The sequence below is a fragment of the Mercurialis annua genome, linkage group LG2 (assembly GCF_937616625.2).
Source record: "Mercurialis annua linkage group LG2, ddMerAnnu1.2, whole genome shotgun sequence".
Lineage (NCBI taxonomy): Eukaryota > Viridiplantae > Streptophyta > Magnoliopsida > Malpighiales > Euphorbiaceae > Mercurialis > Mercurialis annua.
Window position 1 is genome coordinate 1,376,865 of NC_065571.1, and position 124,178 is coordinate 1,501,042.

A 124,178-nucleotide genomic window follows, 5' to 3' on the forward strand; every position below is an offset into this window, starting at 1 on the left:
TGGTTTGTATCGTCCGGTTTCAGAGTGCTCCTGTGGAACAAACCAAATCCCGGTTGTGAGATATTTGATCTTCAGCCGTCTTCACGGATCCTGTTCTTTTTCCGTCTCCAATACCGTCTTGGATCGGGACCTTCCTTCTGCAGTGCGTGGGCAATACCCAGTAATAATGTAACACATAAGAAACTGCATACCATAATAAATGAGAGCCTAGATATTAAATAATATTTATAAATCGGAAAAGTTAAGTCGTTAGCAAGAGTTCGTTCTTAATAATTACTTGGTGCTTGTGACAATAAAAACATTTAATGCGGGATCGCTCCGTCTACAATCCAAGTCTCTGGATAGGCAAGTTTTGTTTGAATAAGTAGCTTACCATTGTGCTGAGTTGCTTTATCTAGCCAAATCAAGCTTAAGATGAGTCTGTAATCAGGTTTAAGCCATTATCTGAATTTGTCATTGAGATGGTGATACTAAGAATATCCGGGAGGAAGATATAAAATAAAATAAGAACATGCGATTCATGATCCGACCGACCCATTGTTAAATAATTATAAGTTGTTGAAACATCAAATGTTTTTGGGACCCAATTGCCATAGAAAATTATTTCATGTTTCGTTTCTGCTTTTTCCCTTGGATTCATCCTAAAGTTGGACAACTTGTACACAATTCACATAATATTTTAAGATCATCAATCACACAGAATCAGGAGTATTATTCTTTTTTAATTTTTTTTGACAACAAAAATATATTAGATATTAGCAGGGAATTTTCATTAATATGCAAGTACAGTTGCTTGATTAGACAAGAGAAGAGTATTTAAATTGTATATTTTCATGCCTAATATTTACCACTCAAGAAAGTTAAATTATCGTTTTAAGAATTTCAACTTTAACTACATTTATATGAATTTTTTTATTAGAAAAAAAAGAGGAGGGGGGCAAATCAAGAATTTTCAGATTTTAATAATGTATCTCTTATCATTAAATTAGATATACGGAAATGTTTGATATACGATTTCTTAATGACTCATGTTTTGTTCTATACTTCTGTTCTTTCTTTTCAAAATTTATTTATTTATTGGAGGTTTAATAGGTTGTATGCATTATAATTTTTTTTATATTTCATATTCACCATAGTAGAAGCAGCTAGTAATAGTCATGTGGATGCTTTTTTTATGTATAATCAGGGAAGAGTGAGCGCTTGTGGAAGGAATCGAACTCACGACCTAGCAAAATTACAGTTTGACAGTTATACAATTTGAACTATAATGCACTGGAAATTAATTTATTAATATGATAAATTTTCATCCAAATATATGAATATAGTTGTGGACATGTAAATTTAAGACAATGATTCTTAAAAAAAGGTCCATTTGCATTAAAAATATTCAAATTTTATCATTTTTTAGCTCTTTAAGTTCCAAGTTTTAAAGTTGCTAAATAATAGCTCTATTTTTCATTATTTGGTAAATTCAGGTCAAACGCTATAATCCAATGTTATTTTATTCATTATACAAGTACAACTGAATACGACATCGTTTGGGACCATAAATTGTTAAATAGTTAAGTTTAGGATATTATTTATTAACTTTCAAACATGGAGTTTAAAGCGTTAAAAAGATAAATTTTTGGTGCTATAATGTAAAAACCCCAAAAAGAAAATGTTGGGACTAAGAAAGGTACTTTTACAATCTTATTGGACTATATAATACTCCCTCCGTCCCACTTTAGAAGTCCCATTTGACTTTACACACAGATTAAGAAAACATTAATTATTCTTGTCTTTTCATGTTTTTTCATGTTTTGCCCCTATTAATGATAGTGGAATTTTTCATAGAGCTCTTTTAAGATAACTAAAATAAGGGTAAAATGGGGTATTCAATGGAAAAATATTCTAAAAATAGTAATGGGACTTTTTAAATGGGACATCCCAAAATAGAATATGGGACTTCTTAAACGGGACGGAGGGAGTATTTACTAATTAATTACTTTTCTCTTTTGAAATGCTAATTAATTACTTATTCAACACTCTGCAGTCTGCATTTCTCACATGTCCGAATTATATAATTCTCAAGTACCTTTCTGCCATCATTTTCTCATTAAATTACGAGTAAAACATAGTTATCTACGCAGCAGGTCATGGCTGCAAGAAACTTTAATTAGATTGCCATAAATAAATAACATATAAATTTTATATATATATATCAAGAGTAAAGGATAACAATTAAGAACAAACCAACGGATCATGAAGATCCATCCAACAAAGACTTAACTAATTTAATACAGATTTTTGTCATCGACATCTTTTATATCTAATTGGCATCCATATATGATCAGAAGAAAAATTGGTAACTATATGATTTTATCAACATATTAAATTTGTTAATTTGCATTTAAAAGAACAATTTGTATTATAAAGTTTTTTTATATAGACTATATTCATCATATTATCCGCCAATGACAGGAGCTAGGGTCCCTCCTCCCCCTCCAAAAGTTTTATAATTGTCTAATGTATAGAAAATTAATGAAAATTATGATTTGATATTTCCCAGCTTCTAAAAATTGTCTCCCCACATATAATACATATTACAATTTAATCCTTTTAATATATTAGTTCAAGCTCCATGACTGTCATCCGTGTACATAACTAATAATTTTATTATATATAATGTGATAATTCTAATTAGTTTAATTTAATTACTAATATTAGTAAAATAATATTAATTATAATAATATCATTATTCGTCTATTGTGTATTTGTGTACAAGATCTGCATGAATTATTCTCCATTTTGGCCAATATGGGCCTATTTTAGATGGTAAAACACCTTTAAATGTATCAAAAAATTGTGAGTTCGAATCACGTCTTCATAACTAACAGCTAACAGTTGAAATTTTAAAAAATCGATTGCCATCTTTGACAGAAAAACACTATCAAAGTGCTATTTAATTATGTTCAATATGTAGTACTCAAATCCATATAGACGACACCATTATGACGAAACACAGTGTAATCCACTAGTTTCAGCAAACAAAAAATATATAATTTTAATATCTAAGGTTAGTACAAACAAGGCACTCAACAATTAATGTTATTGGTCAAATCAAACTATATAATATCATCATTTAATAATTATATATCAATAAAATTTCCCCACCCTTTTATATAAATAGATTTCCGATTTATTGTTTTTGTTCAAGCTAGCATTATTATTTACTCCCTTCCCATTATTGTTTAAGCTTTGGGTACTGTTTGGTTTCTTTTCAAATATGGAAACCTTGATTTTTTCTGTCGGTGTAATAGGTGAAGTATATTTTATGATCTATTTTTAATTTTTCTGTATATATACATTTATATCTAAGTTCCCAATCAAAATATATTAAAGATAAATAAAACTATAACTTATTTTTCTTGGTTATTTTCTGGTTTCAGGCAATGTAATCTCAGTGCTCATGTTTCTTTCTCCAGTGTAAGTGATTAAGCTCTCTCTTGATAACTCTTTCCGATCTTTTGTCTATGTTGCACGGAAATAAAAATACTAAAACGGAAAACTTTGAAATATGAAATAGGTTATAAATTTTGAAGTTTTAAAGTTTTATAAGCGTTTTCGAAAACGAAACAAAACTCGGAATCTATGACTTGATAAGTTTCTGTGCGATATAGACTTATTATCGATGTTAAACGTATAGCTAGGTAATGCGATTCTTGTTTGCAGAGGAACATTTTGGAGAATAATAAAGAATAGATCAACAGAAGATTTTGAGAGTCTACCATACGTATGTACATTACTAAACGCAGCGTTGTGGACTTACTATGGAATTATAAAACCAGGAGCTTACCTTGTTGCTACTGTAAATTCCTTTGGTATCCTTACAGAAATTGTCTTTGTTACTATATTCCTTATTTACGCACCTCAAAAGACGAGGGTACGTATGACTTTTCCATTTTTTTCTTAAAATATTTATACATAATCAGTAGGTTAATAAAAATATGAAATTCTCAGGCGAAAACAGCGAGTCTGGTTGGGTTGTTGGACGTCGGATTTTTAGCGGCAGCGATTCTGATAACTTGGCTAGCTCTGGAAGGAGATGTTCGGATTGACGCGACGGGGTTCATGTGTGCCGGTCTTAATATTATTATGTATGGTTCGCCTCTAGCTGCTATGGTGAGTACGTTAAATTTGTTCAATCAACAAATTAAGCTCGAAAAAATGGTCAAGTCAGCTCGTGTCTCGAAATCAAATAAGTCATTTTTTAATTTTTTTGGTCAATTATTATGTTTCAGGATCAAATAAGTCATATTTGAAGTATACAGAATCATAAACTAGAAATTACTTGACCTAAATGCAGAGAGTTTAAGATTATAGACTATAAAATTAAAAAATAATTAAAAATCCCGAGATACGAGTTTGAGACTAGATAGATTTACTCATTTCAATTTTTCTGTATGTTGGCGAGTGCTTATACATTAAACATGATTGTTGTTGTAGACGGATTGGTTTAACACTGGTTTAATAATAGTATTTGTCAAGTGGACGAACAGTAGCTCACCAACTAAAGTTGACAATTTAAATATACCAACATAGAAAAAAAAATACCCTACTATTAAATACTTGGTCTCAGTTCTTCATTTTTTGAAAATTTGGCTGCTAAATGCATGATTGTCCTTGTAGACAGATTGGTCCTTGATGGGTCCTTCAAATTCGTGGTCTTGGCTTCTATGAGTGTATATATATATACTTAAATAAATATGTTTACATATAAACTTAATTAATTAAATTGGTTAAATTTTAATTGAATTTGTTCTAATAATTTCAGAAAACAGTGGTGACGACCAAGAGTGTGGAGTTTATGCCCTTCTTCCTTTCTTTCTTCTTTTTCTTGAATGGAGGAATTTGGACTTTCTATGCTGTTCTCACAAAGGACTATTTTCTCGGAGTAAGTTTATGTTTTTCTTTTATTCCTCTATTTTTTTTAATTGCTCATCTAAATAAATAGTGAATTAAAAATTAAATTCAAATTGCAAAAAAAATCTAGTTTGTCACTTATTTTTTCCAATCCATAATATTTGTTGCATTTGGCCATTTTACATAAAAAAATAATAAATATATTTTATTTATATGCTCTTTTACTAAATTAAATTGTCCATATTAATTACTAGTATTTTTTTATATTTAACTAATTTTTTTATTCTTTTTAAATTATTTATTATTTAGGACAAATTTAAAAAATAACAATAAATGCTCTTTTGATATTTTAAATATAATAAATACTCCCTCCGTCCCGTTTAAGAAGTCCCATATTCTATTTTGGGATGTCCCATTTAAAAAGTCCCATTACTATTTTTAGAATGTTTTTCCATTAAATATCCTATTTTACCCTTGTTTTAGTCACCTTAAAAGAACAATTTGAAAAATTCCACTATAATTAATAGGGGCAAAACATGAAAAAACATGAAAAGACAAGAATAATAAATGTTTATTTAATCTGTGTGTAAAAGCAAATGGGACTTCTTAAGTGGGACGGAGGGAGTATTATGTAATAAAAAAAATTAAATACGGTAAATATTATGTATTGGAGAGAGTATCAAACTATTGAGCATTAAAATAGATGGCCACGACAAAGACTTAAGAATGGATCTCTAGATTCTTCATCCAATTAAAGTACATGCATGACAATTATGTTATGCATGGGACCAGAATAAGTAACGGCCACTATAACATTTTTCTTAGCTTCATCTACACTATACAATCACCAGCTATCCTCTGATATTATTTTCTCAAGAATTAATCACTTGATTTAATTTGAGATGATAAGCATAAATCAGCATTGCTAGATGACATTGGCGACAGCATTATTTGTTTTGGCATTTAGAGAGTAATAATTAAGCAAGCCTATAAAATGAATGAGAAGCGTCTTTAAGTCTTAACGTACATTCAGGAGCGGACATAGGAAAAGTGTATGGTGGGCAGTTTACCATTTTATTATTTTAAATTTTTGAAAAATATATCATTAGTATAATTTTTCGATCTTAAAATTTATAGCACTGACCACCATAATATTTTTATATTATCCATCTTATAAATTTTCGGTACAATTTTTCCATCTTATAAAAAAAATTGAATCGCCACTGCATACATTTGCTATATATACACAATGACGGAGCTAGAGTTATTGTGTTAGGAAGGCAGAATCAAAATATACATTAAATATTTGGAAATAATTTTTGAAAGTTAGGGAGCCAAATTACGTACAATATGCAAAATATCTAGACAGTAGACACTAATATATTCAAACATTAAATTTGAGGGGCTAAGGCCCTCTCCTTCATTGGCAATACAATAATGTTTAAGCAGAAAATAGTGAGAAAACAACATATTACTATAATTTTTTTATAGATCGAAGGCCTAATAGGTTATGTAAAATGTGAACTACACAACAAAATGACTCATTCTTTTTATGATACATTACAGGCTAAACCCGTTTTGGATTCTTAAATTATACCGTTTTGATTTATCGTATCCCTCAACTTCAATTTAGCTTCTTTATGTTCTTAAATTTCATTTTTTGGTTCATTAGATTTTTATGTCCTTAAACGAATATTCATTTAAAGACCAAATGAATAAAAAAAAATGAAAGTTTAGGGACCCCATAAACGAAAAAAAAAAAAATTAGGGATCCAATGGACCAAAAATGAAACTTTAGGAATCTGAGGAAGTCATATAGAAATTGAGGGATCTAATAAATCAAAATCGTATATTTTAAGAACCCAAAAATAAATTTAGTCTACATTAAATGATAAAATCTTACATAACGAGATGAATGTGGTGGTCGAAGATTTGAATTTGACATGTTTATAACTTTTATAAAAAAGGAATACCGACAAGCACACTCTTCCATTAATAAAAACATTTTTTTCTAGTGCCTTCAGAATTGGTATTGCCCGCATAAGACATAATAGAATATCTTCAATATAATGCATTTAAACCATTCAAAAAAAGTTGCACAAACATATTTTGCAATAGAAATAATTTTTCTTGAGCATATATAATGATTTGTATTTGACGTAAACAAATTTTTTGTGGATAAAGGTGCCAAATGGGGCAGGATTTTGCCTTGGAATAGGACAACTATTGCTCTACGCAATTTACAGGAATGCAAAACCTTCCAAAAAAGTTAGTGATGGTGGCTTGGAAGAAGGATCGCAGCATGAGACCCTTATCTCATCATATCAGCCACACCACGAAATTGAAGCATGAAGAGCTACTGCTAGCCTCACAACAAAACATTGTTTTTATCTTTTGTTTAATTTGTTAATTACCACAGTTTGTATTTAATTGCCGGTCGGGAGAGCAAATTCATTCTGAAGCCTCTGTATTTTTATTATTTTATTTTTCTGATTTTTTAATGTTATGCATCTAGAGTTCTTATACTTAATTTATTTAAAAATAATTTAAAAATGAAAGAGAAACATGCACTACACTCACTGTAAAACATGCATAAGATCGAAATTGAAAAGATACGAGATAAATAAAAATTTAATAATATAAATATCATATAAATAAAAATTTAAAAGTATAAAGACCTATTGAATAAAAAATAGACCTAATGCCTTAAAAAGTCCGATTTTTTAGCCCCTTTTCAATCCTACACTGACGTTGAAAACTTATCAATTTTACCCAATTTCGCATTTTATTGTTTAAATTGTACCCAAATTTTTAAATTTTTGTCAATTTTTTTATTTAAACGATAAAATCAATCAATTAACTAAGTTTAATGATAAAATTAAATTCGTTTACATTCAAAAAGTACAAGTAAGTCCTTTATTATTAGAAACTAACAAAAAAACTCTAATTAAGTTAAAACTAGTTTAAATCAATTTAACTAAATTTAAATAAATTCTAAGATACAATTGAAATACAAAAATACGGAATCGGGTAAAATTGATCAGATTTCAATGTCAGGGTAGAATTGGAAAGAGATTAAAAGGTTGGAATTTTTTTTAAAATATTAGACCTAAAAAAAACTTAACTCATTAATTCAAATCCACTTTATCATTTTTCATGTGGTAATTGTAATAGAAATTGAATACACGTGTAATAATTCCGTCCAAAAAAAGACCTATTAAATCAAATCCGTAAAATACACGGACCTAATAAGTACAAAAATTTGAAAAGAGACCAAATAAATAAAAGGCTTAATGTTTTAAAAAAACTCTGATCTTTTATTCCCTTTTCAATCCTACCCTGACGTTACAAATCTGTCAATTTTATCCTATTTTGCATTTTTTTTTCATTTCAATTGTACCCTAAAGCATAAAATTGACCTTTTTTATTTGGCAAAAATTCTCTAAATTGACCCTTTTTGCATTACATTGACTTTTTATATTAAATTTACCATTTTTAAAAAAAAATTGAACTTTTGTCAAATAAATAAAGGTCAATTTTATATTTTAGGGTACAATTGAAATGAAAAAAATACAAAATGGGATAAAATTGACAATTTTTCAACGTCAAAGTAGGATTGATAAGGAGATGAAAGGTCGGGATTTTTTAAGACATTAAACTTAAATAAAATGATGAAAATAGAGAGACCTCAAACTAGATTTAGCCTATAATATAGTAATATATAGCGTGGTTATATAAAACAACCAATTAATATAAGCCATATTAAATAGTGATTAGTATATCTTACACAAAGACACATCTATCTATATCTATACTATATATAAAAGCACGGATGGGGGGGACAGGCAAATTTACTGAATAGTCCTTTTAAGTTTACTACTAAATAAAGGTTTTATAGTCATTAACTAATTAGTTATTTAATTATTCACTAGTGTAATTAAAGTCCTAATTAAAATAGGTAGTTAAATTATCTCCAATTTAGTTTTTAGTATGTAAACAATAACTAAATTGTCTCCAAATTAGTAGGAATTAGCTACAAATTTCTATCTTATTAGTTTTAAAGATATTATTAATAAAATTAAATTAATTATTTAATTATGGTTATTATAAAATCAAAAGAAGAATAAATTCAATATGGAAAAAAAAATTGATAACCGAATATATTATATTTACTTTTACAAAAATGCTTAACTAATTTAATATTATTTATAAATAAAAAAAATTGATTTAATTATAATAAATTTATTAATATGTTCATTGACGAATTACGTTACGAGCCACGTGCATAGCACGTAATGCGAAACTAGTCTAATTAAAATGTAACACGTAGAGGATAACTTATGAATGTGTACGTAAGGCAAAATAAGTTAGAGCTCTTCCTTTCAAAAAAAAAAAGTTAGAGCTCTTAAAAAAAATTTACATTTTAGATAAAATGAGTAATTAGCAACATCATTATTGCCAAATTATTTGTGGCCAGACCTGTTCATGGTTTAAGTTTAGATAATAATTATTTATTTGAAGTTCGGGTTTTGTTTAAATTCGAAAAAAAAACCCTGTTATTGTATGAACGATCTTTAATCTTTCGTTTTTTTTTTTAATTTTTCATGTAAATCCGAAAAATCAGAGACTGAACTTATATACTATATACATTTTTGAGCCAGACGTAGACTTATATATATATTGCTAAAGTCCGATCCGAAGCCGGCCGATGAACAGGCTCATTGGCCATTAATATAGATGGTGTTAAGATGCGGCTTTTGAAGGCCTAGACCGGTAGTCAAAGACAACCAGTATCGATCTAAAATTAATGGGTTAGTAATTTAGCTTTAGCTTACACCAGTGACTGAACACTAGCCCACCTGTTCTAACTTATGATCCATGGCCTTATACTGAACTGGCCTTCTTCTTTCATCCTCTTCCCTTCATAAAAAGTCTTACTTAATAATACTTTCATTTTATGAATTTAGTTTTTTAATATTTTGTAAATTTAATATTGTAATGTTATTCACTTTAATATTTTTATTTTGTTTATTTGAATTCTTTTTTAATTTATCAAACTTTATAAAAATAAGATAATATATATAATTTTAAATTTTTGTCTTTTTAGATCTGTCATTGTGGATGGAATTTTGTATAAATTTGTCAATGTTTTAACATATATACATGAATGATAAAACATTTTCATCTACTCTCGGCTCGATATACAATTTGGATTGATTATAGATTATCTATAATAATTTTATACACTATTAAGCTTTGGCATCAACTCATTGGTTAAGTTATTTTTACAAAATTTGAATTAGTAGCCTAATCAGCGAGGTCGTTGATTTCGGTTCAACTAGTTGGACAAAAATATATAGAAGTAAATTAATTTTGGAGACCAGTTCACGGCCCAACTATCGATTCAACTGTCAATTCAGTTTGATTGTCTTGCCAACCGGATTAACTGCCGGTTCAACTCGGTTTTAATTTCCCTTAAACACTCTACTACCCAGTTAATCTAAATTTAACTTTGAATTGACGGTCTTTAATTTTCCTTTCTCCACATCAATTTTTTACACACATCCTCATTAAATCCATGCACAGTCTCCACCTCCTAAATTGCTGTTTTAGGGCATAAAAAACACAAAAATGGGTCCAACGCCTATAATGGTGAATGGAATCATTAAGTGCTTATCTATCTACTTGTACTTGTTCTTTTGTGGGTCGATTACTATTATGAACCAAACATATTTATCAATCCTTCATTAATATCTACTCTATGTTTGATTTTGATTATCATTTCACCCGTGGAGCTTTGATTAAGTTATTTATTGTGTTTGGTTCAGGTACGGGTGTGCACTATGTTAAATTATTGAATAAACTGACCGAGTCAAACCGAAATTTTAATAGATCGAAAGATTTATGTAGCTCTAGCATACTTATGAAATTTTAATTTTTTTAAATTTGTGAGACGATGGACGTCTTATTTTATGCCAGGTCATCGAATTTTATTCCGAATCATACAGTTTTGATTGTTATATTTTTCAGCTAATAGAAATCTCTATTGATTTTCAAAAAAAAGATGTGGACATCTAATTGCAAGGGGTCCAATTCATGATATGCATTATTTAATTGCCCAATTATGCATAAATTGATAAGATCATGCTTCCTATATTCATGCTAACCTGTCCATGCAAATAAACAAATTATCTTAATTTTTTTCTTCTGGAAGTGACATTAAACATTATCAATTTAATACTTATTAGCTAGATCGTGCGTTTGTGCCCTAAAAGCTCGAATGGTCCCCTAGTAGCCCCTTCTATACCCCAAAATCATTTTGTCCTTTTCCCACTAATCTAACGTTTAGGGTCTTGATTGGCAAAGCTTAAGTTAGCTAACTGGCGCAAGAATAAGGGTGTACAGAAAGGTAATATAATCGAATAATTAAATTAAAATAATAAATTCAGTTCGGTTTAATTTGATATTTTTATGAATGAATATTAAAAGTTAGGAAAAGACAAGCCAACACTTAAAGAGCGAAAAAGGTTAAAGAGCGAGGCAAAAATAAAGAAAATCATTCCAAAAAAAATACAATCTATGTTTATAAATATAAAGATAATGTCATAAAAATTCATCAAATTTATACGTTTTTTCAATTTAATCGCATCTTTTAAAACTTATAATAAAAATATATTAACTTTCAATTTTTTCCAAATGGCAAAACGCTCACTTTAATTCTTGAGGTCGTACCGAAAGAATTAATAAGACCCGAAGGTCGAAATATGCTCACTTTGACCCCTGACGTTGTCCAAAATGGCTTATATCACACCAAAAAATTGACTTCGTCAGTTTTTCTGTCAAGTGATAACGTGTCATGTATGGAGAAAGTTCAAAAACATCCTTCATATTAAAAATACTTACCAATTTTATATTTATAATTTTTTTACCATTTTCATTCTCTTCTTCAATTAAATATCAATAATTAAAAAATAATTAAAATTAAAATATTTATTAAAATAATTAAAATACAATTAAATACTTCAAAACCTAATTAAACCCTTCAAAATCCAATTAAATAAATCGAAATTTAATTAAACTAATTAAAAATAAATTTAAACTTAATTAAATTAAATTAAATTAAAAATATAAACTTAAAAAATAAAAAAATAAAAACAACAAAAAAATTCACCAGAGAAGAGGAACGGGCGGATCCGTTCGTATTCTCCGTCTGTTCTTCCATAGATCTGTTGTTCTTCCTACAGGAAGAACAGCCGCTGTGGCTGTTCTTCCTTGAGGAAGAACAGCAACGGAGAACCGGTAAATTTTTTTTAGTTGAATTTTTTTTGCCGGATATCGAATTTTGAAGTGTTTAACTGGATTTTAAAGCGTTTAATTTTATTTCGAAATGTTTAATTGTGTTTTGATTGTTTTAATAACTATTTTAATTTTAAATATTTTTTAATTATTGATATTTAAATGAAAAAAGGGTGAAATTATTAAAAAATTGTAAGTATATAATTGGTAAGTATTTTAAACATTACGGATTTTTTTGAATATTTTTCCTACGTGCCACGTCATCACTTGACAAAAAAACTGACGGAGTTAAATTTTTGGTGTGATGTGAGCCGTTTTGGACAACATCAGGGGTCAAAGTGAGCCAACCTCGACCTTAAGGTCTTATTAATTCTTTCGGTCCGACCTCAAGGGTTAAAGTGAGCTTTTTGCCTTTTCAAATCTATACACGGTGCTGAGGTGCACTCATTCATTGATGTAATTTGAGAGGTGGAGGTTATTTTTAGCTAATGAGTGAATGCCACGTTAACACTGTGCATGGATTTGAAAAAAAAAAGAAGTTGATATATCTTTATGACAAATTTTAAAAGACATGATTACACTGAGAAAACGTGTAAAATTGATGGATTTTTATTACATTATCTTTAAATATAAGAATTTTTTTTCTTGTAATTAACATGAAAAGTTAGACATTAGATCAAAAATAAAAAATAGTTTCATGTAAGATTCACGATTTAGTCATAAAAAAAACAATTAATGTAATTATAGACGTTTTAATTGTAGATTTGTCTTGCAATCTTTAAAAATAAATTAAATAGCGGCTAATCTGAATCGTCCAAAAAAAATTAACCGGAAATTTAAATCACCAACGGAATCATTAAAAAATATCAATTCAAATATAGCTAAACCATCACAAAATTTGAATTAAACGGTCATTTATGATCTTAAAATTTGACTCTATGATCAAATAAGCCCTCAATGTTTTGAAAAAGGTTCAAATATGCCTCCAACGTCTTAAAAAGTGAACAATCAAACTCCAATTTCAACTTATAAATAAAAGATTGGGGGCTTGGTTGGCGAAATTGGGGGTCTGGTTGTTCATTTTCAAGACGTTAGGGGCATATTTGAACTTTTTCGAACGTTGAGGGCTTACTTGATTTTCCAGTCAAACTTTAGAAGTATAAATAACTCTTTTCCTTTGAATTAACTATTAAAATTTAATAAGAATGAATTCATAAAGAATCAGAATAGGTGATCATCTAGAATAATAAGATTTTTATTGAACCCAAGATGATATTAACCTTCCATATAAATATGAAACACATCAAAACAAACTAAAACTTCACCACAAAACAATCTATTAAGGAAACTATAAAAACTGTAAAATATGAATATACACCCCTAGGAGCAAACTGAAAAACTATACTGAATTGACTAGTTTTTGTGGGACTGAACTGAAAACTATACTGAATCAACCAGTTTCATTTAATTCCATTTAAATTTTTGTACATTTTATCAATTTAAGATCAGTGTCCAATTCAATTAGAAAAATAAAAATGTACACCCGTATACAATGACATGAAGACAATATAATGATATAAGTTCTTTGACAAAAAAAATATAATGATATAAGTTTTGACAATTAAGCTGTGCTCTTTCATATAATTATTTTGTGAACTTTTTTTTCTCTATACATGATCGAACATATTTTACAAAAGAAAGATCGTTGCTTTCTCTAGCATTTTTGTTAAGGGATTATTATAAATTTGGTTTGTGAACTTGTTTGAAAATAATAATTTAGTGTTACAAAAATTTATTACGATTTGATGTTTGAAATCTAATATAACTAGGTCGATATCCGCGCGTTGCGCGGACGATAATAAATATTTTTTTAATTTTTTAAGTAATTTTTTTTAATTTTCATTTTGCTATTTTAATTTATCTATAGTCTTATTTAATACAATAGTTTATAAATATTAAATATGAGTTAGAACTCTTCAAATTTCATATGGTAATAAATTCAATGTTGCAGATGATCAACATAGCCATGGAGATGCTTTTCTCAAGCATAATTTTTTTTATTTTAAGGCAGTGCATAAATATATTTTTTTCTTTCATCATAATTGAATCAATTTTAATTCACAAACTTTTTTTTCCTCTTTCATAACGCCAAGTTGTCTTATTTCGAAAGAGAGGGCATTACAAGAAATATTTTTGGCGAAAAAGCTAATGACTTCATCCAAAAAGTAAAGTCCTTATAAAAATTTATATATATTTACTAAAATGTGAGTCTCTGCTCGTATAATATCCACTGTTATATCAAAAGACATCATAACATTATGAAATCCACAATTTTTAATGTAAAATCCATATTAGGTGTTGTAAATAAAAACATAAAATGAAGCTAACTATAAAATACATTACATAAAAAACATTTCATATAAAGATTGCATTTACATATAAAAAAAACAAAAGGGAGAAGTTTGTGATTAGATAAAACCATCCACTTGAAATCTAATAGAGAATACAAATTACCTTAGAAAGAGATCTGCGATTGTAAATTAAAAACATCTTTATTGTCTTATATGTGTGGAAGAAGGTAATTAAAAATTGCTCTTTAGATCCATAATATTTATAGAGAGATTAAAATGTAGTTGTAGATTAATGACCAATGCAAAAGAATAAATGAAAGGAAAAACAAGAGTTTACTGTTATGTAAAGGAAGAGCAAGAGTTTACTGTTATGTAAAACTTTTGTTATTATTGAAAACTAATGAAAGAAAAATGAAAAGTTTATATGAATTAATGACCATTAAATAACATCTAATGGAAGTTCAAGAGGTATCCTCATAGGCTAGACATCAAAACTGAAAGAGTACACATGGCTTAAGAAGAGAAAGCCACTTGGAAAAATTGTGTTGATAAGTTTTTTAGAGCTCAGCTTTATAGTATAGTATAGATTATAATAATTTTTTTTTTAATAACAAGCTCGTTTATGTCCGTTTAGGCTCGGGAGCCTCACGAGTCTCAGTAATTAATACTCGAGTTCGGCTCGAGATGAAGCTCGAGTAGCACGAGCTTTTTTTAAGCCGATTTCGAGTAACTCACAAGTAGTCCAACTCGTTTACACTCCTAAAATTTACCAGTGGCGCATATATTGTTGGATTATTTCTATATAACATTTCAACTTTTATCATTTTTTTATAATTTAAGCACATTCTTTAAAATGTGGTATTTTATATTTCAATTTTTGATTTCTTGACATAAAATGTGCAACTTTTCATTTTTTGATATTTATAACTTGAATGTTTTATCTGATATCGTTTGCGTCATTCAGAAGAGCTAAAATTGTATCGTTTTTACGAACAAAGCGCCTAAATCGACACTGGACTATACGGCAATTTTTTAAAAAATAAATGTAATGTGGCGCCACATTTTGAATAATATATTTAAATCGTAAAAATTCAAAAAAATTGGGATTATTTTATATAAAAATAACCCGGTATTATTCTTGGAAATAATAAAATGGTGTCTAAATTTGTGATGAGATGTGAGCCATGGGATTGATAAAATTATTTATAAGTAAGCATTAGTGGCTAAGATGGTACGGTTGAGTAGTCTAATCTGATGCAAAGGATCAGCAAAGAAAGTGACCATCAAGAAAAATCCATGGATAGGGACTCTTCACTAAAACAATAAAATCCTCGTTCTCTATTAAAATCATTACCCATCTCTAACTCTTATCAAATATTTAAAGAATTAGTATATTATTTGCTGAATTAAAGTGGCTACTGATTTATAACTTTACACGTTCAATAAATTAAAAGGTTAATTTTATATAAAATTATTATTTTTATATATTTTTTATTTTAATTGTATTTTTTAAAAGGTGTCATATAGATTTACCATTTTCTTTTTATAAACGCATCACCAATACTGTTGCTATAATTGAGACTACTATAGACGTTTTTTTTTTCATACATAGTTTTGACAAAAAATTGTAAGTTTGTAACTAGATTTGGACAAAAAAAAAACTGTAATTTGATTTTAGGAATTACTATATTTTTGGTGTGTGAACTTTTTAAAAAATAACAAATTAATTTTTGAACAAAAATTTATCACGAATCGGTGTGTGAACTTGTTAGAAAATTATAAATTGGTGTTTTTAACAGGTCACCAACAAGTTACAGGTTACCCTAATATATTAAATAGACATTTTTTTATTTAGAAAAAGATTCAAAATAATCCTTTATTTTTATCCTATATACAAATTAGATATTTATGTTATTAATTGTAAAAAAAAAACCATTTTCATCACAAAATTAAACAATTAAATATTTTTTTATTTAATTTATATTACTAAAATTAAAAATATTCAATACGACCCAACATCGTTTACCGTTTCACGGATCCACCATTATCTGATTTACGGATACACCGCAAAAAATAAATAAAAAATTATTTTTTTCAATTTATAATAAAAATATTAAAAGCGGAATTACGAACCTTCCGAATTACAGATGGGTTCGAAATTTGGACCCACTAGACCCACCGGAGAAGGAGCTCTCAGCAGAGCTCCTTCTCCGATGGTGAGAATGAGCAGCTCCTTCTCATGAAGGAGCAAGCATCTCCTTCTCATGAAGGAGCAAGCTGCTCGTTCCTTCCTGTTTTGAGAAGGAGCAGCTACTCAGCGGCGCTCTTGCTCCTTCTCAAAGAAGAAGCGGGATGCTCCTTTTCTGGCGGGTCTTCGTGGGTATGAAATCGTAACCCCGTATTTTATTTTTTTTATTTAAAAAAAATTAAAAAAATTTAAAAATAATTAATTTTTTATTTAAGGTTTATTTGAACGTTTTTAAAGATGAAGGACTAAAACTGAAATAACTAAAAAATTTGAAAACTGGTTAAAGTTAGAAACTGGCAAATACACTGCTTCGTAATTATTCAACAAGTTGCAACACCAGTTTGATACAAAATAACGTTCAAACACCATATCGTCATTTTTTAAAAAGTTGAAACACTAAAAGTATGAACAAAAGGTCAACACGTCCCCTAAACTTGTGACACGGGGTTATTTAGCCCAATTTATACTTTGTTGAGCAACGAACCCCAAAACTTTTCAATTTTGGGTCAAATAACCCCATAATTATATTTTTAAAACGTATAAAATACAAATCGGAGGCGAGGGATGCAAAAAAGTAATTAAATATTTCCTTAATTGTTGCGATATAATTATTCTAAATATATTTTCTAAAATAAAAATATAAATTATCGGGTTATTTGACCCAAAAATGAAGAGTTTTGGGGTTAATTGCTCAAAAAAGTATAAATTAGATTAGATTACCCCGTATCATAAGTTTATGGAGCGTATTGACCCCTTCTTCCTAAAAGTATAGTAATCCTTAGATTTTATGGGAAATTCTTACTCAGATCTGGTCCATGAATTTTTCATGCACCTATCCAATAAAGTGTTAGAAAATCAAACACAATTTTCTATCTCTTCTCATTATTTTCTTTTTCTTCTCATTTTTCTAACACCTCATTGAATGAGTTCATGAATTTTTTATCGACCGGGTCTAAATAAGAACTTCACAAATTTTATATAGAAACAAAAAATGATGAAGATCTGCATCTGCAGTCTCCACGAATCCAACGGTTGATATCAGAGGATCAAGCATAAACCACTGGACAAGATCCACTGTTTTTTTTATGAAAAATAAATATTCTATGCAACTGTGCAAGTTTCTGAGCCCCTATCAACTCATGCCATGAAGTACGGATTCAACAATCTTTAAAAAGAATTTTTACTTTTTATAGAAATAATTCAGTTTATTACATACTCTACTGCATTCTATTTTAAAATGGTCCAAATACAATATTTAGAATTTCGAGGGACTAAAAAGAAATACTCCATCAAATACTTTAACAACTAAAGAATTGAGGACAAGATGACCTAATTTAGACTTGTTAATAGGCTGGGTCCGGGCTAGATATCGAGCTTTTTTTATGGCCTCTTTAGATAAATAGTAAAAAAAAAAATTATTAAAAATACTGCCTCAATTATTTTTTTTTTAGAAAATACAATCTGTACTTTTTTTTTGCAAAAATAACTTTTGTTATTCTCAAAAATATTTTTTTTAATCTCAGAAATATGATTTTGGTTACCCAGCGGTATACCAACACCGTTGGTTAACCAACAAAAAAACTATTTCAAATTCAAACCTCCATTTTTATTAAACTAGTTGAAAATTCTATTACAAACCCCTCCCCTTCATCACTGCAAGAGCAACCGTCAAATAAAACGTAAATCGTCTTTTTTAAAATTTAAAATTATTGATCCACCATTTGTTAACCAACATGGTTCTAAAAAAACAAGGTCATTGGTGTACCATTAATACACCATTGGTTAACTAGCAACAAACATAAAATTTAGCAACTATTTTTGTGATGGTAATCTGTTAAAATTTGTATTGTGTATTGTTGATGGTACATATGTTAAGTAAATAAAATTTGAACCAATTAAGAATAAAAATCATATAACAAGAATAAGCAAAGAAAAGAAAATTAGAAGCATAAGCATAAGCAAATAAATAAGAAGACATTGAAATGAAATCATAATAATTAAGCATGTGTTTGCTCTTTTATTAATACGTAGAGGGACATCAAAATTACATTAATTTATTAACCTTAATTTTGCCACAATCTGCCCCCAAGGATCAACGCAGCATTGGCACATGCATTTCTGGTCACATAGAGCTACAATAATTAATCCTGAAATTATTTTTCTGGCTAATAATCACCGACGGTCCTCGACTTTTACCCTAACCTTCCGTAAACCCCCCAATCTTTTAAAAGCTTTCTTAAACCCCCCAACCTTTGTGGCGGCGCCATTCACGACCCTTATAGACGAAACTACCCTTTTGGTTTTGGCGGCTGTCCTTTGTTTTGGAAAAAAACAAATAGTGGCGCCACATGTTAACTGACACGTCATTTAATGTCAAAACAAAATTGAAACACCCAAAATACCCTCTAAAAAATTAAACCAAATCAAATTTACTTAATCAAACCCAACCCACGGTCAATCCGCCCGCCAACCCGAACCACTCACCGCACCCGTCGCCGACCACCACCCGCCGCCCGCCGCCTACCCATCGGAATCTGCTCTTGGAGAGCAGATCTGAATCTGTTCTCCAAGAACAGATGTGCAGAAGACGAGCAACAGCTCGTCTTCTCAGAGAAGACGAGCTGCTGAGAAGACGACGAGCTTGGTCGTTTTCTCACCTGAGAAGATGACCGGAGGCGGGTTCGGTTGTGGCGGTTCGGTTTCGATAATTCAGTGGTTTGAATGGGTTGATTTGCTTTGATTTTTTATTTTTGTTTTAATTAAATTTTAATAGTTGTAAGGGTGTTTTGGGTTTTTCAATTTTATTTTAGATATTTTGCCACATGTCAGATGACACGTGGCGCCGTCTTTTTTTTTTTTTAGAATTGTAGCCGCCAAAAAAAGACGGCACTTAGGGGTATTTTCGTCCATAAGGACCGTGAATGAGCGCCGCCATAAAGGTTGGGGGGTTTAGGGAAGCTTTTGAAAGGTTGGGGGGTTTACGGAAGGTTAGGGTAAAAGTCGAGGACCGTCGGTGATTATTAGCCTATTTTTCTCTCCATTCTTATTTTACTCTGCAATAAAATTGTAAAACTATTGCTATGCTTTCACTCAAATTTTGAATTTTTTTTACACTTGCCTAGCTCATATATTTATACCAGTCTCCATGCACCATGATCAAATCGCCAATATATTATATTCTTATATACAATATCTTCCATTCCACATTAATGTGTATATATGTGGCAAAAACAAAATTTCTACCAGAAACTATTAACTATTGCCATATATATTAGGATTAACCATAAAAGAAATTACACCTTTTAGTCCATTTTCAGTCTCATCCCGACGTTGCAATTTTTTCCAATTCACCCAAATTCGCACCTTTATTAATTAATAACTTTAAATTATTTTTATTAATTAATAACTTTAAGTTATTTCTATTTTAATTCATTTTATCACATCTTACTATAATATTGGATTTTCAAATACTAAACTTTTTATTAAATATTTTATTTACAAAAAAATAGGAATACATAATGATTTTTTTACAAAAAATTTTCTTTAATTTAAAGTTATTTCTATAGAACTTATTAAATTAAGTATGTTTAAATTGAAAATAAAGCTACTAGTATTAAGATAATTTCTCAAAAAAAAAAACAAATTAAGATATTAATACCAAAGATATTAATTTTAAATCCTACAATAAATTTAAAAAATTAAATAACTTAAGTTTAAACCAGTATTTTAAAAACCGGATGGCTGAATCGGTATGGCCACCGGTTTTCAGTTCAACCGGTTTAATAAAATTTAGGGAAAAAAAATTATAACTATATGGGATAATACTCTTCCTCAAAATGTATCAATTTTATTTTTGAAAAGTATCAATTTTTATTAATAACAAAACATTTCAACTTAGCCAACGATTTGGCTTACCTTTTAAAGACAACAATAAAATATAGTATGTTAGAGATTTTAGAAGATAGAAAAAGAAATAATAAGCTAGTGATCTGATGTTTTGTTATTTTTTTGTTAAAAAGACGATGCAATAACAGTGGTAAATACCATAAATTTATTTATTTTTCTAATTTGATTTTATATATATATGGTAGCATATTACATTAATTTTGTGATTTTAGTTGAAATTTTTCTTCTTTTCATGTTTTATTTGGAAATAACCATTGATTCTCTTTTCAAAAAACAAAAAACATTGATTCACATCTTGTTTTGTAAGGTCACAACTTATTCATACATAACAATATATTAATTAAATGCTCGATCTTAGATTAAATTTATATCTTGACCATTTTAAAAATATTGTTGCTTTATTTTTGTTTTTAGAATGTGGAGAGATTCTTAGGTAGAATGAGTCTACCATGTTTTCCGTGAATTAACCTATCATATTATGACACGTCATTAAAATAGTGGCACTATTGTAATTTTATTTATTACTTATTTACACTTTTGAATAGTAATATTATGATAGTGCCATTATTTTAATAACGTGTCATAATATGATAGGTTTAGTCCACGGATGACGTGGTGGACTGAGTCTATCAAAGAATTTCTCTTAAAATGTGACCAAATTATAACAAATTTATTTGTTGCTTTATTTTTGTTTATGGAAGGCGATTAAATTATGGCAAATTTATTATGATAATTTAGAGAATAAATACTAGCCAACATAGAAAATATAAAAAGAAAGTGACATCACTGTTGAAAATTCGAATTTATTAATAGAACCGGCCGGTTCAACCGGTCTAATCCGGTTCTTCAGTTACCGGTTCAATCCGGTTTTAGCGGTCCATCCCGGTTGGATCAGATTTTCGATTTTAATAGGTTAATTGGACCGGACAAATAATCGGTTCCCAGTTAAACCGGTCGAATCGACCAGTCTGGTCCGGTTTTTAAAACAGTGGTTCAAACTATTAAATCTATGAGTATAAACTATTAATTTTTTAAAAATAGATTTTATTAATTATTATTTTTGATATTATTAGTAGACTAAATAGTATATAAACTTTAGGATGAGTAACATTAATCTTTTCTTAACAGATTTATGAAGTTTTTATATAACAAATAATGCAAATAGAAAATCTGTTACACCAATAGTAACAGAAAATAATTTAATATAAGAACTATAGGACACATGTATAATATTTTGTAATTTTCATTTGTTTACGAAGAAATATTTTGAAACAATAAATGAGGTTTAGCATAAGAAATGGTAGATTGGTATATTAGTCCAGTTCAACTATTTTACGAAAGTTTTCGGCGGTATTTTGTCATATTTGGGATCCAGAAATTTTGGAATGCTTAGCTCTTCGCGATGCAATAAATTGGGCTATCCTAAATGGCCGGAAGAATGTTATTTTTGAAGGTAATGCGAGCCAAATATCCTCAATGATAAACTCTAATTACTGTTATATAGCTGCTTTGCAGGGTATTTGTGATGACATTTGACATCTTCAATGTTCCTTCAATATGGCGATCTTTTGGTATATTCCAAGGCAAGCAAACGTGTTAGCACATCAATGGGCCATAAACTAAACCTTTTAATTTCTGTAAGCAACTCTAATTCTAAATTTTTGTTGCAATTGTTTTTTTATTTACCATTAATATAAAAAAAAATCACCTCTGTATAATACATATTTGTTATATTTGACCTTTCTAATTACTTTCTGTTTCAAATTTGCTTTTTGTTGCTTCAACCATTGAAATTAGAGAATGTATAATTAGCTTTTAACGTTAATTTTAATTTATTTAGATTAAAAGTTCAATTTGATTTTTTATTAATTTCGAAATTAGTACATAAATTTAATTTATAATTAAACTAGTTAAAAAATAGATAGAATGTGCAACGAAGAAAATAAAAATAGAACCACTTTAAAAAAATTAATTTATATATGTACCAAATTTTCAAATTTCTTTTACAATTAGTCGTTTATCAATATATGTTGAACAAATTACTCTAAAACTCCTCAAATTTGTTATAATTCGTATTTTGATACCTTTTGTTTGAAAATCAAATAATTTGGTACTTCATTTTCAATTTCATCAACAATTAGTAATTTATGTTAGTTCTGTTAATTATTTGGTATTCACTTTCACATGATTTGGTACCTCAATTTCAATTATGTTAACGATTTGATACCTTGCTTTCAATTACGTTAACAATTTGACACCTCATTTTCAAACGATCCGGTATGTCATATTTAATTATGTTGATGATTAAGAACCTATATTTAACAGAAGGCTGTAAAAGTTTACACGTTTTCTCAATTTAATCACGTTCTTTAAAATTTCTCATAAACATACACCAATTTTTATTTTTTCCCAAATTCATATACGGTGCTGATGTGTTACTCATTCATTGGTTAAAAATGACTTACACCTCAGCAAATTGTACTAATAAATGAGTGCACGTCAGCACCATGTATGAATTTGAGAAAAAATGAAAGTTGGTATATGTTTATGAGAAAATTTTAAAAAAGTGATTAAATTGAAAAAACACGTAAAATTAGTGAATTTTTATGACATTATCCTTAAAAATAATGCTAATTACATGGATGCTGCTAGTGGTTTAGGTGCAGAACATGTGGCATTAGATTTAAAAGATCAACAAATCTTGTTCATCAGAATTGATAGATTTCGGATGATATCCACAAAACATATGGGCTCTGACCGCCTAGTTTATCCCATCAATATGGTCTCATGGCTCCATTCTGCACTGTATCACAGGAAAACCGTTCCTAATTGCAAATTCAAAGGTCAAAATAGTTTTTTTGTCTAATATAGTATATTTTATGCAAGTTCTAGTTAAAAATCAGGGTAATTAATTTTAAGAACTGCCATACTTTGTTCTATATGCAGTTTGGTTATCAAATTTCAAAACTTATGAAATTATTTATCATAAAATATTTTAGTGACAGCGGCGAATGTTTTTAAGAAAATTCGATCAACTTATACATACATAACACCCAAATTTTACTCTAATATTTTAAATCTTAGAAAATAGAGAAGGTAACACAATAAATAAATGCAAAATATCACGTGTTTATGTGGATGGTGTGAAAGAGAGATTCTCGAATCTACCACATCATCCGTATAGTAAACCAATCACGTTATAACACCTCATTATAATGATAAATTGTAATATCATCATTCAAATCTGAGTACATTTGTTACACATTTATTACGATTTTGCTACCATTTTAATGAGGTGTTATAACATGATTGGTTTAGTCTACGGATGACGTGGTAGACTCGGCCTACCTAAAAATTTCTCGGTGCGGAAATAAGACGAATTTGAAACACAAACTGACTTTCCATAAATGTATATCATGGCCAAATTTAATTAAAAATTTGCTAGAGTCACTAAAAATATAGTATGATGAATAATTTGTGACGTTTAAAATTAGATAATCAAACTGAAAAAAAATAATACGATAACTCCATTAATCAATTATACTACAAATTACACAAGGTTTCGTGAGAAATAAATACTATCAAATTCCATGTCGATCCCTTATTTTTTATCTTCCTTAGAACAACTTTAATTGTTTTAAATATTGTATAAATGTACTATGATGCGTGTGTGTGTGTTGACTTGTTGACCAGCCTGGTTAAGAAAAGAACAAATATAGGTGAAGAATAAGAAGAAAGAAGGCAGAGAGACAACATATGAAACATCAAAATAGCAATTCACTTTGTGTCTCACATGTCTTGGAAACAAATGTGTCACTTATTATTAGGGTGCTTCACAAAAAACAATTATTTTTTGTATAAATAGATTAATATACTATTAATTTAAATAAAAAATATTTTATTTTATAAAACTAATTTATATTATATCTTATGTTTGTTTATATTTATATTTTAACAATTTATATTTAAAGATGTAGTTATTTATTATTTTAATAAATTTTATCATTGATAATTTAAAAATAATATTTTATTTTAATATAAAATTAATTTATACCATATCTTATGTTCGTTTATATTTATAATTTAACAATTTATGTTTATATTTAAATAGGTAGTTATTTATTATTTAAATAAATTTTACCATTGATAAGTTAAAAATAATATTTAAGCGAAGAATCCAATCACTTGACACTAAATATTCGGAATATAAACATCGTTTGATTGAGAGTAAATTGATTAAACAATTTTTTTTTAAAGTATAGCTTGGTTTATATATTTTAGTTTTTGAGTTTAGAGTTTAACTTCTCTCTGATTAATGAAACAATTTTTTTAATAAAATATAGGTTACTTATATTTCTCAAGTTAAAAGGATGATAGCATATCATAATATCCCCAAATTAACAATTAAGCTATTTTAAACAAATTATTGTCTTTAATACATAATATGTGAAAAATGAAAATCAACTTTTCCTATAAATATGAATACAAATTTTTCTTTATCACTTTTTAATAATTAACTGCTTGATTAATTAACTTTTCAAGAAGTGTCCAGTAACGAGCTAAGTGATGATATACTATATATATTTGAATTAAATAACATATTATTTGGCTATTTTTTAGAAAATATAAGAATTAACCCCTTTAAATTTTTAAAAAAATTATCAAGTAACAAAGAAAATAAAATAGGATGTGGTGCCTCCTTTGGCTTCCTGATAAAATTGCCCTTAAAGCTCTCAGACCCGTTAAGAGCGGTTGTCGACCCTTGCCCTCTTTGTTTCATCTCTTACTGACGTTATCTTCATTTAGAATCATATTTTTTTATTTATTGTTATATACCCTTTTCTATTTTTAATTATCCATTTAAATACATGTATTTTTTTATTAAATACATGTACTTTTTTGTTAAATACATTATTTTTTTAAAATTCTAGATGATTTATCATAATATCTTACACTAATTACTTTTATTAAATTTACTTCATTGAATAAAAAGTTTAATTTGTAAAGTTCTATTCTTTGATGATGAGCTTAATACAAGATAAAGTTATATTAATTTATATTTATAATTTACAATAAGAAAATATTTCTTAAACTTAGCTATTTATTTTAAAACAACAAGTAAATCAAAATTAAAGGAGTATTGTTTTATAACACAACATTATTTATTGTGAAAATAAAAGTTACTTTAATATTATGACATGTTTAATGCGTTACTATAAATATTTAAAAGCTTAGCCTCATGGCTAAGTCGCTCTTTACATGAGGTTGGGATCGATCACGATCACAATCTGTAATTTCGATTGATTTAAAAAGAGAATTAATGCCTAATAATAATAGTAAAAAAAATGTTCCCTAACCATATACTATCTAATAAGAAAAGTGATACTATAATAACGATTAGTATTATAAGAATATTATAAAAAATAAAATACAATTAAATAAGTCAACATTTTAATGTTATAAAATAATATCATGTGAAGTTATAATTAGGTGAATTTATAATATTTAAGTATAAAATAAATTTTATTATCCACAATTTTAGTCAATTTATTGAACAGAATAACTTTTTAATTTTCGGTTAGTTCATTATCATTTTTATAATTTATCCACGATTTATTTGGAATTGACCTAACGTAATATTATAAATTTACGTGTATAAAACATAATTCGTTTTCATGTACAACATCGTGCAGTGACTATTTATAAAATATAGTCCATTTTGTGCAATGTCTGTTTCAAACAAATCGTAGATATATTTAGCAAATATATGTTTGATATACAAACTCAAATTATATTATAAATAAACCAATTTTGTTTATTTTAAGTTAATATTTGCATCGGCCATTAAAAACTTAAATATAGTTCAGTCTGTTCAACCAATAAAATAAAAAATTAGCCATATATTCAATCCAATTAATATAATAAATTAAAAAAAAATCCAATCATATTGGATCAAAAAAATCAGATGAAAAAAAAAATTGAATCAATTGAACCGTACTTGACGGTTTAGCCTGATGGCTAAGCCTCTCATTGTACACGAGTTTGGGAGATAATTCGTACTCTCCGTGATCAGTGATTTCACCTGATTTATAAAAAAAATAAAAAAAATAATAATAATAACTAATTCATACTAACTCTTGCTAACAATTAACATAAATTAAATAACAAATCTGATAAAAAATAGTAAATCAGTGGTACCAGTGTTGGCCATGAACTATACAAGTTAGGTCTAAATATTTACATTTTTAGTAATTTACAGTTTTACTCAATCTATTTGACTGACAGTTGAATCGATTAAATTAAAGGCTACATTCATTTTAAGGTTCCTAAACTATACAATTTTGATTCAGCATATCCTCAATTTTTATTTGTCTTTTTCGAATCCTTAAACTTTCATTTTATGGTTCATCAGGTCCCTCAACTTCTATTTGGCTTCCTCAGATCCCTAAATTTTTATTTTTGGTTCATTAAGTCCTTAAAGGGAGACCCATTTAAGGACTTAATAAAGTAAAAAACAAAAGTTTAAGGACCTAATGAACCAAAAACGTATAATTCAAGGATTTGAGGAAGCTAAATAAAAGTTGAAGGACCTGATGAACAAAAAAATGAAAGTTTAGGAATTTGAGAAAGCCAAATAAAAATTTAGAGACCTAATGAACCAAAAACGTATAATTCAAGGATTTTAAAATAAATTTAGCCTAAATTAAAAACCGGTCTTCTTCCAATTCAGCCAATGGCTCGGTTATTAAGACACTGATTTACACTAAAACCGCAGTTAGTAGTGATGAAGTATTAAGTAGAGACAAGAAAAGAAAAGAAAAGATTAGGGTTTAGAACAGTGACGAAGCCAGCCTTAAAACTAAGGTAGGGCACACATTTAATTTAAAAAAAAATCAAACATCATATCATGATAATACAACAAAAAGTATGATTATTAATTTTTCAAGTGTAAAATGAATGGAAAATAAAAAAACGCATTATATAAAATTTATATTTAAAAGTTTAATTACCTTCAAACTATGGTCCGATTAATCGATACTAATTTTTTCAGATGGGCATACGAGAATTTAGAAAAAATATAATGAAAAATTTAGTTAAATTGTTGAGTTGCTAATGAACATTACATGTATTTATAGATATTAAATTTATTCTAATAAAATAAAAATTCAAATTACTGAGTTGTTAATGCATATTATGTACATTTATAAAAATTAAATTCGCCGTATTTAAAAAGAATTAGAAGAATTAAGAGCATGTTTTTGTATTAAAAAATGCTGAAATTTTAAAATTAAGTTTTAAACTTGAATGACTGTAACGTAAGAAAAAAATTCAAGATAATTTATACGATAATAAGAATTTGCTATTATTACACGTTATTAGAATTTTAAGCTAATTCAAATTCCAACACAAGCTTTGCTAGTATAAAATAGTGTTTACGAAGTTCAATGAATTGTTTTAGTAACAGATTAACCCAAATAATGAATTACATTGCATATTGTTGATTACTTCTATATTTTACAAAGTTAATTAGAAATCATAGAAAGTTAATGAACTTAGGTAATATATTTATTTAAGTGAGGTAGGGCTCAGGCCCTGCCTGGCCCTACCTTACCTCCGTCTCTGGTTTAGAATTACAAGTTTTTAATTATTGCAAAGCTGGTTTAAGTCAGAACTCCACGTGCTCCTGGGGACTCCCTCACCATTCCCATTATTTTTAACATTTTCTCTGCACACTCTGCGCTCTCTTTTCTTTGCACTTGCACCCATCTCTCTCTCTCAACACTCAACAATCAGCTGCCATGGACGGGATTATCAAAGGCGGCGTCGGCGGAGGCGGTGGTAGAATTGGTATCGGCGAAGACGACATAGGCGACGGCATGCAATGCAGTGACCACCCCTACAGAAATAACCCAGGTGGAATCTGTGCCTTTTGTCTTCAAGAAAAACTCGGAAAACTTGTTTCTTCTTCTTTTCCGTTACCTATTCGTGCTGCTGCTTCTTCGTCTTCTTCTCCTTCTTTTAGATCTGATACTGCTAATAGTAGTAGTAATAATAATAATATTCTCAGTTCCGTTGCGGGTAGTACTAGTGTTAACGGCGGCGCTTCTTCGTTTTCACTACCGGCTGCCACTTCAATGAAAGCTAGAAATAATGCCGGCGGGAATACTAATGGTAGCTATTATCAAGAATATTACACTAGAAAGTCTAGAATCCCGTTTCTTTTAGCTAAGAAGAAAAAGAAAGTCACCGGTGCATCGTCGTCGTCGTCTGATCGTGATAATATCGTTTTTAAACGGAGCAAATCTACTGCAACACCGGGAAGAAGACACCACCACCACCAACACAACCACCAGAATCACCATTTCTTGGATAACGACGGTGATGACGATTTAATCAGCCCAAGAAGAAGAGGCGGGGGTGGTTTCTGGTCATTTCTTTATCTTTACTCAACTTCAACCTCGAAACCTACTACTACTGCTACCAGAAAAACAGAACCACCACCAACAGCGGCGGCGCCGGCGATAACAAGAAATGGGTCCGTTATAAAGCCGAAAAAATCCGACATTGTTCTAGAGGAAGAAGACGACAGTCCGAACAGTTCTCAAGCAACGTCATCATTCGAAAGAAAAGTATCAAGATCCAGATCCGTCGGATGCGGCAGCCGCAGCTTTTCCGGCGACTTTTTCGAAAGAATATCAACCGGATTCGGCGACTGCACTCTCCGACGAGTCGAGTCACAAAGAGAAGGCAAACCAAAAGGATCCACGTCATCGAACGGAGCCATGAAAGAGAAAGTAAAATGCGGCGGAATTTTCGGTGGGTTTATGATAACTTCGTCATCTTCATCGTCTTCTTCGTCGTCGTATTGGCTTTCATCGACGGTCGAGCCGGCTGGGCCGTTGTCCCATGGTCGAACCAGAAGCTGGGGATGGGCTTTTGCGAGCCCAATGAGAGCTTTTAACAAACCTAATTCAAAAGATGGTAAGAGATCGGAGATTATTAGAGAAGGTTCTAGTAAAAATACTACCCCAGATTTGTCTGCTATTCCTTCATTGTTAGCAGTCAGAAATTAAAGCTTCAAAACACAAGTACATTTGGTCATGTTTATTTGCTTAATTACTTACTAATTATCTCTATGTTTATTATTGTTGGGTCTGTTAATTAGTGCTACACATGTATTTTTTGTTGTTAATGTTTCTTGAAAAGGACTGTTTTAAATGAAAACTCAGTTGAGTAGCCTTTGCTTCAAAATCTTTGACTGTATTTGGAGAAAATGAGTTGGATTTTTGTGTTGAATTTACATTCTTTAATTTCTTTGTAAGGTTATTTTTGCTAATTATTTGTATATGCTATGAGTCTATGAGTATGACAATGAAATTATGTTATTTCTTCTTGTATGCATAGCAGTGTTTTAAAAACCGAATTTGACGGAATGATAATTAGTGCATGATTCAATCAGTTTAATCATTATTTAAACCAATTAAATAATAAATAAATATACTATAAATAGTTCAATATAATAAAATTTAGATCTTTAGATTTTAAATACAAAACATAAAATTTTCCAAAGAAAATAATAAATTGATGAAATTTTATTTATTAAGTAAAGAATTAGATAGATTTTATAATTTTCATTGATTCATATAATTTTTCTCATGAAAAAAATTGATTTTGTTTTTTTATTTGGTTAATAGAGTTTGTATAGTTTAATTGGTTTAGTAATTTTTGTTAAAGGAATTATTGGAAGAATCGAACCGGGCTGAGTTTTGGTTTGTATTTGAATCGGCCGGTTTGGTTTGAATTCTTAAAAAAACTATTCATGGTTGCTAAGAGATCCCAGCAGTGGGGGACTAAGTTAGGATACTCACTATCACATGGGCACACATGTTTGGTAGTATAGGTCACATTGGAAGGCCATGTACCCTATTTCCCCCCCCCTACCCATTCTCTTATTGCCACGTTTCATTTATATTTATCTTTTTATTTTTGGACTGAAAAATCTTTAATTATCATTATTATGGAGATTTAGATGTTTTAATTGTCCATTTATTAGATCCATCTTTGAGGATGCAGACAATGAATTTTTTTGGCAGTTTGTGTTTGCCAGCTTCTTCAAGTACTGTGTAACAATTAAAAGAAACTATTCTTTAGCTACCTACCTGTACAGTTGTTTCAAGCAAAGACCATTTTTTTAGAAAAAAAAATTAGAATTAAGTTTTTGGTTTAACTGTTTAAGTGAAAAGATAAACAGTAGAATTTCCTTGTTTTGCATATTTATGTTGAAGATATGGTTTATGCTAGGATAAAGTCTATAGCTGCTAAGGAATCCAAAGGAATTTGAAAGGACTTGAATGTTTTTCTTTGCAACGTATAAAATTTGCAATTATAATAAAAAATAATATGTCACATTAGGGCCGAAACGAAAACGACCGAGCGTTTTGAAGTTTTCATACTAAGCTCGTTATATGAATGAATAGTTCGTATATGGATCGAGCTCGGTTTGAGTTTTGAATACCGAGTTCGAGTGCGATTTATTTAAATTTTATATTGTTTATGTTCAACTCGATTGGTTTTGGTTTCTATTCATTATTATTTGTTTAGAATGTTAAATGAATCATGCTCAAACTCGTTTATCTAGGTGCTAAACGATTCAAACTCAAACTCTACTCGTTGCAATTAAGCTCGTTTAGCATCTAAATAAACAAATGCAAACCAAACTCGATTTATTAATTAAAAATTATGTAGTCTCATTCAACGTTGTTTTACTTACACACGAGCCAACTCATGAGCTCGTAATGATCTCATATATGAGTCCATTCGTGAGTTTATATACGAATTGTTCATTAACATAAACGAGACTAACACCATTAACTAGTAAACAAGTTCGAGTTAGACTCTTATTGAGTTGAGCGGCTCGGTTTATGTACAATCCTACTTCCAAGCAAATATCAAAAATAAAAATCTGAAAAATAGACATATCTGCAATTACAAAAAGATAAGCAAAAAGGGTGCATAAAGGGTGATATTGATATTGAAGCAGAACATCAATAGAAGTGGGACCTTAAATCATGTACTTGTTTTTAAGCTTAGATTTTTCTCATTTGCTAAGGGTACCACATTACCAATAAAAAAATGTGAAAAGCTACTCAATTAGACTTTTTTACCCAAGTCATTGGGAAGGTTCAAAAGTTGCTTGCTTTCCTTAGTTTGTGCTATGAAGTCCAAATAGTTAATTTTTATGCCCCATTTAGTGAATTTCATTTTCACTTGGAAATAAGGGGAAATTTGACTCATGTGCTATGTAATTTTGCTATCAATACAAGGACCCATCATCTAAAAAAAGGAATATAAAATGGGGTCCCTATTTGAGTATTAATGTCTTGTAATAAAGTAAAAAACAAGATTGGCAATTATTGAGGGAAAATTCAAGATGATTTCTATATCTTCTTCCATTTCTCTTTTTATGACATTGGTAAAAATATAAAGTTGAATCATACAACTCTTTTTATTGCTAGTAAAGCTTATAATAATTGGGTATGACTTTGCTCTCTATTTCTTTTTCTTTTTAACTTTTTAAGAGTCTATTATTATTATTATGATTTCTTCAAGAAGATATTTCAAGATTCTCATCTTTTGATCCCAAATTTGGAATTGTTTTTTCACTTTAGTGTTACTTGTTCTAAAGTTGAATGATGTTCTTAGTAGCAACATAGTCCAAAGTAAAAGATGCGAGAAATGAATTTCCTTATTATTTTATTTTTGAAGCATTTTTCTTATTATTGAGTTTATTAGTTAATAATATTTAGACGAGGTGAGTTCGATCAAATGGTACTTCATTTAATAAGGGAAAGGGGGAGGTCCGCTTTGCTTAGGGACCTTTATAAGGCTGACCACTACATAAGCCTCTATAAAAATAAAAAATAAAATACTTTGATCTTCTTTAAAGAAAAAAAAAGGTAATAATGCCTAGAGATATGTAGGTCTATTTCCCCTCAAAATTAGTCTAGCTCTAAATTCACTTAAAAGTAATGGGCTACTGATCATCTATCAAATTTTAAGGATTCAAGTTTTTATTTTTGAGCCCATCCCATTTATGATTGATGGGTAGAAATTTGGACCCAATGACTTGTTTATTTCTTCTAGCCAATCATCATGATGTTCCCTGGTTGGGATTCATTTCAATTAATATAAGTTGAATTAAATGGATTCATGCTTTCTTCATTGTTTGCATTCAAGTAGGCTAACATTAATGTTAGTTGCAAATTTACCAAAAATAACTTCGGTATTTGACTTTTGATTCATAAACTAATTTATCTTTTGAATTTATTACTCACTCTTTTTTGTTTATTTTTTCATTATCACATAATTTAAAAAAATATAATTAGTAGATATACTGTATTGAAGATAATAAATTTTTCAAATGAGGTCAATTCTCACCAAAACTTTTAAAAATATAAATTTTAGCCAATCATTCATTTTTTTTTCAAAAAAATTACCAATATTTAGTTTGATTTGTTTCAATTATGATATATAAGTTTGCAATTTATTTTTTAATTTCGATGGGTATTTTTGAAATGAAAATAGATTAAATTTGATTAAAAATGAAAATGTTATAAAAAAAACTTAGTATTTAATTGAAAAATATAAATGATTGGCTAAAATGAAATGTATTAGTTGAAAATTAATTAAAATTGGTGTTTTTTAAAAGTTTTTGTTAAAATTGACCTCACCTGAAAAAGATTTGATATTTTCAAGGCATTAGGCCTAGCTACTATTTTATGAATTTTTATAAAAGAAATTAACTATTTTTGTAATAGAGATAAATATTAATTTATAGGTGCATATTAAATAATTAAGGACAAACAATAATAAAAAAATTAATTTAAAAGATTTTATTTATTTAAAATGGATTAAAAAAAGAGTAACCAACTCTATGGGGAAGGAACATAAAAAATAGATAATATGAAAATAAACTATTGTGCATGTTCTTCTTTAAGTAACTTATTTTTTGTTAATCACCATTTCTTTCTACATTTTTAATCTAGGTAACTACTTCTAATATCGTTGGATTCAATTAGTTTAATTTGAAAATTAAAACTCAAATTCGGTTTGATATTTCTTAAGAAAAAACTAATAAAACACAATTGAACCTCTTTAAATGAAATAAAAAAATTGAAAATTATTGAACCAATTAATATATAGGTTTAATCATTCAAAAATGTAATTTCTTTTGATATTTTTTGTTTATGGCCCTACGTTTTAAAATCCTCAATAATTTATTTTTTAATTTTCATTTTCAATTGTAGTTATTTATTGCTTAAATTAGAGTGAAAAAAGTTCAAACGTGCTTTTATATTACTTTAAATTATTACAATTTGTATTTTTATCATAAAAAATTCGAACATGACTATAATTGAAATTAAAAATTGAAGAACGAGATAAAATTGAGGATTTTAAAAGGTGAGATCATAAACAAAAAATAAAATTAAAAGGTGAGTATTTTTAGATAATTAAACCTGATAAATAGTGCAAATCATATACTAGTATGATCCATTAATTATTGAATTTACAACCGGTCATAAAAATTACTCCAAATTACCTTAACTAAATTAATACTTAATTACCTTAACTTAATTTGCAACTTAACTATATATCATATTCAGTCCATTAAATAAAAGTTGCAAGAAATTAATTTCCAATTACCTTTATTTCACAATAACAAGCCAGAAAATTCAAAATAAACATAATACAAATCTACCCTTGATAGAGAAAGCATTCAAAGGAAATACGATACAATACTAATTAACAGCAAACTGACCTTATTCATATAATAAAATGAAACAGAAATGGTCAAACTGATAATTAATTAATTAGTAATAAACAATCATTAATTAGCCGATAATCAAAATGGTGTCATATTCCGAGAAAGTTGAAGCCTCGAGGGATGATGTTTGTAACACTGAGAGCACCGGCGACTGTGTTTCCGACGAGCTGTAATGGTGACTGCAGAACTCCAAGTGATGGAAGATTAGGGTTACATGTAGATAACGGAGTGTCAACTTTGAGATTGCAGCCGTTTAAAACTGATGAAACCAGGAATTGAAGAGGATCTAACACAATTGAAAATATTCCAAATGCATTAGTTGTTGCACTTGCTATCATCCTGTTGTTTTGGCCGCATAGCAACTGTACGTTAGCATCTGCATGCATGTCAATAAAAATATGTCATCGCATTTTAGTAAATATAATACATAGTTGCATTTCATAATATATGGAGATCAACTTAATTATTGTTTCATATCTAATGATTTATAATAATAATAATAATAATAAACAACCATATGCAATGCAAGTATTTATCTTGCATGGAAGCTTATCAAATCTTGCATGGAGTATTTCATTTTCATTTCTAAAAAACCCGAAATTCTAAAGTTTTGTTTATTAAATATTTTTAGGGTCACATTTTATATATTGTCTTATATTTTGACAATTGAACTTTTATTTTGCCAACTACAACAAAAGGTCACTCAACAAATTATGTCCAATATTTAATTGTGGCATGGAATGCTATCTTAACGTGGTAAAATTGAGGGTATTCTATCAGCCATATAATCGCTTATTGGATGGAATTTACTGAATAATTTTCTGTTGGAAAAAATAAAAATATAATTACCAAAATACAATAAATTAAGTGTCGGTAACTATTTTTTAGCTGTAGTTCTTTAACTGTTAAAAAATATAATAGTATTGAATTTTAGTAGAAAAAATAAGCAAATGATTTTATAAATTCATAAGTACTATGACCCTTTTGACATGCATATTTTTTTTTTAAAAAAAAAATACAATATGATCCGTCGATTTGACAAGTTGTGACAATTATATCTAATTCTCAATTCAATTGATATCTTGAAATTTATAAAATCACGTAAGCTATACACGTCGGACCAAACATATTTTTGTATATAATAACTTCAATCACAAAATTAAAGAGTAAGAGAAAACTCACTGGGAAAAGCCGGGGTGGCTGTGCCATTGCCAATATTACCATTGAGAGTGCAAAAGAGAGTCCCTTGAATACGGATCAAACCAAGAAGACCACCAATGAGACCAAGCTGAGCTTCAGTGGCTGCCATGACACAGACCAAGACTAAAACGAAAATAAGTGTTTGTTTCGAAGCCATAATTAATGAGATTTAATGAGTATAGAAATAATTAGGTAGATATAATAAATGAAATTTGAGGTATTTATAGAAACTAAAATGAAACCAAGTTGCTGCAGCTATATATGACTTATAAATAAATACTTCCTTATTGTGAAGGCAAGTTAGAGTCATCTATACATTCTCGTGTCTAGAGAGTTCATTCTCTATCAATATCGAATTTAGGATGGTCTTAACCTACAAGCTATACCAACCCGCCCCACTACTTTCTAATTGCATGCCTTTTCTTTTGTACCTTCTGCAATATTACATTGCATGGAAGCTGGGGGTAAACGATCCGAGCCGAGCCCGAGTTATATTAAATTTGAATGTGTTATACAAATTTAAGTTTGAGTAGAAGATATTCGAGCTGATTGGGGTCGAGTTTGATTCGAGATCACTAAAAAATACAATTATAGTTGAGATTTATTCATAGGTTTAATCGGCCAAAATACATTACTTTTTTAATTTTTGTCCGTTTATAGTCCAAACTTTTAAAATTGCTACTTTTAGCTAGTTTCTCAAATTTCAATTGTAGTCATTTATTTAGAATAAAAAGGTTTAAATGCATACTGTTCCAATTCGCCTTTTTACCATAAGAAACATAAAGAGCATATTTAAACCTTTTTCCGCTCCAATTTAAACAAATGACTACAATTGAAACTAAAAATTAAAAAATGAACTAAATTAATGATTTCCAAAGTTCTAACCATAAATTTAAAAAGTTGAAAAGGTGGAACTTTTTTCAACGATTACATATATATAAAGTCGAACAGTCGTACAACTCAGATTTTTTTAATTAATTTTAAATAACTTGTGAATAGCTTACACCCAAATGAAAACTGGTATTATAAGCATGCTTGTCTTTTGTGTGAGCAAAAGGCCTTCCTGCTCCACAAAAAGGCTAAAATGGTTCTTTTCTTTGTTTTTATACAAATTGTCAAGCCTATATGAAGATTATTAGGCCTTCTCCCACTAAATTATTTCTATTGTATCATACATTGAGGAAGGGAAGTTCTAGTTGGTTGGTCCATAGCTCTATATGCCAATGGCATCTTTTAGATTTTATTCATCAAGTGTTCATCATTACTTCTGAAATAGGGCATTTAGAAAATATTGAGTAGATTGAGACATGTTTGGATCTTTTTTTTTTCCTATTACAAAGTGTGAACCGAATCTGAAACATGCATATCGATATATAGTTTTTCCACCACTTAAACTTAATTTTATTGTGCTATCATTCAACTTCAACGTATTTTAGAGCGTCAAAAAGAGTTGACGAATCGTGTTCGTGTCGATTAGCTCTATTAATATGATCGGTTCAAAACAGACACAATCTATTTACTTATTTTATTAATACGGGCATGATGTGATAACTAAATAAATCATATATGTCAATCAGCATAACCAATTAATCTAATGAATCAATTATGGATCATACAAACACAAATAATTTTATCTATTTATTATAAGCGAATTGAATATGAATTGTATACTAACACCACATGTTTAATCCATTTATTAATAAACCAAATATAGGATCATACCAACATGACATAATTGACTATATGTTGAATCAAGTTTAAACTACATCATAAACAGATTGTACGGGTTCTCGTATCAACTTGCAACACGAAGAGGGTTAATACATTGAGGGTTAACCTTACGGGTTTATGCCCCTAATGTTAACCCAAAGATGGTTAGCTCATTTATAACACAAAGAGGGTAAACCTTAATCCTCATCCATTACTTTTCTTTGTTAGACATCTTATTCGCATATCATGACAATTTTGATAGCCCTAGATAAACCTTTAATATAAATCCAAATATAATATTTCTACCACTTTAAACAAGGAACCCTTATTCTCAATCTTTTCGGTGCTTTGGGCTAAACTTTATACATAAAATAGATTGATGAATTAAAACTTTTCAACATTTGAATATAACAAAAAGAATTGGAATTAGGAAAGTAATATCATCAAACACCTATAGCTAATTACGTGCAAACGTCTAATTTTTGGAAGGAGCACAAAACTTATGTTAGACATCACAACAACATTTTTTGCCCTTAACCTTACCCAAAGGACTTTCATTCTAATTTCATGCTAAGCTCACCCATCTCTTCAAATTGAACCCATATATACATGTTACTGCAATGTCCATTTATATAAACATTAATGCATGGGTTCTTACTTAACTATGATCCAACCACAGATGCACCTTCTCTTCGATTCTTACCATTTCACTGTCTTATGTTGTGCAGTTCTACTGGTTCTATATCGTGCATACAGAAACCGAGTAGCAATTTGTTTGCTAGACTTTACTTGCTATCACCCACCGTATTCGAGTAGAGTACCCATGTCGCTTTTCCAAGAGCATATTCATCTCGATACCAGATTTCACCCCAGTAGTGTTGATTTCCAAATGAAGATACTCGAGAAATCAGGGTTCGGGGATGAAACATGTATTCCATATGCCTTTGCCGAAACACCTATACAAAACAAACTTTCTTCTGCCATAGATGAGGCAGAGTCTACAATTTTTTCAGTAGTGGCAGATCTACTCAGGAAAAATAACATCAACCCTAAAGCTATTGACATTCTCATATCTAATAGCAGCATGTTCGCGCCTACACCGTCTATTACTGCTATGGTTGTCAATAAATTCAACATGAGAAGCAATATCATGTGTTTTAACCTATCGGGCATGGGGTGCAGCGCGGGAATAGTGTCAGTTGGACTAGCTCGAGACCTATTGAGGGTACACCATAACTCTTTGGCTCTAATTGTAAGCACTGAAACGCTAAATCGAAATTGGTATACGGGTAAGGATACATCAATGCTGCTTACCAATTGTCTTTTCCGAACTGGGGGAGCAGCCGTACTAATGTCTAGCCGATCACAAGACAAGAAAAGGGCCAAATACGAGCTACAGCACCTTGTTCGGACAAACAAGGCACAAGATGACTGTTCTTATAACTGCGTCTTTCAAGACCTAGACTCTGAAAACAAAGTAGGAGTATCAATATCAAAGGACATACTACATGTCGCAGCAGCTGCATTAAAAGTAAACATTTCTACACTTGGACCTCTAGTTTTGCCATTCTCAGAGCTACTGAGGTATGTAATTTCTGTAACTCGCAGAAAAATACGAATACTGAAGACGAAAAGCTTCTACATACCAAAATTTAAACGAGCTTTTGAACATTTCTGCATACATGCTGGAGGAAAATCAGTCATTCAAGCAATTGAAAGGAACCTAGTGCTGGAAAAAGAAGATGTTGAACCATCTAAGATGACTCTCTACAGATACGGAAATACTTCATCATCATCTATATGGTATGAGCTATCCTACATAGAAGCAAAAGGGAGGATGAAAAAGGGAGATAGGGTGTGGCAAATTGCATTCGGGAGTGGGTTCAAGTGCAACAGTGCAGTGTGGAAATGCATTTACGACAACAGAGATGAGGCAGCAAGTGCATGGACCGCAGATGAAATTATCAAATATCCAGTAGAATTATCACATACTGCTAAATAAATTGATGCTAGTATAACTAATGATCAATCAGTTGCTAGAGTTATCCTAATTCTCAATTATGATTGGTAAAAAATCTGTAAGACAATTAACAACTAAGCAGTAAGTAATCGCATTTCACAATCATCACTTATTACTCAACGAAAACCTACAGAATTATGGGATTATCATATGCAATGCAAACAATCAAAAATCTCAATTCCGTAGCATAACCAAAGAAAGCTAGTAATAAGATTTTTCATAATTCCGTTGACAAAAATATTCTTAATGTTTCGAAAAATATAGTAACGAAACCCTAAAGCCTGACATAAACTGGAGATAAGGAGCAATACAAATTTACTCTTCATCTTCCCCTTCATTCTCAGCAATGTTAAAATATCGAAGCTCGTAAACATTACGATCCTTGTTAGACGCAATTACGCGAAGCCAATCCCTCACATTGTGCTTCTTCAAGTACTTCTTAGTCAAATACTTCAAATATCTACATTCATAATTATCATTTAATCAAACTCAAGCTTCTAAATAAATAAAAAGTGAACTAAATATAGATAAATCTATTACCGTTTGGAGAAGTTGGAGTCGGACGTGACGGTGAGTTTGAACTTCTCACGACTGACGGTGACGGAATCACCGAGAGCTCCGGCTTTGCCGCCGACTTTGATGCGCTCCTGGAGGAACTTTTCGAGAGAGGCGATGTCCATAATCTTATCCTCAACTGGTTTAGCGCAATCGATAGTGAAGGTTGCTCCCTTCTTCTTTCCCTTGGCTCCGCCGCCGCTGACTGCTCCGCCTTTGCTCATTTTTATAATTAATCACAGCCTCTAATCTGTCAAAACAAAACCAGAAAAAAAAAACAAATTAGAAGATGCAAAAGACGTTATAAACAAGACATGAAATGGATTATTTTCGTTTTTGTTTACCGGAAAAGGGAATAAACAGGGTTTTGGAGTGCCGCAGTGGGAAGAGGAAGAGAAGAAGTTAAAGCTCTAGCTAGGGTTTTATTGCTTGTAATAATCCTGAGCTTGTTTCGTGACGATGAATCAGTTTTAGACGGCCTAGCCCAAAGTTAACAGACTGGGCTTTTGTTGAGTTTTAAAAGCCCACGCGATCGCACTATGAACTTTTGAATAACTGTCACTTGAATTAATTTCAACTTGTGGATGAAATATATTTACATGGAGGAATTATCTGCTAATTGCCTGTTGCTTAACGTTATGGGGATAAATTGCTACCTAAATCTATAACATTTGGATCTCAGATTTTTAGATGACTTGAAAAATAAATTAAAGTTTTTTTAAAGTAGCTAACATAACATTATGAAATACATCAGTTTAATAAGTTTCCCAAAGTTGCATTCTAGATGGAATATTTCACAAAAATTACCAACGGGCTGTCACCATATTCACTGACACACTAGGTTCTGCCACAAGCATCTTGAACCATATTTTATCAATACAAATACGATCTACTCACTTGGAATTTGGTCGCAGACCAACTAAATCAGTTTCTCACTTCAGCCAATAGATATTGCCTTATCTGATATCAATATTCTGAGGCTTCAATTTTTTACTGGCAAAAATGAGTGCATGCAACTGGAAAATTTACGAGTCGCATTCCGTCTCAGCTGATAAGAAAACATTTCATCAGACATTCATTTGGTCGGTCGGTGGGAACCCATTTAATAGCATGAATGATCGATTAGAACCGCCTGATATCTTTAGGTGGCTTGAAATTGAGAGGATGAGTTTCCGGGGTTGCATTTTCATCCTCTCTCCACATTTTAATTGTCTTGTCAGCTTCACATGTTACGAGCCTTGAGCCGGTTAAGTCATATGAGATAGCATATATACCAGCTTCACTATCCAATGAGCCTGAACCAAAATAGACATCGTTATTTAGCTTCATTATCATTCCACAAAAGTAAAAAATAAATGAAAGACTGGCATGGGAAAGACTTACCAGGCTGCACAATTGTTTGGGTTTGCTGAAAATTATGACCGCTCTTCCAATCCCAGAACCATATACTACCATTATCACCTAAAATAATTCAACAATCATTAGAAACTCGAAACATACTCACAAGCCTTGACTGAAATGTTACTTTGCTCAACAGCCACTCATGAAACTGAACTAATTTTATGTCAAATTTATAAGGAAAAAAATTTAGCATTACCTCCTGTAGCTACTACACCATCCTCATTGACAGCCATTGCATTAATGATTGTCTTCTGCTGAGAGCTGATAAAATAAGAAAGTTGAAATGTCAAGTTCCTACGACTGTATGACAAATCAAGCTAGCATAAATGCATAATCACAATCAAGGATTTATGAAGAGTCCTAGCACTTTGTATTTGTGGCATAAAAAGCATTTGAACCAGCGAATAAGAATAACCAGGTGAAATCATATAGTTCCGCGGATGATATTATCACATATAAATATGATACCGCAGAATTGATTTCAATAGGCAACCTACTTACTCATGCATTAATGATGATAAACGAAATAGAGAAACTACAAACAATTACATCAAAACGAATGATAACTTCGCCAAACATACGTCTAATTCTCAGAATAAAGAAAATGATTTATACTTTATTTTATGAAGAAAATTGGAAGATATTTAAAGGTATTATTTGTAAGAACAGAGTATAGTGAAAACTTACAGCATGTTATGCAAGAATTCTCCTTTCGGAAGGTTGAATTTCTTGATGTTGTCAGCTGATGCAGAGGCAAAAGAATGCCTAAACAAAATAAAACAAAAGACAATAAGTAGACTAGATGGAAAAAGCAGAGAAATGCCCACATATAGCACTATAAGTCACAAAAAGTTTCATATGAATATGCAGAAACCTACTCAGAAGGATGCAATGCCATAGCTCGGACAGATTTCTTGTGGTGTGTCAGCGTTGACATAGTCTTGCCTGCAATACAAACAACAGATAAGATAGGAGGTTGCAAAAACAGAAACTGTAGTATAAATGAAATAAAAATATTCAAAAGAAAACCAGTTACCATTTCTAAGATCCCAGAACTTAATGGTTGTGTCATGTGATCCAGTGACAACTTGTGGATCCTGGAAACAGGGGGAAAAGATGCAACAATCTCACAAAAATTCTGTGCATCAAGAGAATGAAGGGATATACAGAAACAGGAAGGTAAAGAAAGATAAATGGTGAGAAAACTAGCTTACCGTTGGTCGAGTGAAAACTGAGCATACTGTATTATCATGCCCAGACAGTGCAAAAGCTTGAACTTTTGATCGAATATCCCAAACCTGAGAATGTAATTGAAATATTTACATTTCCAGTCCGACATAAGGCAAAGATTATTTTTTTAGTTAATAACTATAATCAATAGCATCGACCTGTGAGTACTATCCACAAAAGAGAACTCCATACCCGGCAAACAGAATCACGTCCACCGGTTAGCAAAAGATCAATTGTGGGATGAACAGCCAAGCAATAGACACCACTTAGATGACCATGATATGATCGGACAACCTAAACAGAAATATGGGTTTCACCAATCAGCCACAAGTCATACTTCATTTATACTGTTATTACTATTTGCCAATAATAAGCATGCTTAAATAGGTTGTCATGGATTGATGTTCTCACCTTATTCTGTTCAAGATCCCAGCATTTCACCTGCTTGTCATCGCCAGCAGAAAACATGTAGGTGTGTCTTTGGCTCACAGCCAGGCCTGCAAAGGGAAAAAGAATTTTGCCACATTATTATCTTAATAGCACAACTAATCAAAAATAGCAACTATTGATGCCAACAAAGATACCAACTAACCTCGTACTTGTTCGATGTGCCCAGTCAATGTGAGCTTTAACCTTCCACTTCCTATATCCCATATCTGGTCAACCAAAATTAATGGGAAAAAGACATCAGACATTCTGCGGGAAAATCAAACGTACTCTGTAGTCTAAATGATATGTTTCCAAAGGTTATGAATAAAAGAACTCAGATTGAGAAAAAAATTAATCTGGAATACTAGGGAGCAACTTTTCAAACATCTCGATAACAAAGCAACAAATTGTCTCCTCCAAGCTTGATCCATTCCCATGATAACCTAACTTTGATGGTCATCATTCTATGTAAAATGTCCTGTCATTTTATTTTTACAGCTATAGAAAAGAAAGTCAAACTAAGTGTTTGAAATTCATTAATTCCATCATATCTAGGTTCCAGAAATAGATTTTTTTTTTGAACATATCCAGAGATAGATATTGACTTCTTATAGTTATATCAGTTGAGGATTTGAACACATTTTCATCCACTTAGCAAAAGAAAATGAAACTAATATATAAAAATGGTGTCAGAGAGAGAAGATAGATGAATATGAAAAAAAAAATCATAAACACCATCCCAGTTTTTATAATGCCATATCCAGAATACTTTGAAAGAATTAAAGTTCATCAGTCAATACCTTGATTGTACGATCAGCAGAACCTGTACAAAACCATGTATTACTTGGATCAAACGCAATAGATCTTACCCATCCCAGATGGCCACTAATAACCTGTAGAACGAATTCAAAGATTTTAAAATAGAAACATTTTAATTGTTGAATATTACTGCATGAAAAGTCGAAAACAAACACTAAAAACAAAAACTGCCTACAGTTGTCCCCCCAACAAATAGCATTAAGAATGATTCACATACAAGCGGATCAACCAAAACAAGAAATTAAAAAGAAAGACAGCCACAAGGGAAGGCAGGCTAAAAATCTGATGATCGTAACAGAAGGGCAGTTGTGATAAACTAACTGATGCAGACTACTAACTTGTGAAGGCTACAGAACCGTTATGTTAAAAAAGCACATGCTAGAGATACAGCTTACCAAAACACCCATACATAGAGAACAAAGATGAAACAAAAACATTTACTAACTCTATTTAGCTAGAGACGACCCAGCACATTCATTCTGGAATCTACCGATCCAATAACAAAGTAACACCAATTATAAAATCCTTACCCTGTACTGCTTCCATGGTGCGTGCCAGACAGGACGTGGCCATTTGCTTGGTATTCTTTCCATTAAAGCTGATGTAGAATACCTAGAAGGTGAATTGCTAAATTTTCAAATCCAAAAAAATAAATCGCACAGGAAATGTCACTTTATAGACACACACAGCACCAGCCGTATAAACAAGAGAAGCAGGACACCCTTTCATATGATATTACATGCTCCCGAATTGCTTTATCATCTACAATAATTTCAATTTTATTTTTTTCTCATCGAAGGCATTACAAGCTTCAATTAACATCTCCAATTATGTTTTCACCATAAAACTGCAAAAGCTTTATAGACACAGCACCAGCTGTATATACAATAGAAGCTGGACACCTTTTCATATGATATTAATACATGCCCCCGAACTGCTTTAAGCATTACATCTACAATTATTTCAATTTTTTTTGTTTTCTCATCATTGGCATTACAAGCTACAATGAACATCTCCAATTATGTTTCCACCATAAAACAGCAAAACTTATCAATTTTAAACTTCCAGCAGATAAAACATGCAGAATAACATAATCACCACAGCAGCAAAGATCATAGAGATGGACATATTTGCCTAATCAAATATCACAACACTCAATAGAAAAATAAAAAATGCAAAAAGAAACCTTTCGGATGATTTAATGCCAGAAATCAAGGCAGTGCTTTTCCCCGGAGGACCAACGTCATTGCTGAAGACAACAAAGAAATAATTGCACCAATAAGAAATCTAATCAATGTTTGTGTAAAACAATTGAGGTAACAGAGATTACAGAAACATAACGGAAAAAGGAGATACGAAAAGGTTGAGCACTCACATTCCCTTTGATTGTGGAGTTGGACCAATCACCAATGCATTTGGAACCCCGCTCTTTTGCGGGTTCCTAGAATCATCTGGGCCTGCATGATTATCAAGTGAGGCATATTACATAAACAACCAGATACAATCATTTGGATCAACCTATAATAATCAGTCCAGCTATACTGAACATTACTTAAATTTGTCACATGTTCTATATCAGATGGGAGCATTCACAAGAATATTGTAATGAAAACATAATATAATCTTAATCCATTGCCTACTTGGAAATAGAGTCTTATTTGCATCAACTTTGGATACTAGATCCCGCATCCGACTTAATAACTTAACTATACTTTCAATAAATTAAAGTATGCAACATAAATCCAATCCAGGGGATATTCTGAAGTTAGTTTAGTTCTATCGTACTTTGACTATTGAATGGAAGTGCTTTTCATGAACCTAACAATGGTAAAACAGCGGTAAGTGGACAAAGTAACCATAGAATGCACCTCAAATTCAGTATTATTAACATAATCTTGCAAAATCTAATTCATGCACATCATCTAATCCAACAAATTCAACAAGAAGTACCTGTAAGAGCAAGAACATTAGAAGGCGCAGATGTTTGACTACCACCGTCACTTGCAGAAGAAGGAACTGCTCGCGGAATTTCAGTGGCGCTTTTCATTCCTTTATACTCCATATTTATCTGCATTGCAACAGCGATACATAACAACAAACAATAATCATAAATACATAATGCATTACCATGTTCAATCAAATGTCGATAATTAGCTAAAAAACATACCTAGAAAACCCAAGAAAGGAACGAATACAGAATTTCACTAACCTTGTGGTTCATTCGAATTTTTCTACTGCAGAAAAAAAAATGAAGCTCAAATTAGTTACAAATAATTGATGTAATTACAAAAATAATGAGAAGAATGAAAGATTGGAGTTTTATGGTAACCTTTCGGGATCGGGAGGAGCTGGCTGGCCGTGAAGTGGTGAAAACAGATCAAGACTTCTCTTTAGGGATTTGAGACTAAGTTTCTTGAGAGATTGTGGTTCGACCGGCTCCATCTCTGGTGTAAGAGTTGGCATCCTGATGGTGCTCTCTGCAAATTCTTGGTGTTAGGGTTTTTGAGGGGGAAAGGAAAAAAAAAGAGGGAAGGAAAGGAACTATCAATTAGTATTGGTAATTATTTTTTGGTAGAAGATATAAAATAATTCTTCAAGTTATTCATAAATAGTATATTTGTCCTTTTAGTTTGTTCTTGGTCAATTATACTCTCAATGTTTTTAATGAATAATGGTGCAAATAAACCCTCACATTTGTCAAAAACTATAAAAAAATAACCAAAAATGTGAGGGCAAAGTGTCAAAAAAGGGCTTCAGCGCTCCTTTTAAAAATTTAAAGAGTTTTTTTGCAACATCTAAAAACATTGAGGATTTAAATGGCCAAAATAAACTAAAATAGTTTAATAATTTTTTTAAAAAAATTGTATCTTTATCTTTATTTTTTAAAGCATAAGGTACAAAAAAATCACAAAGTTTTTTCAAAAGTATAGATCAGTCCTTAAAATTTTTTTAGGCACAAAATAATTCGGTATTTTTAAATTGTACAAAAAAGCCCTTATGTACATGACTTTGATTGACGCGGCAATAGAAAAAAGGTTCAAAAATACCCTTAATTTTTAAAATACTTAACAATTTTATATTTATAAATTTTATTTATATTATTTTGCCATTTTTTTCCTTTTCAATTAAAAAAAAGCAGAACTAAAACTAAAAAATATAATGAAATTGACAATTTTAAAAATTCAGAATATAAACAAATAAAGTAGAAAATGTGGTGTATTTTTAGATGATAAAGCTTAATAATAATAATAAGTGCTATTGATCTCTCAAAATTTATGTGAGCAAGTCAACATGCACGTCTATTTCATATATATCTACTCACTAATAATTTGTAACATATTAGGTTGATCTTCTACGTAATAAAAGCATCTTCTTGTTACAAAATTTGACAAATTTCACTTGCTCACTTAACTAATATCATTATAAAAAAACATATTTGGCATTTTCATTTATATACATCAATATTTCTTATATCTCTAATTGATTTTTTGCCTTGTGAACTTAACATATCAATCAAAACCCATGTCGAATTCCCATAGTACTTATCCATGCTTTGTACATACTTATTGATCATCCTCCTTCTTTCGATTCCTACTTCACACCACGATCGTAGAATTATCGGTGCTCGCGAGCTGACTCGTATGCGAGAATATTCAGACGCTCCACAACACTTGAATTTCTTAAGGTCTACAACTTTAAGGGGGAGGCAGAGGGTTATTTCATGTGCTAATGATGCCGAAGTGTGTTTGGATCGCGAGAAAAATCCGTGGGGCGGCACCACGTGTTGCTTTCGCAAGGTGTGCAGAGATACCCTGAGAGATTCCAGAAATTGTGGAGCTTGTGGCAAAACATGTGGGTTTGGATTTGTATGCTGTGATGGTAAATGTGTGGATATTCAGAATGATCCTAAACATTGTGGTGCTTGTTTTGAAGTGTGCCGTGCAGATCAAGGTAGGTGTTCTTTTGCAATGTGTAATTATGGTGGATGATTAACTGATTAATAAACTCTAATTGTTCGAATAATTGCTACTTATTTTGATATAAGATCATCGGATTAGGAGAGCAATCTCTCTGTTTACTTAAATTTGTTTTTTTTTCGTATTGTCATTTTCATTTTATCTATAACTTTATAAATTATTATTAAAAATATAGATTGATTTAATTTTACTTTAAATTTTTTTAATCGCACCGTGGAAGTTTTAACTGTCTATAATAACATGGAATTTATCGGGTTAGAACATTTGAGTAATTAATAACATCTTTATTTAAATACTGAGACTCGATAAATTGTTAGTTGATAATTTTTTTTATTTAGATTGGATTTCTCCTGTATTTTTCAAAGGATTTTCTATATTGATCTCTCGAGCTTGAATTTTATCCATTTATTATATACATAAATTCCACTTATCGAATAACTTAATTAAAAAAACTATACTTATTAGCTTAATTTACCAATCTGTTTTCACGTTTTAATTTAAATCAATTAAAGGAAAATATATGTGTATATACTACAGCATGTGATTGGGATCCGAATTTCTGTATGTATGTCCACTGATTTAGTCAGTCTGAGCTCATTGTCATTGTGTTTCCCGTTAAATTAACAAATTAGCATGTGGTAAACCATATTATAGATATCTCTTTTTGTTTTTATCCAACCTCGTTTAATTATCTAATATAATAGCTATAAAAAAAAAACTAATTTGATTAGTGCTATAAATTCATAATGTCCAGTAAAAAAATTTCCCCAATTTATATCCAGGAATGTTATTGATTCATCGGAACAGTATTTCGAAGAAATTTTGTATGTAAAATGATTATATAATCTTGAATTTTGAGAGGTTTGCAATTCCTTGTAGGCTCCCACATGTCTAGAAAGTTAGAACTTATAAGTCAATTAGAAAAGCGGCTTGATATCGCTTAAGTAAGGTCTCGGCTTCGAGTCCTTGTGAATGCAGAAAATTCTCACTGGCAGACTCACCCACCATTCCAGATGCGCGACGCGGATCGGATTCGGATTAATCTGGGCGAAACCTTGGAAACCGGATGGGCTTACCAAAACAAAAAAAAAAGCACTCGTTTCCTTTTGTTGACTAATGCCAGAAAATTATATCAAATAATGGTTTGTTGCACGGCTAACGCACAATTAATTTGTTGCATGAATGACATGCTGCAACGGTTGTGTGCAATAATTTTTTTCAAATGGTTTAGTTTATAATTACATAATTACGTTACTCATTTCCATTATGTTATAATTTTTGTATACCTTTTAATTTTATTAGAAAATAAAATCACATAGCGGAAAGGGTTACATGAGATTAAAAAAACTATTTACTTACACTTCACATCATTATTGGGAATAAAAATTTATGATTCATTTCGAATAAGCTTCTTTAATCTGAAAGTTATTTGTTATTGTGATTTTATAACATTTAACAACTATAATTATGTTTATTTAAAGGCCTAATAGTAAAAAAAACCCAAACCTTTATGACTTGTTGCAATTATATCCAAACCTTTTAATTTTTACAATAATATCCAAATTGTATTTTTTTATTGCAATAATATCCAATTTGCAATTTTGTAGCAATAATAGTCAAATTGATGGCTAAACTTGTTGTTTTCAATTAAGATATTAGACTATTATTATGTTTTGATATATAATAATATAGTAAAAGTCCCAAAAATGGCAAAAAAACTTAAAAAAATTCTCATAAAAGTGCAATTTGGATATTATTGCAACAAAATAATGCAATTTGGATATTATTGCAAAAATTAAAAGGTTTGGATATAATTACAACAAGTCGTAAAGATTTGATTTTTTTTGCCATTAACCCTTATTTAAAATAAACTTTCATTTTTGTTGAATTTATTTGAATTAAACTATATTATAATTTTATCTACAATTAATTTGGTTACCAAACAAAACCATAATCCTTCTCTAAGCATGAATTAGGAAAATACGTGTGAGATTTATATGCCTACCTTCTTCATAATCAGGTTCGTATATACACATTTATCCTCCACCTTCCATGCATCTTCCTCATAGCTTTTTCCATTTTACATGATTCTTGAAATTAAACCCCTATATTTGATTCTATTTACAAATTACCTCACAACTAACTTGTTTTACATTTGTTTAAAAAAACATGTTTTGCATAGAAATACCATATTCTTCAATCTTCATAGTTATGTGTAAAACATGTTTTGCATAGAAATACCATATTCTTCAATCTCCGATATAATTTATTGAGGTGGAAGCCAAAGAATGACTCCCACTTTAACAAATTACAATGGAAAATGACTTCTATCTCAACAAGTTATACCGAATTTGAAAACGATGTATTGATTTAACAGAAAATGAAAACTGATGTATAAATGTAACATTTTTTATAAATTGTGATTAAATTAAAAGAAACATGTAAAATTGACCAATTTTTACGATACTAACCCTTCAATACTAACCCTTCAACTTTGTGAAGTCTCCAAAGGGTAAAAAGAAAAGAACTACTATTTGATTCTTTTTACAATTAGAAAAACGCGCCTCAGCTCTTATTTTAAGACCTCTTCACTGGCCCCCATTTCCCATCTCATAATTTCGAATTTTTAACAAACCAATAACATATTCAAAATCAACACAAACCCTAAAAATGATAGACGACAGACAGTACCACCACCACCACCACTACAATCACGGCGGTCCACCGCACGGGATCATTCTCGCGGTGGTTGTATGCGTAGTAGTCTTAGTTCCGTTCATACTCGGCGACCAAGGTGAAGCCATAACCGAAGCCATTACAGAGCTTTTAAGTCCAGTTGGTCTTCTTCTTCTGCCCATTATTCTTCTGCTGGTCATTCAGTTTCTCTCGTCGGAGCGTGGCTCTTTTGTCTCCTCCGTCTTCTCCACCGGAGAACCGGACACTATTCACCGTGTTAGTGGCTCGCCGGTCGGTGTAGCTTTGTTTCTCGTACTGATCTTGTTTTTGCTTTATAATCGCATGTCTATCTTTGGTGGAGATGATGATTCAGGTGATTAAATGTAGTTAGTTATTGCATAGCTTGCATGGATCTGAGCTCTTGTTTAAATTCTCATTGTTTTTGTTTTTTCTTTTATTTTTCTGATTTTTGTGTATATATTTGAGTAAGCTTAATGCCCCTTTATAAAATCATGATTGAACAATGAGGCTACTTTTTCTTATTTTAAACAAATTAACTTTATTTACAAGAATGTATTAACTTTGTGAGATCTGGCGGTGGCTGAATAATAGGTACAGTAACCGAATTAACTACCAAACCAAACTAGAATTTTTATTTGGTTAGGTTTTTAGTCAATTTGATTTGATTATAGTTAAAAAAAATTGATTAATTCGATTCAATTTTCAGTCGGAAATCTCTAATGAAAAACTGAGTAAATTAACCGAATTATATACAGTAAGTATGATGTAATTTTCTACAGGATTTAATTATTATTTGTTTTCCAAAGAATTTTAAAGTAATGAACAATTAATACAATTTCTTAATCATTAATTTGATAATTCAATTAGCCGAATAATTGGATTGAACCAAAGGGCAAAAGAGACGCTTGTGGTAATGACTCCTCGACGGAACACATCCTGTTAGGGTTAGCCATTACAACTTGAATTTGTTTACTATAATAGTTTGATGAGCTCTTAATCTTAACAGTAGCTGGTAAATCAATGATCCCTTGTGAATGGGAGGAGTATTTGTTATTTTGTCATTAGCTAGTAGACGTATTCTTTAACTTTGATTCTGGAGTTAAGTGGTAGTGGTGCTAGCTTTGCAGTGTCACGTGAGCACGTGGGGCTCTCATGTAGCGCGTAATGCGTGTAGGGGTCCACAGTCAAAGGCCAAAAGTACTTTCCAACTCACTGCAATTGGTCCAATTTCTAAGTGAAAAACACATTGGAGTTGAACATTTAACTGAACTTTCGTATTGTTATTGCCGACACGCAATATGTGAATCTGCGACAAACTCACACAGACCTGTGCATGGTCTGAGTTTTTTTTTAATAATACAGGGGTTAAATACTTTTGAACTGAGATCATACAGCAGATACTCGATAAAAAGTTATTTTATTTTACAAAACAAATATTGAATTACAGCAGTTATCGAATTATAATGTTTTTACAAAATGGGTACTGACTCATACTTATATAACTTTTTTTGCCCATGTCTATAATCTAATAACCATTTTGTAGTTTCTAGATATGTTAAGGTTTAAAAAGAGAATACGAGCTATAGCTTGAGTTGAATACTTAACTATTAGTATAATTTTTGTTTTAATTTAATTTTAAATTAGTTTATACTTATATGTGGATTGTGGAGTGACTTAATTAAACTTTATTTCTTTCATTGGAACCTCCTATGATATTAATTTGACCTAGAAAATGGACAAGTTAAAAGAGCTAATTGATAAAAAAATTAATTAAATATTAATTAACCAAGGCTTATAAATTTAAAAGACAAAATGATATTTAAGTTCCCATTAGATTTGCTTTTCTACAAATTTATTTAAAATTTAAATAAAGTTCTATATATGTTCAATAATACTTCAATATAAGTTTTAATTTATAAGAATTTAAATTAAGTAAAAGAAATCTGACCCGGATTCGAACCAGATTTAGATTTGCTAATTTTAAAATTTAGATCTGGTTTAATCCAGGCCGTCCAATTATCAGAACTGGGCACATGTGACATGGTAATTTTAGATAACATAAAATAATTAATTTGCCAATTTCTCGACAGTCAATGCAAATGCACATTAGGGATTATATGTAAATTTGAATGAGATGTGATTAAGAATATTGGTTTACCACAATATAGGAACCGAACCGAACAGAAAGTACGAGGTCAATGATGCAAACCTAAAGATGCAACTTGGTATCGAGGCAACAACCATATTAAGTACGAAACTTGATAGAACTACAATTAATCCAAGGTTCAACGAAATGACCTCCATGATAGTTTGATTCAAGGCATGAACTAACAATTTCATCCACTGAATCTTCATCTTCATCCTCAAGTGCACACATTCACCGAGCCATATACAAACTGCGCATATTTATGATACCTGAACTGCTGTTGGCGGCATGATGGGGATGTTGTTGGCCCCAAAGCTATATACCTAGGCTCACTTTGCAGATGGTTCATGGCAAAAAATCCCTTCATGAAGCTAAATGATAAACTAAATCTTTAGAACTCCAATCCACACCATCTGGCTTGTAGCCAGTCCACGATATCCTGGCTAGGCTCATCAACAAACATATATAAAAGAAGCTTCCCTATCCCCACTGTGTTCCCTATTCCGCCAAAATCACAACTATAAAGAAATCAGCCAAGTGGTAAACCGACATAAATGGTTGTAAATTCTGTATGTTATAATACAATACTACTACTACATTGTATTGCAACCAACCAGATCTAACACATGCAAAAACCATGACTCTAGAATATCAAACAGCCCGTAAATCTGACCGAGATCTTTAATCATTAATTGACTTTTAATAGTTGATCAGGAATGTACTACATGCATAAGAAAACACATCAGTCTGGAGAACACCGTACAGATTGATATCAACAGAACGAGAGATTTTTACAATTCATTCAGTCTGAAGCTTTCAATAGCTTTGCATAGCCGACATTACATGTAATCAAGCAAACACCATATTAACAACCGTCTCTACAGGCTCAAACACACACAAACTAACAGAAACCCCAACTGATGACAATGCAATTAATATATGTAAAGTTTCTGCGAGATTAAACAGGAAAGCATCTTGATAATGGGTAGCAGTAGCACTGGAAAAAAATGGGTTCAAAACAATATAGGAGGAAGAAGTCTAAATCAAACACAAAATGAACAGGAAGATTATCTACCAAAGAGAAGACAGGTTCATAACGGCATAGATATATGTATAAACAAACCAACATAATTTACTATAATTTCAAGGAACAAGTAAATGGCGCAATTACCTGGCTGGCCCTCATGCTAACCCGAGATCACGTAGCCTATCACAGTGAGGAGTAGGCATATGCTTGTTCCAGTGTCGTCTCTGCATTTCCATCTGACAATGACGCCAAAGTACATTTCTATAATCCTTGATCACAGTGTCCTCAATGTTGGCTCGTTCAGTACTTCCAATAGGATAGTTTTCGTCAAAAGCTGATGATTTAACAAAAAATTCTACACCATGTTTCTCAGTTGTTTGGGGAATCTGATGGGAATAATTCTTATGCAGCGAATAAACAGGCTCCGAAAATGGCAGATAAGCAAGTAAGAAAATCAACAAGAAAGGCACTATCTGTAAAAGAAGAAGCAAATTCGAACCTCCTCCATTAAACACCTCTCGCTGATGATCACGCTCACCAGTTGCTCTAGTCCTATAAACATGATGTGCCCTAAACATTTCAGTCTGACCAAAAAATGACCTAAATATCACATCCGGATCAAAATCATCATCATAGAAATCATGCACATTTCTTCTCCTCCTTGCCCGCCTAACATTATGCTGCTGGTTATACTCGAATTCATCAACTAAACCACTTTGATCATACTCCCTCCTCGAACTATCCTCACTCAAACACTTAAACGCCTTGCAGACTTTCTTGAACGCGTCCTCAGATCCCGGCGCCTTGTTCTTATCAGGGTGAACTTTCAACGACAATTTCCGATAAGCCTTCCTAATCTCCTCAACAGAACAACTCTTTTCAACACCAAGAACAGCATAATAATCCTTATTCCTATTAACTCGCCTAATCAATTCCACGTGTTCTTCCGTATAATTCCGCTCACCTTTCATACCACCGTCAATTTTACCGCGACTAGACTTGTTCTCATCGGCATTACCACCGACAACACATTTTTCAGGAAAAGATTGATTCGAGTTCGACCCCGAAAAACCGAGGTTCTCACAAGCAGTTAAAAGATCATCAACGGATAAATCGCGGTTTAAACGTTGAGCAATCTTAATAAATTTTAATGCTTTCTCTTTATTTCTTGATGCAATTGCTTGTTCAGCAATTCCAATGCATCTTACAGCTTCATCCTTGTTACCATCCATAATAATGCTTCTAATTTTATTTTGTTTTGGGGAGATTAAACCCCTTGAATTTATCACTAAATATGCAGATTTTACAAGTGGGAAAATTAATTTTAATTCAAAGACCTAAATTATCTCAGTAACAATGACAGATCAAAACTGAAATGATTAACACAAAAATTGAAGGAAAAATTGCGATGGATTTGATCAAAGATTTTACCTGATTTACCACAGCCAAGGGAAAAAGTACTGAGATGGAAATTTAAGTACAGAGAGATACCGGAGATGGATTTGAGCTGAGGGAGGATGAGAACCCGAAGTGGACGGTCGGGTTGGGTTGGGTTGTGTAATTGTGTTGAATCCGGTGTTGGATTATCAAATGGAAATTTGCCACGTCTAATAATGACGTGTTAGGTATAAATATTCGTCAAAATGCATAAAGGTTTAGATTTTGGCGAAATGCTTTCTTATGCCCTTGAACTTTAATGTGTTCATCATTTACACATATTAACTTTAATAATGATCATATACAGTCCTAGAATTTCAATAGGGTTACATGCAAATTCATACACCAAATTTAACTTAATCTGCAATTACAACAAAATTTTTAAACCTGACAATATCGGTAATGAAAATTGCACTTTTGGTAAATCGATATATCGATTATAATCCGGGACAATTTTGCTGAGTTGGTAGTCGGCATTGTCACGTAGGCTGAGAAGTTGAAAAATAAACGGTGTTTTGATTTTCCAAAAAATAAAAGTTGATGCCTGTTTTTGCTAAAATTTTAAAGTTAGTGTTGTAATTGCAAATTACACTAAAATTCGTGATTTCATTTGCAAACGTGTCAAAATACGTGACAAATACTGGAATTTATTGTGTCAGTATACATGTTTTTTCCGGCTTCCAACTCAGTAAATTTGTCCCGGAAAATAATCGGTGTATCAATTTGCCAAAAATACAAATTTTATTACCGACATTTTCAAATTTTTAAATTTATGTTATAATTGTAAATTAGGTTAAAGTTGGTGTATGAATTTGCATTAAACTCTTTCGATTAACAATAGAATTGGGTAGTCAATCTATTATTTTACCTTTTTTGTATAAATATATTTTAAAAAGCTAATTATTTTATTCAGAATATTTATATATTGTGTTTTCTTTATTTTTCTTTTAAAAAGGCATAAAAAGGGAATATATTCCTGTCTAGGAAAAGAGCAAATTCCCTACAAGCCCAAGTCGCAGCATCCAACTAGGAAAAAATGCGGGGGACATATCAGGTATTAAACAAACAATTATGTCCTTTTTCGTAATTAAACCGATCCGTGAAGTACCAGTGGCCTTAGCAAAACCCTCGCTTATAAATTCACATCGTCCTCAACGAACGAAACCCTCTCTCGCTCTCTCTGCTCTGCGCTGTATACTGCTCCTGCTTGATTTTTCTTCTACTTCAGCACAACAACATGTTGGTTTATCAGGATTTATTCACCGGTAACTTTAATCTGCTAAAAAAATTGTTCATAGAATTTAATTTGTGTTTCAGGATTTCTTATTTGATTTATGATTAGATCTTGATTTGGTTTCTTGGGCTGCGGAAATGTTCTGTTAGATGTTGGATATTATGCTTTTGTTGCTCTCTTGTATGTGAAGATCTAAGCTTTTTGGACTTGATTTATTAGAATTTTGATTAATTGGTTCCTCTGTTTGTCACATCTTTTTTTAACTTTGTGAACTTTAGAGCTAGCTAATTATTTTTGAATGTTTGTAAAAGGGAATTAGTAGCGATTAACAGTTACTTGTTGCTTCTGTTTTAGCATGTTTGTAAAAGGGAATTAGTAGCGATCAATAGTTACTTGTTGCTTCTGTTTTAGCATATTTTAGATTAGATACTGAAACTCAAAGTTCATTGAATTATTAATGTAAGGGTGCTGATTAAATGGGTGTTAATGTGCTTTTAGGTGATGAGCTTCTCTCGGACTCATTCCCTTATAAGGAAATTGAGAATGGAATTCTGTGGGAAGTAGAGGGGAAGGTAATATTTTTGTTTTGTTTTTGGTAAATTCAGATTTTTGAGAAGTTATTTATAGTCTAATAGATGTCTGAAGCTAGTTTTTTAATTGTTGCTGTTGTTTTTGTGTGTTTTAGTGGGTTGTTCAAGGTGCCGTTGATGTTAACATTGGTGCCAATCCATCTGCTGAGGGTGGAGGTGAAGATGAGGGTGTCGATGACCAAGCTGTTAAAGTTGTGGACATCGTTGACACATTTAGACTCCAGGTGAGTTCGTTGTTTGTGGTATTGATTTGATATGAACTATTAGTGCCTTTAGTTTAAAAAAAAGGATATAAGGCTGAAACTTGAAAAATTCTTGTAGGAGCAACCTCCTTTTGACAAGAAGCAGTTTATTGGATATATAAAGAAGTTCATTAAGGAAGTGACAGCCAAGCTGGATGCGGAAAAACAAGAGCATTTTAAGAAAAACATTGAGGGAGCAACCAAGTTCCTTCTCTCAAAGATCAAAGACTTCCAATTGTGAGTATATTTTAGCGAGTGCATTTTAGCTTCTATATTTGTTGATCTTTTTGTTTTTTTATGGAATCGATTATGTTTCTTCCTGTATAGTAATATTTATATATTTGGTTGTGCTGTGCAGTTTTGTCGGGGAGAGCATTTGTTGATTTTTTTGTTTTTTTACGGAATCGATTATGTTTCTTCCTGTATAGTAATATTTATATATTTTGTTGTGCTGTGCAGTTTTGTCGGGGAGAGCATGTCTGATAATGGATCTCTAGTCCTTGCTTACTACAGGGAAGGTTCTGCTGACCCAACATTTTTGTACTTCGCCCATGCTTTGAAGGAGGTCAAGTGCTAAGAAGGGAGAGGATAGCTGACTTCGAAGTGGAAGTTCTACTGTAGCTCTAGTTTTATTTATCTATTTATCTTTGTATGTGGTTTTCTATCTTTATTTCATGTCATGATTTTAGTATTCTTGTGGTTGAAAAGGCTTTTTTATTTATTTGGTTGTTACCATTTGTTTGACAAATAATCTTTTATTGAGGAGTGTACTCTAAATGCGAAGTGATAGGACACTGTTATCTAATGTCTTGGGCAATTTATATGACGTGAAAGTTATGGGTTTCGACTTCTCTGAGTTCACGTCTTGTCTCGAACCTCGATTTGCTTTGCTGCCTCTTTAAATCTGTTATTTGTGCGATAGTTACAGATCATGGGCATAGATGCATAGTTTTTTTTGGTGTTACTAGTCTGTTTTTTATCACTCCGTTATGACGATTGGGATTGAAATCTGCACATTCATGCCCATGTGTGTACTAGTGATACATGATAGATAGGATAGAGTATGGGTAGTTCTTTGCAGAGTCATCAATCAGGGAAGATTGGCCCATGTTTTAGGAACTTGGAAGCAAAGATTTATCTAGAGCCTCTGTTATAGGGCTTGATTTCTTCTCTTAGTAATGAACTAATGATGATAAAAGCAACCAAATGATGGATGTTTTTGATTTCTTACTTGATTAGGCTTGGCTGTAATGATGTTGCAAGAAAATTCTGCACCATCATAAAAACTTAAAAAGGATTAATTTTTCATGTAGTGTATTATGATTTCTTTGGAAGTCAAATTTTTTTATCCTGGTTTTTAACACCACTCAAACAAATTCCTGTATCCAATTCTCCTTTAGTTTTACTTAGTCTAACCGTTTTTTCTACGTGAAAGCCGACTTAAAGATTGAATGTCGACATATGCTATGATTAAATTAGTTGGTGTTGCTGTCCTTTGATTTTTGATTTTATATTCCTTTCTCCTTCATTGTAGTATTTAAATTTAAATTTCTGATTTAAATATTCTCAAGTTATACTTCTGATTCTTAATAATTGTCAAACTCTTAATTTTTTTTAATTTCAAAGTACTTGTCCATTATCAATTTCAATAACTATTTGTTATCAAATAATTTATTGTTTGTTAGAAAAAATTTATTGTTGTCCTTTAAATTGATTAGTGTAGTAAAGAGAGTATTTTATTATACTATATATATACATAGGGGTAGTGGCCAAAATGAGAGAAAAACTAAAAAGATAGTATATAACATGGAGGAACGGAACCCCCGCAATATCATTATTGACAAACTTAGAAATGTTAGCAAGCATATTATTATGGATATGCTGGTCGAAGGACTGAGGAAACACAAATCTGTTTATGTAACGATTTTGTTCTCTGTGAATATGTTGAACACATGCCAATCTCGTCTCGACAATCCTTTAAATTTTTTTGATACTAAGATATCTTAGTGTACCAAAAGTTCCATTTTATTAATTGAATTTTAATATTTATCAAACTTTTCTCTTATTCATTTTCACATCTCCATCATATTAAACTCGTTGCTCTTTTCAAATAAAAAATTTCCAGATCCTTAAAGTTTTTCATTATTTAAAGGAATTATAATTAATATGGAATAGAAATTACCTGGTAACTTATAAGTAGTAAAACCGTGTGAGAAATTTTATAAAAATGACAATACAGTTATGATCATTTTTATTAGATGAATAGTTTCCAACTCTTCTAACTTAACGTAACCATCTTTTAAAATTAAAGTAGTTGTAAATTTTAATCTTTAATGTTTTTTTTATTTTTTGATTTGTAAAATATAAATAATCAAATATGTTATTTTTTCTTATAATGTTGTATGTTTGTAATTAATAATTATTTAAAACTAAAAGTATATAACTAAAAGAACTTACATAGCATCTTTTATATTTTAATTAAATTGAATTTTTATTTATAATTTAATAATATGAAATGGAATTATTTATATTCATTGTATTTTTATAAATGTGTATATGTATAAAATCCAGTTATAATTTTGGTTCTTAGGTTTAATACGGTTTTAGACAATTTTCAATCTGAATATCTATCTAAAATTTAGAATTTTACCAATCAAATTTTTGTTACAATTAAGTTCAGATTGGAATATTTTTAGTTTTATTTTCAGCTTGACTTTGGATTTTTTAAGGATTCGAGCACATTCCTACTTATTTTTTCTTTTCTTTTGTCAAAAACTTATTTTTTGATAATTAGAGGGTGGGGGGGGCGTTTGTGGGTGAAGTCGATCTCACGATCTAATAGATTGCTACCGAGTGCCTATACCGTTTGAGCTATAGCTCATTGGTTTTTTTGTCAAAAGACTTATGTGTTCTTTAACCTTAATATTAAGGGCATATAATATATGATTTCCCGTTGATTAAATTCAAAAGTTGAGCATAATTAAGTAAAGGAAAGCCAACCTAGGATTAGAAGATGTAGAAGAGAATGTACTCACAATCACCTAAAACAAGGTGGGTATGCATAACTAGAAAGGAAAGCAACAAATAAGTACTATTTTTTTTCCTGATTATGTCTAAAGCTATCATTAAACTTTAATTATCTTAAAAAAAACTTTAATTCAAAAAATTGCATTATTAATTGCAGTTAGATCGCAACCTCATATACTTTATGTTAAAGCAAAATTATTTTTATTTAGATTTTGTAATAAACAATAAAATAAAAAAGAAGTGTAGTGCAAGATTTGATAGGTTAGACCATTTTGGCAGTTTGATGAAATCCACCGGCCATCATCATATATATATTCCCCCCTTCTCCCATACGGTCCCACTAGCACCCGAGCAACACATTCTTTATAGCCCTATTTGCAAATGTAAAAACCATGATATATTATAATTAAATTTAATATAATTTTATAGATTTTTTTCAAGCGAAAATTACATCGACATGCCATTAGTTATTTACGGCTATTATTTACAATCTACAATTATCTTATCGGTTGCGTTATGTATCGCTTAACAAGTCACGTTATCTTGGCAAATGATGCTGCCTCTGACGTCGTAATCTTGCGTCTTGTTTTTGCAGTCTTTCATCAGTATTTTAAGTGTATATAGCCTTCATCTTTGATAATCCATAATTTTTTATTTTTGTGTCCACAATGGAACTCAAGCTCAAGACCTGAAGCGCTTTGAACCTCACTTCTTACCATTTGAGTTGGAAACCATTGGTAAATTTAATTTCAAAGGTTACAAATTATTGCAACTTCTTTACTACTCGCTCAGTTTTCAATCGATTCCTTACGCAATTCCAACCCATCTCAAATTTTTCCCCTAAGCATGTGTAGGTAACTAAAAATTCTCTGCATAAATAATTTCGAAAAAGAAAAAGTAATATTAATTTTACTGTGATATAATATAATATAAAATAATATAATATTTATAAAAATATAAAAATTATATTGATTATACTACAATTATGATATTATTTTTTTGTTTAAATTAAATGTACCAAATTTAAATTTTTATTTTAATTATAGTGAAAAGCAAAATTTGATTTTTAAAATTAATTTATTCTATATATGGGAGATTGAAAATCAAAATTAAAAAAAAATCAATTTATATTTTTAGTCCATTTGTCAAATATATCATAATATTTAAATATTATTATTTTGATTTATAATCTTTTCAGTTTTTTTAATATATCCACGATTCGTTTGAGCTGTCATGATATAATATTGCGTGTTTATATGTATAAATTTTTGAATATTTAGCATATATAACATCGTGTCGCATTAGCTTTGAAAAAGTCGTGGATATATTCAGTATAGATCGAAAAAATGATAGACCAAATTGATAAATCTAATAGTTAGTAGTATATTATTCAAACATGCTCAATTTGTTGTTAGATACATTTATTTTGAAATTTCAATGATTTAAGTTAATTATTAAGGCGCTTCATAAAAAAAAAAATTGTAGTGAAGCAGCCCATTTTAGAAAAAAATAAATGAAAATATTTAAGAAAAAAATAAATGAAAAAAATAAAATTAATTATATAAATAATAATAATATTGTAATTTTAGAGGTTCATAAGATTGAATTTGACAGAAAAACATAATTTCATAAATACAAGTATATATTTTTAATTTTATGTAACTTTTCAAAAAAAAAAAATATTAAATAACATTGGTCAAGTATTATCAATTTAAAAATTAATTATATTACACATCTGTTCCAAATATAGCTAATTAATCATTTCTCAATTGCTTTGGCAAAAAAAAAAATCAATTTCTCAATTTGTAATATTATTACGATTTATATAATTCTGAAAGTTTTGTTCATTTCTTTCTTTCACTGCTCTTACATTTATCATTTCTCCATTTCTCTGTAAAATAAAAAAATTAAAACAAAACAAATTTCTCCTTCTCTCCTTCCTTCCCATTCCACATAGATGTTAGGGTTTCTGGTTATTTCAACAGTTTCAGATCTTATTATATTTTAACCGCGATTGGATCTCGATCATTTTCATCTGGTTCGTTGATTTCATTCTATTTACTATCAATGCGGTTGTTAATTTATCCTTAAATTCATGATCATTTTGTTTTTCTAATGCAGAGATTTGTTTGATTTTAAGCTTTGGCGGTTTCTCGAGGAATTTGTGTTCTATGTTCTACTCCGGATTCGAATTTTCTCCTCCTTGTAAGTCTTTTTAATTTTGATTTTGTTGCGTTTTATATTTTAATTCAATGTATAATTTGTGATTCTATTGTTTGTGTGTGTGAAGGTGTGTTGAATTAGATCTTGTAAATTGGCTCCGCTTAAGCGATCCCAGCGCCACATGGGCGGTGGCCAGATGCATCAGCAGACCAATGCTGCTGCGGCGACCTCTTTATATGATCCTGCCGCGGCGGGTGGTGTGTCCTCGCAGCATAATGCTGGAGGAGGAGTTCCCACTACCGATGCCGGTGATGCGGTGATGGCTCGCTGGCTTCAGTCTGCCGGTTTGCAGCATCTGGCCTCTCCGTTGGCGTCTACTACCGGCATTGATAATCGCCACCTGCCTAATCTCTTAATGCAGGTATTGTATTATTGCATATTGTTAATATCATTGGATTTATGTTAGCTTCTATTTTGTTTCAATGTGTTTGGTTGGTATGCTTTTATGTGTATTTTTAAGTAGATGCTATTATTTGGAATAGAATGTTGTTGATATATTGAAGTTGATACACGTAAATAAAATGTTTTTAAAATTTGTTTCCGATACATCCATGTTTTCAGTTGGATTATTGTATAGAGTAAGTATCTAAGAGCTTTGAGTTTCGGTGTGGATTATTTGTTTAAAACCATATTTTTTGCCTGGAACTTAAGTTTTGACAATTAGTTGTAAGTTTCCATGTAAATTTGCTTGAGTTAGGTTTGGTTTTCTTTAGAATTTGAGAAACATACATTTTGTTATACATTTCTAATAGGGTTATGGAGCACAATCTGCTGAAGAGAAGCAGAGGCTTTTCAAGCTAATGAGAAACCTCAATTTCAATGGGGAATCAGCTTCTGAAACTTACACATCAACTGCACAAACTTCAGCTGGTATGGCAGCATCAGATAGTTTTTATTCTCCAGAGTTTAGGGGTGATTTTGGTGCTGGCCTTTTGGATCTTCATGCTATGGATGATACAGAGCTTCTATCTGAGGTATGGTGTTTTTACAGAGCGCCCTTTCTCTAATTAGGAGTGTTAATCACCTTCTTCTTATTTGCCTTTGTCTCATTTATTATCTCAGTTAGTGGTTAGCAAATGTGGGTTGCTATAAGATTTTTTATGATGCCAGAACAAGGTAATAGAAGGGAAAAGTTTAGCCGTTGTCTGAATGAGTGAATGGCTGCTCATTAGCGTGGTTGCCTGGCTTTTGCTTTTGAACTAAAATGTATTGTATTTTAGCATCCTTTGTGGTTCATTTTTATTTAAGATCCCCCTTCCTCCTTCACGAATTTGGGGTGTTCATAACTGTCTCGATTAATTATGTTATTTGGATTTCGGTTACTGACTTCAAATTTCAATGCTGGTGACCCGATTAGTCCAAGAAATTTTGTTCTGGTCTTTCTTTCCTTTTGCTGCTGTCCCGCCATTTTTACTAAATTGGTTATAAATGTAATAACTTATTACTCTTGCGATACATTCTTTTGAATGTTTGCTTGCAATTAGATTTATGTTAATGCACAGGTAATTTCATTCCTTCTTGCTTGCATACAAGGCCCTTTTGTTAATACCTTTTATCTATGCTAATGGATTGGTGTTCTGGTATTTTTGCAGCATGTCATGTCAGAGCCTTTTGAGCAATCACCCTTCATGCCTGGTGGTTCAAAAGGATTTGACAATGATTTCAATGTGACTAGTGATAGACAGCAAAGAGGGCAAAATGATCCTGACTCATCTGTTGCCTTCACTAATGACAAAGATATCAGTACGAGGGAAAATAATGTGGCTAAAATTAAAGTCGTGGTATGTTGGTTATATGAACTGTTCCCACTCACATGTGCATCTGCTTTAGGTGTCATGTAACCAAGTTGTTGATGCTCACACTCAAATGCAATATGTTTTACTGTTAAACATCTGGTTAAGTATTCAGGTCACTAGATAGTAGATATAATATGCTTGTTTTTTTTTTTTTATTTCTGGTCTCTTTTTCAAGTCTCAGCTGTTTTCATACATTTACTTCTAGTTTATCAACTTGTTTGCTACTTTTAGAAATTAAGAAAAGCTGCTAATACCAATGAGCTATCGCTCAAATGGTATAAGTGCTGTGGAACAAATTGCTAGATCGTGAGTACAAATCCTCCTAAAAACGCTCTCCTTTTTAATTATATAAAAAAAAAAGCTGCTAGTTTCCTATGGGATCTATTTTATGAACCAAGAAATGTGCAGTTTACAGAGGAGATGTTGTGTGTTAAGACTTGAGAAATAAATTTGTTATGGTGTTTGGAGAATTGTAAATGTAGAATGATTCTGGATTAGGAAATTTGAAACATGAATTTTGACTTTAAATGGATGGATGACACATTCATTGGATCAAATTATGAGCATATGTATTTTTAAATTTTCATAATGTATCAGCTCAAGCTAACCTATCTATTTTTATATCCTTTTCTCCCAATTTGAAACTCTTTTTTTGTATTATCTTCTGAAAGCTTGTATTATTTGTTGTCACAGGTACGGAAAAGACCATTGAACAAGAAGGAGACTTCCCGAAAGGAGGATGATATTGTTACTGTATTGGAGAATTCTGTAACTTTGCATGAGCCAAAGTTAAAGGTGTGTATTGCTATAGGACAAATTTTTTATTCCTTTGAATTTGTTCGGAAGATAGAGACTTCTTGATTGATTCTAGCTTGGTAGAGCATTTTCTTCTCTTTCTTCATGAAAACTAATGTCTCTTTCTGATGGGGGCAGGTAGACTTGACCGCCTTTGTTGAGAAGCATGAATTTTGTTTTGATGCTGTTCTGGATCAGCATGTCACCAATGACGAGGTAACTTGTAATGCTTTGTAATTGAGATAAAGATCATCCTTGCTGGCAGGCCAGAATAAATGCTAAGGCTGTTTACTTCCAATTAGGAATTAAGCTTCTTATTGTATTCAATAACATGGATTCAACTATCTTCAGTTTATCGGTTAGAAAAAATTGATTGTTTTATGTGCTTGAACAGGTTTATCGTAATACTGTGGAGCCAATTATCCCCACCATTTTCCAAAGAACTAAAGCTACATGTTTCGCATATGGTCAAACAGGTATATATCATCATGCTTAGTGTCTTGTGTGCTCATCATGTTTTCATATTATCAACGTTCATAGAGGAGCTTGGTACAGTTAAAGAGGGAAAAATAGGTTTTTAGATAAAAGTCACTTGTTCATAAAGTACATCAATATCTAGTACTAATAAGTGCTAGAGGTGTTAATTTAAGAGGGAAGAATAGGTTTTAAGATAAAAGGCACTTGTACTGGATTTCCTCAGCCTCTTGTCCATTTCTCTTTTTTTCTCCTGTTGAGTTGGATTAGGTAGTATGCAGATTCTCCTTGATATATTATGTCCTTACTATTTTATTTTATTTGTATTTGTGTTGCCTTTTGTGAAGCTAATTGTGGTCTAAATGATGTTGGGGATGAATAAAAGAACTGACAACACTTCTATTTTAGGTAGTGGTAAAACATTCACCATGCAACCATTGCCATTGAGAGCTGCTGAAGATCTGGTTAGATGGTTGCATCAGCCGGTTTATCGTAATCAGAGATTTAAACTGTGGCTTAGTTTTTTTGAAATATACGGGGGGAAACTTTATGATCTTCTCAGTGAAAGAAAGTAAGTATTTCACATTGGTCCAGTAGTTCATTTAATTCTTTATAGTAATCTAATAGTCCCAAGATGGAGTAATTTGGTTATTCGGAAAATAACTGAAAAATGTGCTGCTCATATTATGTAGAGATGCATTTATTCTATCTGCATGGCCATTGTTCATGAAAAGTTAATCATAGATCAATAGTACACTGGTAGCTAAATTACTTTTTTGTTCTGAGACAGGAAGCTTTGCATGAGAGAAGATGGGCGGCAACAAGTTTGCATTGTTGGACTGCAAGAGTTTGAAGTTTCTGATGTACAAATTGTTAAGGAATTCATTGAGAGGGGAAATGCTGCAAGAAGTACAGGATCTACCGGTGCCAATGAGGAATCATCAAGGTCGCATGCTATCTTACAGCTTGCAGTTAAGAAGCACAGTGAGGTTAAAGATACCAGGAGGAATAATAACGATGTAAATGAATCAAAAAGTGGAAAAATGGTTGGAAAAATTTCTTTTATAGATCTTGCTGGTAGTGAACGAGGTGCAGATACCACTGATAATGACCGACAAACTAGGTATTGCTTTTGCACTAAAATATTGTAACATTTCTTGTAATAACACTGATTTTTTATGTGATATTTGTATTTTTCTGTTACGCCCAACCCAACTTAAATGACCCTTACAATTTTGATAATCATGGAATTGGATTTTATCCTGAAAGATCACCATATATGATATGTTGTTAATTCAAGAAACCTGGCTTGTGATTTGCCTGGGTTTCCTTGTACTTTCCCTACTTGTTTTGCCTGCATCTCATTCATTATGTCATAAGCTAAAATCTATAAAAAGGTTAGGTGACATTTGTGTTGATTGCCAAGTCATTGGTAAAATTCTTAGAGGGGTCCACTTGGATGAGAAATCTGTATTGAATGTTTGAAATTGTGAAAAATGGTTGGTTGACATCAGTATTTGAATAGATGCCTCTCTGATGCTGTTAAATTAATGCAATCACCACTTAAATGTGGATCCAAACCGTCCTTGGTTCTCCGAACTAAATTAACTGGCGACCACAAGGCTAATATGCGGTATTCGGTGCTCTTTAATGCATATTTCTAGGTCATGTCTTGGGTTTGATTATGAAACAAATATTTGTTTCTCATTGCCTGTTAATAGATTCCAGTTTTGATTGAATAATTTATTGCTTGTTAGGTGCCAGGGAGCTAGTACTATCAGCTAAACATGTAGTAATTGGCTCTCTATTTGGCACTGCTTTGTGGCTCCTCATTTACTTCTGAAATGAATATATGGTTTTGCAGTTGCTGATGCCGCTTTTCCATTCATTTTAGGATTGAAGGTGCGGAAATTAACAAGAGCCTGTTGGCCCTTAAGGAATGTATTCGTGCTCTGGACAATGACCAGATTCATATACCATTTCGTGGGAGCAAACTTACAGAAGTACTCCGTGATTCCTTTGTTGGCAACTCTAGGACAGTGATGATTTCTTGCATTTCTCCAAATGCGGGTTCGTGCGAACATACACTCAATACTTTGAGATATGCTGATAGGTACATATTTTACTCATCCGAGTAATTATCAGTGTAACCACTGATCTGGTGGTCTGTTGTCTTTATACTTGACTAAAATGTTTTTTGCATATTATCAAACGGACAGGGTTAAAAGTCTTTCAAAAGGCGGTAATCCAAGAAAGGATCAGATTGTAAATTCATTACCTCCAACTACTAAAGATGTGTCATTAATACCATCACTGCCAGCTGCTTCCGATGTAGATGATGCTTATGAGCAAGTAGAAACTAAAGCTGGGGATACAGGTAGAAGGGCTGTAGAGAGAGAAACTTTTGCCTACAACCCGGCTACTGATTATGACAGACAGCCACATAGTTCTACTTCAAGTTACCCTATAAATGGGCGAGAAGAACGTGGGTCTTCCGGCTCAGCAGATAGAGAGAGGTTTGAAATAAACAATTCATATGGGGGCTCCACAAGTCAAAAAGTCTATCCATCAGTCTCCCAAAACTCGGTTGATGCAGAAGAGAAGGTGCAAAAGGTATCACCAACTCGTAGAAAAGGAGTTAGGGAAGAAAAACCAGAGAAGTTGGGTAATTGGTTGAAGAAAGAGAGCAGTGGATCTGATGTTTCCTCCTCAAACTCTAGGCAGCAGAATATGGGAAACTATACCTCAAATAATACCATGTTGAGAAAATATGAACCACTTCCAGATGGGAATATCAATGCGATACTTGAGGTTGGTGATATACATGAGGTGCTCATGGTCAATAGATAAGTGGATGTTTTATGCTTTATTTATCTGTTTCACTGGTTATTTCTAGGAAGAGGAGGCCCTAATCGCTGCTCATAGAAAAGAAATCGAGGATACAATGGAGATTGTTCGTGAGGTAAGCTGAGATTATTAATATTTTATGGATTGCCAATTCTAGTTGAGTATTCCACTTTAATTGACATTTTAGATTAATTTTTTTTGTTCAAATACATTTGACGTTTCCGATAAGCAATGCCTTTAAATTACCCCTTTTCTCTATCATACCCCTATTTATTATACGCTACTTTTGGAAATATACAAAGCTAAAAAATGATTGGCGGAGTTATTATAAGGATAGTATAGTATTTTATACATATATTAATTACATTTCTTAATTTATACGCACAATTCTAAAACGTCAATTAAAGTGGAATGGAGATAGTAGTATTTTGGGGGGTTTATGTCAATTGACTTCATGAATGTTGTCTCTGCATAATATTGTTTGTACTTTGGCATTTGAATATGTAATTACTTTCATGATGGTTTTGAATTGAAGAAGATTTTTTTTCCTGGTTCCGAAGATGGAATGTATATATCCTGATCTTTTGTGCGTTTTCGTTGGCAGGAAATGAAACTGTTGGCAGAAGTAGACCAACCAGGTAGTCTCATCGACAACTATGTGACTCAGTTGAGCTTTGTACTCTCGCGCAAGGCTGCAGGTCTGGTTAGTCTACAAGCTCGTCTTGCAAGGTTTCAGCATCGACTAAAAGAACAAGAAATACTTAGTCGGAAAAGAGTTCCTCGATAATTGTGTATGATGAGGTCTCGTCTTGTACTTTTGGTCTCTCGTCTACGTTTAGTTAATTTGATGTAATTGGTTAATCTTGTGGGAATTGATTGTCTATTCAACCCTGTATATTTTCACTTACAAGTGTTTATTTTCTTATTCTTGCAGTTTCAAGATGGGAGATGTTTTTTGGTTTATTGAGACTGCATACCAAATATGTCAAGTGCAAATGTTGTTTCTGAGTGGTGAGGGTTCGGATTCGTTACGAGCAATGGTTTTGTTAAATGTATCATTCTAATTCTGATGTGGCTTTTCTGATTTACGGGTTTATGGTCTAAAGTAGTTGTTAAAAGACGAATAGAAACAATTTTCTGCCCAAGGAAAGAGAAGAAAATACAAAATGTGAATTATATACTTTCATGAATTTATACTTATACTTCGCACCAAGTTATTTCAGGATTAATTCTTGATGCTATAATTAAGGATGTAAATGAGCCCTAGCTAGAGTTATGCCTAGCTCAAACTTGGAGCTTAAATTTTTAAACTCAAGCTAAGTCGATGTTGAAGCTTAATTCAAATTTAATAAAAACTAAAAAAAATTTTTTTTTTAATAAATCATATTTGATACATTTAATATCTTTTGCTATAAAATATGAAATTCAAACAATACGTATCTAAATTTAGAGATATAAGAAATCAATATAGTAAAAGAATATGAATTACTAGCTTCACAAACCTCTTTAATATTTACTTGAGAGCTTACCTTACACTTTTTTTGAGTTAGTTCTCAAATAACTTGCGAGTCCTGGTTATAATGTATAAAAATAAATGAGATCTAATATTTTCTTTGGTTAGTTATACCAAAATATAAATATTTTGGCTGTTTAATTCTCAAACATTAAAATTTGATCATTAGACTCTAAGAAAATGCAGCAATCTTGGAGGTCAGTGAAATGGAGAAAGAAAAAGCAAACATTCTATGTTACAAATTACAAACGCAACTCGCAATAATAAAGTGCAAGCACCAGCCATCAGCCGGCGGCTTGTTTACTATTGAATTCTTCACCACTCATCAATTATGAACATAATTAAATCAATTAAATAGACCAAAAATGCCTTGTAACCACAACATATTTGACAAAGGCTGAAAGATCCTACATTCACAAGTATATGTAATCATCTGATTAATACAGCACATCTGCTATTATTAGCAGAATTGCTGAAACAAAATGAATGTAGCGCATTGAGCACCATCCACATCTCTGACTAGTAAGCTCCCAATCTCAATCTCTCTTTAGCTGTACCGATCAGTAAGCTCTTAATCTCATAATCTCTTTAGCTGCATCCACTTCTCCAATCAGTCAGCTTTCAGTCTCAATACCTCTTTAGCTGTTCGCATCCGAAAATAGGGCATATGCTCCTAAAAATAATAGGAAAAAAAACAGGGGCTTTAGAGTGATGATTGATGAAATAAACCATCAATCAAGAAAAAAGAGATTCTGAAAAATGATGCATCGGTTCTTAGAACAATGAATCTGCAGTTTACTGCGCAAAAGAATTTTCAGGTACCGGATCAGAAGCATGATACATTTGCATTACAACAAATATGACATGCAGTCATTACAACATTATGCCAGGATGCTCCCATTAGAACTTTGACATAATCAACATTTAATCAGCATGGCAAACAGTCTATTCATCGGATAACCATCAAAACAAGCTCCCTCATTCCAACAAGCATAAAGAGGAAGATGGACACAAGGTAGCACGAACATGGTGAAACAGGACACTTGGACACGGACACGGCAAACCGGTGTTATTTTAAGGTTTCCTATGTTAAAAATGAAGTTTTGTGTCCGAAACGCCAAGTTTCCGGAACAGGAAATGATGATTAAATGAAATGTCCGTGACATTAGCAGAGAGTAATGTTCTTACATCACATATTTGCATGTGCTTAGGCGTAGAGTATGGTTTCATCATAACTACGAGTTTAGGTAGATGGATATTATCCTTTTTGATATATCATGTTTACAGATTTAAGTAACTGTGATAAAAGGCTTCAAATTAATGACCTAATACCAATGCTTAACAAACAAAGACCTATAAAAAGAATGTTTTAGTACCTGGCCAAAACAAAGACCTACGTCTCTGCTATAAAAATCTGCATATTTGATCATGAATACACCGCAATCATACCTGTTAATAAAATATAATATGGTATCAAATCGAGGAATTTTTTTATCATACAGATCTGAAATAGACGCAAGAATACATACCCATTCTCCTGTTCAGGAAGATCTTCAACAAATTCACGTTCCCAATTACTTACATCAATTTCCTTTTTACTCTTGTCCTTCACTTCCTCGACATAATATTTAGCCTGGCACACATCATTAATTAACATCAGCCATGATCTGGAGCAGCATATGAGTAAACCCCATTTATGCTATATTCTACTTTCTGTACACTTTTTTCTTATTTTCCTATACTTTTAGGATGAAATTTTGCACCTTTATGTTGCACATCAATAGGTAAAACAACAAACTCATGCAAACTCCCAAATTTCAAAGTTCAAACCCGCACCACTCATAGATATGGAAATTTAATTGTTTTGCGTCTTCCCAACCCTTTTCATGAGCTGACTTGCAGCTGAATGTAACAAGACCTTGAACTATGTACAAAGGGCTACATAACTAGTATTGGTATCCTTCGGTCGGCTACATTGCTACGTACACATTTTGGAAAATAGAAATGACTAATGTAATAGATATTTGAATCAACATCGCTTTTTATACAAATCAAAGAGACCAGCACTATGTTAGCTGCATCTCCCCGACAAACGAAATCTAAAGCAACACTAGGATTCATACCAGAGCTTCCAGCACTTTGAAGTCCCTTCCTTTGAGCGAATCAAGATATTGGAATTTCTGATCCTTCTTATTGATAACTGCCAAACACCAGTGGACCTCTCTATGAACAGGAACAAATATCTGAACAAAATGGCAAAAATTCATCCAAGGATAAGTGTCACTTAGACACAACAACAACAACAAATTGCGAGGAGTGAAGTTAATGTGCATAATTTTACTTTATCACAATCCATCAAAAAGTATCCCAACTTCCTTTCTGTGGTCCATCTTCTGACAGCTTTATAGTTCCCGTTCAGTAACTGCACAATACATTAACTTCAGATTAAAAACAGAAAATAATCAACTAATCAAGATATGAATACTGTTACGTATTTAATTCAAAATAAAACAGTGCCTAGATTAGTAGTCACGTGCAGGGGAAAGGAAGAAAAGAGACATAGAAATTAGTGTATTTAGTTGTAACTACATTAATATCAACGAGAAATTATAAGAACACAACCAAGAAAATAATTACAAGAAATGGTGAACAAGTTTAAAGGGCGACAGATTAAAGGAACAGGGCATGCCAACTCCGCCTGTACAAAACCAAAGATTCTAAGACGCCCATTAACGATTTGTATGCACAAGTCTGAGATGAGAAATGGCAATTAGCAACTTGCACCAACCTTTTTGTAGAAAAATGTGTTGAAGAAATGGCATTTAAGAAACCTTTGTGGTTCCCGCATTTCTCTTTCTTTCAACAACTCTAGGTACACGTTGATCACCTCATCATTCAACCATGCCCCTGGTGCAAGGCAATGCAAAAGTTCCCCCGTGATGTCAATATTCGAATTCTTGTGAGTAGCCAGAGTCTTCCTCCTGTAGAAAAATTAATTATTGTTACCTACTGAGAACATATTGGCACTGCACTATAGAAAGCTTAAAATTAATGGAGCATGCATACCTATAATTAGCTGTAAATGCACGTTTAACCTCAGTCTCTTCCTCCTTTGTAAGAGGTATAAAGGGCTCCTTGGGAATCTCCTATAAATCGATTACGTCTTAATAAAAACAACATAAGCTAGCTCAATAACAGAACTGAAAAAACAAGATAAAACCAGAAAAATACCTGCAGTTTCTCTTCCGGTTTCTTCAGGGGCCGAAGCAACTGGTATAAGCTCCGCCTTTTCTCATTCAATTCAATCTCAAAATCCAAGGCTTGCAATTTTGGATTCCTTCTCTCAGCATTCTCTAACAATTTCTTATAAGCCTCAACACTAGATACATCCAATTCACCATTCAATACCAAATACTCCAATTCTCTCCCCGCATTTCGTAATCCCAAAATCCCATCATTAGTAACCACTGATCTCTCCTCCAAAATTTTCACATCATTATCATCCACCTTATTCTTATTTCCCCCCAAATCCCCATCTTCCCCTTCTTCAATACTAGAATCCTCAGACACTAAAACCGCCTTTTCGCGCCTATCAAATCCGTTATCAACAGCCCCAATTACGGGCTTATACGTAGCCAAATACCGAAAAGCACCAACTGCACTTCTCTTAGCAGAATCAAGCTTCTTACTCAAGAAATTACCCATATCATCACCACCAAAAGATTGTCTCCTATCCGCTGAATCGATATCGTTTGCCCTAGACAACGATGACAACCCAAATTTAACTATTCTACAAGGCGCATGAACTTCTCTACGAAACTTTGACTTATTTCTAGGCTCCGGGTACCTTGAAATTCTAGAGACCGTACTGTTTGATGAGCCTAGGGTTTGGTTTGAAATTTGTTGCATGTAAGATAATTTAGGTTTTTTTGAAATATGAAAATCGGGTGAATTTGAAAACGGATCTCGCTTACTGTTGCTCGTTAAAGCTCCCATTCTATCGAAAATCTAAATAAGTTACAAACCCTAGAAATTTAAAATCCATTTACGAAGAACAGCATTGCATTTGAAAAATCTTGTCGATAAATTCGTTTGAATTTTGAAGACTAATAAACATAAACCCTAGACGAAAAAAACAGAAAATAAAAAAGAAAGTAAATTATTTGATTGCGAAATTGGAGGATTAAAGAATGGCGAGAGAGGAGAATTTAAAAACTCAAATTCAGAAGAAATTTTTTTGTGTTGATTTGCTTTTAGATTTTTTTTTTCTTTTCGCGGCACTATAAAATGCGAAATTTGATTACTGTTGTGCATTAATCTCATATAACCAAGCGAAGTTAATTATGTAAACTTCAAAAGATTAAAAAGAAAGAGCAAAAACTACTATGACACCCCTCCTATTTTGACATAATTTATAGTTTAGTCTCTATTGTTTGAAAATCGAACAATATAGTCCTGCATTTTTGTTTTTGTCAACGATTTAATCCTTCCGTCCATTTTGAATGTTAGTCAACAAAGTTAATAAAACTATATGGTCCTCTATTTTTGTTTTTCTCAATGATTTCATCCCTCACTTTTGTTTTTTTCAACGATTTCGTCCCTCAGTTTTGAAGATTAATTTACCCCTAAGTCCTTTAACTTCGTTGACTAACACTAAAAATGGATGGAGAGACTAAATTGATGACGGAAGTAAAAGTGAAAGGTTATATAGTTTAGTTTTCAAACAGAAGTGACTAAAGTGTGAATTATGTTAAATGTGAGGGGTCTTACAGTAATTTGCTCAAAAAAATGGGAAAAGGTTTGGTTTTGCCCTAATATTTGTATCAAAATACGAGTAACCCCTTCATGACAATTTTGTCTAAAATATAACCCTATTTTAAAGATGACTCAGTTATCCGTTTCTTTCAAACAATGTTAACCTCCCGCTTCACGGAAAGGGGATAATTAAATCATTTTGAAAACTTTAAGGATGCGTTTAATATAAAATATGTTAATGAAATAGATATTAGAGGCATATTTGTATATATTTCTAGAAATATTAATTCATGCCAATACTCCAAAGCAAACCCGCAGTTAGCAAAAATGTGGCTGGCAGTTTCATCATCAACGTCGCATACTCATAATAGATAGGGCTAACATCAATTTTCTTCTGAGCCAAGATAACAATGGTATGCAAAAGGTCATTACTATCTGGCATGAATTCCAAATTTAACTTGCGTTACATGACAGGTGGTATCATTTTTTTTTTAATATAGGATTCATGAGGTTTTTGAACGGGTCTCAACTACGAGACGATATCTTTAAACCTTCCATATTCTGACTAATCTGCGGGAGGCAAACTCTGACGCCAAATTTTAAACGGCTGCATACATGAGTCCGGTTCGAACCCGCGACCTCACTTACCAACTCATATGCGCCAGTGTTTTAAAAACCGAACCGGCGGTTCGGCCACCGGTTTCCGGTTCAACCAGTTGAATCGGTTTGATAATTTAAAAAATGATTCACCGGTTTTTTACCGGGTCAATCCGGTCCGATCCGGTTCAACATCAGGTTTTTTACCGGTTCAATCCGGTCCAACCCGGTCCAACCAAAAGATCTGATTTTTCGCAGTTTCAGACCGGACTACTGGCCGGTTCGCGGTTCAACCGGTCCGACCGGCCGGTCCGGTCCGGTTTTAAAAACACTGATCTGCGCCTTGAAAATGATAGCCAAACAATAAAGAGCGTGTAAGAATTTTTCCGCTAACATAGCAAGATCAAAGTCGTACAGTTTTTTATATTCCAAGCTACCATATTTTTTCGATGGATTGGAATTTCCTCAAATTCATTTTAAATTTGGGAAAATCATATTCACGATCTACACCGTTTGTTATAAAATAAACGGTGTAAATCAAAAAAGTACAATTTCAGTCAAATTAATCTACACCGTTCATTTTACAACAAACGGTGTAAATCGTGAACATAACCCTCTCATGTTCAATGAATTTGATGGAATCTCAATCTTTTTTGATAGGCACAACAACCATTCCCATCAAATGCAATGAGTACTTCACATTCGCTTTTTCTTCATTAAAAGAAAATTCATCTCAGCACAAGATCTTTGCATAGCTTGTGCCACTACTTTTACAAAATTTCGTACCTCATCGAGAAAGAAATTCCCAATCTTTAATAATTATTTGTTTCTGTCAACTAAGGAGGGCAGCCCCAAGTATTTGGAAAACCAATTTATTTTCTTCAGAGTACATCTCCATTGGAACAAAACATGTAGTTGAAATAAAGTTATTTTATGTTTTGATGGAGTTCTTTTAATTTATTAAGATTTTAAAATTATCATCATAAGTATATAACAAAACTTTATCAATATAAAACCATATGGTATTCTAATAAAAATTTAATTACAGAGCCAAATCCTTAATATATACTCCCTCCGTCCCGTTTAAGAAGTCCCATATTCTATTTTGGGACGTCCCATTTAAAAAGTTCCATTACTATTTTTAGAATATTTTTCCATTGAATACCCCACTTTACCCTTATTTTAGTTATCTTAAAAGAGTTTTATGGAAAATTCCACTATCATTAATAGGGGCAAAACATGAAAAAATATGAAAAGACAAGAATGATTAATGTTTTCTTAATCTGTGTGTAAAGTCAAATGGGACTTCTAAAGTGGGACGGAGGGAGTATATATATATATATATATATATATATATATATATATATATATATATATATATATATATATATATATATATATATATGCATACAAATATACATCATTTAATTGTTAACAAAAACTAAAATGAAGAAAGAAAATTGAATAAAATGATGCATCTGAAACAGCAGAAGAGAAGTGAGCTATTGTAATTAGCTCAAGTCTCGATATTCCATAGGTCGAGGCAGGTGTTATGGTCTCAGCGAATAGGATCTCGTTTCCTTGATTTTCCCTGTTAATAGACATATAACGAGATTCTATTCGCGGGATAACAGTGCGCCAACAGCAGGTATACCTATAAATTTACACAAGCTGCACAACAGCAGCCACTCTCAAGGTCCCGTTTTGGAGTTGTTCCGTGAGCTCATCAAACAGCAGAGCGGTGCGCCAGCCCCAGCCCTTGGGAGCTTTTGGTAAAAGAGTACCTTTTTGTTTAAAGCTGCCAAACACCATTACTTCCCTCTTTGATGGACAAATCAACTGACAAACGAAGCCAAAAACAGATACCATGTTATTTATAGAACTGCATCATTACATGAACATTATGTAGACAATTACGTTAACAGAGTTTGTTCACTGGCAGTTTCACCTGATAACGCGCAGTAACCTTCTCACGAGTATCCACATAAATGTGTGCCTAATAGTTCAAAAGTAGGCAGTTTCATAAGTGGCGTTCAGTGAATGAAACACATAACTATCCCCAAGATTCCTTTTTCAAGGGGGAAAAATGCAGGAAATAAGGAGGATTATAATTCATAAGGAAAACCACAAAACTACAATAAAGAACCCCTTTATAAAAATACACTTTAAGCTTAAAAATTGCATCTTTACCTAAAAAAAAATCTTTTCACTTTTTATACTTTTAGTTTACGTATAAAAAAATACATCGCGAACACATATAAGATACCTCAAAGATTTATCTCTGATACATTTGTAATATGGCGCGTACAAAATGAGAACTTTTAGGTACAAAGTGAAAACTTTTAAAGCACAAAATGAAAACTATTTTGAAAAAAACGCACTTTTAATTTTTTTGACCTGGTTTAGACTATTTTTGTAATTTTCCCTAATTCATATGATCCAAAAATCAGAGCATCTCAAATTTTGGTTTTCCATAATGCTAACCTTTCTAACAGGATCAGTTATCTCGGCCTTCCTTCTATGAAGAAATAATCCTGAAAAATACAAAAATAAATAGACAGCTTGTCATCTTGCTACACGTGGAATAGATTTCACAAGAGAATTTCTGGTCAAATTACCAAGAGTTCGGCGCCCTTAAGGATCCTCATCATTAAAGGCCTGAACACTAACCTATAAAATTAAATGGACTTATAAAATTTTAACCAGTGTAAGAACATTAAAAATTGAAAGACAAAGCCCTGTATGGATGATTTATATCATATACCTTCCACAAAGAACCAGCATAAAAATATTCTACAGAGTGCTTGACTTGGCCATCACTAAGCCTGTGCACATCCTCAAATTCAACCCTGTGGTATCCATATCAAATTCGGACAAGACAAAGAGGTGTTAGTTTACAGGCAGACATTGATTAAATTTACAGGAAATAACATAAATGGAAACAAATAGTGATATGTGCAGAAGTGGATTCTCATCTTAACTGAGAGGACAGAATAAAATCAGCTAGATGACTTATCCTTGAAACTAGCAAGCACGACTTTGAGATTTCAAAAAATCTGGTCAAAACATACTTAGAGAAACAGATCTATTTGTATAAGCAACACAGTCAAATAAACCAGGAATTGAGAAACTACTGGTGCTAAGAAGTAATACTTAAACCTGTACAGAAATCACAACTCACCCGAAACGAAATGGAGGAAAATGACTTAAAGGTGTTTTCATATCTAAAGATATCGATGAGCTATTTGTGTTCTCCCACTCAATTCCAATAGCATGTTCTGGCGACTCGAGCATCTGCACAGGAATGCCACTGGTACTTGGTGCTGAAATGGATGTCCCAGACAATCTTCCTTGCAGTTCTGCCTCATATCCTCTCTCCATATGCTCTCCATGAACATTGCTGGCACTGGTCCCTCCTTGGCTTAACCCAACCAAAGCTGTTAACCCATCTCTGGTTAGGTCTCCATTGTGATCAGTTCTACTCTCTGAATCCTCATTACCAACAGACTGCTGACAGTTTCTGTTCCCCATACCAAAAGGCACACGGGAAAATACAAAACGCGTTGGCGGCCATGCAGCTGTTGGCACATATGTAGTTCCACGTCCAATACCAGCAAGCCCATCAATAGGTCCCCTAACATGCACTCTGACGGGCCTAAAGGGTCCATTTCCATCACATTGAGTCGAATCAGCAACATATACATTTCCCATGCTACCAGAAGTATTGCTGTGATCATGATCATGCATGTAATAACCGGTTGAGGCTGCTCCCTGTGAAAACCCAAATGGTTGTCTACAAGTGCATGCTACACTTGTGAAGCAGCACATTTTACATGTATCAGCACCAATTTCTTGTACTCTCTGGCTTAAAAGCATCTACATAATGGCCGACAAATGAAAGACTTAACATCCTCAAAAAAATGAAAAAACAAGAAGAGGTAGTAGCTAGTAAGAATTGAAGAAGACTACAAAGATAGGAAAGATGCAATATTCTTCCAATAGACAGAAAAAAGACAGTTTTAGATCCAGTAATCCCTAGTACATGTTTCTAGTTTGATTGAAAAATCAAAGTTTCAGAAAAGTGGGGCAGGCAAGATAGGGATGAAGCGAGCAGTGGCTTCTTAGATATAATATCTCGATTGGTAGCACAAGCTGAACTAGACTAACTACAGACTCTTCACTATAAGCCGGTCCTATATTGCAGAAAAACTGAAAAAAGATTTAGAATTACACCAAAGTTAGTAACTAACCTGCAGCCAAAGACCATCATTGACAGCTTTGCAAGGAAAACCCAATTCTTCAAGCTGTTTTCTCACGTTCAAAAGTGCCTCAAAAGACATGTTACAATATAAAAGTGAACCCCCTTCAAATATATTGACAAAAGTATCATACTCCTCTTCACGAACCCCGCAATTACATTTAGCAAAACTTTTTACTTGTCTTTTTCCAACAACCCTTCCACCCCATGAAAGAGGAGGCACGCCACATCTTCCCCACTCACTGAGCATGAGCCCATTACAGGATGATTGTGTTGTGCAATGCCTGGATTGATCACCACTGGCCCAATTGTTGCTATTCAAATGGTATGAGCCTGTTTCAGATGGCCCTTCCATTGTCCCTCCACTAGACCCTAGTCCACTTGTTCCAACACCAATTGGCATTTCAATATATGAACACGAGGTTCTATTTCCATTGATTCCAGGAAAGGAGTTAGTCAATGAGGAAGATCGTTCTGCATCAGAGAGAGGCATGGGATCCAAATTTGACTGCTGGGAATCAGAAACTACAACTTTGAAGTCATTCACAGAATCAATAAGTTCAACCAGAAGACCATGAGCCCCACTTTGGACTTCTATTTCATTTTTTGAACAACGTCCCACTTCTGATTCCAATCTCTTTCTACAGAAATTATCATCCAGACTTTTTCCTTTCGCTTTTGAAGAGTCAGAATGAAGACCCACGCCCATCTCAGAACAGGATGTTCCCTGCTCAGAATGTTCTGTATTGCATGGAGCACATTTGACAAGCAGCGCGTACAGTGCCAATTCAAACCTTTTAACAGAGAAACATAATATTTAATAAGGCCTCAAAGAGTGTCCAATAGAAAACCCAATCAAGTGGCAACCTACTTACCGTTTCTCTTCACTAAGTACCCACAGTTCATCTGAGGTCAATAATGCATGTAAAGTGTGAGAAGAAAGCCTTGGAAGCACCTATATCAACCAAATAATCAATACTTCAGAAAGATTATTGACCAAATGTCAGGAAAATAACACATGTAAATTCAAAGAAGAATGACAAAAACTTAACTACAATACTGCAACCAAAGTTGCAATAAGAGATAGATCCTATTACACCATAAGTTCTGATTTCGAAAAGGTGCACCAAGAATAAAGTCATTACAGCCAAAATATTGACAACTAGAAAACAAAGACTGAATTGAGAAGTAAACTAAAGCTGAAATGTGCAGCGTACCATACAGCGAAAAGAAACTTCATTAGCATTTCTATGACTGATACAATAATAATGGCATTTAAGCTAACATACAGATTTCAAATTTCAAATTTGTGGTTTGGGGTTCGTAGGCCGGGATATCTGTCCGGGCTTATGGGCCGGGCTTGATCTTTGTTGGACTTAATGACATTTAAGCTAAATGAGCTTGCTTCGCCCCTATGGTACGTTATCATATAGACATTCTAAAGTATTAGATTGCATATCTAGAAGAGCAGTCAAAACGATAAATTGGGTCCATCAAAACTTAAAATCAAAATCAACAACATATTGAGTAAGATAAGTAACCAATTATTATATTATTATGATATCTCACATATTTGTATGTCCTTTTATAATCTGAACACCATCAGTAGAGCATATAAATTTTGACACCAGTGTGTAATCGATGAAGTTTCATCATAGCCCTTGGTAATCAGGGTATTAATCCCAGTGTCATTCAATGGCATTTACGTTGATAAGCTAAAATTTAGCGCTACTGATATTAGTCATAAGCCAATATCATCCTCGTTATAGTTAATACCTAATGATGGATATGGGGAACGAGCCATTTTATTGGTTGACCATGGTAAATGCCAAGCAGAAACAAAAATTTACGTAACTAGATATTTAATGAGTTCAACTTATACCTCTTTCAATTCCATGGCACCACTTTGACAAAGGTAACACCAGCAAGCATTTCTTACACGCTCTCCATGTATCCCATAATCTTGACTCTCTGCAAATACCTAAAATGCAAAAATAACCCTTAATAATAAAACACAAGAAGTGTAACGATTCAAGTACATAAACAACCATCAAATCCAATCAAGTTTTCGAAGCTTAACCTGATAAGCCAAGAAATTGGAAGTCCACAATTCAGAGATTATAAAATCTGTACATATAGTGCATAAATCCTGCATCGAAATCAAGATTAAAACATTTTTAAAAAATGTTGATCCAAAGTACTACAGCACAATTAATCTTTTTTTTTTGTGACAATGACTCACTACCCCAAGCCGAAGCCCAAAATCATTATCAAACTGCGGGATGTGGACCGCCCGCAAGCCCACATACCTGGTAATTCCGGGCTATAACGGCCAGCAAAAAGGGTGTAACCGGGGTTTGAACCCACGACCATGGCGCCCAAATGGCCGAGCCTTAAACCACTAGACCAAACCCATATGAGCAAAACAATTGATTTTAACATTTAAATTCAGCAGTTAGTGTGATAAAAACTACCTGAAGGTCAAGAAAAGAAGCAGCAGCCAAGACACGGAACGCATTAATATCATTAAGTTTAGGGTGATGACCATAGAGATAAGCTAAAGCCACAGCAATAGCTTCACCATTAACATTTTTATCATCCACATGTAAATTCACAATTGGTGAGCTAGCTTCCTTCCAAGGACCATGCAACATATTCCTATAAAAATCACCAAAAATTCAATTGAAACCGTAAAATCAAAAAATTAATCAAAAAATTCAATTAAATTACCTGAAGTAAGAGCTGCGAGATAGAATCAGCCGATGGAGGTGATACGTGGCGCCCATAGCATGGACGACGATATCGGAGAATAAACCGGAGTTAAAACCCTCGATATGGATATGATCGCAAAGAGAAGTGAGATTACAATCGAGTGCTCGCAATTCCGTGGTGGTTCTATCATTGTCTGGCTGTGAGGAGGGCTGAATCGTCATTTTCATTTGGTGAGGTCCATAAGCACGACATGACGGTTGTTGCTGCTGATGCTGTTGAAATTGGCCTTCCATTGATTAGGTTAGTTTTATTAAGGTTTTTTTATTTCGCCATTGAAGAACACAGAGAAGCTTTGATTTGTAATTTATATTTTTTTTTTGAAAAGGATTTGTAATTTATATCTGTATGGGAAAATGTGTAGTAATTCCATGAGTCAGTCAGATACATGTAATGTACGATGCACAAACTCGAAGAAAACGCAGCGTTTCGAGGGAATGGCTTTGAACAAAGTGTCAACTCGGTCCTCAAACTTGTGTTTTGAAATCCAATATATCATTTTTCACTTTTTACTCAATTAGATCTCTAGATTTATATTTTGGAATCAAATAGACCACTTTAGTCAATTAGATTCTAAAATTTGTATTATAGCAGTTAAATAAATTCGCGTTTGAGATATATAGATTAGAGGTTATTAGATCTAAATTATGAATATTTGGAATTTAATTGACTAAAAAAATAACAAATAATTTATTTAATTTTGAGAAATAAGTTCAACCGCGGATTGAACCTTTCTTCATATGAATTTGTATTTTGAAAAATGACGTTTTTGTTCTAACAATATAAGCAAATCATTTCGAAAAATTAACTAATGGAACAACGCCAGGTAAATGAATCGGATCAGTTCATGTCTCCTCCCTTACGGTACTTTTTTGAAACCTTGAACCTTGAACCTTAAACATTAAACTTTAAAATGTTGATGAAAGTTATGTTAGTCATTAGGCCAAATATTGCAATATTTGATGTCTTTTATTTTTTTGGCTATAAATTTGATGGTTAATTCCTCTCATATTATAATATTTAACCAATCAAAATAATATACAATCATTTTTAAAGATGCAAGAAGATAAAATAAGAAAAAATTAATTATTATTTTATATTATACGAGGTTCGTTTAGACATGTTTAAGTTTGCGAGTCTTCTTAATGCATACTCAAATTCGGCTTGAATTTTACGAGTCGTCTCACCTTAGTGAGGGCACGGGTGGAAGATACGTCTCCTGTGCTCACTATTTATTAAGTGATAGTCGGGGATCGGTTATTGAGATATGTCTCACCGACACGACAATGGATTTAGAATTGTGGTTTAGGGTTTCATTGATAATCCATAATGAAAATGTTTTATTAAACGTTTTTAAAGGTTTTTAACTTAATAAATGTAAATGGTTATATAAACTCTACTCAGTAAATCTGACCCCGTTGTTTTTCCAAATTTTCCAGGTTTGTGATTTGAGCATTTGGTCGATCTTCGTTTCTTCATTCTCGGAGGTTCTTTATTTATTTCAGAAATAAAATGTCGAACTATTTTAAACTCTTAGACCGCAGTAGTAGTTTCATATTATTCATGTCTTAGTCTTACGTTTATAGTTTTGACTATTGTTTGTTGGATTGGTCCAACTATTACTTTATCGCTTTTGGCATGATTACAGTGTTTATGGTATTTATATTATATTGCCATACTGTTTGAGATTATTCTGAGATAAGTGTACTTTAAATATATATATTGCTTTATGTATTGATAGACTAGGCTGAAGTCTCGGTCGTCCCCGAGCATGTGGTTTTATGCAGGTACATTGTTTTAAATGTTATAAATTGGTTATCCGCAAGGCTAGCTACGGATTTTGGTACAACCATACTCATACCCTAGCGCCGGTCACGATTTATGAAAATGGGTCGTGACAATTTTATTGTTAATTCCTATTATATTATAATATTTAACCAATTAAAATAATATACAATCGTTTTTAAAGATGCAAGAAGATAAAATAAGAAAAAATTAATTATTATTTTATGTTGTACGAGGTTCGTTTAGACATGTTTAAGTTTGCGAGTCTTCTTAATGCATACTCAAATTCGGGTTGAATTTTACGAGTCGATCTCGAATAACTCTTGAATATCCCAACTCGTTTATGCCCTTTATATACTATCCACTAACTCGGAGAAAATACAACGTTTCAAGGTGATGATTTTGTAATTTTTTCTAAAAACGCAGCGTTTTGGGTCTGATTATATAAGCAACTCAGTTTCAAAAATCAGCCAATGAAACCCGGTTAGTGAATCGGGTCAGTTCCTGTCTCCTTCACACTACTCTCTGAAACCTTAAACCTTAAACCCTACACATTCAATTTTTAATTTTCTTGATAGTTTTTTGTTTTAAATTATTAAATACAAACGTGCAAGGACACAAATGCATACATGAAGATTCTATTAAGAAACCCAGCAGGTAAAAATTAAAGCAGATTTGTTTTCATTTCAGTAATTAATTTCTTTGATTCAAATTTGTAAACTCTGTAATTATTTTTTCTCCGATTTTTAATCCTCCAGGAACAAAATTACGCAATGCATTTAAATTCTGGAATAAATTTAGCAATCCCAGGAAGTGGATTTCCATTAGTAACGGACCCACGTCGGAATTGGACGGTAAAATCTCTTCCTGTAAGGACATTGATGATGATGAAAACTGGAGACGAAACGACGCAGTACGACAACGAGTTGACGAGGTGTGTAAAATATTGGAAAATGGTACCTGGGGACCTGATGTTGAGAATGCACTCTCCATGTTTGATGAAAGTCCTCAACCAGAATTCGTTATCTGCGTGTTAAGGAGAGTGAAAAATGTTAATCAAGCAATTAGTTATTTTAGATGGGCTGAAAGAAAAACCGACGAGACTCTATGCCCGGAAGCTTATAATTCGCTTCTTATGGTAATGGCGAAAATGAAGAGGTTTGATTATTTTGAGCAAATTATTGAGGAAATGAGTATTGCAGGATTTGGGCCTTCGCCAAAGGCTTGCGTTGAGTTAATTTTGAGCTGTGTGAAGTCGAATAAGCTTAAAGAAGGGTTTGATTTGATTCAATGTTTGAGGAAATTCAAGTTTCGGCCTGCCTTTTCTGCTTATACGACTCTGATTGGCGCCCTGTCTGCAGTTCAAGAACCGGACCTTATGCTTACTTTATTTCATCAAATGCAGGAATTGGGTTATGAAGTAAGCACACATTTGTTTACAACTGTGATTCGTGTGTTTGCTAGAGAAGGTCGTCTTGACGCTGCCCTTGCACTGTTGGATGAGATGAAAAGTAACTGTCTTCATGCTGATATTGTTCTTTATAATGTCTGTATAGATTGCTTTGGTAAGGTGGGTAAGGTGGATATGGCTTGGAAATTCTTTCATGAGATTAAATCACATGGTTTATTTCCTGATGATGTGACTTATACTAGCATGATTAGTGTTCTCTGCAAAGCTAATAGACTTGATGAAGCAGTGGAAATATTTGAGCAGATGGAAAAAAACAGAAAAGTCCCATGTGCATATGCTTACAACACCATGATCATGGGCTATGGATTATCTGGGAAGTTTGACAAGGTATATAGTTTACTGGAGAGACAAAAAGCTAGAGGGTGCATTCCTAGTGTTATAGCATATAATTGCATCCTGACATGCCTTGGTAAAAGGGGAAGACTGGAGGAGGCATTGAAAACTTTTGAGGAAATGAAGAAGGATGCAGCGCCCAATCTTTCTACGTATAATATTCTAATTGATATGCTATGCAAAGCAGGAGAAGTTGAAGCTGCTTTCAAGGTTCGAGATGCAATGGAAGCAGCTGGCTTGTTTCCTAATGTCATGACTGTAAACATAATGATTGATAGACTATGTAAAGCCAAAAGACTTAATGAGGCGTGCTCTTTATTCGAAGGAATGAATCATAGAATTTGTTCCCCGGATGAGGTTACATTCTGTTCACTTATAGATGGTTTAGGCAAACAAGGTAAAGTTGATGATGCATACGGGCTTTTTGAACGGATGTTGGATTCTGATAAAGTCCCAACCGCCATTGTGTATACATCCCTCATAAAAAACTTCTTCAAGTGTGGACGGAAGGAGGATGGCCACAAGATATACAAGGAAATGATCCACAGGGGCTGTACTCCTGATCTCATGCTTCTCAATATCTACATGGATTGTACTTTTAAAGCTGGTGAAACTGAGAAAGGAAGAGCTATATTCGAGGAAATAAAATCTCGAGGATTTGTTCCAGATGTTATGAGTTATTCGATCCTAATTCATGGCCTGGTGAAAGCTGGTTTTGCACGAGAAACATATAACCTGTTCTATGCAATGAAGGATCAAGGCTGTATTCTGGATACTCGTGCTTATAACACTGTTATTGACGGGTTCTGCAAGTCAGGTAAGGTCGATAAAGCATATCATTTGCTGGAGGAAATGAAGACAAAGGGCCACCAACCAACTGTTTTTACCTATGGCTCTGTGATTGACGGTCTTGCCAAAATTGATAGGCTAGATGAAGCGTATGCGCTGTTTGAAGAAGCCAAGTCGAATGGATTAGAGCTCAATGTTGTCATCTATAGCAGTCTCATTAACGGGTTTGGAAAAGTAACAAGGATCGATGAGGCTTATCTAATCATGGAAGAGTTGATGCAGAAAGGTTTAACACCTAATGTGTACACATGGAATTGCTTGCTTGATGCCTTGGTGAAAGCAGAGGAAATTAGTGAAGCCCTTGTTTGCTTCCAGAATATGAAAAATTTGAAATGCACTCCAAATCAGATCACGTTCAGCATTCTCATAAATGGTCTCTGCCGGATTAGAAAATTTAACAAGGCCTTTGTGTTTTGGCAAGAGATGCAGAAGCAAGGGTTAATACCCAATGTTATCACTTACACCACTATGATTGCAGGACTTGCAAAGGCTGGGAACATTGCAGAAGCTAGTTCGCTCTTTGAAAGGTTTAAAGCAAGTGGGGGTATACCTGATTCTGCTAGTTATAATGCTATCATTGAAGGCTTAAGTTACTCAAATAGGGCAATGGATGCGTTTAAAGTTTTTGAGGAAACTCGGCGGAGAGGTTGCCAAATTCATACTAAAACATGTATTGCACTTTTGGATGCCCTGCAGAAAGCTGAATGTCTTGAGCAGGCAGCTATTGTGGGTGCTGTTCTGAGGGAAATAGCGAAATCACAACATGCTGCAAGATCTTGGTGACATCATGTTATTATCAGGTACTATGTGATGGATTGATGTTGCCAATTTAGTGTTTGATGCTGTGCATTCAACTCTTTATCTTGCCTATGATAAATTTTGTGGCAAGGGACTTTATTCGTCCATTACAGACTTCCTCAGTGGGGATATATAGTTGCTGCATGCAAAGGTATGTTTCTGAACTTGTTAACTATTCGAATATAGAAATTGTTTATTACAAAAGTTAAATTCTGCAATTGATGAATATTTTTTTTTGCACATACATAGGAGAAATCTACTATGTCTTGCTGGTTTTAATGTTAAAATGTTGCGAATAATCACAAAACATTGGATTTCTTTAAAAATATATATCTCAACATGGACTTTTTTTAAAAATCAACCCACTAGTGTATTTTGAATGAGCACATTGCCATCATGGCACTGTGGAAGGCACCTCTATTAGGAATGAAAAATGTAGTTTCTGTTACTGTGGATTTGCATGGTTCTTTCTGTTTGCTTGTTCTTGATGTCATGTTGTTGAATTGAACCTCTAGTCCGTGTTTTGACCAGTAGATGCATGTTCCTTTTTCTTAAATGCGCCAGGTAAGCAACTTGATTCGTCAACTTCACAAGCATCTCCCTGACATCAATGTCGAGAATCGCTAAAATCGGCACAAGCATGTATGAGTTGGAATTTACTACAGCAATTTCACAAATCCAATCTGCCTTTGTTTGATGCAAGTTGGAATTTACTACAGCATGTCTCTGTGCTTTGAACTTTTATCTTTCTGTAAGACGACTCGGAGTGGTAATGCTGTGATGACATGCTAATGCAAATGATACTGCACCGCGATCATCTTCTTTTAGCTCACCGATTCATCTTCAAGTGTTCCATATTCTTGTGCTCTATGTGGTGTAACATTTTATTCTTGTTATTTATTATAATGTGCTGTAACATTATTTTACTAATAAATAATATTTGATTTCACACAATGTTCGATTAATTTTGCAATTTTAATATCAGAATATCTAACTAGTAATTGTGAACGTTTTTTTTGTAATTTTTCAAGGTGATCAAGTAAAAAAATAGTATATGAAAAGCCGGCTCAATTTTTTTTTTTTTAAATATAATCATAATTTCATATGGAACATTGTCTCACGGAAACAGTTTTTACATACACTTTAAAGGTAAAAGGTACAAATTTATTTTCATAGAAATACATCTCTATGTTAAAAAATTCAAAAACAAAAAGGACCTTTAAATTTACTTTCATTTTTAATTACTTTTCTAGCACACTTTAAAAAAAATATATCCAAATTTCATAGTTTTGGTCAAATGATGATAATGGTCCCGCATAAATATGACCCGTCAGATATCATTTATCAACACCACAAATGGAATCCTAAGGCCACACATCAAAACAGAGACCGATCTCAAACTAATTAAAATAGCCCCAACTACAGAGAATCCACTCCCAATCTAAAATATATGACCGTTAATAACTCCAACGTCTCCCTCTAATTCAAAATTCAAATCTCCATAAATAGTCAACAAAAATTCCCACTTTCCTTTACTGGGTTTACAGACCGTTACCCATCCATAAATAGATTAAAAGAAATAACGTCCTTCTTAAAATTTTAACAACTTAAATAACCTTCGAATTTCTCTATTCATCTTTAAATCTGTCTGTTCTGGCAAAAAAAAAAATCTTTAAATCTGTTGGTTTCTGTTGCAAAAAATAATAATCAAGAATGGCGTTGAGACCAATCGGCAATGCACTTCCGACAACAACACCGGAGAGACCCAAAAAACAAGCAAAAGTTAACGTTTTACTTCAAAAACCGGCCGAGGTTGGTGTTACCGATGAAAATAATCCTCCATTGCCGCCTTCTGCCGATGTTGTTATTGATTATGTTCTGTCTGAGAATCTTAAACCTATGGCAGACCCTGAAATTAAGATTCAAGTAAGTATATAATATAATTAATCTCTCTTAATTGGGTATTATTTTGTCCATAGATTTCGAGGTATGATTTTTGTTTTTTATGAATACTCAGAGCCTAATCGAAGGATTAGAATCCAAAGATTGGATTACGGTTTGTGATTCGCTGAACGATGTTAGGCGATTCGCGTTGCATCACTCGTCTCTTTTGCTCCCTATCTTGTAAGTTTTCTGGCATATATAGATTGTTTTTTTGAAAAGGTGTTTAAATTAGATCTATTTGAACGAAGCGCGTAATTAATAAAAATATGTGTATGATTCTTATAGAGAGAAGGTTATGTTGGTGGTGGTAAAGGCCATGAAGAATCCAAGAAGTGCTTTGTGTAAAACTTCAATAATGGCTTCATCTGATATATTTAATGTATTTGGAGACAAATTATTTGATTCAACCACTGATGCATTTGATAACCTGGTGAGGATTAAATCAATTTATTCCCTTATTTCTCTAAAAGTGTTTATTTTTCTTTTATTTTTTAATTTTTTTTTTGTCCCATTTGGTGCACAGCTATTACAGCTACTCTTCAAAGCTTCACAAGATAAAAAGTTTGTGTGTGAAGAAGCAGATAGAGCATTGAATGTAATGGTGAAGTCCATGACTCATTTGCCTCTGCTTCATAAGCTTAGAGCTTATGTTAGACATACCAACCTCCGAGTCCGGGCCAAAGTTGCTGTAGGAATCTCCAACTGCGTTTCCGACATGGTAAACCTTTTGAAAACTCACAATTTTGTGTGCTATCGTCTTTTCGACGGCTTTTTAAGATAAATGGTGCTTCTTTTTCAGGATATAGAAGCAATGAAAGAGTTTGGACTGGCTGCGCTGGTTCAAATTGCTGCAGATTTGTTGAATGATAGGCTGCCCGAGGCAAGGGAAGCAGCACGGAAGATTGTGATCTCTTTATATGAGGCGTATACAAAAGATGAAGAGGGCGATAAGGTGGAATTTTGGCAGAGTTTTTGCCAAGCGAATTTATCTGCCATTCACGCTCTGTCTATGTCGAAAATTATAAGTTCATAATCGAATTGAGTAGTATTTTGCTGTTATTGCAGCAGTAGTGAGACCAGCCAGCTCTTGTGTGCTGAAAATTGGAGAAAGAACAGTGTGTAGTAATATCTAGTTTCATGTAATCTACTTTTTACATGAATATCTATTAGTTTTTCTTACATAGAGCTGGGCATAACAACACAAATTCCCCAAAACTACAGTTAATTGTCTTTTTCCCACGAAAGTCGTCAAAACCAAAATTAATTTGATAATTTTTTACATCTATTATCAACAAAATTGCCATGCAGCAGCACCTAATATATCCTATCAAGAATGTGTTCAAAGATTCAAGAGAACCTCACAGTTGCAAAAGATCTGTCACTGACATTTGCAGGTGTTATCGAGGCTAACCATAAGTAGGATCAAAACTTGGAAGAAGAATCCAAGTTTAACTCTGACCATTATTAATTCTTCAACAAGTCAAGTGCTTCATCCTCTTATAATGAGCTGATCTCATTCGAAACATCTACTGCCTTTATAATAAATCACGACTTCGCCATTTCACGGAGTACCTTGATCTTGTTCAAGTAAAGATGACAAAGCCATCTCAACCTCAACAAACGGTTGACCAACATAAAGCTTTAGCTGCCCCTTCCTCACAACAATTACTTTCTTGGATCCAGATTTCACACCCTCGTAAAGTTCCTGCAAGAGTTCAGATTCTTCTCAGCTTTTCAAATAGACTCGCAATAGCAGGACACATGCATTTGTTCATTACTTTTGACTCTATGCTATGTCAGCCATTGTTTTTTCGTACAAGAATTCGGTAACATCCTTATATCTACCATTAATTTTTGCTTACAAGAAGGATCCTTATAACCGTATAAAAATGCCTTGTCTTGTGTCTAATTACAAGTATGCATGAAAGAAATGGAGTTGGAGTTCTTACTTTAACAGAGAGTGGAATGATGTCAGCCATGAAATCCCCTAAATCTTCAAAGTAGCAATCAAGCAAATGACAGAAGTTATTGGCATCGCCACGGTCCTCAAAAGCAACAGTGTAGGATTCCACTTGGTCATCTGGCTGTGAAAGTGCTTTTATACAATAAAGTCCTTGTCCTTCAAGTTCTGAGCCTTTTCGCATTAAGATAACCTGGAGAAGAGTACATATAAACCGATATCATTAGAAATTAATCTAAAATAAAAATTAACGCAATAGCATAAAAACTAACTCCCGGAAACCTAGCCGTAATTTTGCCACATGTCCCACTTGTCTGAAAAAGTAAAGATCTGCTATGCGCACATGGATATAGATACAACTACTTGCACAAAATCAGCCACACTGATAAAATGTGGAAGAAAGAAAACTAACTTAATTGTTTGTGCAGACACAGTGGCGTTCTATTAGTATAATTTGCATATCAGATATAGAAACATACATATTATCATACTGACAAAGAAATCAATAATGAAAGAGTATCAGGTTTCAATTGCATACTAGAACATAAGGAAGCTTCAGCCACCAGAAAGGTTTTTGCACATCTGATTGTTTATTCCCTGCTTTGTTTGCCATTGGTCTCTTTTGAGGGTTTCTGCTGGATGAAGCAGGTCCATCAATATCTGTAACAGTTCTCCGGTGTTCTTTTGCTAAGCTTCCTAATTTTTTTGCATTTTGTGATTTTGAAACCTCCGTTATTTCATTTGAGGACCTTGCTTTACCATTCTCCTGGACAGCACCTAAAAATATAAAAATCCACCTTTATGAAGAGCTCCAAAAGCAATGCATGTGATAGCGGAAGAAACAAATTCAGAGTTTAGTACTATCAAATTCTACTTTTAGTACTAAAAACATGTTTTCCTCTCAATGTGGAGTTGGATTAAAATACATCACAGCATCAAAATATTCAAATAATAGCCCTAAAAGTCATTCTTTCAGGGTACTACAAAACCTGCATCTACCAAACAAATAAAAATTCAGATATTCAGAACATCAAGAACAATTACCATGAACTTAAAATCACTATCACGAATGTAAATGCAACAAATCATACATTCAAAAGACGTTATTTACATTACCAGACTCCGCTTCCTTATGCAGATCCTCCTTTTCCTTCTCTGTTATGTAACCATTAATCACAGCCTCAATTTCACTATCTCTCGGTTTACCATTCAAAACACTTCCATTCGTGCTACTCAACTTTTCATCACTCCTTAAACCCGAAAACCCCTTTGGACTGCTCATCGATGAGCTCATCAAAGAACTTCTAAACCCGAACTTCTTTTTAAACAATAGCATTTGCTCATCATTACTCAATTCCATCTCACCACCACCACCATCATTATCATTTTCCTCCTCCTCCTTCTCCTCCTCCTCATCTTCTTCTTGACTACCAAACCCGCCTAAAAGATTCATAAACGAATCAGGCAAAAACTGTTCCCTCTTAGAATTCAATTTTTTCTCAACCTTAATCAACCTATCACCAATTTCCTTTTCAATTTCATTCTCATCATCATAACCATCTTTCCTCTTCATTCCCTCTTTCTTTCGTACCTCTCTCGCCATCGCCTTAATTTCGCTAATCCTCTCCTCCATTTCATCAGAATACACCACCTCAGCATTGCTTGAGTACATAAAAACATTACCTTTACCAGACTCTGAATTACCAAAGCTCTTATCTTTACTGTCATTGCCAAACACCCAAACCGTTACAATTGCTTGTAACAGATAAACCCCAATCACCCAACCACAAAATTTCAAGACAAACTTGGGTGAAATTCTGCCATAATCACCCTTCTTTTCTTCAATAACAGTTCCCAAATCAATTTCATTGAGAGAATCCAAAGCAGCGTCGTTTTGGGGTTCGAGCTGGAATGGAATTATGGGAATGGAAACGGGGAGAGTGGGTTCTATTGCAACTGGGGGTTCTGGTAAGGGTTTAGTTAGGGTTTTAAGAATTTTGGGGCGTAAATGGTTTTTTCTCTGTATTACTATGCGTTTTGATGATGGAAATGAAGCGGAAATACGAGCCGACGCGAGTTTTGCCGGGTACTGCCGGAATTTGTGAATAACGGCGATTGATGGGCGAGCTAGGAAAGGGAAGGTGGTTGTGGATGTGGCGCTGTAACCGTATGAACGCGCCATTGTTGAATGAAAAAGAAAGCTTCAAGTTTCTAAAACAATCTTTATTTGTAAAAATCCCACATCGCTTACATAAGACAAAAGCGGTGAGGACTAGTGTTATAAATACGGAAACCGGCTACCTATCAAATCATACCTTTCTCGGCCTTTTGGCTAAGATCAAGTGTAGTATCTGTTCTTATCAGTTTAATATCTGATATGTGGGTCATTGGCCCACACGATATTAAATTAATTTTTTAAGGGGGAGAGTCCGCTACAATAGCTTGCTATTGGGGCTCCCGAGCGTCGCCTGTGCGTTGCACTACAGCACTGGCCTGGCGCACCCCTCCAATATAAGTTTAAAATTCATACCATTTTATCTCACTTATCATATTATGTTTTTAATTAAATGTCCTCTCAACAAATTTACTCTTAAATTTGTGTTTGAAAATTGGTTTTATGTATGTGGACCTTACGACAAAGAAAGAAAAAACGTAATAATAAGTGAGACAAAACCTAAATCTCTTTCTTATCTAAACCCCTCACTCTATTTCATGTTGTCTTGAGATTGACAAACCGTATAAGAAGACAGAATCTAACCTACATTTTTGAAAACACAACAGCATCCTATCTACTGTTCCAGCTCGTTAGTATCTCCTTGGCAAATCAACACCTATAGTTCAAGAATCATTGAAACAAGACCCTAAAAATTTAAAGTAGTTCCTGATTTTAGCTTTACTGTCTTTGTTTGTTTCTCAGTTTAGGCAAAGCTATGGCTTCAAAGCTCCATGTCTCACTTTCAGCAGCACAAGGGTCCTCTTCTACAGGTTCTTGTTCTATCCGAGCTCCTCTTACTCCTGATGATGATGATGGTGATGGTAGTAGTGGTGATAATGCTTCAGAATTTGAGTCTAATAGTCATGAGAAATCTGATTGTAGTGATACTTATAGTAGTATTTATAATGAGTTTGAGTCTGAAGAGTATTTTAGCGGTGAGGAGTTTGAAAGTGCATCAGAGAAGGTTTTTGTAGCTGGCCCAGATGAGGAAAATCGAGAACTAAGTAGCTTTTTTGATAAAGTTCGAACTTTTAGGCCTTTTGTGAATAACCCATATGAAGAAAGTTTGGGGAGTTCCGTTTTTGATGATGAAGAGAGTGGTATAACTGATGAGGATGGTTCTGTTGTTGATTCTGGGAGTCCGAATGTGGCGAGAGTTAGGCCTATTGCCCAGTTGTCGATGGAATGTGATGAATTCGATGAGTTGTTGTGTGATGAGAGAGCTGTGGATGATAGGTTTTCGAATATTATTAAGGTGCCTACTCATGGTTTTCATGATAGAACTGATAGTGCACCTAGAGTGGAAGTGTCTGTTGTTGAAGAAGGTGAAATGGTCGAGTCATTAGTGCAAGGAGATTCGTCAGTTGCGAATGAGTCTCAGTTGTTAGCGGTAAGAGTTAATGGTGATTTGCTGGATAAACTAGCTAATGTTAATACGTGTGTTTTGAGTAGTGAAGATGGTGAGTTGTTAATAAAGGGTTCTAATGGCTCTGTTTCAGTAGAACTGATTAAAGATGACTGCCGTGTTATTTCATTGGAAGCTCAGGTTGGGCCTTTATTGGAGAATAAGGAAGTCGTTTTCGAAGAAAATTTAAAGTTGAACAAAGATGCTAAGCATGTTACAGAGGATTCTGCTTCAGTTGAGTTGGTTGAGGATCATGGATGTGTTGTTGTATCTGATGGTCATGTGAAATCTTTGGTAGATATCAGTTTCTTGGAGAGGAACTTTAACGATTATGCCAAGCATTTTGTTGAAGAAAGTTTGCCTTTTGAGAATTTGCAGCAGGGAAAGATTGAATTGGATAATGGAGATGGGCGCAGTGTGAAGAACATAGGGCCTGGTTTTGTGAATCATCTATTAGAGCTATGTGGTGCTAGCATGAAAATGCAACAGAGTGGAGAAACGGTTAGTGGTTGTGATGTTACCCATGAAAGTGTGTTGCGCGAGGATGATGACATTTTGTTAGAGCTGGAAGAGATAAAGGCTGATGGCATCAACCTGCTCAAGAAGCAGATAGCTCAAATAGTTGATAGTTCTAACAACCAGAAAATGATGCTAGAGTCTGAAGAACTAAAATTGAAAGCTTTGGGGTTGGAGACAGAGAAAGATGTAAATCTCAAGAAGAATGATCAGAAAAGTGCCATTAGTGGAAGTGTTTCTCTTGAGAATAAAACTGGCCAAGAAATTGGTACAATATGTGAACTTTTTGCATCTGAAGATGGCAACCGGCCAGTATCCTTTGACAGTTCTATCAAGAAGAATGAAATTCAGTCTCTGGATATATTGAGCGATGACGATATGCCTGAAATGTGCGACAGTGAGAGATTGCAATCAGAGAGAGAATCTAATTCCCTTGGAATCAGAGATTATTTAGATATAGATGCAGAAAAAATAGTAGTGCGAAAAAGTTTGTTTTCTGATGAGACTATTGAAGATTTGCTATTTGGAGACAATAATCATACATCCTCCACTTCTCACCGGATGGTTGATGATTTCGATGATGATGCACAGAGAATCAATGAGCTAATTGTTCCTCCCTCACATGAAGAATCGGAGACCAATAAGAAGCATGATGAAAAGATTTTGGATGGTTCAGTTTCCTCACTTGACACTACAAGACATGCGTCGCAATCAGATATGGTCAAGAATGTTATGAATGGGAATGTAAGCGAAGAAGAAAGGAAGGAAATTGAAAAGATACAACACATTAGGGTGAAGTTCTTGAGACTTGTCCGCCGACTAGGACTTACTCCAGAAGATCCTATAGCTGCTCAAGTGTTACATCGGTTGGTTCTTGCTGCAGGAGAACACGTTAGACAAGTGTTTAGCAATGAGTCTGCTGAGAAAATGGCGGTGCAACTTGAAGAAGTAGAGGGCAAAGATGATTTAGACTTTTGCTTGAACATTTTAGTTATCGGGAAAAGCGGGGTTGGAAAAAGCGCAACAATTAATTCTCTTTTTGGAGAGAAGAAAATTCGAATTAATGCATTCGAGTCTTGTACAAATAAAATTCAGGAGGTTATTGGGAAAATTGATGGAATTAAGATAAGAATTCTCGACACACCAGGTCTCGGAACATCTCCGAAGCAAGAAGCTACCAACAGGAAAATTTTAGCATCAATTAAGAAATTGATGAAGAAGTTTCCTCCTGATGTCGTCCTCTACGTTGATCGTTTAGACACGTATAGAGAAGCCGCAAGTGATTATCCATTGTTAGCCTCAATCACTAATACTCTGACTGCATCACTATGGCGAAACGCCATTGTTACTCTGACTCATGCTGCTGCTTCACCCCCTGAAGAAGCATCATCTGGTTGTTCACCCTTAAGTTTTGAGGAGTTTGTTGCTAAACGGTCTCATATTGTTCAGCAAGCTATCGGACTCTCAGTTGGGGATACGCGACTAATGAAACTGACTATGATGAATCCCGTGTCTCTTGTTGAGAATCACCGGTCGTGTTTGGCGAACGAAACAGGAGAACATGTCCTTCCGAATGGACAAAACTGGAGATCCCAATTATTACTATTATGTTACTCACTCAAGATATTATCAGAAGCGGGTTTTAAGAGCAAGCCTCGAGATCATTTTTATCGACAACCTCTCGATCATCCATTGTTGGCTTTATCCGATTCCGATGAACATGATTACAACCAGGTACAGCGTAGAGGCAGATTCCGTGTAACGACAGATTTACAGGCTCAGTTCTCCGTTGCTCGGAATTTGAAAATGTGTATTCAAATTGGAATGAACAATAAGCAGAATGAGCAGGTTATGATCAAGACTAGTAGCTCGGAACTACAAGTTGCTCTTATAGTAATATCGATTTTAAGGAGTCTCTGTTACGTTTCTTCTGACTCAAGAAACTCGAACCTGTGAGATTACTAGTGAATGTTTTTAGTTGCAGTTCAAATTTGTAGGGTTAATGATTTAGAAAAGGATAGTTATGGTAGTTAAATACTTCAAGAGTTTACAGACATAACTCTGTTTCATCTGTAAGACATGAAATTTAGTTTTGTAGTTTATGGAGATGCTAAAATATCAAAGTGGTACCTGCATTTTCTTATGTTTCTCATTTCATGCAATTCGTTTGATGCATGTTCTGTCTGATTTTTGGGAAGGAAAAAGTGTACCCAATGCTTATACCGATTGAGTTTTGATTATTTTTTTTTGTGGAAAATGAAGAGAATATTTGATTAAATTGAATAACTGCCCTAAATACTGCCATTAATCTGTAAAAATATTATAGTTTTTTTTATAACAATTGATAAAGTTATTAATCTTATGATATAATTGAGATAGTATTTTTTGATAAATAAATAGATAAATATTTTGAACAATTATAAAATAGAATAATGGGTTAAAATTTTTGACTTTTTTTTGTCAAAAATCAGTAAGTTTGATGTTTTTTTCATCTTATAAAATTACTCAAATTATCATTGTTTTACGATTTAGTAACCAAATTCCAATCCAGTTTATTTAGAAACTAAAATTAATTTGGTTCTCCGTATAAAAATACATATTTGGCAGCCGGTTTTTCCTTTACCACATGTCAATCTACTTTATTTATTTTTATTCAAAAACTTAATATATTATATGCATAAATTCATTTCCGGAACATCTCTTTTTAAATATAAGTAAAAGTTAATAAAATAAAATAAAGTTTGATTATCAAACTGCAATAAAATGATAATATGGGGACCTTAGAAAATAAAAAGGCTGCTCTTGTTCACTTTCACTCTATCCATATAAAATATTTCCGTATCCTGCAATTCAATTTAGCAAAACTTGTACACCAAAAAAATAATATCTCAGTTTACACTTTAAAATGATTTAGCTAAAGCTATAGCTGTAGAACCAGAACAAAAATGTCTCTGCTGAAATCCTTGGCGTTGAGTCCTGGAGAAGCCACCATTGCCATGCTTCACTCTTCTTCCTCTTGGGTATATCAAATTTTGAAACCACCCCTCTAATTAGTAGTTATTATTCTAATTTAAATAACTTTATAGCCTTTTTTAAGTAAATTTTTTAGTTTTTTTTTTATATGCACACTACGTGTTTGATAAAATGTCTCAGAGAAACTTGGAACAGGCTGTCTGTGTAATGCAGTTTAATTTTGTGGGTTTCAGGTTTTTTTGCAGAGGAGTTGTTCATCATCGTCTAGAAATATTACTGCAGTGAAATTGATGTATTTGAATAGGCGGAATTCTTCTTCGGTTAAAGTTTTCTCGTTTTTGAATACTACAAGATGTTATAGTACATATTCTGTTGATGAATTTGGTTCTTCTTCGAAGAGGAGATCTCGTGGACCTGTAATGGCGGCTAAAAAAGCGTCTGATGGTGTGTATTTTGCTACGGATTTATACTATTAGATTAAATATTACAATGTATAAATCATTTTGTGCAAGTAAATTAGTTTTTCCATAGTGTTTAAAAAGTCCAAGAATGCAATCCCATGCTTAATTTTGACATAATTAAGTTGAATTTAACTGAATTAATTACTGTATATGATTGATTGTGGAGTACGTAGTTGATGAATTGTTTGGAATTATGTAGGGGAAAAACAAGAAGGTAAGTACAAGCATACAGTGAATTTACCAAAGACAACCTTTAGTATGAGAGCAAACGCTTTGACTAGAGAGCCCGAGATTCAAAAATTATGGAATGATAACCAGGTTTTCAAGAGAGTGGTTGATAAGAACGATAGAGTGAGTGGCTATTTTTGTTTTGTAGATTCCCATTTTGTGGATTAATTTTATGTATTTGAACTCTTTCATTGACTTTGCATATGAACTGTTTTTTCAGGGAAGTTTCATTTTGCATGATGGTCCTCCTTATGCTAATGGTGATCTACACATTGGTCATGCCATGAATAAAATCTTGAAGGATATAATTAACCGTTATAAGGTGTGTTTGAGTATTCAGTGCCTCAAATATTTGAATGCTGGCGTGTTTTTATATGCTTTTACTAATATACTAAAAATAATAATTCAGATTAAAAATGAAAAAAAAAGACTCCTATATGTTCATTATCAATTTTAATCTGAAAATTTGTCAAAGCTATGATTACTTCATTTAAGTACAGATGCACAATTAAAAATCCTGAATCTTGTGTTTTCTGCAATTTTCATGCTAAGAAACAAATACAAGAAGACAGTCAAACATATATTCCTTTTTTAACTTCTAGAAATTTTGATTTATTGCATCTTTTTGGGTTTCTGAATCATGCTTTTCTTTTCTTGGCAGATTCTTGAAAATTATAAGGTCTATTTTGTGCCTGGTTGGGATTGTCATGGCCTGCCAATTGAGTTGAAAGGCAAGTATACATTTCTTTTCTGGTTAAGATTTTGCATTTTGTTCCGTCACATGCAGGGGAGCTAGCTAAATCGGCAAAAGCAGTCTAATTTTTGAATTCGGGCTGGCTGTCAAAATATTTTCCCGATTATTCTTGTTAATGTTTTTAGTCTCTTCATGAAGTCAATCTACTGATTTGCCCAAAAATGAGGGCAAACATGAGACTGTAAATTTTCTTACCAAGTCAGTTCTTTGCTAAATCAAAGGCTTAATTACAATTAGATAATGCGTAATACTGAAAGAAAATTGAAGACGAGTTTTCTAACTAAGTCAACTCTCACTATAAATTTTACAGTTCTGCAATCATTGGATCAGGATGCCAGAAAGGATCTGACACCATCAAAATTACGAACAAAGGCAGCCAAATTTGCTAAAGCAACTGTCAAAACTCAGATGGAATCATTTAAGGTTGTAGCTTATTTTGTGTTTTATTTTTTGGAAAATTATTGGCTTTTTGCCCACATAATAAAAGTTCAAGGAAATATCTTAAAATTATAGTTATGATACATTTTTTGGTTGTTAATATATATCTTTCATTAAAAAATTCATTATCAGTTAAATTAGGTGGATGGCAAGACCGTGTCGATAAACAGTCAACTAATCAACTGTACCTTTTGCAGCGCTATGGAGTTTGGGCAGACTGGGATAACCCTTATCTAACTCTGGATCCAGAATATGAAGCAGCCCAGGTAGCTGGTATACCTTTTCTCCATTATCATTCTGTGAATTTTTTTCAGGAAAGATGCGGTCTTGCTATTTTTTATTCTGTCATATGCACTAGTAGGGTAAAATATTTGGCAGAAGCCTAGACTACCATAATGTTGTGAATTCACCAACTTGAAATCGGGAGATAACATGACAGCAAGAGTCTTGCAAAGTTCTAAAAGGAAATGGAGGAGCTATCGTCTCTTTTACTTTTACTTTCAATGTACTTTTGATTTTCATGGTAATTGAATTGTTATGGTTAACTTTTCAAGAAATTCTTACGTCCTCTTCGTTTGTAGATTGAAGTGTTTGGCCAGATGGCCCTTCAAGGATACATCTATAGGGGCAGGAAACCAGTTCACTGGAGTCCTTCATCTCGTACCGCTCTTGCAGAGGCTGAGTTGGAGGTAAATTAAGTGGCTTGCAGTTTCTTTATCGACTTCGTTTTTCTGAGTACTGCTGAATTATAAAGCGATGATTAGAGTATTAGAACCATGTAGCATTTTGTGGCTTTATGTTGCTCTTGTGCATGGTTTGCTGGAGTAGTCAATGTATATTTATTCATTTAGTTAAAGTCTCTTCTATGCAGTATCCTGAGGGACATGTTTCAAAAAGCATATATGCCATATTCAAAATAGTAAGCGTGCCTCCTACTTCGGGTTCATTATTAGAGGAATTCTTTCCAGATTTGTGTCTGGCAATATGGACGACAACTCCCTGGACTGTTCCGGCTAATGCGGGTAAGTCTTTATATTTGTAATGGCAATAACAGGAATTTTAATTTAAAATCTCATGCCAACATTTGGCCATATCATATAAGTTTTAGTATGTATTTGTGTTTTCATTGTTTAAGACGCCTTTACATCATTGATTATCTACTAATTATGGTCTAGCATTCTTGTGATTGAAAAACCATTTGGCCATAAACTTGTGCATTGTAGTGATTTGTCTCACAATAACTTGTAATTTAATTTGTTTAGGCTTTTGAGGTGTTCAGTGAATTATTGATTTTCATCATATTGAGGGGTGATCTTGTTTTTGGAATCAGAGAGCTAAATTCATAAGCTGGCCCTGTGCTTCAGGACAATCATGGGAAATTATTAGATTCCCTCTCCAAAAATCTGATTATGACATTTATGAACCAACATTCTATCTTTTTGTTATTACCCTTGCATTGTTTTCCTTTTGCAATCATATAGTCCTACTTCTGTTCCTGGCCCTAATGATCAGAAGAAATGTCCCTTTGCCTTGGAGAATGTATCATGTTGCATCTTCTTTCGCTTTCTCTTTCATTTTCTTACTTCCTTCTCATATTTTGAGTTATTCTATCCTCAGCTGTTGCGGTCAATGCCAAGCTCCAGTATGCTGTCGTTGAAGTGCAACCCTTGGAGAATGCCTCTACGTCCTCTGAAAATAAAAAAAGACGCTTTGGCAATGTATTGAGGGAGCCAAAACAGCCTTTTCTTGTTGTAGCATCTGAACTGGTGCCAGTTCTAGAGGCAAAATGGAATGTGAAGCTTGTGATAAAGAAAACCGTGTCCGGATCAGCTCTTGAAAATTGCCGGTTAGAAATAAAACTAATTGCAATTAATTGTGACTTCAGTTTAAGTAAAGTTGACCTTGCTCCGTCCATCATAATGCTCCCTGTGTTAAAAAAATCAAAAGAATTAACCCAACAATTTCACCTAAAAACAAATTTTGTAGAATAAGTATCTATATATGATAAACTTCTTAAGGAAAATGATTTCGACAGTCAACTCTTGAATAGTGAATTTTGGTGATCAGATCTACTGTTATTAATTTTCAACTTAAATCTTGTTTAAATCTTTGGTTCAGGTATACTCATCCAATAGATAACAGAGAATGCCCAGTTGTCATTGGAGGAGATTATATTACAACAGAATCAGGAACTGGACTGGTACATACTGCTCCTGGTCATGGTCAGGAGGATTATGTAACTGGAATGAAATATGGACTGCCTGTATTTTCCCCTGTTGATGATGATGGAAAGTTCACTGAAGAAGCTGCACAGTTTAGTGGGCTTGATGTACTTGGGGATGGTAACATAGCTGTAGTGAAGTACCTGGATGAACAAATGTCTATTATTATGGAAGAATCATATGGTAAGTTGGACCCTTTGTGATTGCAAGAAATGTGTTCGCTTTTCTGATAAACCACGTTGTCTATTTACTACAATGAGAGAAAGGTTGTCCAGCGAGTATGTAAAATCCTTCATTTTCTCTTTTGCAGAGCACAAATATCCATATGATTGGCGAACTAAAAAACCTACTATATTCAGGGCCACTGAGCAATGGTTTGCATCAGTAGAAGGATTTCGTCAGGCTGCCATGGATGCAATTGGCCGCGTAAAATGGGTTCCACCTCAGGTATCTTTCGTCAATTGCACTTGAAATACTATAATTAATGGGTTTGGTTCATTCAATGTCCTGATTATATGAGTAACTTATTCTCCATATGTTGCTTAGGTCACAAAATAACTCTGAACTTGGGTAGTTCTTGTGCCAAGTGAGGAAAGTTCCCTTATTTTTTATTGAATACAATTTGCATTTAATTTCCAGTGAATGGAAGTATTTGCATGCAAACCTTACAGTTTGACATCTTGAAGAGTGATATTTTAGTTTTTGTGTGAAAAAATTAGCATGTCTACTATCTAGAATGATTGTCAATTTGTACTGTTAGAGAACATAGAAGCTGACATGAGGGCGTTGATCAAAGCTAAATATCATGAATTGCAGTTGCTATGTTTGGGTTCTTGCATCTTGTATGGTCTTTTAATTTGTAACCTTACAATCTTATTGATGCTTTACTGTTTAAATGACATATTGATTAATCATTCTTCAGGCAGAAAAAAGAATTTCTACAATGACTTCTAGCCGGTCGGACTGGTGCATATCAAGGCAAAGGACATGGGGTGTCCCTATTCCAGTCTTTTATCATGTGGAGACAAAGGAACCCCTTATGAATGCAGATACCATTGATCATGTCAAGAGTAAGCCTTCTTGGAACAGCAGCAGCTTTTTCTCTTCTTAGTTTTACCAACAGGAAGAGAAACAGAATACATGATATTTCCTTTTCCACATACAAGATTCATTTTTGGTTTCTTCCATTCACTTATCCACTTTCATCAGTTTCAAATTTTGATCTACTCATGCAGAATTTGTAGCAAACTTGTAATGTTGTTATAGTTATCACAGTTTCATGTATCGCCATTATTTTGCAGCTATAGTAGCCCAGAAAGGCAGTGACGCATGGTGGTACATGACAGTGGAGAATCTACTCCCAGACAAGTACCGTGATAGAGCATCTGAGTTTGAAAAGGGCACAGATACGATGGATGTCTGGTTTGATTCAGGTATTGTCAAATCACATACAACATTTGTGAAATCTTTCTGTTTGTCTGGATTGTATCTTCCGTTTTTTCATATTAGTCTTCTTTACTTTTCTGAATGCATTTAGATACCTGCTCAATAGTTACCCTTCTATGATTTCTGCTGTAAAATGTTCCGAATTTTTCATGTTTGTTCTCTCGTGGAAATCTCATTTGTTTAATTGTTTAAACAGGTTCTTCATGGGCTGCTGTGCTGGGAAGAAGAAATGGCCTTAGTTATCCTGCAGATCTATATCTTGAAGGTTCAGATCAGCACCGAGGGTGGTTCCAGAGCTCTTTATTGACAAGTATAGCAACTAAAGGTAAAGAGATTTTGTCCATGCAAACAAAAAGGTGCAAATTTTTGTCACAAAGTATGTCCATTTTGCAAGATGATTCCCCATCTTGAGAATTATTGAATAAAAAGTCTTAATGCTTTTATTTATGTGTTGTCACGGTCACAGTCTCTATTATCATTCAGCAACCATTTACATCAGAAATGTTTCTACATGAGATAAAGATCATTATATTGATTTTTTATTTTTTTGTCAAATAGAGAGTCCTGTTTACAATTTGATAATCAGCATATGTTCCTAAAATAAACTTCTCCTCTGCAAATGATTGCCATTGGAATTACAACTTTAATGTCAGTTTAGTAGTAAGCTTATCAAGTAAAATAAATGTAATATAGTTTTGAGATCTCCTTAGTTGCAACGGGTAAAAGAAGATACAATAAGATGCCATGTTACATTTTTTATCCGTCTCTGCAGGAAAGGCCCCATATTCCAGTGTCATAACTCATGGATTTGTGTTAGATGAGAAGGGTTTCAAGATGAGCAAATCCTTGGGTAATGTTGTAGATCCACGCACCATTATTGAAGGGGGGAAAAGTACTGGGGTAAGTGACTTGATATACAATTTTCTGTGAATCCTATTGTGTGTCGGATTTTTCAATGTAGCTGCTGTTAGCACTTCACAGGGAGCACCAGCCTATGGGGCTGATGTCCTTCGACTTTGGGTTTCTAGCGTGGATTATACTGGTGATGTCATGATTGGTCCTCAAATTCTTCGGCAAATGTCTGATATTTACAGGAAGATGCGAGGAACATTGAGATATCTTTTGGGAAATCTACACGATTGGAATGTGAGTTAATCTTTTGTCATGGCTGAAGCCACTCTGTTACAACATAGTTTTGAAATCAAGCAAAACATTATTTGACAGGGCTAAAACTAGCTGTCATTTGAATTTAGTGTTGTTTGAATGATTAACTAACCCCCTCTGCTCACATTTAAACGACTATTGTGCTTCTGACAGGCTAATGATGCAGTTCCATATGATGATCTCCCCATGATTGATAAGCATGCATTATATCAGCTGGAAAATGTTGTAAAGAATATAAGAGAGGGCTATGAGAATTATCAATTTTTCAAAATATTCCAGGTATATAATTTCCAATGGTATATCATATATGATTGAAATGCTATTTTTGTATATGCGCAACAAGGAGATTGCAGTAGATATTTCAAATTTTAGCTGGAAAATAACCACCTAAAGCTGTGCTTCTGACGAAACTTCTTCTGATCCCAAGATCTTGAAGGAGCCTAGATATGCATGATAGTTGCTGTTGTATTGTTTTTTTTTCTGATAATGTCGCTGTTGTATTGTTATTTATTACTGCTGGTGGCCTTATTTTAACCCATGAACAAGATTGCCTGCCTGCTTCATACTCTTTAACGTGGATAACTGTGTTTCAGATCATACAACGGTTTGTCATAGTTGACCTATCAAATTTCTACTTTGATGTTGCTAAAGATAGACTCTATGTTGGGTAATTCTCCTTCATTTCCTATACACTCAAAACTTGTGTATTTTCAGAAATACTCAACTACATTTGATGAGCTTTTCCTACAAGAAAATTATTAGCAATTTCTTGTATAGTACATCTAGGTGAAACTAAAGGAGTAACTTTTTAAAAATTTAATTTTCAGGGGTATGACAAGTTTTACAAGAAAAAGTTGTCAAACAGTTCTTGCGGCACATCTCCTTTGCATTGTGAGGGTTGTTGCTCCAATATTGCCTCATCTGGCTGAGGATGTTTGGCAGAATCTTCCTTTTCCGTATCTGGTTGAAGATGGTTCTGTTGCAAAATTTGTTTTTGAACTAAAGTGGCCTGCTTTGAATGAAAAATGGCTTTCTTTTCCTGCTGAAGAAATTGATTTCTGGGGAAGAATTCTTGAGGTAGTGACCTAAAGCTAAATCCTGGCAAACGATGATTTCAGTGATAGTTTATTATACAGTTTTTTTTTTAAACAACAATGAATTCTCTTTCATGGAACAGTTGTAAGTTGCTTATATTTGTGATGTTACATTTTTTTCAACACATTTTACTTGTTTCTAAATTAAATTAATTTGAACAGCTGAGAACCGAGGTTAATAAAGTTCTGGAAGCTGCTCGTACGGGGAAGTTAATTGGTTCTAGTTTAGAAGCTAAGGTATACCTGCATACATCTGATGCAAAATTGGCTTCAAAATTCCATGGAATCTGCGCAGCAAGCAATGATGCAGATCCACTACATCGCATATTCATCACATCTCAGGTATATATTCGCCTTAAGTGTGATTATACACTAAATTGCTCTGTTTTCCTATATGCTTCTTTCTAAATCATATTTATTGATGCATCATAATCAACGAAAGGTCATTCAACCCCTCTAACTTGGCACAAAATATCAAAATGTCCAAGTTTGTGTTTTATGACAAAAGAACCCACAGCTTGTCAATATTGGGTCAGTTTACACCCTTGGTCATCAAGAGCAGCCTCATATTAGGGTGTAAATTGACCAAAAATTGGCAAGTTGTAGATTTCTTTTGTCGTAAAACACAAACTTGGACATATTTGATATTTTGTGCCAAGTTGAAGAGGTGAAATGAACCTTTGTTGGCATCAATATTCATTCTTGAATTCAATCCTGTGTTAATTGAATGGTAATATGCAGGTGGAAGTTCTTGAACTTTTTGATAAGCAGCTGATTGAAACTATACCATACACCGGAGAGTTTCTCATCGAGGGAGATAATAAAGTTTGGATTGGGGTGTCACGGGCAGATGGACTAAAATGCGAGAGATGCTGGAATTACACGCCTAATGTTGGTTCTTTCGCCGAACACCCAACACTTTGCAGCCGTTGTCATAATGTAGTTGCTGTTCAGACAGAACCCGCTCTAGCAGCCAGCCATTAGTCGATACATAAAAGTACCAGAGCGTAAACCATACAAGTGCAGTTGCCGGCAAAACACTGAAATGCAGCTACCATAATTTTATTGGCTGATTCTTTTAACAGTTTTTAATACTTTACAGAATCACATCTGAAGTCTCAAGCTTGGCTGTTAAGGTAGAAAGTTGACCGTGGATTTCATTTAAGAGCACTATCAAGCCCTACATTACCACCGGAGAAGGGGAAGAATTATAGTCCAGAAGACTATAATTATTTATTGTATTACACACTTTACTCAGAATTCCTAGCTAGGCATAGCAAGCATTCATGTAGCAATTTGTTACTCCAGAAAATATCTTCAAAATAAAATTGTAAGAAAAACAATTCTTGCCCCATTAAAAAAATAAAATATGAAAAAAATATGTACTCTTGTCATTTATTTTCTACAAGAAAATACGGTTTGGTTCTGTTGGTGTTCATAGAGATATTCAGTTTCTGTTTTGGTTCAGGCCGGATAATTTAAAAACTATAATAATTGAAAAAAATGACTAACTAAAATAACTAACTTTTTTTAATATAAATACATGTATATATATATTTTATTAGTAATTATTCAAATAAAATAATATGAATAATGAATTATATTTATTTATGAACAAAGGATCACTTTACCCCCTGAACTTGGCACAAAGTATCAAAAACGTCCAAATTAGCAAAACGGGATCACTTTTACCCTGAACTTGTCAAATTTAGTACAAAAAACCCCCTCCCCACTCTCACCCTAGAGAGTGTACCTCACTCTCCGGTTTTAATAGGGGTTTTGGTTTTCTAAGGTGGTTTTTGATTGAAAAAAGTTTAAAATAGTCCTAATTTTTTTTAAACATTTTAAATTAATACCTAATAATTTAAAAAAAATAACAATTTCATCCTTTTAATTTCAAACGTAAAATTACAAATTAATCCTCCAACTTTTACTTATATACCAAATTAATCCCTAAAATTTATATTTTTTAATAAAAAAAATTAAAATTTTTTACACATTAAATCAGATCCATGGGTCAAAAAATTGACCCATGGGTCTTGAAGAACAGACCCAGGTCTGTTCTTGAAGAACAGACCCAGGTCTGTTCTTGAAGAACAGACCTGAGTCTGTTCTTCAAGAACAGACGGCAGTCTGTTCTTCAAGAACAGACTACCGTCTGTTCTTAAGAGAACAGACCGGCTGGTCTGTTCTCTCAAGAACAGACCGGCTGGTCTGTTCTCTCAAGAACAGACCTCGCCGGTCTGTTCTCTCAAGAACAGATGGCGGCGCCGTCTGTTCCTGAGAGAACAGACCGCGGGTCTGTTCTCTCAAGAACAGACCGGCGAGGTCTGTTCTTGAGAGAACAGACCCAGATCTGTTCTCTCAAGAACAGATCTGGTCTGTTCTTGAGAGAACAGACCTCGCCGGTCTGTTCTCTCAAGAACAGACTTCCGGCGAGGAGGAAGTCCTCCTCGCCGGAAAAAGAAAAAAAAATTAAATTTTTTTTGGATAAAAGTTCAAAAAGGCCCCTAGATTTATTAGAGTTTAATTGTTATTAATTAGTGTTTGAGTGTGATTAATTAGAGTAAATTAGGTTTAATTAGAAACCCACTCTCCAATTAAGTGCCACGTCAGCATAAGGGGTGTTTTTGTACCGGTTTTAACAAGTTCAGGGTAAAAGTGATCCGGTTTTCTCAATTTGGACGTTTTTGATACTTTGTGCCAAGATGAGGGGGTAAAGTGATCCTTTGTTCATTTATTTATATAGTGTATTTTACTATAGAACTATATATGTAATAATTTTGTAATATTCTATTTATAGCAAATTTTACTCTATTTTATTTAATATAGTAACCTTCATATGTAATGCATGCTTAAATTGATTTTTTTTCTATTGAATAAATTATAAATTATTACTCTATTGAATATGAATGAATTTTAGTCTCATAAAATTCAAATTAGGTATTATTTATAAATAACATTAATAATCTAAAAAAAGTAGAAAATAATTTTACTAATACAAAATTAATAACTGTGATGGTAAAAAAAAAAAGTTAATAGCTGAATTTTTCTAATTGAACCAGCTAAATAATTCAATTTGATTCGATTTCGCTCTAAGCTATACTTCAATTTAGTTCGACTCTTGTGAAACTAGTGTAGTTCGATTTGAATATTAAACATTTTTCAATTCAAGACCAAACCGACCATGCACAACCCAAATGTTAACAATTATGGGTTAAGTCAATTTCATGTGCTTAATATATCTCCATCATGGAAAAAGTTTAATGCTCTCAGATTAAAAAATTGTTATCATTTTTACTCAAAAAAATATAATGAATTTCATAGTAAAATGGCTAGAGAAAAATGGAAATGTGCTGAGTATCAACTAGGCAACTAATGAAACAAAAGCATGTTGAATCAATATTTAATTAATCTAATTTACAAGGGATTAAAGTAATAAACCCATGCACAGTAGAATTAAGTTAAGAATGTTGACAACTTGCTGTTGAGCAGCAAAGTTGGTATTCCAAACATGTTTCATGTTAAGAATTCTCACATACTCATTGGAGCTGAGCATCCAAACTTTGAAGTGGTGGCTGTATCAACTCCGGCGGTTCCTCGAAATCATCCGATTGAATCTGTATATCCTGAGATTACAAAGAAGATAACTGTAACGGATAATTACGAAAACCCTTAAATCAATGAACCAATTGATATGCACAAGAAAATGAAAGTAATAGTTGATAAAATTGAAGCAATGCATTATTTAATATCTAAATTTTTGCCTCCACATCATAAAACTAATTTCATGGAAACAGAAGGTATACTGTCGCGGTAAAGAAATCACGTTGACTGAATTATACGTGTTTTACACTTCCACTTGCTATCATTTCATTTTTTACGTTTTGTTAATCCAACTTGCATTTTCTAAAAAATGGGAGGTTACTCGATGATTTCTGACAAATTATCGCTAATGTGGCAGCCAACTTTTCCTTTGCCACAAGCAAATTATTGGCCAGCGGAAAACTTAAGTTCGATGACAGAATGTAAAACATTAATCAAAGTTTAAAAGTCTATAGTTCGGTGACCGTAAGAAATTTTGACCACTGTTATGTCCAGTCACTAACTGATATCACCACACAAGGGTCAATAAAATTAATATAAGTGACTACCTGATACAGATATATGAGACATGGGCTTCAAGAAGAGGTCAGATTGGGATCACTCAAAGATAATGGCTAACCAGAACCTAAGTTCCAAGGCCATGCTAGAAAAGGGGCAGTATGAATGCATCCTTAGCGACACACAATTGTATGCAATGGCAATCTTTTCCAAGAAACCAGTCAGATTTTAATTATATTCTCAAATATAGAACCGATTTAAACTGTCTAAAGGAAAAGAGAGTAACCGGCAGAGATGAGAACATTCAAATCTTCTTTCATTAGACAAATCCGAGTTGGACAAGAGCTGATGGTAGGATAAGCAATTACCTGTGCATTTATCAGTTGGTGCGGTTGCTGATCTTGTGTCATTGGATAGGCTTGCGGTTGAGACATTCTATAATACGGTTCTTTTAAATCGAATTTGCATGATGATGTCTGAAGTATTCCTCCTTGTTCAGCACCAGGGCCCCACATTTTAGCTGTTTAAGTTAAACTACTTGTTAGAAACTGATGGAAGAAATCAGCAATAAAAGATAGGCATAACAAATTTTCAGGTCCCTACACTTATCCTGTTTTTGGCATCGGATCCCCCCATTCCTATTTTTCAACATTTAGTCCTTACACTTCTAATTTTATAGACATTGGGTCTCTCCGTCAAAAAGTGTCAATCATATCAATTCAAACCGAAAAAAATCAAGGGACTTAATACAGGGACTAAATTTTAATAAAGTTAAAAGCGAAAAAAACAAATAATTTTTTTATTCAAGCTGCACAAACAGCACATGAAGTACATGCACTTCATTTCCATGATGGAGGGACAATGTCTATAAAATTAAAAATACAGAGAGTCAATGTTGACAAATAAGTGTAGGGACTCAATGCCAAAAAAGTAGACAAATACAGGGACCCAAATATGCATTTTGCCTAAAAATACGGCACAAATGAGGAGATAACAACCTGACAATGTCAAATAAATAGTGTAACTCTGAGCATTGTGGGCAACCATATGAAGGCGACCAGTAATCTCTTGTCCTGCCATGACATAGATTGGCTGAGAGAGCACACATCTTATTTGGTACCAATGTGTTGTGGGAGAACCAGGGGCAGTTGAAAGCCACCGTTGTACAGAACTGTAGACAAAGACAGTTAAAAAGAGAAGGCAATAAATGGATATAAAACATGTTGCAAATGCAGAAAGTACTAATCAATTTACATCTGTCATCCTTACCTTCCATCGAACAACACATCAAACCAACAAGCCAACCCATGCACTCTGGTACCAACAGAAGCTGTGAATTTTAATGGAATATCAATTTCATACAACTCCTCTTCCTGCCAAAGAGCGTCAATAAGAAGTTAATATCAGGAAAACCAGAAGTGGACACATCATTAGAAAGAAAAGAGTTTATATTCGAAGCGTTGCATCGAGAATGAAGCTACTCTATCCAGGATCGTAATAAAAACAAACTTAGCAAGCAATACATTATGGCATGTTCTGTCTACTAAAAACACAATCTAGTGTTGTAAACCTGCTTGAAAAGGATCTTCAACTGAAATTCATTTCAGAAATATAGCACCCCAATAAGGACTCATAAGTGCTACAAACATTAGAATATACCATGCATGTGAGCTTGTTTAGAGTAGACTAGACGATTTCCATTAAGGATAGAAGGTCTCATCAATGGGCAAGAACCTAAGGCCTGCAAAGGAAACAAGTCTAGTGGGAGAAGCTATACCTTTATTTCAGTAAAATCTAGCACATGAGACATTGAAGGAGCAACCAATAATCTTGGATCAAAAGCATCCACGACAGGCTGCATTGGAAGTGCAACAGACCGCATAAAGATTAAAAAAAAAAGGTAAATTCACAAGTAAAACACAAATTACCAATATTAGAAACATGAAAGCATATAGACCTGAGAAAAGTATCCCTGGAATGCAGATCCATGTAGAGGTGATAGATTAACTCCATAATAGTTTTGCTGCTGCCAGAAGAGGGACTGCATATACAAAAACAATGATCAAGGAAATCACAATTTTTCATTCGCGAAAAATCCAATCAAGTTAAGTCATCGCATCAATGTTAAAAGTGAATAAAATTGCAATATCAAGCATACAGATATAAGAAAGTTCCATTAATCATCCCCTAAACTCTTTACTGTGCTCTTTCAATGAAGATAAAATTGTTACATAAAACTTCATAATTATTTCACCTGCATACCTTATTTGCAATTTCAATAAACAAATATTCATCGCTAAAAGGCGCCATATGTATTCTGCAAGAGCAATAAATTTCATATTAGATTACCTAAAAGCAGTAAATGTAAACTAATTTGGATACCCAAACACTAGAAGCACAAGAGAGTGCCCATGCTTAAAAGACCTAATTGCAAATCATGCATAGACCCATAATAAGACCAAAAGCTAGAATGAATTCATTGGTGGGTTTAGACTGATAGGCTAGCCATGTAAATAATAATAATAATAATAAAATAGAAAAGCAAGATGATCATATACAGTATGAAGCATGAGACTTTCACTATAAACCCACCATTCACAAGCACACATCATAATTAGACAGAATAACTATTAAAAAAACTTGAAATATATTTCCCAAGGAAAAACCTCACTGACCTAACATACCACTAAATTATAATAGTTGATAAGAGTATAAACTATGAAGAGTTATAGCAATAAACATGAAACAAAAGACAGAATTTCACTAGCTCGTCACTTGTAGTAACGGAACAAAAACACAAAATAGCACATCAAATCAAGAAATAAATTAAAAGGCCAAGTTTATCTAGTTACATTGATGATATTGATGCCGTAAAGCAATAACCGTATTACACAGAGGTAATCAGATCCAGAAGAAGAATAACCATCATCATCATCCAAATATTCTCTATAAGGAATTATTGCATGAGAAGATAAAAACTTTGGGACGAGATTATGACTACCACAGTTGCAAATAACCGCAATGAGATAAAGAAAAAATTCTAAAGATCTGAGAGCAAAAATTAAAGGGATTTTGAACAATAACACTTACCTTCCAACTGTAGGGAACATTTTTCCATTTGGGACAAGAAACCTGTCTCTTGCAATTACATAGGACTCGAGCATTCTTTCATTGATTAACAAGGTGCCTGCATTATAGAGAAAAGCTTTCTTTAACAAACATTATGCTAAATCTCATGAAATTTTATCTTGATTTCAATATCCACAGTGATTTCATCTTTGTTTAAAAATCCATTCCTGATCCCAGAGGGAAAAGGAATCAAGGCATTGAAATTCGCTGAAAAGAACAATAGCTCAGACATTGATCAATGATGATGAATAACATGTACGTTCAGCATCAAGAAAATATAGAATTACATTATAGCCACAAAGACAAAGCTAAATTTTACCCATTGGTTCAGAGATCAAAATATCTGCTTTCTCTGGCAATTCGATTTCCTCGACTTTGCCCTTTATTATCTATTTTTCAGAGACACGGCATCACTGGTAAAATGAGAAGAAACTATGGAACTTACAGGAAATTAAGAACAAAAAGCATGACATATACTTGCCGTAATTCTTTCTCCCAGTGATGGGTTCCCTGCAATTAGTTTACGGGCATATTCTGCCATTTCAGATGCTTCCACAGCGTAAACATGCTTTGCACCAGCCTAATAAGAGGGGGGAAAGGAGGAATACAGGATCAATCATCAGAAACATACACATAAAAGCACGGGACATGATGGCCCATAGCATAAATTTAGTCAGTAAAAGGTCCTGTACCTGAGCAGCAAATAACGACAAAATACCACTACCAGCACCAACATCAACAACAACACGACCAAAAAAATCTGAGCGATTCTCAATGATTGCAGCATAATAGGTTCCTGAAATAAGCAATGTAGCAACACAGTTATACACACAGTGAACTCATGTTAGATTCCATTTTAAATTTATTTGTGCAGATATTTTGAGCATGTGCAGTGAACTAGCACAGTTGTAAGGCTTTGAAAAGGTTCTCAAGAAAAAAAATTACAAGAAAGAATGCAACACAAAATCGAAGAGTGAAACACAGTATAGCCAGAAGTTTAACCTGTCCTCACATAATCTTGTAGCATGTTTTGCTGATGCAGAAGTTGTCCATAATAATGGAAATACATTTTAGCCGATGATGCCTCAATTTTAGTATCAAACTTGCTTTTTGAAGATATGACTGCTCCATTTGAAAAGTTATTTTCTGAACATGAAACAAAAAGACAATCAAAGAAACCATTAAGGTTGCATTATTATTATTATTTACATGAAATGCATAATCAATTTATTGAAAATGTTCAGCTGCTAAAACCAAGAATAGAATGAGATAATACATCATTCTCATATTTAGATATGAACTATGACACTTCATTGTCCATTTAACTATACATACTAAGAAAATCGACTTGCCAGATTTAATTAAAATGATAAAAAAAATCCTCAAGTATACCACATTAAGATCAAATAAATAGATGTGCATGTAAAGTCTCTATATGTGAATGCATGCTTTTTGAATAATGTGAAATGTTTAACTGCACCTCTGGCTTCCACTTGCTGATATAAAAAAAATTTAATCTGATGCAAACTTCAAGCTAATGAACGAGATGAGAAAAAAAATGGAAGGAGTCGGAGGATGATAAAAAGCTTAACAAATTGAGCAAAAGAAAAAAAAATTGCATGGTATAAGGATATCTCAAGTGTCTTATAGATTGCATGACATTTTATATTAAGAAACTAAGACAAAATTTCCAAAGCAGCACCTTGAACAATGACTTCCTTCTTCCATTGGTCAAATGCACAATGGAAGGTCGTGTTCTCCTCCTCATTTCTAAATTGGAGAGTGATAGCTCTTGAATATGTCTGGTAAAGAGTAATACTGTTAAGACATGAATATCTGGCAACACTAATAATTATGCATCTACATTAAGCCCGGAGGACCAAATATAACCCATATTCATAAAGATGTACTTGAATACTTGGTATATTTTAATTTTCTCTCTCTTATCAAACAAACATTACAATAGACAAAAAGTCCTAAGTACCTTCTCAACCAATGACATAAAATGGAAGTGAAAAGAAAAGAACAGAAAATTTGTGGAAATAATATACCAATTACCACTTAGTAAGAGTCAAAAACAAATGAGAAAATGCAAAAAAGAAAACCAATCAACTGAGAATATATTCCATACCTCTTTATTAGTTTCAGAGCTTAGACCTTCAGAGACACAAATTGATAGCTGAGGTCCTAGCTTGAACAACTGACCATTCACACGGAAAAGATAAAATGCACGAGTCAAGTTAACGGCAAATAATCACAAAAATCAGTATCTAAATACACATTCCCAAAAATTATTCATCAGCTATAATCTTCAAGAAAGAAACTCAAATTTTTTAGCATTAATATACATAGACCTCATTAGCATCTCAATTACGCTTTCGCTTTAATTCCTAAAGAACACTTATAACAGCAATTTCAAGCAGGAAAACCCAAAAAACTCAAAAACTTCACGAAGAATCTCAAATTTTTGACATTAATATACAAATCTACCTCATTAGCATCTCAGATTCCGCTTTCGCTTTTTTAATTCCTAAAAAACACTAATAACAACAATTTCAAGTAGTAAAACCCCAAAAACATCAAAATCAAAGAAATGACAACAAAATGTAACTTCTGTTTAGTGATTCAAATCATAAACAGGAAGGAAACAAAATTCTACATCATAACAATTAATCAAGCACATTTACTTTAAATTACATTAAACATAAACTTGTATCATTAATCAAACTACGTCGTTCATTAGTCACGTCTAACTCCGTGTAATTACTAATTAAGCAAACAACAATATAAACACAGAATTAAAACTCAAAAACACTAACCTGAGCAACACTGAGATCGACATTAACAGAATCAACAGAAGCAGAATTAGAATCAGACTCTTTAAAAAACTGAACCTCCAATGCTCCGTTATTATTGACGGCGAATCTACAGATAACCGGAGCTATAGTAGAGCCAGTAGAGAGCTCAGAAATGGATGCTAAATTAAGCTCCTGTTGTTTATTATTCTGTTTTTGCCCTACTGCTATAACCTCCATTGTTATACCTACAGCTTCTCCGTAAGTTCAAAAATCTTAATAAAATTATTGTGTACAGTGTGATGAATCAAAGACGAAGCAAAATTAGGGTTTTACAAAAAGCGCGCTACAATAAATGTCATATAAAGAGTTGGGTTGTGGCCGCCAAAGAGAAAAGAAAGCTCAGTGATATTTTAACTTAAAGTTAAACATTTTCTGCTAATTTTTGTATTTTTTTTTTCCAATAATATGGGCGCTTGATGTGGGATGTGGGATGACGTGTCAGGATCTTAAGGGTAAGATGGAGAGTTAAAAATAAAAGGCTGATTTTTTTAAGAAATTAAAAATAGAAGGCTGATTGGATTATGGAACCAAAAGCGAAAATTGGAACGGAAATGAGAAATGAGTATGTATATGCAAATAGGAAGATCTAATGGTTTTTGATGTTTTTTTTATGTCTTTTGATGTTCGATTATGTTGATGTTTTTTCGGAGTTGATCGAGATTTTTATTGTTATGGACAATCAATTATTTCGATTCTTAATGACGGCTTTATGAAGTGTTATTGCTTCTTCAAGATTTTCGTGATGGTTTCAACTTGTTTTATAGCAGTTTTATGTTGGTTTCAGCAATTATTATGATATTTCGAGTTTTTAGCTGCAAATTTTTTTCGAAAAACTAAATCCGTATTTAAATTCAATACAATAATTTATTTCACCTTTTTATAGATTTGTAAAACAAATCTGCGACTAATTTATTTTAATTCTTACTCGGCAGTTGCTTTTGTTCCGAATCACTACAAAGACCCCTGTATTGTTTTCCGAAAGAAAAAATGCAAATAGGAAGAGGTCTTTTGTATTTTTCAATATACCAATCATTAATTTTAAAACTTGTTATTCATAAAGTCTTAAATAATTTTAAAAAGTAATTTTTTACTATATTTTGTTTAATTCCAACTAATATTCTCAATTTTAAAAAACAATTTTTTTTTTACCAAATGTAATATATTGAAGTTGTTAAGTGTTTTTTTTGGGGACCAATTAAAATTCAAATGAATCATCAAAAACTTAAATTTAAATTTAAATTCATCATTACCTGCATTCAAATAGCAATTCCTATTATTTTGATATAAATAAATAATTATATAATTAAAAATAAAGAGCTGGTCAATCTGATAAACCCTGGCAATGGATTGATGAGCATTCAAGAGCCGATCTTCAACAGAAGAACAGGATAAATGGAAATTAAGACCCAACAACGACAACTAATTATAGAAAGGTTATCATGGCCACATCCTAACAGACCCCTTTTTTGTTGCTAATCCATCCCTATATTATTCTATAATTCAACAAATTCCCAAATGAAGACCAAAATAAGTAATGCACTCTTAACAACTTCAGTGCTATTCATCAAAACAAAAAAAACTTCAGTGCTTAAACTCTTAACAACCTCATCAACGCACTTATGTAGGAACTTCAGTTCAGATAGACAAAAAATAGAGCATATTATTAATTTAGCAGTCATGTATTCAACAATAAGATCCTATAAAACTCTACCATTTTGAAACAACTAATATGAATGCACCAGTTTCAGGTTTCAACTTCCATCACGTTCTCTACGCACTTTGCACCACGAGTAACGCATCGAAACCACCATTAAAACTTAACCTAAGAACTCAATAGAAAACAAGTATTGCACCTTAACTTATCTAAAATTTACTGACTACAATTATGCCAAATCCTCAAAATCTAAAGCAAATGTTACACCTGATAAGAATTCAAGTTTGGTGTTGCATATTGAGAACCTGCTACCAAGAGTACTCAGAGAATCACAATCTGAACCAGAGAGGTCTATAGTCTAAGTAAACTATGGAACTATAATGCATGGAAATTGAAAATGCTGAAACGTGAAACGCCATTTTTTATAAGAAAAAAATTATAAACATAAAGTTTGGGAGTTTCATAAGCATTTCCAGAAACAGAAATAAAATGCCAAAAAATAGGACTCGGCAAGTTTACATGCAACATAAACTATATCAGCAGACAAGAAATTCCCCTATATTACAATCTACACATGTTCAACTGATGGCACATAGTCCTCGTCCAACTGCTATGATGGTAAACATGTGAGCTCATCTCGGCAGGCAACATTTGATAAAGAGCCAAAAACAATTACGCTCAAGTTTCAGCTGTTTATAATGAATTGCCGTTTACCCCTACTAATATGACATAGAAAAATCGTTCTAACATTCTGCAAAATATCAACCTATGAAAGCACGGACAGCAACAAACTAATTTCCAACTCCCAGTTCACCATTATGTGGAGAAAAATCTTACCGGCGAATAACCAAATAAGATTGATGTTTGGTGGATCTAATAGTTGTTCCAAAGGTCAAGTGAAGTCACAACAAGCTACCTCACACCACCAGACATATGGTACGGCAGATTTCACCCAAGATCAGAACACGAGTTTCTCACACAACCCCTTAGTTACACAAAAATAAGGAGAAAAACAGTAATGTCGCAAGATTTTTTTTATCTTTGAAGAATCAATATAATTTAAACACTAACAATACAAAAGTTATTGGAAAAGTAAAAAAAGGATGGTACAATATTCAAGCTACAAAGAAGCAATAAATAACAATTACATGCGCTGCAACTTTAAATAAGCAACCAACAAAAGTGAGTAGTGCATTACAGTATCAAAAGCCTTCAAGAAGATACCTTTTTAGCTTTCATGAAGAAGCTGGTAACTTGACAGCTTTAAAAGCAGGGTGAAGCAACCCAAGCTCATCTTTTACTTCAAGTGGATTGCTAGTCTCATTCCTTACTCTTTTAACTCTACGACTAGCAAGTGATTTATGAGTAAAACCATACATCTGCAAAATCTGATTATCACCGAAATTAAAAGCGCGATCCATCTGCTTCAAGCACCTTTCAACAGGATAATCACCAAATTTCCCGCAAGGCTTACAACCCACAAAGTGAGTAACAAGCGGCCAACGATGATCACCAAAACCCGGATGATAATTCTCAATCATTTCTTCATACTTATCAACTAAAATCCCCCAATAACCATGCAAATAATAAGCATTCTCAAGATAAACCTTCTCACCCCATTTCTCTCTCTGAGTAGCCAATAAATAAACCATAGCAGACTGATCATCCGCTTCGAAAACCGGCCTATCTTTAAGCTCTCGAGTAAGAACTTTCCCAGCTTCTTCTCTAACCTTCCCTTTAGGTCCCATGGGAGCCCAAGCATCCAAAATATCCAATGCCCATTGAGAATTTCTCAACAGAAAACTACCAGTATTCAACCCAATCCAATTCTTCTGATCATAAATCATTTCATTCCATCCATGCATAACAAAATTTGAATCCTTATACCTTTCCCACGGCACTTCGAACGCCATATCAGTAAACATAGCATCACTATCCATCCACCATAGGAACTCAATTTCCGGATGAGATAACAATAGCTTCCGAATCAACGGCAATTTCGCCCAAAAACCGGCCATTTCCGCGTCGAGCAATGCGAAATTATAAAAGATCTCAATCCCATGTAATCTACAATAATCAATTTTATTCTTAATTGATTTCAACAAGTAATGATCTCCGACCGGATTCTCACACGGTTTCGGTGAAGATCCGGTAACTAATAAAACTCTAGGTTTATTCGGCCCAATAAAATTGGGGAAATTAGGGTTTTTCTTTAGCCACTCACCTCTCTGCTCATCCCAATCGGATATTTTCGGCCCGAGACTATACGGTTTATTCGGATCCGGCTTCTCGTCTTCTCCTTCATCAACTAAGATCGTCTTAATGTCAAACGCAGCGTAATTATTCGTCTCTTTGTTATCGTTATCGCTGCTTTGAGTTGACTCAGTAGCTTCGACGAGAACACGGTGCGGCTCCCCGTGTTTCCGAGCAGCGTAGAATCGTTCACGGAGGTCATTCAGGTCTTGCTCTGGCGTACCGAATTTTCCGGCGCCGATTGTGCCACGTAGGACAATGACGGTCATGAAGAGACAGAAGATGGTGACCTTGGCATGACGAATCGCTCTTTGAATTCGGAGGACTCGTTGAGTTCCGATGCACCGAGTCAGCATCTTTCCTCCGACGAATCGAATCTTAGATTCTCCTGACCCTGTTAAATGTAATTTACTGGGTTTGAGTAATGGCTGGAATGAATAATTAGTGAGGTTGAGGGTGTGGAGTGTAAATAAGTCGAAATTGAGGGACTATTTATGAAGATGGGTAGTCGGTGGACATGGAAATGGACAGGAAGAGATCCGGGAGGATTGTAAAAGATGAAAAGGGTATAAACTGTATAATAAACCACACAGCTGATTATATTCAGTTTGTTAGTAAAATTTGTTTAACTACGTTAATATTTTAAATGAAAAAATAATTTTATAGAAAGTGTATATAAATTGAAACAAAAAAAATTACAAATTGATAAAAATTAAAATAAAAAGGAGTATTTAATATATTTTTTAAAATGATTTAAAAAAACTGAAAAAATGTATCCAACTTTATCAATGTTTTATGTTGTTATAATTTCTTATTTTATGACTATTATTATTTAAATATTACTTAATTTTTTTAAATAAATAGATATGCGCAAAATAATTAAAATAAGTGTATTATATGTTATGTGCGTTGGATGCAAGTATATGATAAGCAGAGTTATAAATGGATCGATGATAGTAACAAAAATTAATTAATTTTAATACTAATAAATTATAATTCAAATAATATAAAAGCTAGACAACATTCTTCCTTTCTAACTATTATATATAAACAAAAGTAATTTACATATTAATGGATTGTTATATGCAAATTTAAAACAACATTTAAAATTAACTTTAAATATATTTTTATAATTATATAAAAAACGTAATTACTTTTGAAAACAAGAGAATATTATTTTATAATAAAATAGAGAGATATGACATGATGGTAACTTCACAAACTTATTTTTAGATGGGTGTTGTATTATTCAGTAATAGAATAATTCAAAGTAAGCACGTTGAAAGAGGTGGCAGGTGAAGTGGAGAGATCTAAGGTGGACGTCATCAGTTAAATCTTCACCGGCTATTTGTTTGTTTGTTTGGAATTGTATGTCTTATTCATATCTACAGTTGCACTTAGTTTCTACAATCTATCTTCTATGTGCAACTCTTTTTTATGTTATGTTTACTTCGTAATGATTCAAACTTTTGTTAAAATTCAATTAAGCAATTATTAATATGGTAATGAAAACGAAGAATCTATAAATTTCCTCTATTTTTAAATTCATTTACTAAATTGCATGTAAAGTTTGGAACATTTTTTTTATCATTTATATTTTTTATTTTTTAAAATATTTACCAAAATTCGAAAAATGGTGATCTAACATCGAGCGGCAGTGGTCCGGTGCCGGAGTCGCTGGAATTTGGCCGACCAGCGGCGATCAACGGCAATATGTTGATGTTTGATAATCGATCAAATATTAATATCTATTATAAATTTGAATCTTAAATAAATTTTACGTACAATGGCGGAATCAAGAGTTCAAGTCAGGAGGCCGGTCGAAATTTTTGAGTTTGGCCGTTTAAAGAAATAAAATAAGGGTTAAAACAGTGTAAAATTGATAATTATCAGTTGAATGGGCGGTTTTAACAGCCGCTACAAGAAAAAACCACCTCTATCACTTATAGGGGTCTTTTTTAGGGGCGTTTATAACCGCCTCTAGATGAAAAAAAATGTTTTTTTTTATTTTTTCCGGCGAGGAGGGTCGGACGACCCTCCTTGACCTAGACTTAGCAATTCGTGTCTGCGGGTCATAAACGGGTCAGACCCGTTTAGACACGGACACGATTAGCCTAAACACGAACAAGACACGATTATTAATTGAGTTTAATATGCAGAACCCAAACACGACACGATTATTACGCGGGTTACACGACACGACCCGTATAAACACGTTTTATCTAATAGTGTTAACGAATCAACCCGTTTAAAGCGACACGTTTAAACCCATTTAATTATTTAAATACTTTTTAAATTTAATTAATATAATACTGAAAGAATTACTACTATATTTTGAGATAAATACTATTATAATTATATATAATATAAAAAAATTAATAAAAATTAAGAATTTAATAACATTTAAATTATAAAAACAAATATTTTTTAACTAAAACTAGTTAACCGTGCTTAAACGGGTTAGGCGTGTATAATCCATTTATACACGAAATTAATCGTGTCATAAACGGGTTGACCCGTTTATGATCCAAACCCATTTACATCAAACCCAAACCCGTTTAACTTCGTGTCGTGTCGTATCATTTAATCGTGTCGTGTCTAAAATTGTCAGGTCTACCTTGACCCCCTTGGATTCGCCTCTGTTTACATGGATATTATCACTTGAATACAATAATATAAAATTCACCGTTGGACTCCAACATCTGGACTCTGGTATTATTTTTTTATGAATTTTTAAAGTGCAGTGTTTTTGTAAATATTTTCTATTACTACTTTTTAAATTAAATTGTTTTTTCATTATTTTTATAATTATTTTTTAAAAAATTGGATATGTTTGTAAGAATCTCAATTATAATATCAAAATTATCTTTTATGAAAAATAAATTGTAATTATGGAATTTTAATTTTTAAAATATATACATAAATTAGCAAAAGTAGGATTAGATAATCATAAATTTCTCCTTCTTGTTCACAATATTTGCCATTTTAAAAGAAAAACAAATTAACTCATAATACTTGCCCCTTTAAATCCGTGAAAGCATTTATTATCATTTTTAAAATTTTATCAATCAATAAATAATTTAATGAGACTAAAATGACTAGCTAAATATAAAAACAATAATTGATATGGACAGTTCTATAAAAATGTCCATAAAATAAAATATGTTTATTATAATTTTAATTTATGTGATATTTTACTAGTTTAAACATGAGTAATTACTATTTTCGTCTTAGATTATTCAAGATTAATTTCAACTTGATTATCATTATTCTCAAAATATTTATATCAGACCGATGGTAATCCAACTTTAAATTTTGATGACTAAAATGAGGATTAGATTCTCATTATAGAAGAGCAATTTGAAGTGAGGGCCAGATCATGTGGTGCTGCCGCCCTATGCTCTCATGCAAATTGCCTAAATGCATCATTTATTAATTTTTCTAATCAAAGATCGTGGGGGTTTTTCTCATCAAATGCTAATTTAATTAGTGGACAACTATTTACCGCCCCAAATTACTACCACCGCCCAACTTTTAACTGAAATGCCCCTAACATAATTTCAATTCAAAAACAAAAAAACAAAAGTACTCTCAACTCAAAAATCTCTCAAAGTCAACCTAAAATCCCGAAGATAACTGGAGCCGATTTATGTCGGAATCGACGAGAGATAAAAGACGGGGACCTCCGGTAATTAATTCCTTTTTGTTTTTAACTGTTTTAATAAAAACGAATCTTTTTTATTTTTTTTAAGGGCCATCGCCGCCTGTGCACCATCGCCACGATGACGATGGTGCACAGGGCCATCGCCATCGCCGGGCGATGGC

The 124,178-nt window shown here is 32.7% G+C and overlaps 21 protein-coding genes and 1 non-coding gene across 25 annotated transcripts in view; 13 read left to right on the forward strand and 9 right to left on the reverse strand.

Annotated features, from left to right (window-relative positions):
* The window catches only part of LOC126668007 (glyoxysomal fatty acid beta-oxidation multifunctional protein MFP-a), a 6,296-nt gene extending 5,968 nt beyond the window's left edge, over positions 1 to 328 (forward strand). Inside the window, exon 18 of the mRNA XM_050361195.2 lies at positions 24 to 328. Within this exon, the coding sequence (XP_050217152.1) occupies positions 24 to 59 (36 nt within the window). The 3' untranslated portion in view covers positions 60 to 328. The remainder of the gene's footprint in view (positions 1 to 23) is intronic.
* Positions 329 to 3,192: 2,864 nt separating this feature from the next.
* LOC126666670 (bidirectional sugar transporter SWEET17) lies at positions 3,193 to 7,411 on the forward strand. The gene is made up of 6 exons (XM_050359507.2): positions 3,193 to 3,302; positions 3,432 to 3,468; positions 3,715 to 3,925; positions 4,003 to 4,164; positions 4,817 to 4,936; positions 7,090 to 7,411. Exons 1-6 carry the CDS (start codon positions 3,269 to 3,271, stop codon positions 7,255 to 7,257), a joined length of 732 nt encoding a protein of 243 aa, XP_050215464.1. The 5' UTR covers positions 3,193 to 3,268; the 3' UTR covers positions 7,258 to 7,411.
* Positions 7,412 to 28,350: 20,939 nt separating this feature from the next.
* Positions 28,351 to 30,017, forward strand: LOC126670648 (uncharacterized). The gene has a single exon (XM_050364425.2). The coding sequence runs from the start codon at positions 28,506 to 28,508 to the stop codon at positions 29,778 to 29,780; it is 1,275 nt and encodes a 424-aa protein (XP_050220382.1). The 5' UTR covers positions 28,351 to 28,505; the 3' UTR covers positions 29,781 to 30,017.
* A 4,368-nt stretch (positions 30,018 to 34,385) lies between these two features.
* LOC126667132 (phylloplanin-like) lies at positions 34,386 to 35,934 on the reverse strand. Its single transcript, XM_050360097.2, has 2 exons — positions 35,714 to 35,934; positions 34,386 to 34,907 (listed from the first exon to the last, which is right to left on the reverse strand). Exons 1-2 carry the CDS (start codon positions 35,886 to 35,888, stop codon positions 34,621 to 34,623), a joined length of 462 nt encoding a protein of 153 aa, XP_050216054.1. The 5' UTR covers positions 35,889 to 35,934; the 3' UTR covers positions 34,386 to 34,620.
* A 2,122-nt stretch (positions 35,935 to 38,056) lies between these two features.
* LOC126667897 (probable 3-ketoacyl-CoA synthase 21) lies at positions 38,057 to 39,566 on the forward strand. Its single transcript, XM_050361027.2, has one exon. The coding sequence runs from the start codon at positions 38,088 to 38,090 to the stop codon at positions 39,441 to 39,443; it is 1,356 nt and encodes a 451-aa protein (XP_050216984.1). The 5' UTR covers positions 38,057 to 38,087; the 3' UTR covers positions 39,444 to 39,566.
* Positions 39,567 to 39,649: 83 nt separating this feature from the next.
* Positions 39,650 to 40,470, reverse strand: LOC126667898 (60S ribosomal protein L22-2-like). The gene is made up of 3 exons (XM_050361028.2): positions 40,361 to 40,470; positions 40,002 to 40,266; positions 39,650 to 39,921 (listed from the first exon to the last, which is right to left on the reverse strand). The coding sequence occupies exons 2-3, from the start codon at positions 40,238 to 40,240 to the stop codon at positions 39,777 to 39,779; spliced, it is 384 nt and encodes a 127-aa protein (XP_050216985.1). The 5' UTR covers positions 40,241 to 40,266; positions 40,361 to 40,470; the 3' UTR covers positions 39,650 to 39,776.
* A 284-nt stretch (positions 40,471 to 40,754) lies between these two features.
* On the reverse strand, positions 40,755 to 46,435 carry LOC126667896 (protein pleiotropic regulatory locus 1). 2 transcript variants are annotated; one of them, XM_050361025.2, is made up of 17 exons: positions 46,225 to 46,435; positions 46,105 to 46,129; positions 45,846 to 45,963; positions 45,271 to 45,352; positions 45,082 to 45,144; positions 44,426 to 44,507; positions 43,877 to 43,969; positions 43,240 to 43,303; positions 43,059 to 43,144; positions 42,840 to 42,941; positions 42,632 to 42,715; positions 42,454 to 42,514; positions 42,296 to 42,362; positions 42,105 to 42,182; positions 41,614 to 41,678; positions 41,400 to 41,477; positions 40,755 to 41,311 (listed from the first exon to the last, which is right to left on the reverse strand). In XM_050361025.2, exons 1-17 carry the CDS (start codon positions 46,356 to 46,358, stop codon positions 41,139 to 41,141), a joined length of 1,455 nt encoding a protein of 484 aa, XP_050216982.1. In that variant the 5' UTR covers positions 46,359 to 46,435; the 3' UTR covers positions 40,755 to 41,138. The 2 variants fall into 2 exon arrangements, with proteins under 2 accessions (XP_050216982.1, XP_050216983.1); XM_050361026.1 differs by lacking the exon at positions 46,225 to 46,435 and having other exon boundaries at positions 46,063 to 46,129.
* Positions 46,436 to 47,308: 873 nt separating this feature from the next.
* On the forward strand, positions 47,309 to 49,118 carry LOC126669887 (stigma-specific STIG1-like protein 1). The gene is made up of 2 exons (XM_050363525.2): positions 47,309 to 47,846; positions 48,752 to 49,118. Exons 1-2 carry the CDS (start codon positions 47,444 to 47,446, stop codon positions 48,814 to 48,816), a joined length of 468 nt encoding a protein of 155 aa, XP_050219482.1. The 5' UTR covers positions 47,309 to 47,443; the 3' UTR covers positions 48,817 to 49,118.
* Positions 49,119 to 50,429: 1,311 nt separating this feature from the next.
* LOC126667095 (uncharacterized) lies at positions 50,430 to 51,072 on the forward strand. Its single transcript, XM_050360063.2, has one exon. It carries the CDS (start codon positions 50,543 to 50,545, stop codon positions 50,927 to 50,929), a length of 387 nt encoding a protein of 128 aa, XP_050216020.1. The 5' UTR covers positions 50,430 to 50,542; the 3' UTR covers positions 50,930 to 51,072.
* Positions 51,073 to 52,682: 1,610 nt separating this feature from the next.
* On the reverse strand, positions 52,683 to 55,331 carry LOC126669819 (chaperone protein dnaJ 49). 2 transcript variants are annotated; one of them, XM_050363382.2, is made up of 2 exons: positions 53,887 to 55,331; positions 52,683 to 53,233 (listed from the first exon to the last, which is right to left on the reverse strand). In XM_050363382.2, the coding sequence occupies exon 1, from the start codon at positions 54,972 to 54,974 to the stop codon at positions 53,898 to 53,900; it is 1,077 nt and encodes a 358-aa protein (XP_050219339.1). In that variant the 5' UTR covers positions 54,975 to 55,331; the 3' UTR covers positions 52,683 to 53,233; positions 53,887 to 53,897. The 2 variants fall into 2 exon arrangements, with proteins under 2 accessions (XP_050219339.1, XP_050219340.1); XM_050363383.2 differs by having other exon boundaries at positions 52,683 to 53,213; positions 53,887 to 55,330.
* A 985-nt stretch (positions 55,332 to 56,316) lies between these two features.
* Positions 56,317 to 58,101, forward strand: LOC126669566 (translationally-controlled tumor protein homolog). Of its 2 annotated transcripts, none has more exons than XM_050363069.2 (5): positions 56,317 to 56,444; positions 56,912 to 56,985; positions 57,099 to 57,227; positions 57,325 to 57,482; positions 57,604 to 57,659. In XM_050363069.2, exons 1-5 carry the CDS (start codon positions 56,417 to 56,419, stop codon positions 57,626 to 57,628), a joined length of 414 nt encoding a protein of 137 aa, XP_050219026.1. In that variant the 5' UTR covers positions 56,317 to 56,416; the 3' UTR covers positions 57,629 to 57,659. The 2 variants fall into 2 exon arrangements, with proteins under 2 accessions (XP_050219026.1, XP_050219025.1); XM_050363068.2 differs by lacking the exon at positions 57,604 to 57,659 and adding an exon at positions 57,705 to 58,101 and having other exon boundaries at positions 56,318 to 56,444.
* Positions 58,102 to 62,128: 4,027 nt separating this feature from the next.
* LOC126668960 (kinesin-like protein KIN-13A) lies at positions 62,129 to 69,629 on the forward strand. Its single transcript, XM_050362222.2, has 15 exons — positions 62,129 to 62,310; positions 62,394 to 62,477; positions 62,563 to 62,856; positions 63,248 to 63,469; positions 64,088 to 64,276; positions 64,985 to 65,086; positions 65,225 to 65,302; positions 65,481 to 65,562; positions 65,969 to 66,131; positions 66,351 to 66,683; positions 67,455 to 67,673; positions 67,780 to 68,371; positions 68,457 to 68,522; positions 69,012 to 69,208; positions 69,342 to 69,629. The coding sequence occupies exons 3-14, from the start codon at positions 62,617 to 62,619 to the stop codon at positions 69,192 to 69,194; spliced, it is 2,469 nt and encodes an 822-aa protein (XP_050218179.1). The 5' UTR covers positions 62,129 to 62,310; positions 62,394 to 62,477; positions 62,563 to 62,616; the 3' UTR covers positions 69,195 to 69,208; positions 69,342 to 69,629.
* Positions 69,630 to 70,101: 472 nt separating this feature from the next.
* Positions 70,102 to 74,147, reverse strand: LOC126669847 (ubiquitin-like-specific protease ESD4). Its single transcript, XM_050363414.2, has 8 exons — positions 73,152 to 74,147; positions 72,987 to 73,066; positions 72,709 to 72,901; positions 72,262 to 72,342; positions 72,044 to 72,163; positions 71,450 to 71,553; positions 71,297 to 71,369; positions 70,102 to 70,593 (listed from the first exon to the last, which is right to left on the reverse strand). The coding sequence occupies exons 1-8, from the start codon at positions 73,914 to 73,916 to the stop codon at positions 70,531 to 70,533; spliced, it is 1,479 nt and encodes a 492-aa protein (XP_050219371.1). The 5' UTR covers positions 73,917 to 74,147; the 3' UTR covers positions 70,102 to 70,530.
* Positions 74,148 to 77,178: 3,031 nt separating this feature from the next.
* On the reverse strand, positions 77,179 to 82,630 carry LOC126667358 (uncharacterized). Its single transcript, XM_050360314.2, has 11 exons — positions 82,261 to 82,630; positions 82,005 to 82,188; positions 81,611 to 81,679; positions 81,413 to 81,511; positions 80,406 to 80,485; positions 79,523 to 80,324; positions 78,454 to 79,148; positions 78,037 to 78,121; positions 77,891 to 77,942; positions 77,757 to 77,806; positions 77,179 to 77,268 (listed from the first exon to the last, which is right to left on the reverse strand). The coding sequence occupies exons 1-9, from the start codon at positions 82,533 to 82,535 to the stop codon at positions 77,907 to 77,909; spliced, it is 2,325 nt and encodes a 774-aa protein (XP_050216271.1). The 5' UTR covers positions 82,536 to 82,630; the 3' UTR covers positions 77,179 to 77,268; positions 77,757 to 77,806; positions 77,891 to 77,906.
* A 1,914-nt stretch (positions 82,631 to 84,544) lies between these two features.
* On the forward strand, positions 84,545 to 88,500 carry LOC126669925 (pentatricopeptide repeat-containing protein At3g06920). The gene is made up of 3 exons (XM_056104764.1): positions 84,545 to 84,741; positions 84,843 to 87,686; positions 88,100 to 88,500. The coding sequence occupies exons 1-2, from the start codon at positions 84,714 to 84,716 to the stop codon at positions 87,518 to 87,520; spliced, it is 2,706 nt and encodes a 901-aa protein (XP_055960739.1). The 5' UTR covers positions 84,545 to 84,713; the 3' UTR covers positions 87,521 to 87,686; positions 88,100 to 88,500.
* Positions 88,501 to 89,057: 557 nt separating this feature from the next.
* LOC126667739 (uncharacterized) lies at positions 89,058 to 90,658 on the forward strand. Its single transcript, XM_050360797.2, has 5 exons — positions 89,058 to 89,461; positions 89,553 to 89,659; positions 89,765 to 89,909; positions 90,003 to 90,197; positions 90,279 to 90,658. Exons 1-5 carry the CDS (start codon positions 89,249 to 89,251, stop codon positions 90,510 to 90,512), a joined length of 894 nt encoding a protein of 297 aa, XP_050216754.1. The 5' UTR covers positions 89,058 to 89,248; the 3' UTR covers positions 90,513 to 90,658.
* LOC126667738 (uncharacterized) lies at positions 90,613 to 93,734 on the reverse strand. The gene is made up of 4 exons (XM_050360796.2): positions 92,556 to 93,734; positions 91,978 to 92,216; positions 91,429 to 91,632; positions 90,613 to 91,184 (listed from the first exon to the last, which is right to left on the reverse strand). The coding sequence occupies exons 1-4, from the start codon at positions 93,619 to 93,621 to the stop codon at positions 91,041 to 91,043; spliced, it is 1,653 nt and encodes a 550-aa protein (XP_050216753.1). The 5' UTR covers positions 93,622 to 93,734; the 3' UTR covers positions 90,613 to 91,040.
* A 16-nt stretch (positions 93,735 to 93,750) lies between these two features.
* LOC126670866 (U2 spliceosomal RNA) lies at positions 93,751 to 93,946 on the forward strand. The gene has a single exon (XR_007638859.1). It is a non-coding gene; the product is annotated as a U2 spliceosomal RNA (small nuclear RNA).
* Positions 93,947 to 94,023: 77 nt separating this feature from the next.
* Positions 94,024 to 97,718, forward strand: LOC126667737 (translocase of chloroplast 159, chloroplastic-like). Its single transcript, XM_050360795.1, has one exon. The coding sequence runs from the start codon at positions 94,370 to 94,372 to the stop codon at positions 97,529 to 97,531; it is 3,162 nt and encodes a 1,053-aa protein (XP_050216752.1). The 5' UTR covers positions 94,024 to 94,369; the 3' UTR covers positions 97,532 to 97,718.
* Positions 97,719 to 98,398: 680 nt separating this feature from the next.
* Positions 98,399 to 107,749, forward strand: LOC126667926 (isoleucine--tRNA ligase, chloroplastic/mitochondrial). Its single transcript, XM_050361069.2, has 22 exons — positions 98,399 to 98,595; positions 98,782 to 98,992; positions 99,209 to 99,360; positions 99,458 to 99,559; positions 99,899 to 99,968; positions 100,302 to 100,414; positions 100,627 to 100,695; positions 101,011 to 101,118; positions 101,301 to 101,451; positions 102,047 to 102,275; positions 102,548 to 102,834; positions 102,962 to 103,098; positions 103,574 to 103,721; positions 103,953 to 104,084; positions 104,294 to 104,422; positions 104,870 to 104,997; positions 105,079 to 105,243; positions 105,415 to 105,540; positions 105,855 to 105,928; positions 106,089 to 106,338; positions 106,518 to 106,697; positions 107,097 to 107,749. Exons 1-22 carry the CDS (start codon positions 98,521 to 98,523, stop codon positions 107,337 to 107,339), a joined length of 3,279 nt encoding a protein of 1,092 aa, XP_050217026.1. The 5' UTR covers positions 98,399 to 98,520; the 3' UTR covers positions 107,340 to 107,749.
* A 1,963-nt stretch (positions 107,750 to 109,712) lies between these two features.
* LOC126669764 (probable histone-arginine methyltransferase 1.3) lies at positions 109,713 to 116,958 on the reverse strand. The gene is made up of 15 exons (XM_050363315.2): positions 116,408 to 116,958; positions 115,720 to 115,788; positions 115,291 to 115,390; positions 114,591 to 114,734; positions 114,281 to 114,384; positions 114,070 to 114,168; positions 113,908 to 113,977; positions 113,550 to 113,646; positions 112,722 to 112,776; positions 112,417 to 112,500; positions 112,237 to 112,314; positions 111,729 to 111,832; positions 111,458 to 111,630; positions 110,828 to 110,979; positions 109,713 to 109,984 (listed from the first exon to the last, which is right to left on the reverse strand). The coding sequence occupies exons 1-15, from the start codon at positions 116,621 to 116,623 to the stop codon at positions 109,898 to 109,900; spliced, it is 1,632 nt and encodes a 543-aa protein (XP_050219272.1). The 5' UTR covers positions 116,624 to 116,958; the 3' UTR covers positions 109,713 to 109,897.
* Positions 116,959 to 119,119: 2,161 nt separating this feature from the next.
* On the reverse strand, positions 119,120 to 120,956 carry LOC126667251 (xyloglucan 6-xylosyltransferase 2). Its single transcript, XM_050360220.2, has one exon. It carries the CDS (start codon positions 120,707 to 120,709, stop codon positions 119,336 to 119,338), a length of 1,374 nt encoding a protein of 457 aa, XP_050216177.1. The 5' UTR covers positions 120,710 to 120,956; the 3' UTR covers positions 119,120 to 119,335.
* Positions 120,957 to 124,178: the final 3,222 nt, after the last annotated feature.

Coding starts and splice junctions, on each gene's coding strand:
- LOC126667132 (XM_050360097.2), bottom strand. CDS start 35,888: ATGGCTTCGAAACAAACACTTATTTTCGTTTTAGTCTTGGTCTGTGTC. Junction 34,908..35,713: donor AGCCACCCCGGCTTTTCCCA/GTGAGTTTTCTC, acceptor ACATGCATGCAG/ATGCTAACGTACAGTTGCTA.
- LOC126669764 (XM_050363315.2), bottom strand. CDS start 116,623: ATGGAGGTTATAGCAGTAGGGCAAAAACAGAATAATAAACAACAGGAG. Junction 114,385..114,590: donor ACAAGATTATGTGAGGACAG/GTTAAACTTCTG, acceptor TGCTTATTTCAG/GAACCTATTATGCTGCAATC. Junction 111,833..112,236: donor TAGATTTTACTGAAATAAAG/GTATAGCTTCTC, acceptor GCTCTTTGGCAG/GAAGAGGAGTTGTATGAAAT.
- LOC126667737 (XM_050360795.1), top strand. CDS start 94,370: ATGGCTTCAAAGCTCCATGTCTCACTTTCAGCAGCACAAGGGTCCTCT.
- LOC126667095 (XM_050360063.2), top strand. CDS start 50,543: ATGATAGACGACAGACAGTACCACCACCACCACCACTACAATCACGGC.
- LOC126667896 (XM_050361025.2), bottom strand. CDS start 46,358: ATGCCAACTCTTACACCAGAGATGGAGCCGGTCGAACCACAATCTCTC. Junction 42,942..43,058: donor GGGATCTTGAACAGAATAAG/GTGAGAACATCA, acceptor ATTTCTGTTTAG/GTTGTCCGATCATATCATGG. Junction 41,679..42,104: donor GAATTCTTGCATAACATGCT/GTAAGTTTTCAC, acceptor TTATTTTATCAG/CTCTCAGCAGAAGACAATCA.
- LOC126667738 (XM_050360796.2), bottom strand. CDS start 93,621: ATGGCGCGTTCATACGGTTACAGCGCCACATCCACAACCACCTTCCCT. Junction 91,633..91,977: donor TGAAGCTTCCTTATGTTCTA/GTATGCAATTGA, acceptor ACTCTTCTCCAG/GTTATCTTAATGCGAAAAGG. Junction 91,185..91,428: donor TCATTCCACTCTCTGTTAAA/GTAAGAACTCCA, acceptor GAACTCTTGCAG/GAACTTTACGAGGGTGTGAA.
- LOC126666670 (XM_050359507.2), top strand. CDS start 3,269: ATGGAAACCTTGATTTTTTCTGTCGGTGTAATAG. Junction 3,303..3,431: donor TTTTTCTGTCGGTGTAATAG/GTGAAGTATATT, acceptor TTCTGGTTTCAG/GCAATGTAATCTCAGTGCTC. Junction 4,165..4,816: donor GTTCGCCTCTAGCTGCTATG/GTGAGTACGTTA, acceptor TAATAATTTCAG/AAAACAGTGGTGACGACCAA.
- LOC126667926 (XM_050361069.2), top strand. CDS start 98,521: ATGTCTCTGCTGAAATCCTTGGCGTTGAGTCCTGGAGAAGCCACCATT. Junction 101,119..101,300: donor TTGCAGAGGCTGAGTTGGAG/GTAAATTAAGTG, acceptor TCTTCTATGCAG/TATCCTGAGGGACATGTTTC. Junction 102,835..102,961: donor TATTATGGAAGAATCATATG/GTAAGTTGGACC, acceptor TCTCTTTTGCAG/AGCACAAATATCCATATGAT.
- LOC126669887 (XM_050363525.2), top strand. CDS start 47,444: ATGCTTTGTACATACTTATTGATCATCCTCCTTCTTTCGATTCCTACT. Junction 47,847..48,751: donor AGTGTGCCGTGCAGATCAAG/GTAGGTGTTCTT, acceptor AATTCCTTGTAG/GCTCCCACATGTCTAGAAAG.
- LOC126669566 (XM_050363068.2), top strand. CDS start 56,417: ATGTTGGTTTATCAGGATTTATTCACCG. Junction 56,445..56,911: donor TTATCAGGATTTATTCACCG/GTAACTTTAATC, acceptor ATGTGCTTTTAG/GTGATGAGCTTCTCTCGGAC. Junction 57,228..57,324: donor TTGACACATTTAGACTCCAG/GTGAGTTCGTTG, acceptor AAATTCTTGTAG/GAGCAACCTCCTTTTGACAA.
- LOC126669925 (XM_056104764.1), top strand. CDS start 84,714: ATGAAGATTCTATTAAGAAACCCAGCAG. Junction 84,742..84,842: donor TCTATTAAGAAACCCAGCAG/GTAAAAATTAAA, acceptor TTAATCCTCCAG/GAACAAAATTACGCAATGCA.
- LOC126667739 (XM_050360797.2), top strand. CDS start 89,249: ATGGCGTTGAGACCAATCGGCAATGCACTTCCGACAACAACACCGGAG. Junction 89,462..89,552: donor ACCCTGAAATTAAGATTCAA/GTAAGTATATAA, acceptor ATGAATACTCAG/AGCCTAATCGAAGGATTAGA. Junction 89,910..90,002: donor CTGATGCATTTGATAACCTG/GTGAGGATTAAA, acceptor TTTGGTGCACAG/CTATTACAGCTACTCTTCAA.
- LOC126667898 (XM_050361028.2), bottom strand. CDS start 40,240: ATGAGCAAAGGCGGAGCAGTCAGCGGCGGCGGAGCCAAGGGAAAGAAG. Junction 39,922..40,001: donor GACTCCAACTTCTCCAAACG/GTAATAGATTTA, acceptor TTATGAATGTAG/ATATTTGAAGTATTTGACTA.
- LOC126667358 (XM_050360314.2), bottom strand. CDS start 82,535: ATGGAAGGCCAATTTCAACAGCATCAGCAGCAACAACCGTCATGTCGT. Junction 81,512..81,610: donor CCAATTTCTTGGCTTATCAG/GTTAAGCTTCGA, acceptor TTTGCATTTTAG/GTATTTGCAGAGAGTCAAGA. Junction 77,943..78,036: donor ATGCTGGTTCTTTGTGGAAG/GTATATGATATA, acceptor TTAATTTTATAG/GTTAGTGTTCAGGCCTTTAA.
- LOC126669847 (XM_050363414.2), bottom strand. CDS start 73,916: ATGGGAGCTTTAACGAGCAACAGTAAGCGAGATCCGTTTTCAAATTCA. Junction 72,164..72,261: donor TTTTGATGGATTGTGATAAA/GTAAAATTATGC, acceptor CATTTTGTTCAG/ATATTTGTTCCTGTTCATAG. Junction 71,554..72,043: donor TCAAAGTGCTGGAAGCTCTG/GTATGAATCCTA, acceptor GATGTGTGCCAG/GCTAAATATTATGTCGAGGA.
- LOC126667897 (XM_050361027.2), top strand. CDS start 38,088: ATGGGTTCTTACTTAACTATGATCCAACCACAGATGCACCTTCTCTTC.
- LOC126667251 (XM_050360220.2), bottom strand. CDS start 120,709: ATGCTGACTCGGTGCATCGGAACTCAACGAGTCCTCCGAATTCAAAGA.
- LOC126670648 (XM_050364425.2), top strand. CDS start 28,506: ATGGACGGGATTATCAAAGGCGGCGTCGGCGGAGGCGGTGGTAGAATT.
- LOC126668960 (XM_050362222.2), top strand. CDS start 62,617: ATGGGCGGTGGCCAGATGCATCAGCAGACCAATGCTGCTGCGGCGACC. Junction 63,470..64,087: donor ATACAGAGCTTCTATCTGAG/GTATGGTGTTTT, acceptor GTATTTTTGCAG/CATGTCATGTCAGAGCCTTT. Junction 64,277..64,984: donor TGGCTAAAATTAAAGTCGTG/GTATGTTGGTTA, acceptor TTGTTGTCACAG/GTACGGAAAAGACCATTGAA.
- LOC126669819 (XM_050363382.2), bottom strand. CDS start 54,974: ATGGATGGTAACAAGGATGAAGCTGTAAGATGCATTGGAATTGCTGAA.